This window comes from Anarhichas minor, unplaced genomic scaffold (assembly GCF_050575085.1).
Source record: "Anarhichas minor isolate MPS153535 unplaced genomic scaffold, ASM5057508v1 ptg000136l, whole genome shotgun sequence".
NCBI lineage: Eukaryota > Metazoa > Chordata > Actinopteri > Perciformes > Anarhichadidae > Anarhichas > Anarhichas minor.
The window spans coordinates 6,448,207-6,560,531 of record NW_027466582.1 but is presented as its reverse complement, the minus strand read 5'-3'; the positions used below and the strand labels follow the sequence as shown (position 1 = coordinate 6,560,531).

The following is a 112,325-nucleotide window of genomic DNA, read 5'->3' as shown; positions in this document are numbered from 1 at the left end:
ACAACATGATTTACATAAACAACAAAACTACATACAACTACTCTGCTTACAATATATTCTATATGAAACGAAATGTAGCCTGACATATTTTTAACTGATTTGGCCTGCAGCATGCATGTCAATACGATCTACAGCAGTTTGTTGTCACAGACCAACTGTGTGAGTTCAGACTGTGTTTAGCAACAGAGAGAGTGGGGTGGGAGGGAGAGCAGTGGGGGGTAAAAGACCAGTGACTTTAGGCTGCCCTTGAGGTCTGATACACATAAGAGTATTTTTTTCTTAAGATCACCAGTAAATCTGTATTAATTTTGACCAGAACCACTTAAAAAGAATCGTTAAAGCGGATTAATCAAGCCCGTCCTGTTTAATGTCTCCCGTTAATTAGTTTGTCAGCAGTGTTTTAATATCGCCTAATGACTTCATATTTCACTGATGACATTAAAGGGGTGTTAAAAGAGGGGAAATGGCCCATTCAGGATTCAGTTCTTTCGCTTAAGACGCCCTCGATGAATAAGACAAGGTCACGGAGGCCTAGCCTTTAGGGAGAGATACATTATCAGGGGATGGGGCTGGGAGAAATCCCATAGAGGAAGCTCTCTCCCCTCTAAAACAGCATGACGGGCACAATGTGATACAGTTCTGCCTTAGAACAATACACTGCACAGGGAATTCATGATACAGCTTAGGACAGCCACGCTTTATAGGATGGCAGGATAGCCCACTGTGGGCTACAATAACATGATACTGGGGACTAATGCCTCGTGCTTTTTGGAAGGAAGGCGACTGATTGTTGTACTGGCCATTTGTGTGTTGTATTAATAACAAAACCATTTTAAGCGTTTCTTGAATGCTTTAGAAGTTGGCCCTTTTTCAATCTACATCAGCACTTTCTGAGGCTTTCGAAGCAAGAACAAAGAAATCAGAAATCGTAAAGTTGTAGCTCACAGTATTGAGGACACTGCATTTTCTCTGTGATGAAAATCCTATGTTAAACAAAATGCTCAATGGAAGCTAATGGATCCCAAACAAGTCCATGCACTGCTTCCAAAATGCTTTGTTTGACAAATCAATTTTCCCATAACCCGGTGAGGAGAAAAGTGATGCGGATTGATCGCCCCCCCTGACTTTGTTTCCAGAATATTGTTTGATGGCTGGATAGATTAATTGGTATGACATTTGAAAGCCTTCTCTTGACTGTCAGCATCCAAGCCTCTATACGCCAATCGAACCCCAGTCTAATTGTCTCCTCTATAATACCCCACTTCACAAATTAAGGACAGTGCCTCTATAAACTATTCCCAATGTAAGACCCAAACAACATCACACTGCTCAATCAGACACTGGTTTGAATAGGGGTGACGCTCGGCTGATAAGATAGAGCGCATTAAAGGGCATCACCCCAAACTGCTGCGCCAGCACATCTTCCTCGCAGCACAGTAGATCTGAAATATACAAATCACATCTAAGCAGCCGCTCCAAGTAAATCCAAGACTCGTTAGCTGTTCATACTATTTGAATCTTAGTTATGAGGCTAATATGAATTAGAACAACTACAGTGAGGAACACAAAGAGAAAACCATTTAAATCCATGACCTTGGAAAAGCTGCTCATGTATGTTGTGTCAGACATGTAGTTCTCAGATTCTGCATTTAAATGTGTGTTTTTCGACATAATGCAACATTGTGGCTGAGAACATAACCAACATACCTCTTTATAATGGACAAGTCACTATAAAAACAAGCTTAAATAACAAAGTGATGATGATGGCTGATTTCACTCTCCTGGTCTTGTGCATGCTGGCTGACTGTCACACTGTCACAGCTTACTGGGACATTTGAAAGGAGTGGAGTTATTGTTATTGTTATAAGAAACAGCTTTTCTACAGTGAAATGTCAAAATGGCCGATTACATCGAACGTAGGATTGGGCTTTATGACAATATGAATTTGTGCAACTGAGATTTTTCCGTAGTGTTGTGTCTATTCTTTTCTCTGGTTGCATTTGAACATTGTGGGAAATTTAGCAATGAGCACAAATGCTTTACGTGATTCTTTACAGGAATATTTAAAGGATTTTTGCATAAATTTGATAAGTATCTTTATTTTTTTAGGTATTAAATATAGTGGATTAGACAGAAACAGACATTCCTGTCTTGTTATTTTACCTATGAACTGTTTTTTATAGAAAGAAATATATAAAGTTATATATGATATCACAATATAAAATTACAATATGTCCTAGATGATCTGGGATGGCCATTAGTACTACAAAACAACACAGTATAATACACTGCATGCAGCACATAGTACATTGACAGCATTTCTCCACTCCTATCAAAGACAAATAAACCTTCAAATCCAGAATAACAACACTGTCTTACATTTTTTCTTACAGTTTAATGTATATTGTGCAGCCTGTGGTTTTTAGGGAAAAGTTAGTGTCTAACACTAATGGTGACTCAGCAAATAAGGGAAGAAAATGTGAAAACCTAATCTTATGAAAGTTGCTCAGTTGTTATCTATTGTAAATAGAGTTTTGGGGTAAAATAAGATGGACACAGTCTAGTCCTAAATACTAAAACAATCAATAATCTGTGGTCCATATAGTCTTGCTGTTTTTCTACTTGGGACCAAATTTAACTGAATCAAAGACTGCAGTTATCTGCCCGCCACAATTCATCACCACGTATTTATCATTCACAATGACTAATTGCCTGACTTCCCTTCAATTTTGTGGGCTGGGTTCCTCACAGAGCAAGCTGCTGAGCGGCCCACCTCCCTTCACTCGCTGCTCCTCCCTATCACCCCAACACACCCACTTGCCTTTGAAAAACTGTAATTGAATGAGTTTATGTCGTCAAATTGATTAATCATATTAATTTGTACTTATTAGTGGGATGGTTGAAAGCGATGACAATTAGATTAATGAAATTAGTTAATTCTTCCTATACACACACACCATGATACTCCCAACTATAACGTACCAGGAGAAAAAAAGCATAGAAAGGGAGACTGTTATGACAAAATTGGCAATCAAGATTTGGCTGCTAATTGAATGTCTGCTTTTATTAATGATGAGGTTTATAAAAAAGACCTTGAGAAAGGAATATTAATTGATTAATCAAAGTGCTTCAAATTAAGGGGGAGTATACAAAGCAGAGGTCTGAAAATTTCTCTCACATTTCATTCTGAAGAATGCTGCGGTGTCTTTCACAGCATGCAAACATACCTGAGTGATAAACCGTTTCCTGACATCTGACCATATAGCTGTTGTTGAAATTTCCCCGTTGACTGAAATATTTGTGAAATATGCTGTAGAGGCTTGCTGTTGATATAATTCATATACTTTTCTTTCAGTAAATTGTGATTCAAACGAATGTATTTGCCACATATTACTATATTTTGACATTGGTGCAATAATATCGTCCTCACATCACTGTGAAGAAAAGATTGAGAATGTATTTGTCAGTACAACATGTTGACATGATGAAGAGGCTCCATTGTAACAAAACAGAAAGCTGGAAGTTGCCTGACCACAGATCAGTTCTGCAGGGAGCCACATGTCCCAGTGGGACCGCAGCCATACATTCATCATGCCTGTTTGCCTGTTGTGGAAAAACGAAATCCACATAAATATATGTAAATATAAGTAAACAGAGCCCGAGATCCTCAAGCCGATAGACTGCTTTGAATTTCATTACGCAACAAGCTGTCCGGCAGTTATAAACGATGCTCATGAGAAAGAAGTGATTGTTAGATATGATACAGATGAAATGTAATAGTTTATGCCACCATGAATCTGATTGTAACATCCACACTATTCAAGAGGCAGATAAGAGCATTTATGACTATTTGCTCTGTGTCGTAAAGGGAAGTGGGCTGTTTGATTAATATGAGCAGCTGGCTGGCTCCAGGTTCAACAGATTGTGTTGTTGCATATAACTTACAGGCAGTAATGGGCTGGTTTATATACTAAAATGTGAGCTGTCACACATGTGAGATAAGCAGAATTATGACTAGCACACTCTGCATTTACAAAGTATAAGGTTTGATATGCATGTGTAAATGTAGGTGAGTAATGTTTTTGTTTTCACTTAAGAAATATTCACTTCGATGGCGAGATGATATCTGCTCATGTGGTGGATACAAAAGGGTAAGATAGGTTGGTTTCCACGTTCAAAAAACATATAAATCTTGCTCATAGTTATGCTGCAGGAATGGATTACACCGACTTAACCCAGTCAATCAACGTATTGGGTCAGCGTTCCTTTTCCACAATTATATTATATTCAGCCTATTCCTTCATATGAAGGGAATTCTTATCAGTGAAACAAAAGGGGAACTCCATCAATTTTACACATCAACTGCTTAGAATTTGTTGATTTTAACAAAATGATGCCACTTGAGTCAGCGTTGGTTGGGGCTGAAGACTACAAGTTTGAAAATGAGAAAAAAGAAAGAAGTGAGCTCAACATAGCTCTATAGACCGCTTCTCACCCGCTGCATTAGTTAGAGTTCAAGTTGCATTGTGGGTAATGTAGGTGCAAGGTTTGGACAAAGACATTCACATTTATAACTTGTTGGGAGCTTTTTTAAAAGATTAAATTAGACTGCAGAAGCAAATATTAGAAGAATTTAGCTTTTTGTTAACAGTACAGGAGTAAGGTAATGTATAACATATATAATAATATAATGTATAACAATACATTTTTTTTCATATGCATCAAATTAATTTGCACACAAAATGTTCTGCTGCAACCATATAAGTGTAATGTTTTATTTATAATAAATCGCTTTTGAAAATGCATGCCATCCAGGTTTTATTTGGGGAATTCCAACCTGATAGCCGATAATATTATTGTGGAAAATGGAAACAGCTAATTTAATCTATTGAACTGTGAGCACACATTTCAGACTGATTTCTGCAATCACTTAACAATTACGTGATACTAATTTATACACTCATTAAAACTAATAATCTGCATCTAAACTGGAATTCACAAATAAACTTCTTCTCTCCAATTTTACTTTTTATAATCTGATATGGCAAATTTATTTAATAAAATGTTTCTTTATTCCCTTCTTCCCTTGAGAAAAAAAATGTACAATATTTAATTAATAATGCTATGAAAATAAATCCTCATAATTGAGAAACTGAAACTAAAGAATATTTAGCAATTTTGTTTGATAAATCACAAAATATTTATTGAGTTATTTTCCGTTGATGAATCAATCAAACTGTTGCAACAGTTGTGATTCATGTCAACTCTTCTTAACATTAATAAGCGTATTAACAGGATGCATGTGTGCTTTAAGCCACTCTGGACTGGACAAGGTGAATCTGCACACTGGACACTCACAGGATGCTGTTATTGGATGCCCATTTGCCAATAACTGCCTGCAACTCCAGGTCCCTAATGGCCCCGTTCATCCTCAACTGACCACTCATCTTTGGACCAAACCCCTATACATTTCCCTATCCTGATGTCCCGCTGACAGGGTCCAAACCTCTCTGTTGCCAGATGTATTGACAACCATCAATGTTAGACTTGATCAAATGCTACCGCACCAGTCAGAGGCCATCAGTGGTCAAGGCATCCTCATCGGCAGGATCTATCGTCTCTGTTTACACAGTCCATCCTCTTTAAACTGTGCTATTGATCTCGGCCTAGGTCATGGAGGTCTGGCATTGAGGTAGGGAGAGGTGGAGGGGTGGTGGATGGAAGAGTAAGGACGGAGAAGGAGGAGAATAAGGACACAGAGGAGGAGGATTCCCCTGGGCGTCTGTAGTGCCAGTTTCTTCTTATTTAGCATTTGACCCTGCTCTTGGCTTTACTGCTCAATGCGGCTGCCTTATTTTCAGCATATAGTCAATGGCTGCCAATATTTTGAATGAAGACTTGTCACTGTTCTTCAACAAAAGCTTAAAAATACTCTAAACAAACAAACTTGATGCATTTGAGGTCAGAGGTTTCATTTGTACCCTCCAAATCAGTTATGGCAAACAGTTTTCTAATCAGTTGTCCCGCTCACAGGTGCTCTGTATACCCACGCTTGCCATTCATTTATGAGCATTTTCTCGTGGTCGCCTGTTGCTGTCGTTATTTTACTGCTCCGCGCTCCAGTCCATTAGCAACACCGCTGCCAGAGCAGAGAGCCGATAAACCATCTGGCCGGGCTCCTGAAACAGATAGCAGCCTCTTAATGGAGTGAAAAAGTAAAAGCAATTAATGTCACATTAGCACATCACTAATAAGGCCTGCCCTCCAGTATGCTGCGGCGAGAATAATCGGTTGGTTCAGACTGAGATGCATCCCAACAACCCGTCACTGTTAGCGCTGATACTGAGTCCTGAGTCCTGAGCAAGGCCGTGTGAGCAGAAGTCATTTCCACAAACAAATGAAACACTTTCAGGTGAACGGATCACTCAGAATGTAAAGTCAGTGCTATATTATATTATACTACATTATTTAAATATGTCATCATTTTTCTTTTGCCTCTTGAGGGCAGCACAACAAGCTGTCATAACACTGACATATTATTGCCTCATGAAGCTATGATATGGCGAATGCAACACCATTAATTTGCACTTGTGTGTCTTGCCACTTGGCGATTATAAGTGCAATATTAACTCCCTTTTAGCTTTTTTTTTTGTTTTTGGTCGCTACCAACTGCTGAGGGAAATATCCGTCTCCTTAGCTGCTAAATGCTCATCAACGCATAGGCCAAAATTTGACCTTTCTGGGAACCCAACAACTTTTAGATTTGTATTGGTTTAAAATTAGCTTGTAATCTGCAGCTACTTGTGAAACAATGCGGTCATAGACGTCGTCTCGCTACTCAAACTCCAGTCTCGCATCTCAAGTTGCCAATGACACTGCAAACAATGAGCAGCGCACGGAAAAGGAAGTCTTGGCTGGGATATCCGCTGTCTACACCAGAACCCCAGAAATATAACCCCTAGCCCCTAGGGGCGTACCCGTCTTCAGACTGATAGACGATGGGTTCTGAAATTGACAACATACCAACGTGTCTTCTTTTTTTGTTAAACAAGAATAGATGCAGTTTTTGTGTTTGCTTATTGTCACGGTGGCAGCAATAGGCCGTCATATGGAATACTAATCTGTGCAGAAAATTTGTTCCAAGTAAACACATAAGATCCAAGCCCTCATGTTTCCTCCTGATCACCAAAGGCAGAAATAGTGCTGTGAAATTTACAATAGATGTCATTCAGGTCTCTATAACAAACATGGCACCTTCTGCTAAGTTGCTGTGTGTGTGAGTCTTCTGGCCTCCATGAATGTGTCACATTGTTGTCATGACCTCCCTCACTTTCAGCTCTTGTCTTTGAACTGTAATTCAAACTTCACACAACAGCAGCTTCGTCTCAAGAGCTTTCTCAAAAACAATGCATGTCCTCTCTGACTTCAATGAGACTGGGGTTTTAAGATCTGGATTAATTGTTGTCTTTTCCCCGTGTTTAATTATAAAAAGACCAGAGCACTGTCTTTGCTGCTGTCTAATTCCACCATGTTCCGCTAATTATGTTGTGTTAATAGAGGTTTTTCTGTTACGGCGTTACACTCATTAACTTAGCGGTGACGCTGACCTTAACTGGATAAGAGGCCATGAAGTCATGACACTAACTGGTTCAAAGCCCATGAAACAACATAAGATTTCATTTTGACTATGATGTGTTTATAAAGTTTGGTATGTTCCCTTTTGTTTACCTCTCTGAAAGATGTTAGCATCATGTATCACATTTCTAAATATAGTATCACAAAGTCCACGTTATAAAATCTTGTCATCATAGCTGCACAAACCAACTCAAAGAAAAGTGTGCCCACAGTGAATTCTTCCATATCAGGGGGAGATGTGTGTCACTTCCTGCTGCATACTCTGGTTGCAGATACGACGCAGCTCTAGGTTTAATAAGGGTCAGTCTGGAAAGAGAAGCTGGAGAAAACCTCCAAAATGTCAGACACTGCAGTATCATCACTCACAGTAAATGGGCTTCTTTTTTCAGCGTCTCCCTTTTGTCTTCCTTACTGTGATCCTCCTGGGTCCGGTGCACGGCAGTGATGCTGTGAACTGATATGCAATTATTTAAAGCAGCTTGTAAAATACACACTTTCAGGTCAGCTGATGAAACAACAACCTAATGTGTCAGTGAATTAAATGTATGTATAGTTATCCTATTTAAGGCAAAACTATAGTTGACCATGTTTTCAAATCAATAGCACTGCCTGCCACCATGTTAAAACATCTCAAAGTTAAGCAGACCTCCATGTAACATAAGGCCCGGTATAGACAAAAAAAACAGACTGCCACCACCACTGCTTTCCAATCCCCAGTACCCCTGTTCCCATACCCACACATGCCCTCAATTACCCTATGAGCACCACATGTGCAACATCATTAATAAGATCCACTAATAATGGTGGCGAGCTCCATTGGCCGTGAGTGAGATTTGACTAATTACTGTAATTGTATTGGAGTCATGCTCATTAAATATGAAAATTGTGTTCTGTGAAATGAATGGGTTTTCATGATCACTCTTGTACGGACAGGCGAGAAATAAATTAGAGAACAGTTTCTCGTTGCGCAATTAACCACAGCACACACAGCTACCTGCCACACCCCGCGGTCTGGTAATATCGTGTGTGTGTGTGTGTGTGTGTGTGTGTGTGTGTGAGTGTGTGTGTATTTTTGTGGGTGTTCGGCATTACTTGTTGCCTATGATTTTCTTTACACGTACTCTATGCATGACCTGCTTACCCATGAAACGTGGAAATGGTAATATTGCACAGAGCATATAATTACAATTGTAATGATGTTTTTCTTTATCTTTCATACAGACGTTTTTCAGCTACATTTCTTTTTTTCCATTTGATTTTATGTTACTTGTAGCTCATATCAAGTGTTTTTCTTTTTCTGGTAAGGTTATTCTGTAAGAATCAACATCAGACATGACAAATATTTACATAGACTAAAATGCCATTAATGCAATTTCTTTAAATATCTCTGCAACCGTAATGTGTGATCACCACTGTCATTGGTGAAGAAAAGCTAACCTGTTTGCAAACATGAACATACACACAACTAAAGTCCATTTTATATTGTATATGTCATTCGTGACATTTCTTGCCATAAGCAATTAGTAGTGAAAAACTTCCTATCCATACATGAGCCTGTGACTCTTTACTGTAACTTTAGTTCATACTTCTTTCGATCATCTCTGGGGATTTCAGCAGCTGTCAGGGCTCCAGAGCCTCGGCGACAGAGTCTGGGAGTGGCTACGTCCCAGAGGAGCAGAGCACCCCCCCCCACCCCCTTGTTTCTGCATGCTCAAGTTGTTTGAGAAATCTTGCAATGCAAATGTGGTACTTACCTTTAACGCCCAGTAACAAAACTGTGTCACACTCTGTGAAAGCCCTGATTTTGTCTGAGGAGATATAGAGGTGAGGAGAGGCAGGTAAACAAAGCATAATGTGGAGGTCAAATGCTAATGAGAGCTCCATTCGTTACGTCTGGCTCCCTCCAAAGGCAAAGTAACAACGTCAGAGGCGCCCAGACATAATAAATCATCCCAATAAATAATAAACTTTAAGATTCAGAGAAGACTTGATGGTATTCATTGTGCCGCCTCGAATGAATTTACAACCAAGTCCTGATTTCTCTCATGTGACCCTATTTAAATTGTCCCATTTTAAGCTGCGTGCTTGAGACAGCAAGATGCTTGCAAGTCCATTTTCAGGCCTAACACCCCACCATATAATTTCCATCTGCTCACTGGTTAATAGGGTGAAGCCAGAAAGAACCCCACTATGAACTGTAATGTAACTTGCTTTAGTTGAGATACAAGCCATAACGCTGCGATACTTGAACAGATGCAATGCCATGCGGGGTTTGCAGCTGTTGCGAGGCCTCAGAAAACCCACAGCTGTCCCCTCTCTGTCTGAGTCCCCAAGTGAAAGGAGAGGGAAAGACAGACGTGACTGATGAGGGGATGAACAACCCAAAGAGTCATGTGTATCACAGGTAGTAATGTGCAGTATGTTAATGCGTATATCTGCTTCTTTCCTGCTCTCTCTCTCTCTCTCTGGACAGCAGAGGTACCGACACTCAGTCACCGTGGCTGCCTATAGATGGCGCTCAATTCATTTTGAAGAACACTGGCTTTTCTCAGGGCTGTCCATCACAGAGAGCCACAGACTGCATGGTGGCGGGGACGAGCTGTGGAGAAAGGCACCCTTACCTGTCCTTGAGCCAGGCGACAGAGTGAGGAAAAAAAAAAAAAAGAGTAGATTCAGCATGTATGTACGCTGCAGCCGGGAGCCATAAATCATGACCTTCTTCAATTTACACAGGGAGCATATTGATGGTTTCCTATCTCCTTCACTCACTTTCACCTGGTTACATTGTCTAAGACAACACCTTTCTGGGTAACCATGACTGACACTTTACAGCCTATTCTCAGTGGACTCTCACCTTCCCGCCGCTGAATAATCCTCACGTGAGGCGAAAGAAAGGAGCGTGAGTGTACGGTAGTGGTGAAGGTTGCACTAACAGTGTGATCATAGATTTCCTGAAAGAGGAAGCCGACAAGGTTGCCTGATTAACAGACCGCAGTGTGACAGTGTCAATGCCCTTTCTTAAGCACAGGCTGGCCCGACGACTGGTGACGATTTAAGGAGAATAAAACACGGTTGACAAGATGGAAAGTCACTCGGAGGACAGTGGGGCCATGCCCTTATTCCTCCTACAGGACTGAAAACAGAGGAAAAAAACACCTGCAATCCAACGAGCAAAGAGCTGCAACAATGAGAAGTTCATGAGACAAGTGATTACGTGTTTTATTCTCCTTGCAGTTATTTCTCAGCAATCCTTAAGTGTCCGTGGATGACACCTTTACATCCACCACACTAACATACTGGGGTTGCTGACGTACTGTGCAAAACAATCCACAAGTTAATACACAGTTGTTATTTCCAGCAATAATATGGAGTGGCGGGCGTAGCCGTGCCAAGAGAATACATAAAAAATGAAAAAGTGACAAGCCCATTTATTTGTTTAATTCAATCTTCTGTTGAGAGATCTTTTCGCTGGACATCATAGTTGATTTTGTTTAAGGGAATGGTTTGTGGCAGGCTGATTAAACACAGACTTACTCCCCCATCCCCCATATTGGCTGAAGTTGAAAGCCCAGTAAATGAAATGACTTCCACAGGATTGCACCACAAAGGAAGGGAGTGTGTCAGATGTGCATTCAGCCAGTGTTGTAGCCAACGCAAGGTCAAACGGGACATTGTGTAGACAGCTAACCAACTGACAGTCGGGACAGGAGGATGCCGTTACACCCCAAGGCACCCCCTTGCTAAATGTACAAGTGCACACAGACAGATGCACAAATTCACGATCGGTCATGCTAGGCACTGTTTGACTGTACATTTCATATGCCAAGGCTCTACTGCAATACCAGTGAAATGAAGTTATTAACATTCGCTATTATTTTGATGATATCCATCAAATAGAACAAAAAATCGATCTAAAGGGGTGAAAAGTGACATTACTGCAAATTACTTTATATTACATGAACTAACAGTCTGTTCTACTTTGGATAGAATTACTTATTATCGATGGGAAAGACAAGACCTTTTAATGTTTATTCAACTTTTACAGTATATAGACATTTGATAACTAACCTAAAAAAACAGTTTTTTTGGAGGTGAGTGTCTAACTGCAGATGTCATTTTTTTTCTTGCATCTTCTGAAATGTTAAAACACTGCATATTTTTCTTTATGTTAGGGGGAAATTCCATTAAAATACATATGTTGTGACATTGTAAAGTGTCAGCATCATTGCAGGGTAAAAACATCGTAACCTGCAATTTCATCTACTTGTTAAAAGCTAAAACCAGCTTTCTTATTCCGTATCCTCACGTCTATTAAGAGTTTATAATACTGATGCTCAAACCGCTTTATAAACTCAAGGATACAGTGTTGTTGAGGGTATCCACGGAGGCAATCATCACGAGCTACAGGGCTAGAGCGGGGGGGCTTTAATCACAAGGTTGATGGTTCGATCCCGGACTTATCTGCATGTTCAAGTGTCCTTGAGCGAGACACTGAACCCCATGTTGCTTCACAGCAGCCCACTGCTCCTGATAATTATGATAGGTTAAATGCAGAGGTCAGATTTCATGTATGTATGTGCGACGATAAGAATAAAGTTTATTAACTTAAAGAAAAAACAACAACACAATAGTCTTTCTCAGGACTGAGGGCTGAGGTTAACATCTGATAAAGACCACTGTGGTCCAAACATTGCCACGTTCATGTATAATAAACAGCAGTGTGTGTTTTTCTTCTTTTCTTTTTTGGTATCCATAAAGGACCTTGTAATCCCCCTCCCCCCCCCAAAAAAAATGGGGATATATTAATAAGTGAACCGTGTCCGTAAATATGGTACAAACTAAACATTTTCGAAGATTGATTCCTTCCCATTTTCGTTGATGTTTAAAGAAATAATTTGCAGGGATTACATAAACCATGTGATTTTATTGTCACTGTACATTCAGTGCACTGTTAGATCTGACTCACTCCAAAAAAAGCATATATTTACACATGGGTACATTAGGCATGAACACAACAAACAAAACACAAGAAAATGCCACACAATACTGCAGTGAAACCCAGCTGTTGTTGACTTTTTGCTTCTTCATCCCAACATTTCACATTTGTCTCCCCCTTTGTCTCCCCAGGATTGTGTGTGCATAGCTACCCCGTCCTATTCCAAGCATAGGCTAAGTTTATAATTAAAATGAACCAAAGCTCCCTTTTAGCTTGATTCATATATCACAATTGATAACATATTGCTTTTGAGGGGAGTAAACCTCTTGGGTAATCACATGTCTACGGTACACACACCTAGCAGGGTCCTTTATACACCGCGGACCAGAACGGCCAGGGAGGTTCCTCCATGTTTTATGTAAATCTCGTCATCTCAGAGTGCATGGAGATAAGATAACTCTGCAAATGGAACAGCGAATAAGAAGCTTTCTCCTCCGAGGAATGTGATCCCCAATTGCAGCAGGTTCATCTACATTTTTTTTAATACCCAGTCAGTGATGTCACTTTATTTCTGTGCCACCGATTCCCAGGAGGAACCCATGGCCCGCTTCCAAACCCAGTGTAATTTTCAAAACATGAATTGAGGTATAGGGTCTAGACTACTTCACTCGCTATACGTCCTGCTGTGCTGATGACCAAAATCGATGACAACACAGAGTGTGTGTGTTTCAGCCTTGAGGGACACAGAAAGGAAAAAGAGAATGTCCCACCTTAGACCAAACATAACAGACGCACATGACTCAATACAGTGATTTATATTATACAGCTATTCAGGTGGGCTCTAAACGTGTGTTCAAGTTGCTGATACACCATAAAAAATGAATTATACGGGCAGATTAAACAAACGATCGTAAGATCAATGCACAGCAGCTACAGTATAGTATGAAATATGCACAATACATTTGCGGCGTACAGCACTTTACAGTATGTCCACGTTGTTAACAAAGCACAGCTAAATGTCAGTCTGATGCTCCACAACACAAGGAGCATAGGTGACCATATTTGCCTTGCATAGCCCAGTGATCGCTCTGTTATGAAACTATTACAGACACGCATGAAATCGCCATTGTAAAGGTTTAGACAAACCCTCCCCACCGTCAGCCGAAATAAAACGTCTCTCGTCCCCGAGGTAGAGCCAAAGCAGAAATTTAATTGCTCCATTTCTGTTGAGAATTTCAGCTTAGGAGACAATTAGAATTAATTGGATGTAGTAGAACCGTTTTAGAACTCTGAAAATAAATTAGGCATTTTTCTTTTATTTTCTTATATTAATTTGAGAAGAAGGGAAAGTTGGGAAACAATTATCTGGCACTAGTCTTCAAAGTGCAGAGTTAGGAGGTATGTGAGGAAGAGGAGAGAAGGTCGCTTTGCATGTTTTGGTGAAGTTTTGGGCCAGAATGTGTTCAACAACACTTGAAATATTCTCCTTTCACTATGGTAATATAAAAAACATCACTGTTTTATGGTAGTTTCATCTCTTAGTTAGGCTTCAGGGCGAGACTTCATACAGCATCTCGTACTGACAAAGAGACTGATCTTTAATCAATGCATATATTGAGTGAACGAAAAAGATGTTTAGCTGTTATCACTGCCATCGTAGGTTTGGAGGATGTTTAAAATGAAAGGACGCACAGCTGGATGATTAGCAGAGTAAAAGTACAACCATTAACAATCTACTGTAAATAACATCCATGTTATTTACATTTATCCATGTGGCTCAAAACGCAGTATGATCAGTTTTTCATTTTTAAGTATTTGAAGACACAACGCTTTGGTTTGCTACTGTACAGCGGCCCCTCACTTCAATCGGGGATGGATTAGCTGGTTACACAATTGGGGAAGTGCATCATGGGAATTGTATTCTCTACTGTGTTGGGTTATAATTATCTATGCATTTCATTACAGTGAATCAATAGCATCTGTTCCTGTGGGGATCTTTGCAAGTGTAGAAACTGGCCTACATCTGTAGTTACTGGTCGCTTGGCTTTGTGTTTTCTGCTCATTTGGGCAGAAGCTAATGACCCTTTAAAACACTCTTAAGACACGGCTGCTTGAGAGTGTTCATAAGGGACAATATCTGTCTCATTAAAATCCTAAGAGCAGCTGATTATTGTATTATTTTGATCTTATGACATGTTTATAGTTGTATCACATTATTCTGCTTGCATTCTTTGAATAATTTGGCAACTGGTTTAAAACTGATAAAGATTGCCTTAAAAAGTCTATTATCATTTCTGTAATATACAGATGTATTACTTTAGTTTGCATCAGTTTTGTGTAGAAATGAAAATACGGTGCCCGTCTGAATGATTAGCAACTACTGTACATTACAGATACAGAACATCAGTGAGCCGTAATCCGTGGTTTGATATATTCTGTCATTATTGTTGAGTTTCAAATCAGAGAGGAAATCAAGGTAAGCTCAGAAACACAAGTGTCATTATATTGTTGCACACTAACATCTAAACCAGCAGCCATCTGTTAAAAGTCTGCCATTTGAGATCGTTACTTATCAAGGAGACAAAGGGACTCAACACCCTCAGTTTAAAAACAAAAAGGAACGTTACTTTTATTTGAACTTGCCCCCCCCCCCCCCGATAGATCACAACAATCAAAGATAGAAAGTTTCAAAGTTGGCAAAGTCATAAAAGAGGAGAAATTACGCCCAATATAGAGCCGCAATATTTAACATGTAGCCCCCACAATATAACATCAGATTAATGGATTTGATGCGTGAGGCTAGCATGCTTTGACCAACAAGAAAAACAAAAGACTATTGTGATTAGCTGCAGCACTATTGCTGTGAATATAGTGACACTTGTTTGAACCTACAACCTAAACAAAGAGGGATGGATATACGAGAAAAAGCAAAACCTATACAATATAATGCAATCTAATACCGCACCATCACAAACTGTGGACTCAAAAATGACCGGAGTTGAATCAGCGCCTATGTGACACAAACTGAACATTATAAACTTTACAAAGGTAGTATTTATTGCAGGGCTATCAGGTTGCATTACAGAGCGATTTTAGATTGCATTAAACTGCATAGATGTTGCTGTTGTTGTACCTGTATTTAGATAAAATAAACCTCTAAAATTCTCAGCGCAGAATATTACTTACGTGTATTTTTCACAGTATACTAAGTTGCCAATATTTGTGTGTAACACTGAAGACAGAGAGAAGTGAGGAGTGAATTTTGTGTCTATAATGAAAAGAAACACTGACTGAGACTTAATACAACACTCATTATTGCCACGTTATTCATAGATGCTTAGTGCAAACTCTTTGTGAACTATGATTCCCAGCCAACCAGTGTCCTTCTGTAAGCACCAAGTCGACTACAACCGCTGAGTTGATGAAGCTACTACGAGGTAAATATATTTACGAGGAAATCGAGAATCTCACAGACCCCTGGTCGCTTTTCTTTGATGACGAATATAAGAATATGTCTAACAATTCTTCCCCCCTACCCGCCAAGTGCAATTTCACACAATATACAGTACACATATTATATGTAGACCAGTTAGAGACTATTGCTTTAACAACTGAGATTAGAAAATACGAAAGAAACAAACAAAAAGCACATAATGTGGCTATGTAGCCGTACAGTTCTTCAGGACATTTATATTAACATACTTCCATTTTGAGATGAAAATAAGATAGGAAACAAATTCACAGAAGCTTCAGGTGATATAGAGCAATGGGTCTCTGGCTATAACAAGACCTCGGTTGCCTGATTTCTGTACACAGCATCTTTATATACATCATCGTGATCCCATGTCAATCAGGTTGATATTCACCCTTTTTAAAACCATTTCAAGTCCCTTTTTCTTTTATGTTTATAACCATTTAAAAGTGTTAAAATGACTCAGTAGTCCAAGCATCATCCTTTCACTGTCAATTGGCACACCACCTTTTATTTTTTTATGGGCTGTCCCTCTCCTCCCATTGAGTGATGCAGCTGTCTGTCAAACATCTGGCCCAGGTGTCAAGCCTTGGCCTCCAACATCTCGAGGAATAGTTTGTGCATGGGGACTTTGCCCTGCATTTTGATGCCGTAGAAGTGCTGGACGGCCTTGGTGGCGGTCTGACGGAGCAGAGGCAGGGTCATTAGCAACTTGCCTGCCCGTCGAGGGTCCTCTGGGTGCTGGGAGCCCTCAAAGTCCTGCAGAGCCTCGTGGAGAGAATCCTGCAGCCTTTGGACGGCCTCGATGTTCTCTATATGCATGGAGTCTGGAGCAAGAAAGGTGGTGGGAAGGGATGGAAGGAAGAAGAAAAAATATTTCTATTATGCTTATTTGAAAGCTTCATATTAAATGGCAAATGTATTGAATGAAAGCAAACATTTTCTATCGATCTCCAGTATGACAAAAGACCTACAACAACAAGGCGGTGTTTTGCCGCAGCATTGGCTGCCTTTAAAGTCAGTCTTTGCAAACATGCAATTTCGGAGAGAGGTTTTCTCTTGGTAGTAGTTAATGACGCTCCTTAAATAAATGCCTATGCGTGGCCAGGGCTCTAGGGAGAGAAAGGGAGAGGTACTGTAGGTCTGTATAAATATACGGTGGGACAGGAAAAAGATTCATTTCTTCTGGTATCATGGACCACATACATCCCCCCTGCTAATGAATTCAGATGGCTGCATTACTAGGATATCGTTCAGCTGAATGATGGCGGCAGATGGCCTTCATTTCCATAAGAAAGAGCAGTTGGCCCCCTTATGTATAGGCTCTAAAATAAAACCAGTTGAGACTTATTAAAAACTGCTCTCTATGTATAAGTCTACAAGTCAGGGACAAAAAAACAGGCTTGTCCTCCAAAAGGACAAGCTGACAGAGAGCGTTTTAATGGACAAGCAGTGGTTTGCTTTCAACCAATTTCACTGCACAGATTTACATATCATTTAGTGTCGGGTCTAATCCGCCTATGTATCATATCCACAATTCATTAACTGATTGATACAATTGTGCACAACACAATGTGAATTCAAGTCAGTATTATAATTGAATTTGAAACGATTCATCTCGTTGTATCTAACAGAATAAGAGCGACTCGTATCATCCTAAACACACCGCATTACTGACGGTAAACCAAATGTGGCTGCTGATTGAAGTGAATTAGATCAGCTCCGCTATGTGTCATGAAAGTTGTGGAGGGAAGTAAGACCGCGTATAAACATGTAAATGAGGCAGAAAAAAAGGAAAGTACAAGGCTAATTATGTTCCTAACTGACTGATTAAGTCTCTTTTACCAGTCGCCTTCTGTGTAAATTGCGTTTCTATCTTGGGAAATTAACTAGGCTATGTGGACCGCACATGTGTTCCAGCTCTCTTCATTTGAAACCTTCATGTTAATACTGATCTGATCCTCGTTTGGCTGTGTGAGCACATGTGTGTGAGTGTTAAGCAGAGAGGGGAGGGGACGAAAGAACATGTCTTTTCAAATGTGTGTCAGTGTGTGTAAATGCACATGGAGAGCATTTTCATATGTGTGTGTGTGTGTGTGTTGAAGGATGTTAGGGGCGGAATGCAAAACTAACTTTGAAGAAACAATTTCCATGTAATCCGTCAGCAGCCTGGCTTCAATCCCATCGATACTCCGCTAATTACAAAATCAATGGCCATGAATTTCCACAGCTGTCACACCCACAGGACCCCTGGAGCCGAAGCTCTCCGAGGCTGTGTTCAAACGAGCCGAAGCTGCCCTTTCGCCCTCCCTGAGCCTCCCCCTCAACCCCTGCCTTCCTCTCTCACACTTCTCCCTTACCTTTACATCCCTGTCTTTCCATCAACCCCCAACCCCCCCGCCCCTTCCCTCCAGCTCTCCCTTTCCCATTTATCCTCCCCTCTCTCCCCTCTCCCATGGAGAGTTTGTCATCAGAAGACTAAAGCTCTGGCCTCAGCATTTTTCATTTTTCAGTCAGGCAGGAGAAAAGACTCCTAACAGGCATTGATTAGTGGGGGACAGCCTGGCCTCATGAAAAGCAAACTGTCGATACGGGCGCAGCGTCTTCACATTGGAACAAACGAGGCCCGTCGCTCCCCAACGCTCATTCCACTCCACTTAACACATTTTATTGACAGCCCCTGTTTTCCTAATGAAATGCTAAATATATCTCCCTCGGCTGTGGCGCGCTGGCAGCCACTGTTATGGAGATGGAGAGAATGAGAGCGCAATGTGACAGTCTCTCACACACACACACACGCATGTGCACAAAGTTAAAATAGAGCTGCACACACACACTCTCACACACAGAGAGCGTTGAATTAAACAACCGTGCTCCTGACCTTTTTGTCCCCTCTTATCAGGTCTCCTTCAGCGTGGAAGTGATCGGCTCGCCAGATAGAGACAATCACTTGCCATTTTTTGTTTTATTTCTTTGTTTGCTTTAATTGAATGCCAACCATCTAGATTTATTTAAGATGTAATATAGAGATATACCTTCCTGCCAAGCTCATGACACCAAAATAAAGGATGTTTGGCTACTGACTGCGATTTGCAATAAAAATCCAAGTTCTTGATGATACCTTTAAACATATCATTTTAAAAATCAAGTACCGAAACTAAAAGTAATTCATGTTTAACACTTTGTTTTATAGAGTAAGTTCTAAAATAGTTTCTATTATATTTTCCTTAAATTTCCACTTTAGCTTTAAGTGTTGAAAAATCTCAAGCATTCATCTTATTCCAGGTTTTCACTGACTCCATGTTTACACTGAATGCGTTTCAAATCCAAGGCTCCATCAAATAACAGTATCCTTGACGGCTTCCCACATTTCCCCAAAATACATCCTGAAATATTTGGTATATTTGGAAACTTTGGTGTCTCCACTACAATGTAAAAAAAAGTTCTGTGTCTGGACAATGTTTGGCAGCAGCGCATCACTTCATAGTGACCAACAGTGGGTTTGAGGAGTTAACTGTACCCGAGTTGGCGAGGGCGATGGCTTTGAGCGTGACGAACTCTTCCTTCTCCATGCGCAGCTTCTTGTAGCGTCGGACCAGCGGCAGGATGGCGACGTGCAGGTCCAGCAGGCCTGAGATCCTCGCCTGCTCCTCGTCCACCACGTAGTCCTCCGCGTACACGATCTCGTCCTCACAGGGCAGCGAGCGAAACACGATACTCAGCACCAGGATCTCCATCCAGGCACTCTGCAGTAGACTCATCTGGTCTGCCAGCGAGAGAGTGGAAAAACCTGCAGAATTGAAAAGAAAATGTATTATTTTTTGGGGAGATTTTCTTTCCAGGTATTGCTGCGCTCACATTGCATAACCACAATATGAATCATGAGATAAACCCATTAACCTCAATGCACTGTGACATCTTGGTCCTCAGGATGTTTTATGGGCTGTGTATACAACCCGGTATAATCCCTGGAGAAGTCCAACTTGAAACAGAGGCCGATGACTGTATGTGGTGGCTTAAGGGAGGAATATAAATCAGTCAAGTATGGAGGCCTTTGAAACATGAGCCACGGGCGCTTCAACCGTCGACTGAGAGCCCTCTGCAAGCCACCACATAAGCACATGAGACACCGCCATAGTGAGGACAAATCCACTCTTAAACCTCACCATCTCTTATTCACGTCATGGTACAGAAGAGAGAATAATAAATTAATTCTTCTTCAGAACAAAATACATGAATTCTGCATTTTAAAATGGAGTAAATAAAAAGCGGCCTCTGTCACTTGATCAGCATTTCTGGTTTATGTCACCTTCAGGGTTCTTCCTTTATATAAAGTGAATCAATTAGTCGTGTCAATTTTCAAGAGCGAGGCAAATAAAGGCAATCTGGATTTATAATAAGGCCAGAAAGGAATAAACAAGGAGTTTAGAGGATTGCATTTGTTCTCTTGGTTTTAAGCCCACATTCATACACATAATTGCAGGACTTCTCTTTAAATGCACTGCATTAGTATTATTGCAGAGAGACATAACGGTGTGGTGATGTGAAAGATTTTCAATCCAAAACAAAACAGAAACATATTCCACCTGGTAGACACCTTCTGGATCCTTTTGTCTCTTGTGTTCAACCTTCTGCACTCGAGTTAACAATCCATCCAAGATCTCGAGGTCGACCCATCAACTCTCTTCTCCAACATTCACACCCGCCACATCAAACAGACGGATATGTGAAAGGACCTCAAGCGTCACAATACCTTTCACTGCTCTATAGTGAATAGGAGGGTGATTGGGGGTATTGACCCACGGGCCTTGAACCCACCACGCTGCTTACTTAAATCTGAGGTTGTATGGAGGGGAATGGGGCAGGTTGACTTAAAAGAGGTCCTCCCGATGGTTCTTATCAAGCAAATAGAGAGACAGAGAGAAAAGAGTGCTGGGGGTGTCATTGATTAGTAGATTGTAATCAGTCCACCGAATGCGAAAGGGGGATCGATGCAAGCCTCAGATCTGACAAACAGACAGTTGATGGAGGACATCCGGTACACGTTTAGCAGGGGGATGGAGGGACTATGGGATCACTGAATGTAGATACTGTACGCTGCATCAGGGATTCAGGAATTTACTCTCCATCCCCAAAAGACAAGAAAAGTAATGGCTTTAATCCCATAAGGTGTATTCAGAATAATGAGGGAGGACCAACGACTAAAACATATTACATGTGTGGACAAAGTGAGTAAGAAAATTAGAGCAATGATTCAGACAAAAAGTAATGCTTATTATGAGTGTTTAACGAATCAAACCTCTGAAAAAAACACTCATAAATCATTTTTATTCTATCTTTTGGGGCACCATTTCTTTTGCTCAGCGTTTTATTTCTACACTTCTTTACACATTTTGTGAAATAGGCATCACCCTCTTAAGCTGTCTCCTCCTTTTCTTTATCATTCTTTTCTTTTCCCCAGCCCGTGTGTGTTTTTTTTCTTTCCACTCAATTTACTGAAGCGATGGAGTGACTTCCTGGCTCCCTGGGGGTCGCCCCGGAGCTTCAGGTGTGTCGCCCGGAGGTGGCTGAGTTAAGTGTCGCCGTGGAGGGTGATTCCCCCCTGATGAAATATCAATATTTCACCCTACTGATTTGCTGCCGTTTGACCAAACATGACACAATATTGAACAAACTAGGGAATGTCTCCGTCTCCATCTCTGCAGTTTTCTCCCCTTGTGATGGCAAAAAGCATGAACAGAGACAAGGATGCCACAGGCTTCCACTACACTATGTGAACTTTAATTATTATCTACTATGCTGTCCAACAAAGGCAAAGAGCAGTAAAAGAGAAATTAAGGAAAAACTGTAAAGTGTACAGGCTGGCAGGGAAACTAGACTATACATGATACTTAAAAATGCAGATACTGCACTCTGGCTTTGGACGAAATCGAAATAAAAATCAATCTACAGTTTAATACATTTAATTATGTGATTTAAAAGCAACATAAACTCACCAAATTGTGTGAATTCACTAGAGTAAGAAGCTGAGATGGCAGTTACTGACACTCTGCTGAGCTAGGCTAGTTACCTCAAACTAGCTTAGATTAGCTGTGGCGACTGCCTCATGTAGTTATGTTGTTTAACAAACTGATTAACCAAAAAATTTGTTCAAAACTATTTTTAGTTTGAGATGAAGCGGGCTAGGTAAATTTACCTTTAGCTAAAGCTAGCCGGTGAAAGAGCAACATACAGCTATCTTGCTTTAGCTATCTAGTTAGCCGAATCTTTATGACAGAAAGTAAAACAAAAGACTTTGTGTACTGTGGTTTGGTTTTAGCTCCGTTTTGTCTCCATTGAATACTTGACATGGTGCTTTTATAAATGTTATGCATTTTAATGGGATGGTGTTTTTTCTCTTACATCTATAAAATCAGAAATTCATATCGGCTACTAATTTGCAACAGCAAGTGAGCGTGTTTTTGTTGCCTAAACCTAACTAACCACAAGAGGGACTTGCAAACACCGGTCTCCAGTTTCAAAGTGCATTTTGTCTTGGTAACCCTGAAATTAGTGATGGTGAACCAAATGTACTTACTAGGACTGTAATGTGACAGGTCATACTGAACCACTGTACCATATGATTTAACAGTATACCATGTGCCTATTTCTATAAAGGCATCACTCCGCAGCATACCATGGGATGTTAGTGATTGTTTGCAGAAAGGAAGAGTGCTCTGGCTTTGCAACAGTACAGTAGAGGTACAGATCAGATAAGTAATTGAATCCCTATTCAGTGCAATGAAGAGACTGAGTGGTTGGCAGTGAAGCTTGAAGCTGTCATTGAGAGCTCGGTCTAAAACAGACAGCAGTTCACTCTCTATTCATTTAGTATCATTACAGGCCTCCTAAGAGCCCTAATGGGCCTAATAAAAAGACAGAGGTAATAATGAGACTAGAGGGCCCTATGTGAGCCGGAGGAGTAGGAGGGGGAGAGCCAGGGGAGCAAGAGAACAAGGAAGCCAGAGAGTGTGTGTGAAAGATATGATAGTAGTAAGAGTCTGTGTGTGTGTGAGTGGCAGAGAAAAAGAGAGTAAAGAGGAAGAAAGCGATGCTGAACTGACTGGACATTAAATACCAGAGGGCGCTGAATGCTGTTGCCTGGAATATAAATCTACACATGTTGTGTGCACTTAAATGTCTGTGTGTGCAGGTGTGTGCGTGTCAACAGCTGCACAAAAGAGTGGCCACCTCTGACCACATTACAACCGTGCTGCTGTTTCCATCTTCATGACAATCAATGGCAGCCTGGCGATGAGTTACAGCCTTCCTCTCCAACATGTTTAACTTGGGTTTCTGCTTCAAAACGCAGAGGAAAACCACGTCTCCCAAGAGTTTTTTTTATTGAAGGAAAACTTGTTTTTATTTGTTTTATTTCTAAAGCTTCTAATTTCTATTTGCTTTCCCATTTGGAGCAAACTTGTGCACGTTAAAGTAAGTTGCCGTGAGCCCGACTGTTCGTCACAAATAGTTTAAGTCTTCAAAATGACAACATGTAACATATTCAGCATTGCATGTTTCCTCCCAGGTCTCCACATCTGGATGTTGAAGGACTTTTACATTAATGGAGCGATTTGCAGTAATGACTCTTATTACCTCATCGTTAAGGCCATTTGCGCAGTGGGCTATGAGTGTAATGGTGGGAGTGGACTGTTAAACTGTAGGGACCCCTTTTGTCTTAATCGTTACTTGGTGACACTCTGACCCGGTGGCCCCGGTTAAAATGTCCCCAGAGTGTCACACATACCCCTTTAATAACTCTGTCAGGTCTGGATTTAGATCTGCATAGCATAGAAGATCAATAGTTATACATAGAAAATGTGACTGAAAAATGTGACTGAAAAATATGACGGTTGAATTCATTTCTGCATCTCTGCCGCTACTGTATGATTAAAAAGAAGAATTTACTACGTGACATAGCATTATAGTTTACATTATTTTGATAGGTGAATAACCGTGTCAGCTCTTTGGTTCCAGAGTCTTATAATGTGAGGATGTTTTATGTTTATTAGTATACATTTAATATATTTGGGGTTTTATGCTCTTGGTGGGATAAAACAAGCAGGAAGACGTTATCTTGCACTCTGGGAAATTGTGATGGCCATTTATTTGATTAATGGAGAGACAAATTAGCAGTTAATTGATAATGAAACTTGCTTGCTGCAGTGCTACATTGCATTCAAAAAATGTTGACTTGGCAACATATGCAATTTTGTATATCCTATAGTTGATTGGATCAATGGGTTGTATCTGAGTGCAACCTGCGCTCCCTTCAAACAATCTGGAGCCCAAAGTGTCTATTTCAACTGAGAGCGATAAAAAGAAAAGAAGATCTCAGAACATTTTGCATAACAAGTCTAATTTAAGAATTCGTCAACAAAAAATGGGGAAATCCATCAGTATTTCCCTCAATAAATCAATTTTACTGTGTAGTCTCCTTAAGTAAGTAAGAGGGTTGCCTTCTTTAAGTCTGGGATTGAAATGGAATACATTGACACAGGGGCGGACCCCCCCCCCCCAGACTCTCCCACCCTACCCAGTCAAATCACAGGTTTCAGCTGCTCTTTATTGATTAGATTTTAGAATATGGGACTAGCTTCTCCCTTAGGTGCAGATGAGTAGCAGATGTTAATTATCCTGTGTGAGCCTGTGTGTATGTGTGTGTGTGTGTGTGTGTGGGGGGATGTTTATGTGTGTGAAACAGTCGGTGAACTACTTCAGTAATCTCATACTGTACCGTTCCAGCAAATTAAAGTACAAATGTGGGTTTACTTTCTTACTTTACCAACAACATATAATCTATGAATCCCCTTTCATGAATAAAATCTCAGTAATTACCACATTTTTTGATTTTTTTACCCAAACATCTCAGATAATCCTAGTTCTATATGCCATAAATGTATTTGTCTATCAATTGGAAAAAAAACAAGAACAACATTTTTCTATTTTGTATTCATCTATTGATTTTTGTCGTAACGCTGGAAAGAAAATCGTATAAGTGCTTGAAATGGTTGAATCAAGAAATATAATATGATCCGAAAACGATATCGCAGACAACACAGTCATTCATTAGCAGTCATGTCTCTCTACCTGGGATATGTTTTGCCCAGCCGATGATGACCACCAGTTCGCGGTCGGCCAAGTCGCACAGCGTGGTCAGGGCCTTGATGTCTCCGTCGGGCATGGTGGGGTCAGGCATGGCATAGATCTTCTCTGGCTCCACCACCAACAGATGGGAAACGATCTTCGTCACTGAGAGACGGATGCAGAAATGGAGAGAGAGAGAAAGAAGAGAGACGTGTTGTGAGACAATTTTAGGCCAAAGCATGTACAGAAAATAATGTTGGCTGGATAATACTGGGGCACAGAAATGACAAAAAAAATAAAAATACATCTACATAGTGTTAGTCTAGACTGTAGAGGTAGAAAAAACCCCAAAGGAACAAACTGTGCGACTCACATGGCTTTTTGGCTGGAGGGGGAATGCCGAGGCCGAGGTAGGCGCTGTTCTCTGCGTCCAACCTCCGTTTGTACTTCTGTCTCCCCCCTCTCACCCGGTCCAGACGCACACCTGCAAAAAACACACATACATGTATAAATGGTAGCTACACCAAAGACATTTTAAAGCCAATTTTTATGCAGTTACATTATCTACTTTATCTGAAACTACTTACAATGATAAAAGACTATTTGCATATATTTTGCTGAGTCATACATCTCAAGGATCGCTCCTCACAGCAGCCCACTGCTCCTAAATGCTTAGAAAGCAGGGATCAGATTTCATGTATGTACCTGTATGTATGTGATGCTGGAAATAAGGATTTGTGTGTTTTTACTATCTTATCTTTATTATGAAACTGAGGACTACTTCTGAAGTATCATATACAGCTGTGGCCAGAAATGTTTTTCCTAGTTTTAGTATATATTGCTAACTGGAATACCAAACATGTTGAGGCCTTTCACATAATGTAGTAATTTACTCCTGTATAACTAATTATAAATGCATACATTGTAATCAAGTTTTTTTTCCTTTTAAATGAAATAGTTCAATACCTCCAGTTGCAGATGGAAGACCTAGTTAGTATACAAATGGACATATCGGGGATTATCTTGGAAGCCACCTCAGAGGACACATCAGATGCACCATATGCTGGATTTACACCCTCGTATTAAAAGTTGTTTGAGCATTGAGAGAGAGCAAACAGATTTTACATGGTCAAGCGGAATTGAGTCGTGTGAGATTTCCCAGTGACTCGTATAAATTCCGTTGATTCCCCTGGAAACAAAAGAATCCGATTAGGATGGTCTTTCAATTTCCTGACACCGACTATCCACTAACCTAATTACCCACCGTGCCCAGAGGGAGCTCATTCTTCCCAGCAAACACAGTGAGATCATTTTATGCCTGGCAGATTGAAGCTAAATCGAGAGCCCCTCTCCTAACACAGCTTTCCATTTGTACGCCTTAAAGTAATCAATAAGGCTTGCAAATAGACTTCTTGTTCTTTGAACACATGTGGAAGTGGTTTTAATTAGTCAGTTAGGCAGCTAGGAACTGTGTTTGCGACAGATGGAGCTTTAGCCGCTGTTTTCACCATTACTCTTGGTTAAGGTAAATTTAAAATTATAAATTGAGCTTCAGGAAACAGTGCGCATGTACTTCAGATATTAAATCAACTCGATGGCTTCTCTCTATCTAATGACACACATAGGCCTAATAAAGGGATATGCAGTGAGTAAAGGCTTTCACAACAACAAGCTTGTGTGAGGCAGAAACTTATTAAGCAGGTGTATACCTTAAATTCATGACTTGTCAGACTAAGTGACAGCAAATTGTTGCTGCTTTTGTCCCTGACATACTACCATCCTCACATGCATGCACACAGAAGCACACACACACCCACACACACACACACTGTTTTCCCCGCTGCAGGCTGCAGGGTCATGTGGCTGCGACAAGCGACAAGTGACCAAACAGCCGGAGTTAGAATTCCAAAATCTGCGGGGGCTGTTTGAACTGGAACATCCAACTGGCCCATAATTAATAGACGCTGACAAGAATTAAGAGCTCAGCGCTAACCAGTTTCAGTTTACAGCTTAGCGGCGCTGCAAAACGGCAGAGACCCAATGCAGGAGGGCAGACAGAATGACAGAAAGCAAGAAAAAAAAGAGGGTGAGATAATGTTGAAGAACAGGAGGGTCGGGGTATAAGACAGGACAAGCTGCTGTTTTGGGCTGAATGTATCAGTTTTCTGCAAAATCTCTGTTTCTCTTTCTCTCACTTTCCCTTCCGTCTGTCTCTTTTTTCTCTGCCGTTCAGCATCGGGTGTACATCTCCCTCCCTGACAGATATGCTTGTCCCAGCCAGCGCCTGATCCAACCAGTGCGGGATTATCTCCTCCCCATGTGATACGGCACAGTACTGAGAATCTGACCACAACAAGACAGCTGGATGAGGCCCCGCGTAGAGGGGCTGTGGAGGAGGGTGGTTGTGTCATCGTCAGCACCACATTCCACACCTCAGGCCCAAAACCACAGCAGCCTCCATGCTCCAAGAAGATCAGGAGAGGTCGTGTCTCTAGTGTGAGACATGGGGGGGGGGGGGGGGGGGGCAACAGATCATCTTGAAAGCATCAAGATCTTTTTTTATTTTTTTTACGATTGCTGGCCTTTTAAAAAGTGTGGCAGCCAAAGTATGGATGCAGGGGTGAGGAATGGGAGGTGGTAGAAGTGTTGTGTGCTGAATGTTATGCGCTCGGTAAGATCATACAGTACAGTGTGCTCCTAATATAACAGACGACCTGAGACACAAAGATACTGGGTGACAGTCCATCCTTGCGCAACGTGTTTGTGTGTGTGTGTTGGTGTACATTTGTGTTGAAAGACGATGAGGCATGTTTGCATAGGAGCAATCTTTACGGCCACCTGACCCCGGCTTCCCTTTCACATTCAATATCTTTATTGACTTGTACAACCTTAAAGCACATTCCCGATTGAAGTGGCTGTGTTTTCCTTTATGTGGCGGCCGCTGTGTGTGTATGTATGTGTCATGCGGATTCATTTCATTTTTTTAATGTGTTTATCATTTATTTGGATCCCTATTCTTTCCAACAACATAGCTTCCAATCCTACTTTTATGTCCATATAAAAAAAAAAGAAGCATAATGGTTTGCAGCCAGGATTTCAGGTATAATTAATTCCTACACAAACAGCAGAAATAAAGTCACTAAATTGTTGTAACTGCTTGGACTTGTCACATTTATTTATTCAGTTAACTGTAATTACACTTCCTGTAAATCTCATTAAAGTGCACCTTCTCCAGCTGCCAGGAACAAAATTCTTGTAGGGAAATAATTAATCATTAAAAAAAAAAAAATGTTGGTTGTTATAGCAGGATTAAATATATTGGAATTACACTACGAAATACCCACCATGGTAAGGTTTTGTTTAAATTATAGCATGTAACTCCGCACTGTTGTTAAAACCCTAAAATTTCCACAGAAATAAATGACTTGACATGACTTCTGTCACCTCAATGGCTACGAGCCTGCACACTGTAAAAATACAGAACAGATTAAACGTAAGATAAGTTGTAAGAAGTATGATTAATAAATAATGCATCAAATAATAATGAATTAATAATAAATAATACAGATAATAAAAAGAGTACCGATCAAAAAGTATCACAAAGAGATTAATTCGTACGATGCAGAAGAAGCTCTACAGCAAACAGATTTCATCACACAAAAGTGCACGTGGCTCATACAGTGTGTATCAAGCCAGTGTACTATATGTTACTATATGAACATGTGCTTGCGCATGTGTATGTATCTCACGCAACTATTTTCAGCCGCTCACCTGTCAGAGGCGCTTCTTTCTAGAGAATGTGTCAGAATTGGCTGGCTGGCTAACGCTGCCAAAGGGAGATTAGGAGGTCCCTATTTTAGCTGGGAAAAATCAGAGGGATGCAGCGTGCGCCCCCTCCTCCACAGTCGCTCACCCTTTAAAAAGGCGCAGGGACCTTGCCCTTCCAGAGCTACTTCTGAGGGCCGAGCCTGCGAGCCCGCAAAGAGCTAAAGACATCGGACAGCTTTTGTTTGATTGCAGAAGGAGAGGGAGGGCAGAGGGAAATGGGTGTGGGACGAGGGGAGAAGGAGGGGGAGGGGTGTATCAGGATGGCGTCCCACCTGCTCTAACCCCCAACGGGCTCACAAGACAAAGCAGGAGTTGTTCCCCCATAACCGCATACACTGGCATGGCTCTCTTTATCATGTTTTACACTTTTCATAAATCTGAGCCGGCATGTCGCGAGGGGTATTACTGTGCATTACAGAACCTCGCTGACCACAAATGATGGCCGGGTTGATTCAGGATCCCTGGTGTGCTTGTGTAGCAGGTGTTCCCACAAATTGTTGCATGTTGGAGTGAATGAAGAGAAAAAGACATCGTGAGAGCAGAGTGCCAGCAGGAGACATGGACCTCAAGGTCCAAGCCCATGTCACTTGTCAGGGTTGTGATATACATTCCGTACTTGAATGTGTGTGCTATGAGCACCGGGGGTCAGCACTTCGCTAAATCCCCTTCTTCAGAGGAACACGTGTTGGCCTCCGTGTCTGATCTATCACCTGCCAGGCAGCGAGGACAGGCCAGTGAGGAGCCTCTGGGTGGGTGCTGACACTCAGCTGCAGTCTGCCAGCTACTCTGACACCCTAAAAAGCAAACAAGTCCCCTACATGTGCTGTCAGATAGACAAGTTTGCGTTACAAGAAAAACATCAAGTGGCAAGGGGGCATTCCGTCTTTAAAGTTGAACTGCCTTGTATCCACAGACGATGAGCAATACACGCAAAATTTAATCAATTTTTTTAACGTAAGTTATTCAAATGTATCGCCTAAGACATCGAAGGCCCCCATACAGTATAGACCTTTGCTATATCTTTATTTTGATGATGCAATCTTAGTGTATGGATTGGTTTCTGATCTAAGCCTATTGATTGGAAAGGGACCTGACAGTCTGTGATATTGGATATGGCTCTACTAATCTTTTGTGTATGTGGCTGGAGGAAAATAAGGCTGTAACGTTATCCCGGTAGCCACGTTCGCTCAGGAAAGACTGCTGATCCCTATCTGTGGTCGGGAGAGGGCGAGACAGCGGTGTAGGTTGCCAAAATAGCCTGGCAGCTTGTATTTATTCACCACATTACAGCGGTGTCAGAAAATCCCCACAAGCAAAGAATACACCGCAGAAACACTGAGCTAACACTAAAACCGACGAGCATGGACTTCAGAGGAGGAAGAGCCTAAGTGTCCTTTATTGAAATCGTAAAAATATTCTGTCATGACAGAAGGCCTACAGGGGTTGTACACTTCTTTTTCAATAGGACCTATTTTTTTTAAAGAATTTGTTTCAGCACTAAAACTACAAAAATCTAAAAAAATAAATCTTCCATCTCCAGCAGAAAATACCAGGACCGACTCACCGAAAAACGCTATTTCAGTCCAGAAAATTCTTGCATCATTTAACAGCAAACAGTAATGCTATTGGGTCATTAGCGCTGCTATTAGCTGCGGGCACTGACTCCTGGCAGTCGTGACTGACACCATACCTTCCGCGGGTTGTAATTATGTGAGAATTTTTCCATTGGACGTGTGACCTTTTATCAGCCTCAGCTGGACATTTAAGGGGTCAGTGCATGAGGCTGGTTTTCTCAAACGGACGTTACCTTCCACCCAAGCTCATCCAGCCGCTCTGCTGAGGCGCAGCAGTAAAGCCGGATCTGCAAAGAAGTCTGTCATCTACAAGAGATTTTCCTCTCAGACACAAGATGTGAAATTCATTTCTTGTCACACAAAATTGGTCACTCAAATCCAAACTGGCGTAACACAGAAAACACACGAGACTATCAAGCAGATACGACGTCTATCACTTTAATTTACCGACTCATTTTGCTTCCCTTACTCCTTGCTCAAGTGTGTTGAGCTGCTACTTCAGCACAGTCGAGGTGTTTGGGCCGACACCGGACTCTAAAAAGCACCTGAAGCCACCGAACCGGGCTTGAGAGCTGAAGTCGGCTGATTAGCGGCAGGTGTTACGGGGAGGAGGGGCTCCCCCTGCCCGCCAATGGTGCTGGTCTATAACTGTAGCAGCTGGCACTTTATAATTCAAGATGGCATGCTTAGAGCGGAGCTTAGAGGGTCCTGGTGGAAATATTAGACACTTTTAGAACGACTGATCTCATAAGTTCTCTCAACATCTTCTGCAGAGCGAAGCCTTTCTCGGGATACCGATGCACTGAAACAAGTAAAACTTTGTGATGTTGTGAGCAAGGTACGAGCGATAAGCATTCACGAGGAAATAACTCGAAAATGTTCGTGTTTTAGTCTATACGTGTATGCTAATAGCTGTAGAATCTCAAAATAGAAAAAGAGGTTTACAATGAAACATGTGGTGATAAGTTTCCTTCTCACATGACGCCTGCATTCATATTACACTATGTGATTATTCCTTTTCCATGACCAGCCCTTGGCCACTTGTTACATGGTGATCTCATTACATGAAGTAGGGCAAGCCGCTGTCCCCCACTGATTCCATGATCAAAGCCCCCCCACGTCTGTAAGAGGCCACGCCACGGCGCTATGCCACGATTAAATGTCCTTTTTCCTTTTAATTGAATGCCATCACTTTCAGAGAATCACCTACTGTGCTGCTTGTCGCGGTGGCTGTGATGCCGCGTCTCAGGAGCAGCAGGCGGTGGAGGCTACAGATTCCCTCTCACACACAAACACACACACTCACTGTCCACATCAACGGCTTAGCTCGGCCCGCCACAGACGACACCCTACCGTTTTTCCGCTAAGCATGCGCTAATAGTTTCAGCTTCATTTCTGAAGCAACTTTGTTTTTTCTGGCTGAGAGTCAAAGCCTCGGTGTTAGATATTTGGGCCGGGATGAAGACATCAAGAGTGGACCCATTTATAAATAGTGTGTGTTACAATGTGCAATGGCAATACAATGGACGACCCTTCATTCTGAGATGAAGAGACACAGCTACGTCAGTACACAGTGAAGTTGTATTAGTGGAAGTAAACCAAGAGCCTGACATACAATCTTGTGTTACCGCCACAGATTGCAGTTAACTGCTGCTGCCTTCTATTATGAGTTGTGTTTGGTGCTGGCAGAACACAACGGAACTGCTTGGCCATGGTTTATTTTAGGACATTTACGACTGTTGTGTGTCTAAGTTCAGTCTATAAACAAATTCTTAAAAAAATAGTTGGTAGAGACTTGGTACTTGGGAGATACATGTCATACAATCAGTGCGGATGGTAGAGGGCTAAACTTAAATCAGTCTTCAAACTGGGTTACAGCAATATATTTAATGGAGTCTAATGCTCATGTCCAATTGAATAAGTATTAAAAACACAGACATTACTATGGAGCCATCATTTGTCAATTAAACTCTGGACTCAGTGTTGGTTTGGTGGATCAAAAGCAAGACTCTGTGGCCGCCCTTCGGAAAAAAATCGAGATAATCACGTCCCCCAATGCAGAAGTTCTTCACAAAGAGCGTCTCTATGGTTTTTAAGCGTATTTATGGACGTTTATTATTCGCGGTTAAGATCTAGGATGTTATCCTCGGAGAATGTACGAACCATGAATTAGAAAATAGGTTTTATCTCTGTGTGTTCTGTTTTAACTGAGTTATAACTTTGGGAAGGAGTCTACATTTTGATGTTAATGGCAACAATTGGGGGCGCTAAGAATTTCTAATATTCTTAACCACTTTCACGAGTTGTGTGTCAAAGCCACTTCTCCACTGCTGACAATCAAACTATAATATTACTTCCTGTTGTTTTCAGACTACCTGCTTTTACCCGTCCCTATGTTTTATTTGCAGATTTTTATCAAAGGAAAGGTCAGACAGAGAAAAAGAGAATAGAAATCAAACACATGCAGGTGAGGTAAAAACAACTTAAAATAAATTATAAATTAATATGCATATCTTTTACATGCCTATATCTAATTTACAAATTAGGCTGCTACACAACGGCATAAAAGGCTAAATCAATATAAATCAATGTAAAATTATTTTGACATCAAAGAACTTTTGAGTCTCATATCGACAAAGACAGAAACTAAAACTGGAGGAAAGAAATACAATTTAATAAAATTATTGTTAAATTGTTGAAAATCAACAAATAACACATAATGCTCCTTTGTCTATATTCGGCACCTTCACTAGTGTTTGAGAGTTGCCACAATAAAGAAATAATTTATCCATTAATTAAACTTCTTTTGGTTCATAAAATGTCTAAATATTAAAGTTGCTCTGTAACAGTGATGTTACAGAGCACAAATCCAACACGGTGAATGAAAAAGCATTTTATCTATCTTTGATCTCTAAATAATGGATTCCCAGCTGAACCTCTGTTTCAGTCAAAGTTTCTTTACAAATCTTTGGATACAAAGAAAATGTAAAAAAATAACACCAATTTATAAAAAAGTTAAACTTCAGTACAATGACCTTCTTTTGTGTAGTTGCTTAACCATTCATTACAATGTGTGGGGGGGCTTGTATTTAATATATTTGGGTCATATTTTCATGACATAAGGCCCTTTTGAGGTCTAACTGAATTGAAATCTGTCCAAAAAAGTTCAAATCCAGGACTCTGTATTGTAATACTCTTAACAAAAGCATAACTAAGAGCTAGATTATATGCATCAGTGTGGAATATCTCTTCTAGCTAAACACACAAATGTAAAAAAATAAAAAAACAAACAAAAAAAACCTCTTTTCTTTGAAATAAAAATAAAAATCTATCGGCTAGATTTCCCCTCTGTACTCCCAAAGGTCTCTCTCTGGAGGAGAAACAACACATGCAGGAAGTGAGGTGGGATGTTCGGAAAGCATTTAGCGGATCAATATAGTCCAAGCGAGAGAGGGGAAGGGAGGCAGACAGACAGAGAGGGAGAGAGAGGTTGAGGGAGAGTGACACCCAGAGCCCAGGGGAGAGGGAGAGTCTTTTGGGAACAGCCTGTGCGTTTCAAGAGTACTGTTACACTTCTCAGTCAGTCTTGGTAAGAACATCCAACTCAGCAGCTTTTTCCACCCGACTGTTTAAGAGCGAGAGGCTCGTCGGTGTGAGGGGAGGTAAGTAAGGCTCGTGGGTCACTGGTGTCTCCCGGAGACCACAGACATCTTTAATATCTGATCACTGACCCTTCTTCTAGCCTCCAGTGAGATGGTTAGACAATATTAAATTCACTGGCACGAGACAACTGCTTATCTTCAATTTTTTTACATTTGATTTCTTCATTCCAATCAACAGTATAATGCTTGTTTGATTGATATGATGTAAGAGAGAAAAGCAAGAATACTTTACATTTGAGAAGCTGTAAATAGACATTTTTTGTCACTTCTTGATATTTGGCCTAAACGTCGTAACAGTTGTCTGTTGTGTGCTACTGCATTTTATTAATCAATTAAGTAATAAGAAAAACACAAAAAAACAAAAATGTCCAGGAAATATAATCAGTACTCACCTTCTTTCAACATGCCAACTTTAAGACATTTCATGAAGCGGCAGGCCTGGCACGACTTGCGTCTTCTTTTGGTGATCTCGCATTCATTGGTGGCCGGACAGCTGTACTCAATATTCCCTGCAGAAGGTTAGAAAAACATGGCGTCATTAATTTAGTCATTCCCTCTGTGAGCACACAAAGTGCACTTCAGCAATTAGGAGGAGTTGTAGGACAGATTTTTGGGATAGAAAAGAAGAACCACATCAGACACAGAAAAACACACACACACACACACACACACACCTGTCCCAAGGTGACCCCGTGTGACACTCCTGAAGGGGAGGAGGGTTTAGTGGCATTTTGATGGGACATGTAAAAAGCACCTCCCCGCCCCAGAGTCCCACCCCCATTTTGATTCTCAGATAAATTAGCTTCATTAATGCAGAGCATCCTCTCTGCAGCGCTCGCCACGACCCCTTTCTAGCCCATCCTTCTTCACCGAAAGCATGATGGGAAGGCTGCCCTCCCACAAGGGCTAAAAGATGGACGCACAGCCGAGCGCTCTGCATAATGCTCTCCGGCAAAGACCAAGACTGGCTGTTAAGACTCGCCAATCTGAGGATCCCATATCGTGTGGCAAAGCTCGATGTATTATTCAGCTCCGTCTTGACATTTGTTGGCTCACTATGGAAATATTTTCTCTGCAATTTAATCACTCGGGTCCAAAAAAAAGCCAGAAATGCAGACGTATTGAATCTGCTGCCTGTTTTTCTCACCAGGTTCCGGTTAACAGTTTTTTTTCCCGGGATCATTACGCGGTCACTTCAAAAGTGGACGTGACCCCCAAGAATCCAATGACAAATTCTCTTTCCCAAGTGTCCAAATCCCTTGATTGAGTGTTTAAACAATGCCCCCAAAGACCAGAGCTGTATTAATGGTACCTAAAAACAGCAAACCAGGTGTTATCTGTAGCAGTTCTGCCAGAGCTGCCCTCCCCCAACAACACACACACACACACACACACACACACACACACACACACACATACACACACAATCCCCTGTTGGTCAAAGAGAAGGTGCCAACATTTGTCAGGATCCCTGGCATCGATGGTGCCAGCGGGGTCACATGCACAGTGAGGGGCCGGGGCACAATGCCAGGATGTTGGCGGAGGCTGCTGCTGGTTTCAGGGTGGGTTAAGTCTTTTACACTGAATACAGTAGAGTGCAGTGCTCATGTGTAGAGACACATGCTGTGTACCATATCTATACTACAAACTCATTTTATACAACATGTACTCTATACTAATGGCCATATTGTACAGTTTGTGTGTGCAGTTAACATACATGACATAACATAATGTAGTACTATAACTAATTCTAAACACGGTTCTCAGAGTGACTAAATGTAAATTAAGTACACAAAAAAGTATGCGTACTCAAAGAATGCTTGTTTTTCTAAAGATTTAATTCTTCATTTTTGTTTTTAATATTTAGTAGTGTACATTAACATTAAGGACGTGTCCTGAATCGCTCCCTATTTAAAGTATAGTGAGCTATCTAATGTCTGCCGTTTTTTAAAATTCTGAGTGTAAAAATGTTCCACAAAGGAATGGAAAGAGTCCATTATTAAAGGAAACATTTTATACCTGAATGGATCAAAAATAACCTTTGTGTGTGTCCATGATTATGTGTGTATGTGAGGGGACGGGGGGTTGGGTTGCATTAGGGTTCCACAATAGTCTTAAATTGCCTACCTCTAAAAGCTCACTGTCGGCATACCCTCTTAGTTAATCAGGTCTTGTGTCCACCTTTATTTCTCAAAGGACATTTCAGCCACTCTAATATCCTTCCTTAACCTCTCTTATTTTCCCTCTAAATTTTGATATATTATTATGCCATGCTATTATCCACGCACTCATCTCCACTCAAGCTGGACCTCTCCTTGTCCTCCTCCTTTACCGGGGCCGGGACCCCCCTTCCTGATTACCATTCCATTAAAGCGGCTTCTCCTTTCAGTGAGTGACCACGTCCCCTGTCCCTTGTCCCTCTGCATTTTATTTGGAGGACTCCTCAGCGTAGCTCTCCTCTCTCCCCTTCCTCTGTTATTGCCCCGCTAACACGTGCCTGAGCTTCTAATTGGCCCCCCATCTCCTCCCCCTTGGGTGTGGGCTGTAGGGGCCCGAGGGCAAAGAACAACAACTCCTCTCTAGACTTTCTGCCGATGAAATGCCTGATTCTTAATTACAGTCACCCAACACTGATTGTTATTGACTGAAACTCCCGCGGCTCAGGACGAATGACGGACAGATTAGGTTCATTACGGGTCTGTCCTCCACGAAGGAGAGCGAGAGGAAGAAGAAGAGGGGGGATCTTTGCAAGACAACACAAAGTCACGCATTAACACTATTTAGAGTCCTTCACTGTGTTGTTGGTCAGACTGAGACACATGCTGATTAAATGACCAGATAAAGCTAAAATGTAAGACTATTTAAAAAAGTTAGGTTGAAGCAATTCATTGCATTTTATACAAACGTTCTGAGTGGCATTTGTAAGATTGTCCCACTTCAAACAGTCCATTGCTGGTTTGTATCTGCAGCATCCTTCTTAAGTTCATTTTGCAACATGTTCAACTAGTAAACAGGTAGCATAAATCCGCCAGAAGACAGTGCTTGGTTTTAAGATAATGTTGGTGTTATTGTTGTTGTTGTATGCTGTCCATTTGTCAAGCTTTCACAAGCGTCCATCTAGCCGCAACATTTTCGTTGTCTCCACTTTTCTTAGCGATTGCTTATTTTGTCTGTCAATACAGCCGATCACACATCGTGTTGTGATCACTGACATTTATTTCTGTTTCTGCAAAACAGGAGCATCAGCGGTGCAGCCTGGGTAAAAAGACTTGGATAAATATTATCACTGTCAATGAAGTCACTATTATATTCTTATATAACACCTGTAAAATGTGTTTGGCTACAATAAAACCACGTAAAGTAACAGGCTATATGATTTATAAATCAGCCTCATTCCTCAACGGGTGTTGGCAGTAATGCACTATTATGTTTTTTGCCAAATAGTAATAAAGAGAGCAACGCACAAGATGTTAAAGTGTTTTTTATTGCCTCTGTAATTTAGAAAAGTGTTCGGACGGATCAAATTTACCTCCTAAATGTGGCCAAGGCCTCACTCGCCTGCTGCCCAGCTCCATGTCTACGGACAACAAATCCTGCAGATACAATTCTAAATTCTGCGTCTCAGTTTGCAGCACATTATCTCTGTCCAAGTGATTATTCTGGAACAGCTCCCACACATGGCAGAGTCAACGCCAGATGTACGATTCACATGCAAACGCATAAAAAAAAAATAAAATCACATCCCGGAGCAGATTTACAGTCTGGGCCTAATGCCTGCTGTAGACGCTCGTAATCACTACCTCGTATTAGTCCCATAAGAGCAGACGGTTGGATAGCAGCACTGAGGAACACGTCAATATGTTTTCCTGGCAGTCCCAATTGTCATGGTAAAGCTACTAAAAGAATTTAGAATCATCGTGAAAAAAGAGCACACAGGTGTTATAACACATCTGGGTTAAAGGCCTAACACTTTCTTTGTCATAATATTCAACCACCTGGGAAATTACAGAAAATATGATTATTCCGCAGGTTTAACTGGGAGCATGCAGGCATTGGAGATGAGCTCCGGTGAGCCAGTGAAAGTTGTAAGAAGAAGTGGGAAATACCTTGTATCGTCCTCTTGAAAAAGGCTTTGCAGGCCTCGCAGGACGCCACCCCATAGTGGTACCCTGAGCCAATGTCACCACACACCAGGCACAGCCTCTTGGGAATGGCATTGAGCATGTACTCGCACTTGATCGGCGAGTCGTCTGCCACGACGCCGGAGCACTCCTCGTAGCGCCGTAGGCAGGCGGCGCCGCCTCCGAGCATGCCTGGGTTGAACATCGGCGGGGAGTCCAAGGCGTGCGAGTGTCTGCTGCCGCCGTTAATGTAGCCGCCGCTGGCGTCAGAGTTGCCACTGGGACTGTGGTGACTGCCGGTGTCTACTAGCGAGGAGGATGGACTGGAAGGCTCGGTTTTGACGTAAGAACCACAGCTGGAGGATAGGTGTCGGTCCTCAGTGGGCATTCTGGTTAGCAACCTGGATGAAACACACAGAAGGTGAGAGTCGAGGTCAGTTTAGGGAACAGAATTTACATTAAATACAGTGCCAACTGAGCCAAATCAGGCCAACGTTCTTGGCTGAATATCTTTGAAAACATCAAATTTATTCTGGAAGGACTCAGTCAGAGAAATTCCCTCATTTTCTTAACTCGCCATGGATCAGCTAATCTTTCAATTAAAGTAAAACAAAAAAAACTGGATGAACCGGGCTTTTAAACGACATCAGCGATATGGAAGAGAGCCTGTTTACCTCACATGCAAATCAGCTCCGATATTCTAGACTGAGACACAAAGAACCTTACATGGAAGTAAATATACATCAGAAAACTGCAGTATCAGTGAAATTACCAGCACTAACAAGTTTGACAAGATGCACAGAGCGTTGCTTTCTTCCATCATCTCCTGATCATTCTGCGAGAGATTCGTCAGCTGTGATGGAGCACGCTGCCCCGTCTGAGTTTGATAGATTATGTTACACGGGCAACCATTTATGTGCTGGAATGCCAAGTGATATACTACAGCAGCTTATTTCTCTCAGGCGAAATGGTAACTAACGACCATATCAACAGATGCCCCATACATCTAGCAAACAATGCCCACAATTGGTCGGCTGCCAGAGGTAAATGAATGAATGAAATTTCAGAAGGCTGTTAATGGACAGAGAGAGAGGTGTTACACTCAGCATATGGAGGATCATGGGTAATACATGACCCAATCAATAGTCCCGGTTAGTTTGCCAAAGGACGGTGCCGGGTTACGGTGGACTTAAGTGAGAAGGTTGGAGAGGCTGGGGAAGAGGCACTGACCTGGGATTAAGTTCCCTTTTCCCAAATTTCATTACAAAATTTGGGAAAAGGCAGAGTTACCCAAAATGTTACACAGGACGGATGTATGGAGAAAAAGTATGAACGATCATTGTTACTGACCCCTATATTGCCCGTTGTGTGTACATGCGTAAAGTCCATTTTATTTATTGTTTATCATTTTGGTTGTGTGGTTTTATTTAATTTATTTAGGATATATTAAGATTAAGTTCACGTTCCAATTCCAATGTCTGAATATAAGGTGTTCTTAGGTTGTACTTGTATTATTATGTTATTATATCAACATTATATCAGCGGCATAAAATGGTGTTAAAATGACAATAATATTGTTTATCGCAATTATTTCTGGGACAAAATGATATATCGTCCAACAGAAGTAGTTACTGTGACAGCCCTACTGCTATTGTTGCGCAATAATTTCTCTTCAGGGCCTCAGTGTGTTATTGCAATTGCAGTAGTTTAAATAACATCCTCTCAAACAAAGCATGAAATGAGGCCTGGATCCGTGTTAGGACCGCTGGCTCTGTCTGTCAGAGCCACACACAACTTGAGCCCTACATGCCTGTGAGCTGTAAATACTGGGCGAGAACAGTGGAAAGCCATGTTAAGAATGTCAGAAACTAACAGCAAGCTAATACTGACCAGATTCCTCTGAACTTGTTGCCTATTTGCTGCCAGGGGCTGACCCGTTTTTTTCAAATGTGGTATTGTGGTCAGTAATGCATTTTCCCTCTGTGCATAAGTGTTTATATAAAGCCATGAAGTCATCCGGCCCCGACAACATGAAACCTCTCTTTTAACTGCTAACGGGTGAAGGGAGGAGGAGGAGATAGCCTCTACCCCTGGGCCAAGATCAGATCTATTGATCCTCTGCTTCCTTCCTGTTCCAGATGAGGCATGACAAAATAAACCCTCCTCTTACGGGTCCCAGACATTCCTTATGCATTTTTAATCAGTCGGGACTGTTAACATAGTGAGAGATGGAGCGATACATAATGTTAGTCTTCATTCTGAGGCTATTGTGGTTTATAAAAGATTCACGGTGCTCGCGTTAAATCTCGCCAGCAATCAGCATGCACCTATACTCAATTGGAAGGAATATTTTTTTCCCATCTGAGGGAATTGGAGAAAGCGGCGTGGCAACAGTTAATACATCATCGCAGCCAGATAGGGGGATTCCCTATGGAATAGTACATTGTGGCATATGTAAAAAGTAGTTCACTCCCCACTTAGCACACAGTAACGCTGGGGAGATGTTTTTTGTTAAGTTTAATGGAAATTTCTAATGGGTCCTTTCAAATCTGTCGAAATGAAATAATGGCACGAACCACCAATTCGTGCAGACAGAAATAGCTTCATAGTTTCATAATTTGGTTTCTTCTGCTTATTATAAAAGAGACGTAGAGTTTCTAAGCGCAGCCTGACTCTCCTCAACCCGCCCCACTCCCTTTTGCAACACACACACACACACACACACACACACACACACACACACACACACACACACTCAAACACGCATTGCACCTAATATCTAATGGGGTAATGTTTGCTCCGCCGCGCAGAAAAATGGTACAAACCGAGCAGACAAGCAAGACTCATCAGACAGACGTGAAGGTCACCTGCCTTGTCTGCGCTGCTGTTCTTTGAGGCCCAGACGGTCCCACAATGGATGCCTCGGAGCAGCGCAGACACAGGTTTCAGTGTGTCCAACACACTGAAAGAAAGAGAGTGTCTAGACAACGCTACGGTGCAAAAACTAGAGCGCTGTCTATAATGTTTAATATGACCGAGGCGCTGCCGAAAGGCTGTACATGCTCAGATCAGTGACCGGTTTCTTTTTGTTTTTATTCTCATTTTTAAATGGAAGTGTGTGAAAAATCCCACCAGAGCAGCTTAAAATCTCACATGTTTATGTGTGCATGTGTGTGTATTTTGGCATGCCTCCTCATACTGGCAGTGTTGCAGATCCCCTGCTTCCCTACATGAATCCTGAATCCATCCACCTCTCCTCTAAACCATGAATTATGTTTTACAGCCTTCCGAATCTCTGCACAATACATTTTTTTTTTACCAGCAGTCCAAAAAAACCAAAAAAAAACAATTCACCACAATGACCTCTTGCTATCCTCGGCTCGACGAGTGAAGGGTTAAAAATCCGACTCTCCATATTTTACTATGTATTTTCCCACAGAGGGAAAATATTATTGTGAAGCTTGGCGTTGAGCTTGGAGCAAGGAACACAACGTAAATCATGGTGCTGAACACACAGTTGAACATGGAAGCGCAGAAGGACAGAGGCAAGGAGCCATGCATGAAATTAGTTCATTAATCTTTCTATGATAGGCTGTCCTTGTTTGGGGCAAACTCTATCAGCTTTAAACTGAGTGCCCCTTCCTGCCTGACACATAGATTACACCGCTAGTCCCGCGGACGGGGTGTCTGGGAAATGAATGGTCACATGAGCGGGAAAATGGGGTAGCGCGTGTCGCCCAAGTGTTAAGTAGCAACAACAGCATGCGCGTGACATGGCGTCGGCACAAATGAAGGTCATCAAAAAATGTGTGCGTTCTAAAATTTAAATGCATTTGTGCGCCGCGACGAATAATGTAGTCAGTTTACGGGGAACACGCATTAGTCAAAATATATTTTTAAAGCACTTTTTAAGGTTATTTGTTACAATAGAAACAGCCATGTTTATTAAAATCTGCACGCTGTGCATGTCTTCATCGTCTTTAGCTGTCGGCTCAAACCTTGCAGGTTCAGATTGTACACGTCTAAATCACAGCCTCTCAGCCATAAACTACAATGTTACATATAAAGTTCTAGTTCCTACCCAACAAGTTTGAATTGTTGCGTCATTAAGTTCTCTTAGGTCTCCTGATCAGTGTCTGGTGCGTTCACTGTCTGCCTCTAAACTGTAGAATAGTTTCATTAGGTTTTTATTAGGCGTCATGTATCTTGTGTTCAAGTATTTGTGCATTAAATGTTTCAGCAAGACAGGGAAAATAAAGTTCAGGCCTGCAAGACTATTTTCATTATTGAAACTGTTTCTTTATTAATTTAATTTATTAATGTAAAAGAATAATATTACCACTAAATATTCTAAATTAAAACGCTGAAGCCAGTTGACGTTTGAAATCCTGAAATGATGATCAAAAACGTTACTGATTCATTTGTTTCAGCGCTAATAAATTGAAAGCTACGGTTTGTGCTCTAATTGTGAAGGACTTTGTCAATTTCCTGCGGTAATTATTCTGAACGCTCTTACTCAGCTAACTGATCACGTTCCACAGCTGAAGAAGGTAAGTGGACCTATTTTCATTTGTTTTGACTGCTGAACAACATTTTTACTTTCTTACATCTTTACTTCAAAGTTACCACTCCTGAACAAGTTGGTAAATTCCATTACGTTTGTACTGCATGGCAGATATACTTTGTTTCTGCTTCTCTCTAACACACACACACACACACACACACACACACACACACACACACACACACACACACACACACACACACACACACACACACACACACACGCACGCGCACACAGAACTTCCAGCATATGGCCTCTTCAATGTCACTGCCACGAGGAGAGATTGCATAGATTTCCCACATGGATGAAGTCTCCTTACCTGGAGTATCAACCCCCATCTACATACACGTCCAACCACCTCCAGGAAATTGCTCTGCCTGCAAAGTCAAACACACCCCTAACTGCCTTTTAAAGAGAGACAGAAGAAGGAGGCTATGGGGGAGAAAGAATAAACGAGCAGAGACTTAAGCCGTCATTGGGAATCAGAGGGGGACTCATGAGGGACAGTTACGATATTGATTTCATAAATAAACAGAGATGGCCATCGATCCTAATGTTATTTTGCATTTCAATTACTGCCCAGTAACATAACCTTCAAACGTCTGCTTCTCCACAGCAATAACATCCACTGATAATCACAAGCAAGTCTTGTCCGCCGCAAATTGGCTTTTCTCTCCCCCCCCCCCCCTCCTCTCTTTTTTTTTCTTTTTCCAAATGTGTAAATGACACAACTTTGCATTTGCCTAATGGTATTAGTGCATGGGCTGAATTTCAAGTGAGACTCAAGCTGATACAGTAAGCGCTCCGGTCAATTGACACAATGCAAATTAACGTGGTGAAGAGGAATTAAGTTCACAATGTGAGACCTCGTGAAGCTACGATGAGGCCCATTAAATTAAACATGCTGGCTGGCCCACACTCCATGATTAGACGCACTGCTTCTTCTCCTTCTCTGTGTGTGTGTGTGTGTGTGTATGTGTGTATTAATTTCATTTGATCAATAAAACAAACTCATTCTAAGAAGTCCTCTCTGCTGCTTACATATAGCCTGAGCACATGAAAGCCACGTCGCGTTTTGATTGAATAGTGGCTGCAAAAAATAAATAAATAAAAGCGTCCATCTACATCCTGATGAATTCAGAGTCCTTGACAGGTTGCCTAAAGGATACATCTATATCCCTATATCAAGAGGTCATGACATGTAATGAAGTTATTTCTCCTTTCATGCCGTCATGCAGAGCTGGGCTGTTCCCTCGCATGCAGCAGCCATCGCCATTAATAAACACGTCAGGCTGAACACTTTTGAATTGTTTTTATCATTTGTCATTGTCATTTTTCGCCTGACCGTCTTCATGAAAACTCAAAGCTGGCGGTAAAAGAGAAGTAGCATTTTCTCCCACAACACCGAACTGTCCCACCACCTGCTCCCTCCATCCGTCAGTAGGCTCTGTTGGCTGATGGGACCAGTAAAAATCGACTGGGGAAGCCAACTATCAAACTTGAAGTTGGGGTTTTTAATAATTTTGGGTACAAAAAACAACTGTGACCGTGTTACTTAAAGTGCGGTGACAGCTGTTCCCATGCAGTGCAGAAAGGCGTGCTGGAAGCAGCCAGAGTTGTCCACTCACTAGAGTGATGAAGCAGAATGCAAGACACTGGCCCTCACAAGTAACAGAACAACATTTCCAGTAATGTTACCAAGACTTAAAATTCAGTTTACTATTTCTAGCGTGCTTTTGAAGAACACATAGAAGCAGAAATAAGACCCAAATTGATATGATATGATCTCTTCCTGTATATATATCTGTTTCCAAATACTCTCTGAGGCAGACATACTTTGAAATTACCACTAATATAACATTTCAATGTGTTCTTGAGTTTTATATCATACAGTTTCCAATTAAACATCTCAACTTTGGTCCAACACCATAGCTAGAACATATACATATACAATATTCTGTTGTAATTTAATTGAGCTAAACTTTTTCAATACTACATATTAAAAACAATTTAATGTTTACTGTGCCTCTCGTTTGTTAAGAAAAACTGAGTTTGTTATATATTAAATATCAACTTTCTAATCTCTTCCTTATGAAGCGGAACTATGCGGTCATGTTAAGAATGTTGACAAAAGATGATCTATTTATTTTGTTTTACATATTAATGACACTGACTAACGGAAAAGTTACATTATAAACAAAACATGGCCATGTGGAGGACTAGTGTAATACATACAGAGGCAAAGCATAACACGATGCGTTTCTCCTAACAGACACAGTCAGGTGTTTCCATGGTATGGCACGGCTAAAATTAGATCCCAGGTCAGTGAGCGATTCTTTGGTCTCATCCGTACATGTATATATGCACGCGCACATGTGTGGGTATGCGTGCGCATACATTTGACCGCTTGTGCTTATGTATTCCTGTTGGTTTGTTTGTGAAGGGCACCGATGTAAACAGCAGGTAGAACGAGATTGAAATGGATCTAAATGTATTTCAGCAAACTGAATAGAGACAGCATTTAAACTTGAAGTGTAAACGATGCAGTTGTCAAAAACTGCCATGGCTAATCATGCTGAAACCAACCACGGCTAATCACAGAGGCGTAATGAGGCTGGCCATTTTAACATCAACAATTACCTTTTTAAACATTTAAAGAATAGGAAAATAATGTGTTTTTGTTTCCTCATGAAGATATACAATTGTGTACAAAAGTGTCTATGGAAAGAAGTGTCTACCACAGAAAAACTATTTATAAGGATTTTGTCTCTCTCGTGTCATCTGTCTGAAAAAGTGGAGACTAACTGAAAAGGCAGATTTGAAAAATAGATTAATTAATATTAAAGTTTACTGGACTCTGGTGCAGTTTGTGTTCTTTAATCCATACTTACTGTAGAGGTGCAGGTTATTTGGATTTTGGTTGCACACAAATTCGCTAAAAATGTGGTTCAACAAACAACAAAACGGACCTCATGTGTATATTTTATAAAGATTAAATTATAAATTCCGGACACTGAAACATTTTAGCATATTTACATGTTATTTTATCTAAAGGCCAGAACATTGAAGTGAAAGAGGCAGACCAGTTGGTTCATTTGAGCGTATTTACATTTACTATATATACAAAAACATTTATCAATTATTTATTTTAATTTTTTAGAGACACTGTGAAATAAAACATCTCTGAACAAAGGTACTTATAATCTATACAGATATAATATAAGTGTATATAGATTGATTAAATATTTCTATAATATGAGAACTGACAAGCTTTAATGTTAGTTTGCTGAGGAGGCTGATACGTTTTTCTACCAACAGAGACCTTGCGGGACAGTTGGACACATCAGTCTTGGGACCTCTCACCTCTGGCCAGAGGGTTGGTCGTCAGTCCTCAAGTGATTATTAATAGCATACCCTGAAGCCAGACCTTACTAAGCATCGCTTTATGTGACACGAAAAGCCCAGATTTACTGTGTGCAAATACATGAGCAACTACAATTACATGCAATATGGTTAACAATGCTTAGAGGTAAAGACACATTTCAGGGTTAATTTACTGTATATTACAGCTTCTGTGACGATAAAGAGAGTTTCCAGCAGTTTATGGTGATAGCAGGTCGTTTTATTTAAAGGTTCTCTCATAGTCTGATCTCCTTAAATACACTATAATCAACATAGCATGTTAAACGAAGTCTCTTAGAACACGCAGCATTACTCAAAGGGAGATGTACCAAATGTGACCCAACAGTCCTGCAGTTTTCAGAGGGGGCGATCTGAGAGCACATATATGTGTACGTGCATGCACATACGTGACCAGCTCCTGATTCGCCAAATCACACATATTTATGTGTGCGTCCATAAATGCAGTGTAAACATGCAAGTGTAAGCAAACATAAAGTCCCACAAACACAGCAGGAACACACACACACACACACACACACACACACACACACACACACACACACACACACACCTGGCCCAGGGTCACTTTAGGTTTAAGCATCATATTGTGCCTTTTGTTTTGTTTTTTTATTTAAATTCAACTTCAAATGTTTAAACATGAAATTGAAAAAAATGCAATAACAGTTTTAATTGAATTGAAGTGTACTACGTGCAGTTTTATAGATTCTGGAAATTGATGATTCTGCAAAAAATAAGAGCTCAGGGGTTGTGTTTTTTTTTTTCTTCAAGTGTGCCGCAATCTGCACAGGAATTACAATATTGAATGTCAAGGCTTATAGACGATACATAAGCTGATATATTTAAAAAGATTAACAAGAAAGGAAACCCGGATCTGTTACTTTTATGTGACGTATCAAAACAACGCACACATTCTCAAAACAATGCTGGTTAAACATGACACTCACATGCATTTTCTATCTGTCCGCTGAGGAATTACTGTCATTAATTTGATTGTAGTAATTCAATTCAATGTATGTGCTTCATATAATGTACCTTACATTATGTGTACTGCACCGTTGAAACAGTTTGAATTGTCAATGTTGTCAATCTCACACTTTATTTTTTACTTGAGTGCCATTTTGGGTGCCAGAGCACATCTAAAATACAACATAAAAATCAATGTAAAAATCAACGAGATGCACATTTTAATGTAGATCACTGCAAGTGGATGCATGTAAAACCCTTTTAAATAACTGTCACCAACACCTCTAATACAATCTGTTACTTTTGAATGCAAAAATCTTTTTAGAGTTTCTCCTGCTAACCGAATACAGGCTGATGTTATTTCACTTTTATGAGTTTCTGCTTCGCATTGCAGAACATCTTTCTTTTATTATTTGTTGAGAGTCTTGTGGAGTTTGAAATATTCGTAATCACAGTCCTGTAAAAAGTGCTACGCAGGTTAAACCTTTCCAATCCCATCTACAGCTTAACATTAAGAGGATCCCGGTAAAGGGTCTTTGTCCAGTCATATTTGGTCAAGAGAAGAGCGTCTCTCCAGGCATGCAAGGAGTGTAACGAAATACAAAAGGCAGGTGCTCCATTTGAGACGTGAGAGTTTCTTTGACTACTAAAACTAAAACAAGCTGATGGTCCCCTGCCCTTATGAACCGAATGCAAAATGACAATATGCACGTACACTTTAATCTTATTTAAATATAATTCACTGAATTGTTTTCACATAAACTGCCACTTTGGAAATCCCTCCTATGATTTTTATCATAAGTAGCAAAGTGCAACATCTCCAACAACAGAAAAGTGATCAAAGCTTTAACAAAAACACAAGCAGGCAGTTATCTGCCCCCTCGTGCTCTCCTCTCGAGAACACACTCTCACACAGACTGGGCGACAGTACAGTCACAGTTTTCGTTCCCTGGGACACCGCCGGACACCGGCTGCTGCCAGAGGATATTCGTCTGGATATCGTCCGGATTAATCTGCTTCTGGCTCTTCCCTGTTGCTGAGGTTAAACCCTGGATCCTGATGCAGAGCTAGACAGCTGTAGGGCAACCGTCCGACCTGGAATCCCCGCGGGCTACGCTACCGCAGCCCCACTGACACTACTGAGCTCTGCTGTCCCGTACACGGGGAGCTGAGATAAGGCGAGGAACTCCCTGCTTTTTTTTTCAAATAGTTTACTTCATGCATGAGATTTCTTTCACGAATGGTTTAAACACAGATTTTCCTTGTGATCATTTTTGAAGTATATTAAATTATCAAGCCTCATTTGGAAACAACAGCAAAGATGAAAAACAAACAGAGAAGAGGAAAAGATGTGGAAAAAGCTGCACCTACTGGTTGTGGTAGCAAAGAGGGTCAGGGATGCACAGTTCGGAAACATCCATCAGTCCACGTTAAGCATTCCAGGTGTTGCAATAAAAAAAAACAGATAAACAAACAGCTGGAGGAGGAGATCAGATCCTAAATCTCCACATATCTTGATGAAATGTTGGTCAGGTGTTCCTGGGTGTTGCCTGCCCTCCCTCCCCTGTTCAACACACACACACACACACACACACACACACACAAAAAAACCTTCTGCCTCGGCCCGACAAACTCCAGTCTGCACAGGTGCTGCACACTCAGGCTCAGGAGTACGTGTGGAGAGACGGAGAGTGGTGTTGATATAGAGAGGAGGAAAACCTGAAGTACAGATGAAGAGAGGAAACAGGAAGCAAGTGTGTAGAAGAGGAGAAAGAGTAAAGATCAGGTCAGTGATGGGTAGAGAAAGAGAGAATAAAAGACAGACGCAGATGGATGGAGAGCAGCAGCGGTGAGAGCGCACTCAGTCTGAGCAAGTCAGTGAGGGGATTGAGTCTCCATTGAACTCACGGGGGCTCTTTAAGAGCAGGAAGGAGTGGTTCGGTGCAGATGGAGCCGCTGCCATTGGTCGGCTTCAGGAAGGCTGTCCTGAGAGCAGCCAATGAGGGTGAGAGATTACCGAGATGGGTCGGGCTAATCAACGACCAGTCAGTGTCCAGTCATTCACAAGGGAGCGCTGCAAAACACAGACACAGGCAGAGCCCCCCAGATAGATAGAGATAGATATATAGTGGATATAGATATAGATAGATATAGATAGGGAGATAGATGAGGAGTTTCACAGTAAGTGTTTACAACTGCACAAGTAAACTGTAGTGGACAGTAGTAATTTACAAGCAACAGCAGTAGCAGCAGTATTCACTGGAGGCAATTTAAACAGGTCTGTTTACTGTGCTTTAAAAGGCTCAGTGCCAGCTTACAGAGCTAAACTGTTCTCTTTACTCCTTTATCCTCTCCACCGTGGATCTGGCTTTCCACAGCATGCCCTCCTTTGAAGTAATGGCAGCTGCTTCCCACAGCATTTCACCAATCACTGTGAAGAGACGGAGTCTACCAATAACCAAAGAGACAGGATGTAGGAAACCGAGAGTGATAATGACCTCGGCAGAAACGATAATAACGATGACGACGACAGACAAGTTTGAGTGGATCTTTACCACGTCTGTGTAATGTGGCAGCCATCAGGGGAAACTCAAAGGCCCCCCCCTCCCCCTCCTCCCCATCCAACCCACTTCATCAACCCACATTTTCCTGATCGATACAAAACCCATCACACGCTCTTATTGATCACAGCGTTGCTGTGTCGCCAGAAGCTTCGGGACAGACTGTTTCCCAACCAAAAAAAAAAGGATTCATAAATTTGGACGTTTTCTTTTCATGTCAGTCCGTATCAAAGTCACTGGAGCGAGGGCTGATTGCTCGAATAAAGGAGCTGTGCATTCTCAATTAAATTCCTGATCAATACTTTGGTATTTAATGCACTTTCCTGCAGCGCAAAAACCAGGATATTCCCGCTGATCTGATTAAGACATCCAGACATAATCAATAGAGGAGATAGGTTTATGTTTTTAATGAGGCAGAGAGAGAGAAGACAGAAAAGGAAAGACGCTGATGTTAAGATGACATGTGTGATGACTTCACATTAAGGTTGAACACTGTGGGAAGAAGTTAACGAGACGGAAATAGAATTATCATAAGGACATTCTCATCCATCAGTGTAGTTTTATTTCAGTCTGTTAATTAAAAGAATCACTACACTCTTGTGTGTTTGTGTTGCCACTTTTCTGAGGTGGGCCATATTGTCAGTCCAAGGCTCATCCGTCTCCCTCCCTCTCAGCCAGCTTACACAGCGAGGGGACACCGGGGCTTCATGGCATCTGACAGGAAATCTATTGAGCGCACATTCGGTAATCCCACTATCACGCTATCGCCAAACGAAGAAGCAGTAATCCAATCATTAGGTCTGTATTTAAGCAAAACAGATTTTCAGCTCTACGAACACGAGAGTCTCTTTAAAGCAGATCACAGCAAGTCTTGGATCAAAACACTGTGCAGGCAGCAGTTTGTGTTTTCATAATAGTTTCGCTCTCATTTGCTGTTTGTCACTCTCACAGTGACGTATTCCTCATCTCCACTGCTTCTGAATGCTGGAAAAATGGAATTGGGTTTATTTTTGGAGAGACATTTAGGCTTATGTATAGTATGCACAATTGTGTGTGTAGAACACATATAACCTGAACAAAACGCCTCTAAAAGCAGATCACAAACGCTGACATTTAACCGTCTGTGCGCAAACCAGCAGCTTGTTTCTGAAAAGTGAAAAAGAACCAATCATTATCTGTCAATAAATAGTAATTACATATCGTGGTGAGTTGAGGGACACGATCTCCCCGTCACACTGTCTGCATGTAATTAAATTCATGATTCATGAGAAAACTGGTCTTTCATGTCCGACCTTCTGACCTCTCCAAACAGACACTGTACCATGTGGCTCAACAGGAAGCCCACCGTCCTAACTGGTGCTGTGGATATAACTTGCGACAAATGCTGCGTGGCAACTTTTAACAACAAGAAACCGATGAAATAATTGAGTGAATTACATGAATGCTAACAGAAAACAGTTAAAGTAGCTTCCTTACAAAGAATTATTACGTGGGTTGTAAAGCTGTGTACTCAAATGGCTGCCACCTCATTGCTTTAAATGAGCTCGTCACACGGCCTTACACTGCTCTAAATCACATTACTGACACAAAGAAAAGAATAAAACGGCAACTATACAAGCTAAAACGTAATTTACCTTCAAATATACTTAGTCAATGACGTGTTTCTTTTAAAACTATGAGTTATAGAATTAAACGTTTTTTATTTGAATGGTAGAAAGTCGATGAAATGTTCTGACAAACAAACTACGTTTCCATTCAAATTAGAAATGTTCTGCTGTACAGCTGGAGATTCAAATGGATCACATCTCTTATCTTGTGAAAGGCCACAAACAGAAATATGACAAACATAATAATTGGCTTGGGATAGTCACGTGTAGTTCTGTTATTTTACTAGCAATCTATTCATACTGAGGAAACTAGAGTGCACAACTTAATTTCCACCAGAAATAATGACATGAAGTAGGAACAGAACTATGGTTCAAAGCAAACAATTAAATAAAAAGAGTCTGATAATGTTTCTGTGTTTCACCTTTCTGGAAGTCATTTCATTATAAAGCCACTAAAGTAACAAAGTGACGTTATAAATAAATATAAGAGGGACGATCAGAGGTCAGGGTGACACATTACTAATGACAGTTTACGTGCTATTATTCTGTTTTGCTATATTTAGGTGTATTTCTTTTCTTGGTTTACTTAGCGCTGATGTCATTTTGGTTTTAAGATGCTTTGTTACATGTCCTAATCAGTTGTTTTTTTTATATCATGTTGGAAATAAGTGTTCTCTCTTCAACATTGAAATAAAAAAAACATATTTTGAAAATAGAAGTGATATTTTTACTCACTAAAACAAATTTGAAACCCTCACCATTAAAGCAAACATATTGTACAAAGATATTGCAATCCAGACCAAAATACTCCACAGTCAACAAATCAACAAATGTGTCTTTATCCAACTACTAACACGCAGCTCACTGAACAGAGCCTGAATCCCACAGATCCATCATTTGCACATTTCCCTCTCGCTGCCACACACTTGTTTGGCTCGTCTGCTGGAGGAGTGTGGAGAGGGATAATTGCTATAGCCACAGGGCTGCATTAATCAGCTGGGTGCATTTGTTGGTTTTTATTATGTTCCTGTCCCCTCTCTGGGCCACGCTGACTGAGCCACCGGGACGAGATGGTGGGAGGTGGAGGAGCGTGGTCGCCCCGCTGCCAGTTCACGCTGGGTTAATAAATGCTATTAGCCTCTATCTCTTGCCTCTTAATTCCTCATTTAACTGCGGACAGTTAAAACAAAACTACACGAGCAGTCGGTGTTAATCAGGAACTCGTAGCAGGACTCGGATATCTTGATTGAGAGAGCTGGAGAGCTCACGCGATGAGGGGCAGCAATGTATGCTGGGATCTCTAGTATTGAGACCGGACAGTGTCATGAAATATCTATGTAGGAAATTCACACTTGATCATTCATTATATATATATATATATAAGTAAATGTATAAATTATGCTTATTTGCTCCTATAAGAGAATATTTTGTATTATCTAATGTCCAGAGCTTCTCTTGAACTGTCTGTTTGCATTTACACTGTAGGCGTTTATATTGTGGGTACATGTATTTTAACTATATTAATAAGATGAGGAGTGCTTTTGATTCAGTGCAGAGACTTACATTTTTTACTTTTATGAATTTAATTTGAAGGAAAAATCAGTTTTTATAAACTCTACTTACATTCGTGCAGTCATGTATTGTGGCACCAACACTATCACAGTTGTTCTCACTGCTTCCATTCATTATTAAAATGTCCTCGAACATGACAAGACACTTTGGTTAAATGCAATCGCCAAATGGCATATATTATCTTGAGGACATTTTTCTAACCTGCGTTGCATCTACGCTCCAAAACGAAAGCCGCGATTGTGATTCCAGCAACAGCAAACGGTCTCCACTGTGTTTAATCACATTAAAAATAAACAAAATCAATTGCACCGCCATGCTCTAATTTTAAATAGCTCCTTGACACCAGCCGAATCCTCGGCGACTCGTCTACGTCACCTGCATAACACAAGAGGGTCTGGATGGAGTCACCTCTAAAGCGAAGCCAGGTTGTGTCATTGCCATCCAGAAACAGGATCAATACATTCCTCTCAAGTTCATTCCAATAAGGCAGCTGGCAAAAAAACGGCCCTCGTGGCGTCAGCTTTTTGCAGCTTTATGGAGCTTATGCATACGAAGCAAGCCCGCTGTGTTTAGACCCTGCAGGTAAAACAGCTAGCGTAGAGAGTGGGTAACTTTACACGGTTGCTTTTGAGTGTCTGCTGGACAAAAAAAGACTCCAAAACACGATAAGACTTTTTATTTATTCGCTATATTTAGATCGCTTATTAAAAACAGCGTGCAGCATATTTTTGACACCGAAGCAACAGCTAGCTTGTGTTTAAAAAGGCGCTGGGGAACATGCACTTACATTATGTGTAGCTACCGATCTGTAGACTAACAGTGGGGACAACTTGTGCATAAGTAAGTGTTACCTAAAACGTCTGAGAGAAGTAAAAAAGAAAAAAAATTGTATTGAATTCGTGTCACGGAGCTGCCGGTTGGGCTCGTACCGACTTCAACGTTTCAGAACACCCACAGGGCACTAGTAACTCTTCAATTACCAGCTCCACTCTGAGGAACGGTTAACTTAAGTACAAAACTTTCAGTTTCAAATGACTTATCGTGTGTTTGATAAGGAAATTATCCTCTTTGCTTGTCTCATTCCCACAACGTTTCAGTATAAATCACATCCGAACACGAGAGGATTGTCAAAACACTTAGAGTCAGTGGTGTATCCTGTGAAACAAAAATCATCTGAGCATGATTTTAGCTGCTGATAAATGATCAAATTAGCTCAATGCATAATTTAAACAGCTACCGACGACGCACGCACTTGAAAGCATCGTGCATGGTATTGTATGAAAAGTGAGGGAGGAATAAAAAAAAAAAAATGTCTGGGGCATTTTTAAACTGCAGGAGTTGCAGCCTGTTTACACAGTGCTGATGAATATAATACTAAAAACAAACATTTATGTAAAGCAGCCTCCGTTGGCAGTAAATCTCATTTTAAAGAGAGGCTTGGTATTCAAGACTTGGCTCCGCTAAGATCCAGGGATGACTTTCATTTAGTCTCACCTCTCCATCCAACTGGGGTCACCCCTGTTGGTATAGCAAGCACAGCAGTCACATTGCTCCACCATGCGCGCAGATTGCTTACTAGAACCGCCTGGAACCTTTCATATTTCCCAGTCAGCATTTTTACAGGATAATTTTGGCAGCCTTTAAGGATATCGCTGCCTTAATAGAGGATAAAAATAAACGGGTGGTGGAAGGGCTATATCAGGCCGGTATAATCTTGTATTCTATACCGTGTAGAGCTAAACATCTGGCTTTGGCTCCATTCAATGAGATTAAACTTCTCCCCGGTTGATTCCAAAAGACCATTTGTCCTATTTTTAAAACTAGAAAGAGCATTTTGAGCCAAGTGAATCTAAAACGGCCAGTTAAACTGATTAAAATACTATGGTGTAAATGGCATTACAGGGCAGCTTCTAAGAATGTCTTTGGTCAATATCCCATTGAGCGATTCTGGTCAGCAGATTTCTATAGATAGTTCGGTAGATTCAGTTTGTGTTTGCCCACGTGTGCACGCCTTGATGTGTACTGTATTTGCACACATATATGCAAGCATTGTGTGAGAGTGCTGTATGAGCATATATGTGTAGTTACAGCGGTGACTGACTTCTGTATAAGAAAGCTTGTCAAAACGTCTCAAAGAAGGAAACAGCTTAATTCAATCAGTGCTACCGCTTTCAAGACCACGAGGGAGCCGGCTAATGGTGTTAGAAACTTGAAAAGTTGGGGAAAAAAAATAAGCTTGAGGAAGTTCTCACTACCTGGGAAAGAAGTCTGTTCCTTGAGGCTTTCCTCTACTGTATGATAGTAAAAGCTCCACTCTTCCGGGCCTTGTTGCTTCTCTGTGAGCTCAAATGCTGGATTTTAGTTTGTGCTCCTCCCATGAGGGGCAAAGCTTTGCCGAAGTTAGAGGAGGGTTATATGAAGTTCAGTGGAAATGGGTTTTTTTCCAGCACTCAGCCAACTTTTTTTTAATAAAAGACAAGAATATGGATCGAGATGTTCTGCAGAAGCATGTTTGGAAGTGAGTGGATGGGGAGTTGGAGAATATACAGGTTTAAGTAAATCTAAATAGGCATCCTGTGGGCATTCCCTTTCAGAATTATGAGAAAGAGACAAATGTTATGCCAGAATCTGGAGAGAACATGACAGTGTGTGTCTAGGACTGTGCTGTGCGGTGAAAAGCCGTGGGTCTATAAGGCAGCGCCTCGTTTGTTTTATGCGCCCTTCCCCCTTCTCCGCCATTCACCCCCATTAATTCCATGATTGTGTCTTCCTCTCATTTTCTCCCTCGTTATGCATTTAATGTTTCCAATTTGCCGTCATCACAGAAAAACGCCACAAGAAGCTATAAATTCTTTTCTAATTCCAAATAATTAGGATTACACGGACCGGTGGTTTTCAATCAGCGAGATCATCTCAGTGATAGATGGTAGGATAACTGGTCATTGCCGAGACATAAATATTGTGTCGTTCAATTAATCTGGTCTAATGAGGTGTCAAAGCTGCCACTCATCCATCAAATACAATTAGGAATAAACACATATGCATGGAGATGGGTAATTAATAATTAGCAAAGCAAAGAAAACAGTATTGGTTTCAGCAGCCACATTCACAGAGCAATTTACCACAGCTCCTTCTCCATTCCATCTTTCTAGTGACTGAGACAATGCCACATGGAAGGAATTTCAATCAATTTTTACCTGTTTTACGTGTCTTGATGTTTGATACGCTTGCAGATTCTACCAAGACATGTGTCACTTTAGAATACCGTTATGAACCTTGAAGAGGCAGCTCCGAATCACATTAACCAGCTTAACCTTAAAAAAGAAAAAAAACTCCAATCTAGGTGCCTTTCATCCAGATAGACCTGGAAACACAGAGTGCTGCTAAAACCGTGATGGATAGAGTTCTTTTCTGGACCAAAAAAGAGGAAAACATTTATTCTAGATCTTGGGAATTGGGGACTGTCATCAGCACTTTATCTTCATCTCTCTCTAAAGCCCACAAGGCTCATTGTCCTAAAAAAGACATTTCATACCGAGTGTTCATTGTCTTCCATTTTCAGAGGGCAGTCAAGCATCCTGGCAGAATTAAAGTGCAGTGCTGGGATGAGACCTCTAGTATGAAAATAATAATTTATCCTGCCGAGCTCCAAACATAATGTTCCAGCTGTCAAAAGCCTTCATCAGAATCTGTCACACAAAAGGTGGAAGTATTTGAGAGCCACTCGTATCAACTCTCAGCCACAGATCCTGCTTATTAAAGCTCTCTGTTGCACCCAGGTTGACACCTGTCAAACAGGAGCAGTGGGGTCGTTTGCCTTTGACACCGTTAACAGTTATGAGGCTTCAACTCACACTTCTGGTCATTTTTGTAAAGAAAACCTGTAAGTAACACAATTATTCTAATTCAACAACAAAAATTTATGCGCAACAGCAAATATGTTTTGCAGGAAAATTAATGCTGACCGGATTAAAGTTACTATTGACCTTTTAAAACAGCCTCAATGTAAAACTGATTTAATACTAATTTAATCATCAGGGCGAATATTGGCTATATTATATGATTAGTTATTTTTAATGCCTGTCATCGGGTGCTTTACCGGTGAAATCAGACAACTACATTTACAGCAAGCAGATTTCAAGCGGGGCGTCCAACAGCGACCGACCCACCAAACAAACCCAGATCCGGCTTCGCTGGGAGCCAATACCAACAGCCCGCTGATGGAGAGCAAGGCCGTATCACTGGACCAGCTGAAGGGAAGAGAGGCGCAAGCGAACCAGGACCAGGATCCACCACCAAGTGGGGCAGACTGTCAGATCCTGTTGCAATAAAAATATATGTTTTCTAAAAGGACTCTGGTGCTCAGAAACATTACTGCTTTTGTCCACAAGGACAGCTAAAACCAGCACGAAATGAAAGATCCTCATATAGGACCTTCAACAAAATGAGAAAATGTTGTTAGTTAACGTATCTGTAAAATTTTCACTGTGAACATACTTCATTTGTTCTCTGTTTGTAGTGACTACAGCATTATTAAACAAGTAAATGGTTCTATTTACACACTGGCAGCAGTTTAAGGTTAGAGAAAGCTCATGGTCTGCTTTCACACAGACAAAGTCGACAGTGACTTGATGTTTGCATCATTTTCTTTAGTGTATTTTAAATGTATGACTTTTACTTGTAACAGCGTATTCTTACAGGATCTGAGTACTTCTTCCACCACTGACAGATTTGATAAAGTGTACTATAGTGTCCAAGGCTGCTAAAAAAGTTAACGTCCAGTGATGCCCCGCAGCGTCCCAGCTGATGACGGAAGACTCACATGATGCACCAGAAGTCAGTGGTGTTGTCTTCCTGATGTAAGAGTCTACATAACAGGCCAGAGACACCCCCGATGGTTCAGTTCAGTAGCAGCAAAGAGGCAATTACCCAGAGGCATCGGGGCGAAAGACAGGAGGAAAAATCAATATATAATTTCAGCATTTCAGGGAGTGTTTCCTTCAACTGAGTCAATGTTTCAATTTACCGGTGTGACGTCGTTGTTTCTAGAGTTAATCTCCTTTTGTATTTCATATTGTACAATGGAAATGTTAATAAATTGTGATTTACCTGTTAATGATTCACATGTTGTGGGTAATATAAGACAGCTTCAAGTGCATGAATGCAAATGCAGCTGGAATTTGAAACCACTGAATGTGAGGTCTAGCATTACTAACAATTGACGGCATACGGCCACGAATTTTGACTCTGAAAAAGCCGATTCTAAATTCACAAAAAAGAAAAAGAAGTTATGCAGACACCTCTGTGCATGGCACATTTTGGAAGAATTCACTTCACCTGACCCCCGGGTTAAGTGTCTGAGAGGAATTTCATCTCGTCCTAATGGCACAGCGGTGTGGCGTAAGTTCACACAAAGTTTACAGCTCCCACACCGTACCATTTAGTACCCTGTCACACTCTGTTATGGAGGCGGGCCTACCCAGCACCACCATGCCATAGTGAAGTGACAGCAGCCAGACAAAAAAAAAAAATGAAACTAATCAATAATGGCGTCTCTTATGGAGAAGACCAAACCACAGCACAACATGATAATGATCACAAATCCACTCAAGCGTTGAGGCTACCCCCAGAGAGACGCTTCTTTGAATGAATGTAGGTTAGTGTGATTGACTAATCGCCTACTAAATTAGAAAAGACAATATCATACGGCTTTGTGCCGCTTCTGAGAGCTTTGTCTGCTCCGACTCACAGGAGCACCTATTGCCCATGATGATTGTTAAACATAATGGCACACCTTCTTCCATAACCTGGCAATTATACCGCCTGCAAAAAAACTTCAGGCATTATCTCCTTACAAAAATAGTAAAAGAGCCATTTTTTAGGATTAGATATAGCTAACTTTTATGTCGCGGATTTGAATATGAAAAGGAGACTCGTGGGGAGCGCAGGCAGCCCAAGGGACCCAAACACAGACTTCCTCTAAAATGTTAATCGTTTGGCTAATTGAAGGTATGTTCTTTGTCGGCTCTGCGTTTTGGAGGGTCCCTTCTATGGACCGAGCGAGCACAAGGTAGCAGTGCTTTCAGATGTGATTGTATTTGACTGCTGCTGCACCGGGGCGCCAGTGGATTTAGGTGCTTTTAAGATAAGTTACGGGGACACACGCACACCCACAGACGTGCATGCAGACACACATAAACCTGCATTGTACACCCACCCACCCACACGGCGGCAACATGCACACACGCACACACACACTAACACATGTACATGCCATCTATTTGCATTTCAAAAGAGCGTAATTGCCCAGGGCGGTGGCAGGGGGAGCGTGGCCTCAGGATTCCCTGAGAGCGCCTGTGAAGTCAACGAATCACGAGTCTAGATTCAACCGAAGCTCCTCTTTCATACAAGCATATTCACGCCAACATCCTCCTGAGTAATAGGCAGGTAGAGTAGTCACACGCCCTTACACAGACAACCCATTTACTCCTTGTTGCAGTTCAGGAGAAAGAATCTCACATAATCGTTTTTGTAGAAAGATTTTCCCTTTCTCCTTGTTCAAGGATAGTGTTTTATTGTTTAAAATGTTTTGCTTCGTTAATAATCATTCTACATTCAAGCTGACCAGCACTTACATTACATTCACAAAAACTAAATAAATCAGGTTCAGGCGATTTCATGCACTGCAGCCAACATTTGCATGCAGCTGGTCAGTGGTCATACATCACATTTCTCCTCACGGTATTTAAAAAAAGACAACGCCAATTTTAAGGGTGACTTTGGCTTATTAGATGCAGATGACACATTTGTACGAATTCTGAATTTTACAAATGGTCGAACATCCATCCGTTGGTTTCAGATTTAGTCCAACTTTTTTGGTAATTATTTCGGATACAGCAACAATATAAGTTATGGTCTTTCCTTTCATCCCTCTGCACTGCCATCACTGTGATATTGTCTTTGTAAAAACCCTTTCGGAGACTAGGTTTAGTGTACGGCCAAGAAATCAATTTACTCAATCAAAAATATGTTAACCAGCTTTCTCTTAATCCTCAGAGACAGAACGTCAGTGAATGCAAGACGCTTCTCATTAACGGAGGAGCAACAGGTCAAGCAGCTAAATCAACTTCTGAACAAGAGACATTTTAGGCGGCAGAGTAAACCGTTTTACTGATGAGGAGCTACAATGTGTGATTCTGCAGATGCAGCAGTTTGTTGAATAAGACGTTGCTTTAAACCGTAATTAGTACATTTGTCCAGTCATCCATCTTTCAAAGTTTATATTTTTACATTCCATCACAGTTCTCATTTGCAGAGGTGACATTATTTAATTTAAGTCTTGTTTTCATCGTGTCAAATGGGCCGCCAACGAATATTTTTAACCATTGCTTCAGTGGACAAAATAAACGCTGCACTGCATCAGTGCAAACAGCTAAGAAAACACTGCAAAAAAACATGAATCCAGGTACTTGTAAACACCGCAGGTAGAAATGTCCAGAAACAGACAGCGTGCTTATTTTCGTATTAACTTACAGAGACATCAGATAGCCTCGCACATTCTTGCCAGACCCGTGGTAGTCCAGTGGGGACGGTCAGGGAATGAAGCTGAGGTGATGCTGAGTCTGGTACTACACGGACTACAGTCAACTGAAAGGTAAGCCGCCCGGTTGCTGGAAAGACTAATGGCCTTGCAGAAGTGTTATTCGTCTTGCATTGCTGGGTGAGCCCTCACGTCCACTCAGGAAGAGATGAAAGAGGGACGGACGGCCGTGTCTGGGAGAAGTGCTACCAATGTGGTGGAGGACAATCTGTCACCAGCAGTCATCACTTAGCTGAGCCCGGAGCTGCACCACTCACTCAATGAAGAACCTCACCAGACTTAAATGGGAGCGCTGGGCAGAGCCAGAAAGAGACATGATTAAAAATATGCATGAAATGAAATGAAATGCAAATCTTTCACCCTTTTTACTTTAATACTGAGCTCAAAAATCTGAATGTGGGACAACAGATACAATCTGACAAAAAAGAACAAGGAATGTTCAAGATAATATACTTCATGCGACTCTTATTCTCCCTTTTTTCACAAATAGTTCAATTTTCTAAGTGTTTCGTTTCATGTTAACACCCGCAAAATAACACGCAAACACACTTTAGTATCTAACAGGAGCTGGCACTGCACGCGGAGGTGAAGGACGTGCAGAGGGGCCGTCCTGTCTCATGACACAATAAATGACTGTGATCCAGGTTCCAGCAAAAACAAGGACTGCTTTTCAATTCCACCTCTTTTACCCGGATGAATGATGAACCCTGGGTAAGAGGTGCAGTGTTTTGGTATTAACATACATCAGGGGCCAGAGCGCCACACTAAATCAGGAGCCCCAGAGCATTTGTTATTCTAATGACAAGCAATAGCCATGTTCGGGCTGTGTGGAGTCGGGAGATCCTAAACTGTTTGAGGACTAAACTATAAAAAGACTAAAAGTAAAAACAAGGAAAGGTCTTAAGGAGGAATGACTTTGGTTTAGTCATTACCGCGAGGTGTTTGACGTGATTAAGTGTTAACGCTGTCATTTAAAAATGGAAAGCATGACAGATAAGGGCCCATATACCATGCAGGAGTTACACTAATCTACACAAATATTACACAAAAGCAATCTCCCTGAGTGCTAAAATTAAAAATATAACCCAGGTGAAGCCACATTTCAATCAATGAGAGACTTTTTAAAATCACATTAAAGGCTCTCTGCTTCAAATCACTTTTACTCATCTCAGAGGTGTTTTAACCAACAGCTGCTCATCTGACCCAACCGATCATAAATCAGCTTTCAGGAGAAGATCGAGCAAAAAAAGGGGGAAGAGAAGACGGACGATTCTGGTGAACTCTCCGGATGGAATAATCAATACTGACAAAAATAAATGGCTGGACTATTTATCAAAGTCTGTGGTCAGCGCTATAGCAGGAGTCCTGTAATGTATATTTCATACACTTTTATACTCATTGATTACCTGCCCTGTAGTTTGTAAATTTCATGTATATTGATCTGCTCATCATACAGTTTGAGCTTTTACTGTCGGCCATTCGTGCCACTGATAAAGAGATCAGGATTGAACTCTGTAATAATAATCTTGAGCCATTTTCTGTCAATATCACAAGTTATTTACGCACTGTTTATAAAGTAACAGTTTAGTGTCTTGGGTAGATTATTATTAACAGCACTTTATTATTCAATGTATCCTCCTCCAATGGCTCATTATGATATCTTACGAGAAGTTATTTTTCATGCGTTGTCCTACAAATGTCCAGCAACATGAGCGATCAGTGCAGCTGCACAAGTCCCTGCAGTGCAGAACCTGTTTAGGCTGCTTCACTACTTCATTAGGTTTAGGAAAAAATCTCCGTTTGGGTTAAAATAAGTATGCTTGTTATGTAACTTACGTAGGTGGCATTATATTAGGATGTAAGTTACGTAACAAAAGTAAGGTGCAATAAGTTAACGTTGACTTTTGGTTTCACATGGGACACAGACGGCGGTCTCCTGGGTGAAAGTCCCGTATTTGTTTAACTCATCTATCGACCCGACCTCCTCCCAATGCTCTCTATACCACGTCATCCGACTTCCTGGAGGCAGCCCTGCACGTCCCCGCTTACGGTTACGAGGGTTATAAACAAAGTGCATTGCCTTTCGTACAAACAGTGAATGAGAACTGCCGGTATTATTAGATTAATCCAATTTTTCTTGTGAGGCATAAAACAAATATTCACGAGGGAAAAAAAAAAGTCAAGTGCACATAATAATAAAATTGGATGCCTCTAAATCTTTACTGACGTAAAAACACAAAAAAGGATGCTTTCTGCAACATCACAAGGTGATTCCTGCTTCTGAATTAAAAAAATATTGATTAAAGGCGATAAATCAAAACACGAAGAAGAGAAATACCAGTCAGAAATACCATTTATTCTCATTATCTGAGCTTATTAGTATATTCCACAGGGAGATTGAAGTAAAAATTAAAATGACCAGGAGTGTCCCCGTGAGTACGAACAGATTCTCCTACAGCGAGAGATAGAGTTAGGGTGGGAGGGAAAGAGCCACGGTTTGGATCGATGGCGCCAGATCAATGATCAATAGGCCGCTCTCACCAATACACTTCCTGCTGACGCTCACAGCTCTTGTTACACAGATGAAAATGGGTGGGCAGGGCCAGAGTGTGATGATGATTTATGTAAGCGGAGCAGATGTTTCATTTTGGAGAGAGACTGTCTGAAAGAGACGCCTGAATGTCACCACCTGGACAGTGAGTGAGTATATTTAACGTTCATACCAATGGACTGGTGCTGGTCTGTTGGTGCATGACGATAAGACCTACTGTACAAATCATGACTAACAGGAAGTGGAACAAACCATTTTAACGTGAGTTACTCCAAGACAGCTGTATAAGTAAAACCACTGTATACCCTAAACTGGCATATAGGAAATTAATTTGTCATCCAAAAACACAATTCATCATTTTATTGTAGAATTGGGCGCCAGAGAAAGAGGAGGATGAAGAAATATTTAAAGGCTTAGTTTGGTCTACCTCACAAGTAATGGCACATTTTCTATGTCTAAGCCAAAGGGCCAATTTCTCTTCTCAACAGACTGAAGAGGATGCTGTAACTGAAGGGGGAAGATGGCAAAAAAAGATCAAAATCAATATCAAACTCGCCGGGCAACCAAGAACAAGGCAATAGATCATTTTCCTGCAGTACCGTGGATGATATTTTATCATTATAGATTACAAATATACTGTAGTATCTTCATCACAGTTCATGTTATATAATGTCTCCACTCTGGAGGGTTTTATCTTGGAAGAAGTGAAAATGTGGCTTATGGAGAGTTTTAGTTTATCATCTGTCAAACTCAAACAAAAGGCACATTTTTTAACCTTACTAGCCGACACTAAACTTATTTGGAATCTGACATTTTACAGAACTATATTAAAAGGACAAGTGTGTAGGATTAAGTGGCATCTAGCCAACTGAACACCTCTGCTTTGCCCTCTCCAACAGAACTACGGTGGCCTTCAAGTAGCGTATAAACGGGGAAAGGCTCTCACCAGAACCAGTGATTGGTTTGTCCGTTCTGGGCTTCTGTAGAAACATGGCGGTGCAAAACGGCGGACTCCGTGAAGAGGACCTACTCCCTATGAGGGGCTCATTCTAAGCGAAAACAGAATTCTTAGTTTCAGGTGATTATATATTAATTAATACATAGTTATGAATGCTGTAATCCATTTCAGCCAATTAATCCCCCTGAATCCTACACACTGCTCCTTTAAGCCTCCTTGAGCACCCATATCAAGTATCCTTTTTAAAACTACATGTGGATTCAAAGGAGTACATTAAAGTTTAATATAATCCACTTTTGTTGTCATGAGCCAAAAGCGTTCGCCTTTCACAGAGTCAGAGGCTAATGTAATTTACTTTATCTTATCTCATTATACTACAACGCTTAAAGCAAGAAAGCTGCTACATGACTTTTCTGCTCTGCAATAAAAATAAATAAATAAAAAGATTGTCATCTGTGTTTTGCAACAGGGATTTTATTTGTATATATATATATACAAAATAGATAGTGTATCACTACAGCAAGTGCATGACACCAATACACGCATCCAGGTGGCTTATGTCACCTAATGCCTCCGACAACAAAACACTGTGGTTCCTGCTCTACAAGGTTACAGTAACAGAACGACAGAAGCAGCGGTGACAAAACTCCCAACACTTCCCATACTTTTTTCACATCAGTGAAAACCAACACACACACTTCTGTGTGCATACACAAAGGTGAACACGTTTCTCACACACACACACACACACACACACACACACACACACACACACACACACACACACACACACACACACACACACACACACACACACACACAAATGAGGGCCTTGTTTCGACCTGTCAGTCACCCATGCCTCTCACAGCCAAGGTCTAGTGACAAGTGTTAAATCAGAGCACGCTTTCATGCCCGCCATGGCTAATGCTGTTAACTGTAGAGCAGCATCTCGGCTAACACATCCCGGGTAACTCTAATTACCCCCGAATGAGTCCCGCTCCTCCCTCTGCCCACATGGTGCCCGACTCAACATCGCGGTGAAAGAATAGGTCACATGAGCGCGTACAGGACCACACGCCATCATAGAACAGGTTCCATTTCTTGTCATTTTCATATTAAAGTGCTAAACTGAGCTCTAGCGAACGTTTCTATGCTCTGCGTGTCTGTGGCGGGGTTGGAGCTCAATAAAGATGTGACCCCCATCCCCCTCCTCCGGATCCAACCTCAGGTTACCCCTTGCAACTCTGTCCACCCGGCTCTTAGCTGTGGTAAATTGGGTTAACGCTCACTAAGTGTCCCATCGTTAGCGTTGTTAATTGACTACTGCGCGTGATAATTAACAGGGAGCGGACTGCCTACCTCGCTAATCTTATTTAGGTCATTTGCATTTAAAATGGTTTTGGTCTCTCTGGCAAGTTAGAAAAAAAAAAGAAAAAGAAAAAACGCTCTTGGAAATCATGCGTCATGGGCGGGTCGGACTGAACAGCCACTTAACATAAAAGCCTGTGAAATTGGGGTTGAGGCATTTTGTGTGAAATGTCGTAGTTCAAAACTGTACTTTCTGCTTAGAAAAGATACGTGTGCTTTTGATACAAACAAGAAGAAATAAGCAAGAACTTTCAGATTATTACAGCATCCAAATAACACAAAGACCGGATGATTTAAAAGTTCTGTAAACTGGACCTGCAGGGCCGTGTTTACCAAAGGTATACGCTGTCCCATACAAGTTCAACACCTCTCATTTCTCTTACCAACCTAGTGTTGTGAACTCTTAAATGTATGAAGGTTGATTTTGTTGTCGTGCTGTGATACACCTCCAGATGAATGTTTCCTTTGTTGAAGCACCTTCTGTCCTATTTTGGCAATGACACGAGCGCTCGGTAGCTACGGGGGAGACACACGAATGAGCACTCCTCCTGATTCACAGAAGCATTAACACAGCACATTAGCTCTGCGGAGTACGGGGAATGAAAGATGGGCTAACACCGCTGCCCCAGGCAAAGTGAAGACGTACACTAAAGCCAGCTGCCATCTATTATGGATAGCCAGTGCCGACCCCCACTTTTGGTGTTACGGGGGTGACAGTGCTGTCCTTGCCGAGGCGTTGACCTTCCTTGGTGGGGAGAGGGCGCTGGGCAGATTAAAAGTGGACTGGCTCACCGTGCAGTCCAGGCGTGCCCCTGATGTTCTGCCCAGATGGTAACCACACACACTCTTTAACACACACAAGTAAATACATACACACACACATTCTGCTGCATCCTGGGATGGCAGATGTGGGGTACGAACACAGCCGCTCCTCAGGGCGCTCAGCCTTCAGAGTCTATACACTCTACGTCTACAGTTTTCTTTCCTACCCACACACTCACAGAGCAACATGTGCGCACACACACACATACACACACACACACACGCAGTTCTCTGAGGTCTAACCAACCCTCACCTCCTCCACCCTCCTTCTGAGTGTTTCTCCATCACTTAATTCTGGCTGTATGTATGTGAATCATCCATCACTCACTCAATCAGTCCATTGAATTTCATTTAGTGCGGTGTTACACAGGGCATGTGATTGATTCACTGGTACCTTTTCACTGAAGCTTGAATGACACACAATGCTGGTTTGTAGGCACTCACGCGCACACACATACACACACACACACGCACATGTATGCTGCTGCACTGGGTCTGCTTTGCCAGGGGGGGAGAGTTGGGTGCCCATGATGCCAAAGAAGACCCCTTTGAGATTTACTCAAGGTCGCCATGTCCAGCTGGCTGTGCCAACATCTGTTCAGAATGGCCTCAAGACCGGCATGAGAGAGGCCGGTCTACGCTGCTTGACCTTGGATCAACGGCCACATTCGGAAAAATAAATGTTATTGCAGTTACTGCGATATGACGTTGATTAAAGTCCGTACATGGCAAACATGATTTTTATTTCCTTTTAAATTTGTTTAATTGATAATTATTAAATGATTGACCGTCAGCGAAGCCTAATTTTGTTGATTTGATATGACTGAGTATGGGAAATTAACTATAGTTTCATTCATAGTAGAGCCAGACCGATAGATCTGCCAGGCTGATATATCGGCTGATATTAACTCATTGCAAATATGTCCGTATCAGTGAACATGTTGGCTGATAAGTAAAAAAAGAAACTGCAGCACAGAAATGCCAAACAAAGTTTGAGGTAATTTAAAAAGTGTACTCCTGACAGGTACTAGCAGCATTTATTCACCCGTAGGTGTAGTACTAGTAGAAAGGTTGATTTGTACACAGTAGCGTACAGGGTATCAGCTTCTACTTAATATTTGTGAATTTTGAATTAAAAAATGCCAAAGGTTCTTTTTTGAATAATATATAATGCTATTGATTTTGCAGTGCATCTCTGGAATAAACCAAGTATTTCCTGCATCATCATCTGTACAGTTGAGTTTCATCTCTCGTCAGACAGCATGTTTCTGAAAGACAAACAGTAGGTGTAGTGCTAGTGGACAGGTGGATTTTGAGACAGTAGTGTACAGGATATCAGCTAATAATTGATATTTGTAAAATTCAAAAATATCAAACACAATATATATCAGTATTGGCCTCAAAGATTCCAGTATCGACCAGGCTATAATCCATAGAGTATATTTCTAAAACATGTAAAAACAAAAACTGCACACAACATGTTGTAGCTCTTGCAGTTATAGCTTTGAACAGAAAGTAAGAGGCTTCATAAACCATTATATAAAAGATAGTGTTTTTATTTTTATCAAAGGCTCAACATTTCAAAAATATTGCACCTTATTCCACGACCAAAACGTTATAATTCTGCTGCCAAAAGTTATTTTTGAATAATGTATAATGCTATTGATTTTGCAGTGAATCTCTGGAATAAACCAAATATTTCCTGCATGATCATCATCTGTACATGTGAGTTTCATCTCTCACAATGGCAGCATGTTGTTTCCGAAAGACAAACAGCATGTATTCATGGCTGCATCAGTAGGTGTAGTGCTCGTGGACAGAAAAATGATTGACCGCTACCAACACTTTCCGTGTTTTAATTCTTCATGGAGGTTGTTCTCTGCCAGCAAGGCTATCGATTTTCCTATCAAATACGAAAACAGGCATTGTGGAGAGGCCGCAGAGGTCAGTGTGAATTAGAGCAGAGGTGTGTGTGTGTGTGTGTGTGTTTGGTGGTGTGTGTGTGAGGACGTCCCTTCCTCCTCCCCTACATCCTCATTGTCACTCCCCAAAGGCCTCTCTGTTAAATTGGCTGACAGATAATAAGATCATACAGGAGAGTACAGACACAGAGACCTTTGTCCCACAATCCGACAGTTTTACTTCTGGTAAAGCTGCATCACGTTTTGGATGAAACCTTCCTGAGATTAAGTGGGTTTCTTTTGAACTAGCAAGAGAACTCACTCAGGTAAAAACCTGACAGTTACAATATATTACACATATATTTAATTGTAATATTCATTATCAAGCCACGTTTTATGTCCCAGATGCTCCTCGTTTTCATTCACAAACTTTTAACAGCAAACATTTGAGCTTCATAAGATGATAACTTTGATTTTATAAATCATTCTAAAGACAATTGATTGATTTGAATACACAATTAACCAACATAATAGATTTAACAATATTAGTGCGGAGCTAAATTTTAACTTCAGTTGATCTTTTGATTTTCTTTGCCTAATAATGCCTCGTCACAGGAAGTTACGGTATTTCTGATATGTTGAAAACTGCTTACCACATACGACACATAAATAAATGACAGTTCAACATACTCATGTACAAATAATGGCCGAAGTAGTGTGCTTTGCCAAACATCATTAAAATCAAAAGAACCGGTTTCTATTTTGTCGGCACTGTTTTCAGTGTGGAGAGCAAGTGTCAGCCATCGACAGCCATTTGACATGTAAACAGCATTTTCAAACTAACAGCAGCTCATCCGTTTGTGTTCCCGGTACACTAGCTGCTTTTTTTTCTCATTATCTCTAAATCTCTTCACTAAAATCCCCAAACAGGACAATTCTATTCAACTGCCATCTGCTTTACATTTATCTATAGTATTCATATTGAGATGTGCAGCTCTCCCTCTCCACAACACCCCTCAATAGATCCCCATAGCGTGTCCTCGGGCCTTCTGCCCCAAGGGCTCATGGGATACGAATACTCCCTGGGGCTGCTGTTTTCACAGCCTGTGAGAGAAGCACTCGAGAGAGAGAGAAGGAGAGAGAACAGGAGAGAGGCGGCAGCAGCATTTCTCTGTTTGCTTGATGTCACTATAATGGAAATATGCATAAGTGAGAAAAGGCATAGTGGGCCTTTGGGGCCCAAGAAGTACAAATATTTTAATAACAAACACTTTCAGTGTTTGCCTCCTGTAACGGCACCTGGGTATTATTTCACATTGAATGCAGTCAGTCAGTCAGTGCCGAATTCTGTATGCATAAAGATGTTTTCAGCTTTTACTGGAAGTGATTTTCATGCTGTGGAAAGTTTTCCTGGTGATATGTCCTTTGGAGAACTGTCATTAATCAAAAGTCAAAGTCACCTCAGATCTCACATTAGAATAGACCAGTTTAGCTACGGCTGAAATTGCAGCTGACCCCTCGTGCCCTGAGCACTTATTCAAAATCAGCAACACGGCCATAGGGGGCTAAAACAACTAAATTGAGTGAGGTTGCAAGAAGCTAGTAAGGCTACTAAGGGAAAATACACAATGAAGCAAAGCCAACTGGCAATCTCAAGGGTTTCCTTGAGCTTTCTAATGTCTTGATGGGTGACTTATAGCTTTGTATACGTTATAAATGTAAATTACAAAGAGTTATACTGCGGAATATGACAACAAATGTACAAAAATAGTGGTGTTCATGCCAAAATATGAACCTATCTCCAGTGCAAAAGTGTCTGTTAAAAAAATATTGACAAATATTAAAAAGCATTTAACAAAAGGTGACAACCTCCAGGTTGACAAATTGAAGTTCCTCCTGGGATTGAAATAACAAACCCCAAACCAAACCACAGTGCATCTGCAATAGTGCAGATGAAATTACAAAACGTGTACAATGATTGTTTAACTTTAATTTACTAAACTTCTACTAAAAATAGGAGTAAAGTATGTGAGCTGTGGATAACAGGAATGTTTGATGACCACCAACAATTATATTACTATTCAATTTTGTATTTGTAAGTTTAGCCAAAACCTCTCTTCAACAGCTGCAGTGTCTCCATGATTTATAGAACAAACCTGCTGTTGCTTTATAAATAGCAGGTTATACAGAAAACAAGACACATAAATGGGGAAAAAAGCTTTAACAGACCCACCACATCTACAGTAGTATCAGTGAGTATTTGCAGGTTGCTTTTACTTGTTTACATTGATTTGCATTTAATTTACAAATTCTCTTACTCTCAACAGCTGAAAAAACAACACAGTCAAGGACAATTAAAGGCCTCAAAATGTGAGGACATTTGTGTCTGTGTTCAGTGTATTTGAGAAAAGAAAATACAGAAAACGACTCGGCTGAAAAAGTTAGACTCCCTTCTCGGATATTCATAATGAGCTGTCATTCATTTCTCAGTGCCCAACAACTTTCATCTGCCCTGATTCCTCCCAACCTCCCCCATTTATCACTCCTTTCTCTCTACTGCGACGCACTCCTCCGACGCCCCGTGTCGTTTATCACGTCCGGTGGAATAGAGTTTCTCCAGCTGTCAATTTAGGAAATGGAGTGACGAGCGAGACCCCTGGGACCTCGCACTAATCTCAGACTGCAACGTTACGGAAAATGATGTCCATCTCCAGGAACCAGTCACGGGGCGAGACCACATGTGTACATCAATTACCTAGCCTCGCCCCAAAATTCATCCTGTCAGTAAACAAACAACTAATCAAATGCTGGAGCAGGGCAAAAGTCAACCCAACTTATTCATCTCCTTTACTGTTGTGGCAATGAGGTCACACATGGTTGCACTTTCACCACCTGTATAGAGCCCTTAGATTTATCCGAAAATTATACCAAGGCTGGGAAGAATCTACTCAACTCTGCTCTACTTTGCTCAACTGCTCTTTCACCTCAGCGGGGTTCGATAAACTGCTACCTGCCCTGGGGTTTTAACGGCCAGCGCTGCCGATGCTGTCAGAGCCTGCGGTGAAAAATGCCAGTTGTCACACAGCTATGCGTCCCATGGGGAACAGATATCATAGTCGGTTACATGACAGGTGTGGCGAATGAGCAGTGAGTGAGACCTCTGCTCATCACTCTGCTGACCAGTTAAGACGGCAGCAGACAGTACGCCATGCATAAACACCTCAGGCCCACTGATATTAGACATCATGTGTTGTTAGCTTGGAAAATTTGAGGAGGAGGTGTGACCAAGTTTGTCTTTTTGTTATCTGCAAACTGTTCACGTCGTGGATTCATTTTATGCATTTCAACATGAACTAGCTTGTCTTTCCGGTTGATGTTCTTATATACTGTAATTCTGCATGAGGGACTTACTGGCTCCATCACAGAGAAAGGTTGTGTGAAACAGAAGAATAGTAGTTATTCCATTGGCCGGCCACTTGTAATCACCCTTGTGGTTTAAAAGGTCGAGGGGTCAGGGGTTATGGGAGATAAGGACCCTAGGGGCCGCCATAAAACACTTGCGACACTTCAGCCCTCGTTTGTCATGCCAGAGCTCGATATCGCTCATTCATCTTGGTTAGGAAAGCCTTTTCCTTTAATAGAAAATTGCGTCATAACCCGGCATTGAGACCATTTTAGATTTTATTTTTACAGCTATGTTTAGAGCATCATGGTGTGTTTTTGCACTGCACAAAAAAGAAGAATCCTCTTGCCACAGTTTCAGACGAACGTTTGCGTTTATATGTTTGAGTGTCAAGTTGAGATCCTGTATCAATCTACAGAAGCTTTATTTTAAACCATTTTCCTCCTTGTGTCCTGACAGCAACATAAGTTTGAGGTTTTCAAAGTCAAAACACTCGTCCTCAGATTGGGTGGTAACAGTGACTGCTCGCCCTCATCCACATCTGCATTGTATTTTCCCAGAATTTGCCAGCGCAGAAAGGAACAATCAAACGGCCGACAAAACAAATGAGATTCCCTTACATTAGGCAACCGTGTAATCACATTCCCCATGTTGTCTCTTTCCCTATATGCTACGTCCTGTCAAAAATTGGAGCCAGAATGTAGGAGGGTCACAGTGCAGCCCGGTGCAGGCCTCCCTCCGTTAGCTCTGCATGCAGAGACGTTCGCTCCCGCTGAGACGTCTCATTTAGTGCATCTGCAAACAACATTACAGGTGGAAACGCTTTAGGGGATGTCTTGCAAGCATTAATCCCATTTGTGTCCTAACCCGTTTCAAATGTGCATGCCGCTGCACTCATGAAATGAGAGAGATGCTGCAGCGATCAAATGGATGCAAACTAAACATTCCCAAGGACTTCAGTGGACACACAAAGGAAATGTCATCACTAAGAGGATCTGCATCCAACGACAGAAAAAAAACTTGGTGCTTTTACATGTTGAGCAATGAGTGGTTGATTTAATAAACTATGCACGCGGAAATCACATTTTTTAATAAAAAATCAAAAGGGCTCTTGTGTAACTTATGAAGACAGAAATAATGTATTCATTCAATCACAGCATATATTATTTGGGACAAAATGCTAATAGAGAGACAAACATGGAGCGTAAAGGCCATCGCATCTTTCCAAAAGTGGAACCGCATCATGTCCAAAAAACCTAACAGCAGCAGGTGGTGACACTGATTGTTCTATCACGCTTCTTAAAATACTTAAAATAAATTACTCCACCTAATTAAATAAATATTTCCAAATCCATGCAGTTAATTTGAAATGGCAGCAATATAGTGAAATCCAGGACCACAACATTTTTCATTTTGGTTAACAAAAAAAAACATGATTTGGAACAAAACAAGAATCCTCTCAATTTATGGCAAGAACACATGGACATCCTTCAGCAGGTGGAGGTTTGAGGACTATAATAAATACTTCATGCTCCACACTTCATTTTCATCTTAGATGCTAAAAACTCAGGAGGCACTATGCGCAAAACATTACAGATAAGTAAAAAGAAGAAAGTTCTACTGTTTATCAAATTATTTCGCCTCAACAAACCATGTCTTTAAATCCAGGGTTGAATGCTTTAAGTGACTTGTGGAGAATTTCTTTTTTTGTATTAATCTACAAAACCATAAAGATAGTCGAGCAAGCAATGGATGCATCGCAGAAAGTATGAATACATATGAAATGCTGCCTGTAGTTAAATACTACCCTCTAGTGGGCGTTACAGTGTTGCTGGATGTCTAGTCATTAACCAAGGCTGCATTTTATTACCTGAAGGAGAGGACGATTTTCTTGACTTACTTTTAATCATAATGCAAGATAAGATAATTCAGAACAAACAAAAATCAGAAATATGATCATTGCTGAGGTTTATGAGTCGCTCTCTCATCTAAATGTACCCAATCCTCCAGGAGAACAAAGAACAATATGATGCTCAGCTGTGTTTTTAAAAATTCACACCATACAAACCAGACAAAGGACATTTTGCAGGATTGCTCGACACCCGCAACAGGAAATTGTGTCAACGCACTAATAGAGATTTGTGACGATTAGTTGATTATTCGATCAACACAAAATTATTCGACAACAATTTTGACAATTTAATTTGTAATTTTGAAAGTAAAAAAGACAAACTTTAGTTTTTTTATTTGTTATACATACGACAGTAATTCAACCATCAGACAAATAAGAAAATGTAAAGCTTTACTGTGGCTTCTGGTCATTTTCTAAACTATTTAACATTTCATAGACTAAACTATTAACCCACAGAATCAATAATACAATGAATAATTAGCTGCAGCCCTACACACCTGTACTCTTCTTTCCCACTGCTCACTTCGCTGTCTGACTTCCACACAGACTGAGTTAAACAACTGCCAGCTGAATGACATACGTCACCCAAACCCCACGGCCTGCTCTTAGCATTCTCCTCCTCGGTCACGTCCAATTAGCTATCCTCTAAACACTCTCTCATCAGGCTAGCCATAATCCACTCATCGTGCCTTGATTTGGCAAATAAATCACACGCTGAGTTTTTTTCAGACTATTTTCCCTTCCTCGCTCCACCACCACCGCCGCTGTCTTTCTAAGCCCCGTCTCTCCCTCAGCCTCGTTAACCCTGTCCAGAGTTTCTACGGTGACAGTCTCCGCCAGGCCTCCTCATTGGACATGGCAGCCGGCAATTTGCATGCCAGACTATTTCTCTTCATCATTGGGCCTCTCTCTCTCTCTCTCTATGCTAGAAGAATTGAGAATAACTCAGCAACTGACGGCAGACGGCATGCATGTCCTTGTCCTACAAGGTTACGAATCCATTTCATCTGTGCAAGAGGGGAGTGAATTAAAATAAATGATGGCCGGACATTTATTGCATTCTGGGGGTGAAGGAGGGATTGGGGAGGAGAGGCAAAAGTTGTGGAGTGAGGCTTGTGTCTCATACTGAGCCAGACTGGCAGACAGTTTGATATTGACTAGCTAGCGTACAGCGCTGGCACAAAGAATGGAGAACACACAAAGGAAGAAAGTGAAATTATCCGCCAAAGAGCTGAGTTTGTCTCTGAGCAGACCGTGCTTCAGTCTGACCTGGTGTTCTGGATCATACAAGTCTTAATGTGTCAATGTATGCAGCATTGCATGTCACATGTCAAGAGTCAGTGCTAGTTATGTTAAAACCAAGCTGACCTGTAGCCTACTGCCCACTCCAACACTCAAGAGCCAAATACATATTTTACACTTGAATATTATTCTTATGTGGATATGTTTACCATGTTTGTTTCTATTCTTCATATATCATAAATAAAACAAAGTTCATTCTCAGAAAGTACAATTATATTTTACTTGTGGACGTTATTGAAATACATGCATGTGTCTTTGAGGCAATTTGACTACATTTAACAAGCACTTCTGGTTGTTTACAGATGCACCGTAGAGTGGGCCGAATAGTTTTATGATCCAGTTTGTGGAAAGACTTATGATTTATGGAATATATATATAGTTAAAATGTGTAATAAATCAAAGGGACAGTGGATTGCTTTGATCTACAAGAGGAGTTGATGTGAGCTGAAACCATGTCAACATCAACATAAGGTTTCACTCACTAAGTTTTTGATCCTACAAAATCTGTTCATCCAGGAAATCTGACGTCGTATGAATCACTGATTAGACCTCCTCTATTGTTTTATTTTGATCTGAAAGGAGAAAAACGAACTTTGGATGAGGATCACTTCACTGTGAGGCCTGTTTGTATTTAATATTGTGTTAGTGGCCATAATGCCGGTGCAGAAAGTGACTACAAGTAGCTACAAAGTTTATGTTTGCGTCAACACAGTCTCACAATACCCTACATTCCCATCAGCTTTTATCCGGCTTTCTTTAAATTCAAAATGGCCGCTGTGTTGTTCTTCCTTTAAGCAACTATTGTTGAACTGCCCAAATTATTAATATGAGGATGTCTTGAGTCTATTTCTTCCACATTTGGACTGTTATACGGTTGATACTATTTCTAACCTTGGAATCACTGTGACGTTGTAAAAGGACGGGGATAGTGTTTATAGATGTCACTGGAGAACCACTGCGCATCGCTCCAAACTGCTCCTTGTTTTCCGTCTGCGTGTTCCAGAAATACATCCTTGGACCCAAAGGATCTCTCGCTAAGTGACTTTTTTTTCCTGTTGACCACAAAAGCTATCAATACGTCTGCCTCTTGACACTGCCCCATCTCTCTCTGGACACGGAGGCCGGACTCTGAATGCTGACTACACTGCTCGCTGCACAGCTCTGCTGGACCTCTTCCAGGCCACTCTATTGTAATACAGTTATTTTTAGACAAGCCGACGCAAATAAATATTTATAGTTGTTTGCAGGTCAGGGGTCTCAATGAACCGCAGGGTGGATGGCAGTGAATAAACTGCAATATGTAACTATGTAAGCAGGAATAAGGGTTCAATACAGCAGGGCAGGAATAAACTGATGGGAGATATTTAAGGACTGGCACTCGCTCGCACTTGAAAAACAGAAGGAAAAAAACCAGGAGATTTATAATCTATGGAGCAAAATTAAGGCTGAGATCACATCTATCAATACTAATACTGGTTGAGCTTCACACTAACTTAAGTGGAGAGCTTCCTGGTGTGTTATGGGGTTACTCATTGCGATGTGGCGTTAGATTTTTACTCACACTTTCCCTGAATGCAGCGTTCTCATTTTCCCTGACATCTGGATGCCTGTGATAATAGCTCTGGCGCTGATCACTTTTACATTAAACCTCGGTCGGAACGGAGATGCGTGTCACCGGAAATTATTGCACTTGTCACTTCACTCCACTTCCTATCAAATTTATACTTTAGAGGAGATATTTCTACGCAAAGAGACCGTAATGACCTAGACAAAGCCTTGGCTCGGGTGATGAAGGAGTAGCACAAGCAGGGAAAAAAATTTAAGGTTCAAGGAAATGAAGAAATGCTGAAGAAGCCAAAATGGTGATTGAACGGTAACATTTTCCTGTGGCCTCTCCCCTGACCAGAACTTGGACAGAATATGGGGGAATATAGTGTTTCTGTCATTGTACGTCTAGCATAACTTTGAGTCTAAATATAGGTCATGCAAGAAAGGCTCGAGCCACACACGCAAGCGTACTCGCACAAAAACACACTCAGTGAGTCACTGTGTGCTTTTACTTTGTAATGACCTATTTCTAACCCTTCCACCTTTCAAAATACCTCGGATATTTAAGGTACATTTACTTCAAATGCTCTTAAAATGGATACTCAGTACAGTGACATAACTATTGTATTATTATTTTGGTTATTCGATGTTTACATAAATATACATAAAAACAGCTCAGTGTCTGTATAAAAACTATAAAGGAACATAAAGTGTAGAGGACTCTGAATTAATGGTAATATAACATGTGAAAAAGTCTAACATGAACAGAATTTAAAGACACAAATCAATCTTCTGCAAAAAATGTCCAAACGTCGAGTTGTTCTGTTTCTTTCTCGGTTATTGATCATACGAGAGACTGTCGTCAAAGTGCAAGCGGTCAGACAATACAGAGAATACAAAGAAGTCGATTTTAATTTCTGAAAGTGATGGTGTACACCTCCGTCTCTGGGACCAATGTTCCGCCAGAACATTTTGTCCTGCGCCTTTCTCGACTGTCTCAATAAAGAAAAAATAAATATGACAATATGGTAGACTGCCCAGTCTGCTTTTCAAAACCACATCCATCCATCTATCTATCTATCGATAGGCCGCACAAATATCCAAACTTGTCATCATCCCTCATCAGCATCTTGATTGTTGAGGAGGACCGATTAGAGGGAATGTCCACATAGATCCAGCGGCCTCTGATGTGACAGCAAGGGTTTATGGGATAGCAACGCGGGAGCCCGGCCCGCTTCACCTTGACCCCGCTCCCAGCGCTGCCACCACTCCTCTCGTCTCAGGCTCTCCGGTCTGACCTCGTCATCCCGAGGCCTCTGGCCTCGCCTCTGACTGCTGAGTTATTACCATAATTACCCAGGAGGCATTGCAGGGAGCGGCCACATGGCAGAGGCCGCCCATGTTTAACAGAATATTTGGGTGTTTTATCGACTTTAACTCAGCCCCCGGGGCAGGCGAGAGGGGTCCTGGATGATAAGAAAACCACTCATGTGGGAAATGAGGAGGATCATTTCACACACGGAACAAGAAGGGGATGAAATATACTGTTAATGCAGCAGTGGCCAGTGCACATATGTCATATATTCTCTAAGACAAGGTGTAAATATGGTCATATATTCAGACGGTGTCGAACAGAAGGACTTGGGCGGAGATGACTACTTCCAAAAATAGCCCTTTGAACCTTATAAAATGAAAAAAAGTATTTGGATTGCTTTGTGTCAACAATAAATATTTCATGTCCTGAGGTGGAATGAAGGTGGATTATATACTATATATTATTCATTTTTCACAGCAGGGATCTTCCGAATTGACAGACTGAAGGGGTTCAGTTTTGGGGAAAATTGACAGGGTTCTTTTTTACTGTTTTGTTGCTTACCTATTCAGCATCAGAGGAACTCAGAGAGACCTTCTCCATGTCTTTGTAAATGTGCTCATTTGAATTCATAGAAGTCTAAACACAGTAGTTCAACATGCATTCAAATTGAGCACAAGGTCATAAAAAGGTATCTCAGAAAAACAGTCAAATACAACTGAACTCTTCCTTAAATTGATTGTTTCCTTCAATGGCAAATGTAAACACATTTTTGGAGGCCCTGTGGGTTTTTCCTCAACAAACAGAGCTGAAGAACTGAACAGTTTCAGCTATATGTAACATTTTAAAGAGAGCTCTTTATAACCTATTTCTATAGTGCCATGTCTAACAAGCCAGGAGGCCATGCATAATCATACAGTTAGAGTGAAAAGTACAGCCCAGCCTGCCATACACAGGGCACAGGGGCCATTGGCCTCAGGCCAACGACGATTGTGTGTAGTAAGCACACACTTCTATTAGTATCTGTATTTATTTACACATAAAAGCTCAGTCAAACCCACAGAAATATAGAAACACACACACACACACACACACACACACACAATCACCCTCATAAAGGTCAACACATTATCATTCCAATACATACAGTATTCAGACTTTCCTGGTCCTATATAGCTAACCCATCAAACATGTCCAGGATGGCACTTAGCTGTGTGTGCCCGTGTTTTATTATGCAGACCCATCTGTGTGGGTTCAGAGGTCGTGGCCGGGCCTGGCAGGGGCTACAGGTGAGCAGATGAGAACAGTAGGGGCTCGGTTTAATTTAGCTAAGCACTACAGGATGCAGTGCGCCCCTGTACCTGGGAAGGACAAGTTGAACTTTTCACACTGCGCCTTAGACTCATCATTTCAACGGGTGGAAAGTCGAGGAAAAATGAGTAATAGAGTCTGAAAAAGAGAGAAAGCTTTTGACGCGAAATCTGTTTCTTTGTGGCGGAGTTGTTTTTCATTTTGTGTGAGACTTGTTCAAACAAAGACAGACAAGCACATAAACACACACATCTACATACACACTGTGCTCCGTCACCAAGTCTCTGCTTTTACCTCCCTTTCTTTCTCCTTTTCCCTCTGACACACAATACACACACAGACATATTGAAAGAAGATGACTGTCAGCAGTGTAACTGTGTGTGTGTGTGTGTGTGTGTGTGTGTGTGTGTGTGTATGTGTGTGTGTGTGTGTGTGTGTGTGTGTGTGTGTGTGTGTGTGTGTGTGTGTGTTAGTGCGAGGGAGAAAATCCCTAATCTGGCATGGTCCAGCTTCCTGTCTAGACTCTGCATGAGGAGGCCAGCACTAACCTGGCCAGTGCTGTGAGTGTGTATATGTGTGGGAGCATACATGCACACGACCACTGTGTTTGTGTGCATGGTACTAATTTACGTGTGAGCACAGACCTACATTATGTCTGTGTTTTAGAGAGAGAGAGAGAGAGAGAGAGAGAGAGAGAGAGAGAGAGAGAGAGAGTCATTGGACATTATCATTGTACTCGTCCAAACCAGAAAACAGACATCAACCTCCGGCCTTTCACATCTACTGTCCAATGCTTGGGTTTGAATTGGGACAGTTTCCGGGAAAGCTCCCTTTTGTTTTCTGTTATTTTGACACTTTCTCTGCCACGTGTGCCAATGCTGCCGCGATTCCAAAAGCCAATTTCCTCATTATCCAACTTGCAGCACTTACGGGAATAGAGAGGTGGGGGTGTGGAGGGTTAAAGTTGGAGGGAAATGGAAAAAAGGGCCGATGTGGGTTTCTTTGAAATTCCACACAAAGAGCGAGGATGAGCTAGAGAAGGACCGAAAGGTTCTTGTTTTTCTTCCTTATTCTCGGTCCTTCCGAAATACAGCTGATCAGATTAACGAGAGCACATGTGGTAGTGAAAGCTGTATACTTTAGCCCAAAACAGCATAAACACAACACTCAACATTAAACAAAAAGTTAAGTCACCGAGGAAGAATCCCTCACAGTATGGTAACAAGATTCAACTGAGCTGAATCATAACTGGAATTGCCGTCAGCCTCTTGCCATCAATCACTTGCACAAACCCAGCCATTAGTAATCACAACAAACACCACCGAGCACAGCAACTTGCTGGCCTCTTACTCTCACTGAGTGCTGATCAGAAAATGCTAAGTGTGTTTAGCCTTAGCTTTGACAGTATTTGTCTGGAGTGTGAATCAACATCATGAGCGGCGCTATTTCATATTCATGCAGAGGCCCAATGACACCTTGTCCTCTGCTCTGCCTTCCAAAAAGGCCTTAACTCAGCAGATCGCCACCCCTGTAGACCCAGATGTAAAGTGAACAGTCTTCACCTTTGTGACATCAGACCGCCACAATATGTCGTCTTATGGGAGCAAGCCGTCACAGACGCGTGCCAAAGACCATGGCGGCCAAGAAGCGAAGAACAAATGACAGTGTTTTTTTTTTTGGGGGGGGGGGGACCTAAACCACAACTTTTCTTTAAAACTCTATTAATTAATATTTTAATATAATCAAATGACTGAAGATAATGTGAATGGGGGTCTCAGAGCTTATTTTTTGCATTTTATTATTATTGGTTTGCAGCCAACAAATTAAGTGTCTAATTTTGTCTTTTTCCTCCCATCAACCCCGTTTTCGGGAAACAACCTTTGATGAACGCAACATCAAACAGCAGACAGACAAAGTTAGCAACCAGCTGGTGCAGACGGTCAACCAACTAGCACGCTTCAGAGTTGGTGGAAACCACAACAGACGTAAAGCAAAAGTGAATATTGGACTTACATTCATCAGGTGGACAGAAACACAACTCCAATGGGATGTCGAGGATATCCCTCCATGTCTCCTGCAAGCGAGCACCCCGTTTGCTAACACGTTAGCCATGTCAGGAATGTGCCTCAGTCAGCTGGTTTCAAGGTCTTCTGCTCCCTAGTGGACAAAAGTGTGAAATGAATTGTCAAATATGGCAGGCCAAACATGTAAAATAAATGCAATTACATTCCTCACATTACATTATTATAGCTGATGCTTTTGTCAAGAGTGACTTACAATAAGTGCATTCAACCTCAACAGAAGTTAGATGTCATAACAAAACATTTAAGTGTTTCTGTGCTGCAGTGCAATGACTTTCGGTGAGATTATGTAATTTATGTTGAACAGCATACACTGTTGCAACAAGTACGGGATATTGGTATGTGCTAAAACAAAGTGCAACGTTGGCAAAAGTGGAGAGTCATTGGTCAACAAACTAGAGCGCCGGGCTTTAAGGACAATTTACATAGTGGCCAAACGGAGGAATTACAATCTGGGTGCAGCATGTGATGTTATTCGGCCCAAAAGGTAATTTTCACATAGACTTACATTGAGAAAAGGACGCCTGTAGTTTAGGGGGTAAATCAACTTCCCAGTAAAAACACTTAAATAGTCCTAATTTAAATCATTAGGTCCTCCGTTCAGGTGAATGAGCCCGAGAGCGAGCGGCAGAGAGGCCAAAGAAAACGTTTGTGCACTTGATCCATTGATGCTGAAGCAGTGTGGAAGATCCAGGTAATTCTACACTCTGAAGTCAAACTTTTTTGGCTACATGCACCACTGAGCGACTTTCATAGGAATGAACCGGACCCAGCTCCAACGCTGCATCCAATTCTCTTTACACATCCATTGTTACAAAGCAACAGTATCCTATAGCTATTGGTAATACAAGACATTAGAACGCTAGTAAAGCATTTAACAGTGGTGAGCTTTATTGCATATGAATGAAACTTTTCATTTGTGAAATGAAGAATCAATTAAAGCACTGTACTTATTACTATATATATATATTTATTACATGTATCACGACATAGACCTCAGGCAGAACAACGACACATCGAGAGACAAGCTTTCGCTGACTCCACGTGATCTCACTTTAAGTCATCGTCTAGCCGGCGTGGTATTCCTTTCCTATGTACATGAATTAAGAAAACCGATGACTAACACAGATGGTGGACGAATCAAATGAGTCATTCGAGTTGTATGGCTGTGACATATACACATCACTGTCTCCGCTGGTGTGGGTTTAAAGGGTCTCCTGTTGGCATTCCTATCCAACCGACTCCCCAAGTATGACTCATGGGCTTGTTACCCCCAGACGAAGCAGACGTCACTGTGCCGGCTTGTCAGTGTGCTGTAGCAGAGAAATTTGTCTGCTTGGTATTTGGGGTTTGTCTCACTTTGTCTAGCCAGTATTAAGCAGTCTGGACTGTGTGTAAGTGGTCAGATGATGAACTCCGTCTACTCTACAAAACCACGTTAAAATCTTGTTTTGTTAACACAACGGTCTCCTATCGCTGTGCTGCTATAAGAGGTTAAGCACTACAGTTGCTGTTACCTCTATGACAAGTACAGTCAGCAGGAATGTAACCTGCATTACAGGAAAAATAAAGAGGACTTCTTCCTCCGTATTGCTACCAGCATGTGTTTTTTGTTTTCATCCTCCGGTCCGTAGCTGCATTCCTTTCCTGTGTGTTGTGCGAGACGGTGAGATTGCCGGAGAATGACTCACTAAAAACCTGACCCAGCAGTGAGGTAATCACTGGAGGACGCTTGGAGTAAAAATGAACTTTGATGGTGATGGCTAGGATCATGTCTAGGAATCCCCAGACAGGTTGGAATAGTACAATATGTGTGTGTGTGTGTGTGTGTGTGTGTGTGTGTGTGTGTGTGGGATGATGTAATTTCTGTGCACCAGTCCAGTCCATGTGATGGGGTGAGTACGGCCACCTGATGAAGGCCAACGACCCCATTACAGAATCTCTCCACACAAACTTGATAAAACAAATAGAAATGGATGCTCAACCCATAGTTACAGCTGGAAGAAGATTTATAACTCTGCCCTATATTTATTTCCAATTTTAATACAAGCAGAGAGCAAGAATGAAAGGAGGAGAGCTGTACAATAGTGGTGTTGATAATGGCAATTAATCAGATATAGATCTTCGAAGTCATTCATTCTGCATTATTTTGTTTTGCAGAAATGATACTCAAACTAAAAGTGGCATTTCACAAAAAAAAAAAAAAAGACTTGTTTGGTGGAATGTACAAACATTGTAGTAAAATGTCTGGACTCTTGAATGTAGGTTGCTTTCCTTAAGCATTAAAAATAGACTCTTTAGTCACTTCATAAGCTGCACCGATGAGACCTAGTCGTCCAGTTCAATGCTACTGCAAGCTACAACCTCAGTAAATTAAATCCATACCTTTCTAACATTGTCGAACAAAAGTGAACACAATTATATTTGTAAAAGTAGAATTTATGGCCGAGCTGTTGCATTGGTGTCCTTTATAAAGTGGGTACATTTCTATATAACAGGATCCTCTGAAAATGTACAAGATGTTGCGTTTCTCTGCTCTTATGTCGACATACAGACACTGACGGCAGAGATTGTTTGTTATGCAGCATCACCTGCTGGCTTAATGGAGAACTGCCAACACAACTGTAAATGCCAAAGGATGCGACAGAAGCGGCAGCAACATGGAGACAAGGGAACTCTTTTATGACATCAGAAGAACCAAATGTTCACTTCACTGTGGCATGTAAACTTGAATTTAAATACGCCACTTTAATTGAAAGGTATATTGACTGAAGTGTGTCACATTAACCAGGAAATTATTTACTCATAGAAGATCATCCTCAAGAAGAAAGATCACAAAACAAAAGTGGTTCACACTTGCTGAGAGAATACAATCACAAATGTATGTGTGTCACAGTTTTTCTTTTGAGATAAGCTGTAACGCAATGCAACAAAGTAGGCATGGAGGACTGTGGGAAAGTGGCTGACGAATACCAGGGTGCTTGTCCTAAAATAGTCTCACAATGACTATGAAGACTTCTCCTTCTCTGCTCATTCTTGGATCATGCAAAAAAAGCCCAAATACCCATTTTGGGTTTGGATCGCTCAAACGTCACTGAGCCAAAGTTATCAATGAAGAATTTTCCGGCTGAGCTTGGACGGACGTTATGGGAAAACAATTTCCAAACAATAAACAGAAAAGCAACACAATTCCTATGACCAAAGTCTTAAAGACAACAGATACTTAGCGGCTTTATCATTAAACTGCAGAGCTTTTACAGTTTGGCTGCTTGAACAGCGCAATGGACACAACTTCATTGCAACTGATATATTTATAGTGTTGGGCAACAAATTGCTGATTGAAGCCCATTTCCATGCAAGAAGTCAAAATGACTCAACATCATGCACCGTTCACAGATAATGAAAATAAATCACATCACGCTTTTGGCTTTAACTGGAGGAAAACAACAGATAGCAAGTGAGATGATGTCAGACGGTGCATGAGCATGTATGAAAGATTAATTTTCATTCAAGTCTGTTGAGGAAGAAATGACCTTGTTATATACATATAAAACCCCCAAAAAAGCCAAATATTGACCAAGTTTGGACATTCTACGAAATCATTCTTGCTTTGCAAACTGGTGGGCAATAGAAACACAGTGAAATACCACACCCCATGTTTGGGTAAGGGGCCTCTAGTGGTTGAGTGAGCTGTGACCTAAAATAGGTCTGAGAATGTGGATATGCTCTATATGGATAGAGATAAAACAGACTGTGGAGGGAGACACATCTAAAAGATCAAATACCCTTAAGGGCCTGCAAATGAACCCTCAGACATCAGTGCATATGAATTAATTTTGTGTTGGTGGTGGTGTGCAGAGGGCATGGGAAAATCTGCACTGACAGAAGAAATGGGTCTTTTGAACAGTAATGCAAATCATGTTGCCAGAATGAGCATGAATGGATAATTGTCATTTGAGAGCATGTGCTGAATTGTCTGGATCTTTGTAAGAGGGCTCTAGCAAAAGAAGAGCGGACACGCACCCAACTATGGATTATCAGAAATTATCTTTATGAAATGATAATGTGTCAAATCTATTAACCCAGTTATTGTGATTTTTATGGTTTCTACCACAGAATCAGACAAATACTACTCATATGAAATATTACTCTCTTTTGTCCAAGAAAAGTGTATGACACATTTGTGAGACTAAGTTTGAACAGAGCAATAATGTGTGAACTTTAGACTTAATATTTCAAATCCCAGACTTGGATTTGATTCTTGTGCTGGTCTACATTTACCTTTAAACAACTGACCCTAAATCAGGCTGTTGGAGGACAATCAGAAGCGAACACGGAGCTTTTATGATTCAGAAGAGAATAAACATCTTAACATACTGGCGTCCGAAAAAAAGTGTATAAATATGCAATCTCTTAAAACTCTGAGAGGGGAAATATAATATCCGAATCACCGAAAGTAATTCGCCACTAGAGGGAGCACGACCCAGGCTACAGTGTGATGCACAACCAGGAAAAACATCAGTTGATCTGAGAAGCCTGTAAGATCCCTATTGATATTAAAACACATTACAATTCAATAACGGAGGACCAAGATAGACCGAGGACAGCTATTTACTCCACTTCAGACGCCTTCAGTAAGAGAAAACTGGCGAGAATATTAAGGCCAAAACGTTCCAACTTCATAACCGCTCATAAGATTGTCGTGGAAAGAAAAAAAATATTTTACATGTTTATTAGTTGATGCGTGATGCATCGCAGTGAGCGCTGTTATGATTTGGGCTCCACCGGGTGCCTGCGGTCCCTCCTCCATCAAACGTCAGAAACGAGCGGTATAAAACACGTGAAGCCGTACCGACCGCTCAAAAATCGCATATACCTCGTTAACCTGACAGACTGCGGTCTGTCTCCGCACAGACAATAAAGAGGCACGCGATCTTAACGAGACAGAAAGAGGAGAAACGTGCCAAGCCGTGGGACGACTTGAATCTACTGGATTGAGCACAAGAATGCAAAAGAAAAGTTTGTTTCTACAGATGCGTTTGTGCCGGATACATTTTTACAGTTTCTGTTGTTCGGGACTTTGAATTGAGTAATGTCTCATGGGCGAACACACACTTGGATTCCTGCTGATAACAAAAAAGGGACTGCCACAAGAAAACTAATTAAGTGAGGAGTTTTTCATCATTAGTTCATAAGGAAGTTAAAACTAGTTGACACTGACCTCGGCAGTCCTCGCCTGCGAATCTGCACATTTCAACTACCGAGCGAACCAAATGCAGAGAGAAAGATGCATCTGGGCAAGGCTTTACTGTTTGTCCTCCTCCTCAACTGCGCAACTTTGAGCTCATCTCTGTCGACTTGTGCCACCGTGGACATCGATCATGTGAAAAGAAAGAGGGTCGAGGCGATACGAGGTCAGATTTTGAGCAAACTCCGGCTGACCAGTCCTCCACACTCTCTCGGACCGAGTAAAATCCCTTATCAAATCCAAGCGTTGTACAACAGCACCAAGGAGCTACTGGAGGAGCTCAGGAGGGATCGGCAGCAAAGTTGCGGTCAGGACAACACAGAGACAGAGTACTATGCCAAAGAGATATACAAATTCAACATGGTCTACGGACCGGCAGAAAGCAGTAAGTGTTACAGTTTCTATTGCTGTCTTGTTTATATGCTAGTAATCCACGGGTCCGTGCGTAATTACGCACTAAATGAAGAGTGCACGCCGAAAGCCCGAGCCAGCTAGACGGAATCTCAAAACTTCAGCTAGGCTCCTGTGTCATTCATAAATATCTGCAGTATTAAAAGCTTGTAATTCAGCAACTCTTTGTCGCTGAGTTTTTACTCTGCTGCACAATAAAGAAACATAAAAACACTGATTTAAAAAAAGTATTTGTGTCAGATAGGGCTTCCCCACTTAAAGTTAAATTCCCTATTTTAATAATCACACAATTAAAATAAGATTCACAATCTATAAATATGAAAATAGTCTTTCAAAAGTTAACCTGCTGGCCACAAGATGTTTCCTACTTCAATGTAAAGCCCATTCGCAGTGTATGTGTGCTGGAGGCATGAAGTTGCCACATCACACTTGTGAGTTGCACACTGGACCGCAGATGGACTTCCAGACTATTTGTGATAATCATCTTGCAGGTACGCGTGTAATACTTAGACTTGATGAATGTGAAAACTGTTTTTTTAGTGTCAAACTGCACAAATATCATTCTGCACAGTGAAGCTCAAACATCCAAGTGAACAAACAATAAGCAAAACATATTTCTGAGTGGATGGGGGACTTTATTAGTAATATTTGTGACTCAACAGTTTTGTAAAAAAAAAAAAAAAAAATGTCAGAGCTCTTTTATGTTTTGTAAAACTAAACAGTGAATTAGCTGTGCACTTGGACGGTGTGCTTTGTTACTGCAGTGCTCACCAACCTGTTTCAACTCTGCACCAGTGTTCCAGGAAAGTCACTCTCCTCCTACTCCTGACTCCACTCTTCCTCCTCTCGTTTTTTTTTTTTCCTCCATGGATTCTGTCCTTCTCCCCAGATGTTCCCACTTCCTTTCCCGTCAGGCCCAAATGAGAGGGACATCTGCCCAGGCGGATGGGGATGCCTTTAGGAGAAGAAGTAGGAAAAGTGAACTGAGGTGGACAGGAAAAGTTAGCTGATGGAGGCACCTCCCCGTTAGTCTGGATAGAGGCATCCCTCTCTCGGTCGGTCTGTACAGTGGTCCCATGAAGCCCTCGCATTCACCGACACATCATTTAGATGGAGCTTAGAAAGACCCCACTTCCTGTCTTGGCCAGTGAATTACCCACACGGGTGGCCCATGAGCATGAGATCACTTACTGCACTGCTCAGGTTTAACTTTGCTAAATTGAGTGTGAAACTGAGCCGGCATCCGTCCCCCTAAAACTTGAATGATTCCACTGTGCCGTCATTTTATTGCCTCTACTGTAGGTAACATTTCACTGCTTGGTTAATAATGAGCTTTATTTTGTTGGTGAAATATTTGTTAAGATTATCGATAAAGTCCTGTTCGGCTCACATTGTTTTTATTTCAAGCGATTTGTGCTAACCCAGTATTCGGCGCAGCCATTTCCTTTATAGAAACAAAAGCTATGAGTGGAAAACTTTTGCTGAGAGGGACATGTGTCAGCACTTGAGCGAGATTCATACAGCATGTGGGCCGACTGAGTTTGGATTACAGAGAAAGTAGAATAGGATAAATGCTGTGCGTGTGTAGGAGCCAAAGAGGGCCTCATTGTCTAGAGCAAAGCCAAGACCATTGCATCACAGTCCCTTTGAAATCAACAGGTGTTTCTCAAAAGACCTATTTTCCCTCAGCAATGTTCTGTTTCGAATCTGGCAAAAATGTTTTTGACAAAAGCGGTAGGTGCCTTGCGTTGGCGTGGTGGTTTCATTGGATTCAGAGCCACAGATTAACTTTATGATGCAAGACACAATAACATACACGTACAGTTGGATGAAGATCAGAGTTTCTTTCGACGTAGTGTTATGGTCTTTATGCCCGAGTTTGATGCGATTAGCTGAAAAACAGATGTAAAAAGGCAGAAAGTATAAGTGCTGAACAGACGGAAGTATATTTATAAGCGCGCACTCAGATACTTAAAATGTCAACAAGCTAATAATATTCTTAAAACTGTGGTATTGGCATGGCAGAGTGTTTTTAATGTGTCCAAGATGATGTCATACTTGGAAATATACATTTTTATCAATACCCTGTATATCCACATCCATACAGTGAGCCTACTCTCTCAGCTGGTTAATGTGATTTTCATATGCTGGAGCAAGATCAACAGTTTTATAGATTCACTCTCACTCTACTCTGGGAGGGGCAACTTTCTTCAGTTAAATGACCAGCAGATTAACACAATATATTGTGGATGAAATACAGAAATTACATCGTAAATATATATAAAATATATTACATTTCTATATATTCTGCATCTTCATCATGTTTGCCCTTTCATAGAAAGTAAATAAAGTCCTAAACGTTTAAGTTTTCCGATCAAAACTCAAAGCGTATACAAGTTATATATATATATATATACACTTGTGAATGGGAAGCTCTATTGTACCTACTGTAGCCCCACTTCATGATATTTAATTACAGGCGTATTTTTACACACACACTTTGTCTCGTCTGCTTTCAGTCCTCTTAACAATAGCTCTCCCACAAATGATGCACGTCATAAATAATTTCTTCCTGTTTTGTCAAAATCAGTCACAATATTCTCCGCCAACTCTCAGCAAGAAAGCAAATTAGTGCATTTCACCAAAATAGACACAGGCCCCTAAGTGTGTTGCCCCTTGTGGTATAACAGGACCAGAAGCCTGGCTTTGTGGAATAAAGTTTTGACTCGTGGCCAGTCACATCACTCTCTTTCCCTCGGTTAATGTGGGCAAGCACACACTCGCTTTTTGATGGTTTTTGAAGGTAAACTGTTGACCTTTGGTGGATCTGAGGCAGCTCTGTGAACCAAAACAAATCCGTGACAGGTGCAAATGAAGCAGAAAGCTGCTGGAAGACTGGCAAATTACTACATTGAGAGGCTGGACTGCAATCATCGGAAAGATTTCCTTTTATAGCGTGGTACGCGTACAGAATCTGGCAAATGTCAATGACTGAGGTTGAGTTGTGGAGAAGTCATCATGGTCAGAAAGGGGTTTGGGTCCAACAAGTTGTCAAGTGTGGCCGAGGATAGCAGGGTTTTTGACACGCAGATACCAGGGCGGTGAAGTCATACTAAGCTCAATAATATTGCTACTTCAATTACAACATTTTTATTTCCACCAAATATAGACAAAATGTGTTCGAGAAACGCTGAGGAATTTTGATAAGGCAAGCAACCATACCAATCATTCACTGTGGGCTGATAAACTTAGTGCCAGCCATGAAAGAGTCAGTAAACCCAACATCATATTTTAGGTGTGAATGGGTTTATGAGTCTATATAGCCATTATGTTCATATTAAAGTATAGCTTTATTTCTGAAGCAATACGATACAGTATACACATATATAAAAAAAGCCCATTTCATTGCCATCTAGAGTTTGAAATGATTACATTTACTGCCAACTCAGTTAACAGAGTACAGCACCTCTTTGGAACACCACTGAAATTACTCTGGCATCAAGTGTATACAAGTTTGATCCAAAGAAACCCCTCGCCCAACCCACTCCTCCCTCACTCAGCTGGAAAAGGTTCAAAAAAGTTTTCAAAAGTTTCAGCTCCTCAATTGTACGGATTTGCCGTTTTCCCTTGTCTTCTTATTTAGCAAAATTAGTATTTTTTCGGTGTTATGTACTTTTTAGTGTTCGTCAGCTAAACTCTTGGGCTTAAGAAAATTTGGATAGGCATTGTCGTCACTACTTTTGTGATTGACGAAGAGATTACATGAATAATAGAGAAAATAATTGGCTGATTAATCAATAGTTGCAGCCCTATTGTTAACTTTTTGAATGTTCAACATTCACAGCCTTAATGTCAGCTGCAGACATGAGTGTTTAGAGGTATCATTTAGTTGTTATGGTGCCAACATCTTGTTCATAAGGACATTCTGGTTTTGCACGGCAGCTTACCAAAAGAGAACATGCACAGGTTTAAATAATAAAATGAATGATGGTTGAATTCCATTTAGCTGCTTCTGTTTCAGGGTCGTGGTTTTGTGCATACATGGCTCACTGTCACACTGTAATGACTTACTGGGACTCTAATACAACAGAGCCAGTTTTTCCTACTATGACAAGTCAACATGTCTGCTGCGATAAAGGCCTACTGGAAGTCTTTTCAGTTAAACAATTCAGTATGAAGGAGATCAGAATGCAAGTATTATGTTGTCCAGAGGTCATGTACCATTCGAGGTCCGTGTTCGGACATAAACTGCTTGTATTGCATCAGAACTTGATACGAATTTCCCAGCCTCTTCTCTCACAAAACTTTTATTGTATTCCTTTGATCCAGACGATCTGCTCTACTGCCCAAAAGGCATCACCTCTAAGGTTTTCCGCTTCAACGTCTCCGCCATGGAGAGGAACTCAACCAACCTCTTCAGAGCAGAGTTTCGAGCTCTGAGGGTGCCAAACTCAAGTTCCAAGAGGAATGAACAGCGGATTGAGCTCTACCAGGTGCGTAAAGGTACCGTTTCCTTGTCCTTCTACCAGGATCAGAGGCAAAGCTCACGGTCAAGGCAACAAAGGAGCTTCAAAGTCTCTTTTCTTTGTTATTAGATGGGTCAAATTGTCAAGAACATATCTTACATAAACTGGTTAGTTGTTCTCCACAACATGATTTCAGGCCCTAATTGGCAAAGGGAGTCAACAAAAACTAGATTATGGTTTCAGGCATGCATGGGTAACAGCCAGACCAAAAGCCAAAAAGCACAAACAGGCCTGCAGAATGTTAGCAGAACCGTGACAGGGGTACTGTTAGTGCAGCGCTGTCAGCCCAGATCTAATGCAGTCCTCATTTTGGTTATGTAGAGGTCTTTATTCTTTAGTCCCTAAAACAGTAGGCAAAGTTTATCAGGCAGTTAAAAAGGGGCTTTGGTCTGCTGATTGTGATGATGCAACACACTTCTGCAGTAAGTCAACGTCATCAGGTCCCTGATCTTTGCTTGTAATGTCCTTGGCATTAACGACTCAATATAAAGCAACTTATTGAAATAAAATTGAAAACATACCACCATACACAGATACTCTGGTCCTCAGATGAGGTTAATCTGGTGGCCAGCGTTACACAGGGGAGAGGAATACTGAAGAGAGCCGACGAGGGTCATACTAAGAGTGAGACATTTTATTTGTTCACACTTTCTTCATAAGTCATGGAAAGCATAAATGTGTACATTTGTAGTATGTAGTATGTACTAGTCTCTGTTTTACTCCAGAGACTAGTCAGGGGCTGGACTAGTAATTTACCATTGTGTTAACGCTACTTAATACATTAGGTGCTCCCACTGTACACACAGAACAACCACAACTACCTTTTTAAGCAAAAGCTATGACTGCACACATCATGATGTCTATATATCAATATTTTCATATTGTGGAAAAATAAAAGAACTAGAGGTAATACGAAAAAGAGTTTGCTTGCAGTGACAAATCAACATCCAACGCTGCAGCTCTACACAACTTTTTTTTAGATTATTGTTTTGGTGTCACGGCACAATAATTTACTGTATTATTAAATATCACCGCCTTCTACAACCGCGTTTCCTCCCACAGCAGGCAGCTAATTTCAGCAAACAAGCTTTGATAAACTAACTAAAACCGACCTGGCTGAGGAACAGCATACAGTACAGACAAGGCTAGCTACTAGTTAGCTAGCTGGTTTAGAAAGTAGAACAAGCTAATGAGACAGATATTTCCCTCAAAAGGGAAAAACAGAGCGAAAAAGAAGAGTGAATATTGGACTTACATTTGTCAGTTGGACACAAAACAGGAGAGCAATGGCACAGCTAGTGCAGAGCAAATTTACTGCTGATCATGTGGCTTAAGTCTTGTTTAATCACCTAATTGAGTCTAATGTCACATATATGCTGCGATTTCATAAACTTGTTTTCCCCCGCCTACCATCTGTTTGCATGCTCCAGTAATCACATCTGAGCTCACAGCATGATTCATTACAAGTGGATAACTAAAACAACAATCACGAGTATGACGAATTAGAGCTTCTTCTCGCACAGACGTCCTCCCCTGTGTCCGCTCTATTCTACGTGTTATTTTGTTGAAGCTGGTTCACTATTGAGAGAGAGAGAACTTTTTAGAGTGACCGTTATTATTATCGCTCTGCAGATTGTAAGGCCAAATGAACACATCAGGAAACAACGCTACCTTGCAGCCAAGAACGTGCTGACCAAAGGTACTTCAGAGTGGGTCTCCTTCGATGTGACTGAAACAGTGCGGGAATGGCTGACGAACAGAGGTAAGACTGTGTCCTTTGTTGTCTCTAAAAGCTATGATTATTTCCTAATGATCATCCCATGTTTGACCTCAGAAATGTGAGCAAGTAAGCATTGTATTTTAAAGAGGGAGACTGTTAACTCGGCCTTCTTTTTAGAAATACTCTTTTCCATTGTGTGCTACCAGGAACTAATCTGGGTTTGGAAATCAGTGTGCACTGTCCCTGTCACACATTCAACCCAAACGGTGACATCATTGACAATGAGAATGAGGTGCTGGAGGTGAAGTTTAAAGGTAGGCTTCGACAACATTTTGTCATTTAGTTATTTATGCCAGGTGTCAGTTTAGCTGCAATGGATTGTGTTGCATATTCATGTGGTCCTTAATCCAACAATTTAGAAAAAAGTCACTAAATAGTTGGTTTAAGTGCATCGTGTCTATAATTAAGGTGTGGATGGAGACGACGAGCACAGTCGCTGGGATCTGGATCAGCTGAAGAAGAGAAAGGACCAGTACCTGCCTCACCTTATCCTCATGATGATCCCACCCCACCGCCTGGACACTCAGTCCACACGCCGACGCAAGAGAGCGCTGGACACAAACTACTGTTTCTCGTAAGGGATACATGAATGATCTTTAGAAAATAGTGTACAATGTTAGTACATTTAGTCTTTGGGTCAAATCCTTTACGTTTCTTAATCACACAATTGTGAAAAGATTGTGCTTATTAATGCCGTATGCATCAGTTTATACACATATTATAATAGCCCAAAAGAAGATATTTACCATTAGGAGCACCATTACAAAACTTGATTTGGCGGCTAATTTATTTAACTATTGCTGTGCATCGTCATCACAGAAACACGGAGGAGAGCTGCTGCGTTCGCCGGCTCCACATCGATTTCCGTCGTGACTTGGACTGGAAGTGGATCCATGAGCCCAGTGGCTACGATGCCAACTACTGCTCCGGGCCCTGCCCTTACCTGAGGAGCTCGGATACAACACACAGCTCGGTAAGAAGCACCGATCCCACAGTGAAAATTACAACACAATGCATATAGTTTGTCATTTACTTCTAGTGGTAAATAGCCATGCAGATAGTTCTAGTTTCTTTGTTTTGAAGTGGATATCCCAACTGAATTTGGGACCTCTGCTTCTCAATAGGTGTCTTCACGGGACAAACACTTTTCAAGACTTTTAAACTACTTTCTACCGAAAATGTAGTCACTATAAAAAAAAATCTACCAGGGCCGACTGTGGCTCAGTGGACAGAGCGGGTCGTCTCTTGCCATTCGATCCCCGGCTCTCGTCTGCGTGTCGAAGTGTCCTCGAGCGCGACACTGAACCCTAAGTTGCGTTCTGGGCGCTTCACAGCATTATTTACAGATACTCATAGTCGAGCTATCCCACTGATTTAATCTAGCAAGCTTCTTATCAAGACTAAATCCCTCATGAGATTATGAATATAATACAATCTCTCCTGTGTGCTTTCCAATAGCTGCTGAGCCTGTACAACACTCTGAATCCCGAGGCATCGGCCTCCCCCTGCTGTGTCCCTAAAGACCTGGAACCCCTCACTATACTCTACTACTCTGGACGGACCCCCGTAGTGGAGCAGCTCTCCAACATGATCGTCAAGTCTTGCAAGTGTAGCTGAGAAGACGTGAAAGGCGAGGTAGCACGGCAGGATTTTACTAGGTACTGACGAAAAACCCATGCTCGATGACTTTTGGACTCTTAGCTGCGACAAATACTTTCCCTGACCCTGTGTTCTCATGGCCTAGATCTGAACATCACTCTGGAGGTCACACATTTTTGTAAGGATGCAGATTTCTCCTAAAAACGTGAGGTCATCATTCTTTTCTATTTCTTCCCCCACTCTGGATGACAAATAGTTATTTTCCTCTTTAAAAAATCCAAACCAAACGTCATCTTGCAATCAAGGCATGCTCTTTAAATATTTCCCTCTAGATTTGTGAAGGTCGATAACACACTCCTAAAGCTAGATCGGGAGGTGCTACAAGTACAATGAAAGAGACTTACGTGGTTTATTTTACAATATGCCACAAAGTTCTAATCTCTAATCTCAGCAGAGCAGTTTTCCTGTCTCTAGCCGTGGGGTGATATTGTCAATAGTCACAAATATAGATTGTGCTCTGCTGGACAATGGAAGGGTCCTTTCAGACTGGATGTTATACCTTCACCCTGTCTTAGGTTCCCTTCCCTTCAAACCATGGACACTATCTTCAAACACAAAAGGAGAAAGGACAGACTTGCTGCTGTATCCAAAGCCATAGCTGTGGTCAGGGAAAAGGAGAGCTGAGAGAATGCCTGCTGGATTTGCAATGGAAAGTGAATGAACAAAGAAGTTGAGCCTTGAAGTTGAACTTTTTTTTTTTTTTTGGCCAGCCAGTAGTAATGGCCTTTTTTTTTTGTATTTGCGGTGCATCTAATAGAATGGACAGAAGAAGAAGAAGAAGAAGAAGAAGAAGAAGAAGAAGAAGAAGAGGAGGGGACCTGTATGGAAGCGAAGAACTGTGATGGATACAAGCCATGAGCACACTGCCATTCACTGGAAGTTTTCATCTCTAACAGGTTCAAATTATTTATGGACATCAAAGAATATACTGGAAAAGAACATGTGTTACACAACAGTATTTTTATGGGATTTCTTTTTCACGAATGGCAGATTTGGTCTGTTATGCAACTTGTCATATAGGGATTGTTTCATTAACTGGGACAAAAATCAACTTTATCTCCATCGGTGGAAACACTTTTATATTAAACTAAGGGTACTGTTACATTTCCTTGTGATTTTTGTCCATGTACTAATTAGTTTGACTTGTTGTATGTGATCCAGTATATGTTCGACGTGTCTTATCGTATTAAAAGGGGACTATCCCCAGAAAGTTGAATCAGAGCACTTTTCTCCAGCAATAATTGCAAATGTCGTGTCATTTTAAATGCAGTGAACTCCTTTGCTCTCCTATCAACTCACCCGTCACCAGTCACTCCAGCCAGCTGACAAGGAATTGCGTGTGTAGTTCCCAAAAACACTGCAGTCTTTCATCCCTCTGCTCCCTCTCTGTTTGTTTTGGTGCTCCTTTACAGTGTGAAGCTCTAATGGAACAAAAAAAATAAAAAAGTATAAGGGAGGGGGGGGGGAAGTCATTACATGACAGTGGCTGGATGTACAGTTAGACCTCATTAGAGTCAGGAGAACGATTCTCAATCCCTGTACTTTTTGACATTCGCCCAGTCAGAGTCATCTTGCCTTTAGGTGATATTTAGATGACTTTTTTTTGCAGTAATATTGTTTGATTGACTTGTTGATCGTGATTGTTATTAAAAACACAAAATGCAAAATCTGTATGAGCCCTTTTTAAGTCTCCAGAATCACTCCAGCTTTGCATTGCATTCAGTAGATAATCAATTGCAATAGATCTGTAAAAACATTTAACTCCAAATTAGGAAATGATGGTCTTGTCTGCCATGTTGAAATGCCATTTAAAATGCTATTTTTTCATAATGCTTTGGTTCCATACGAACACAATTTTTCTTACTTGATTCTCACCAGTCCCACCTGTTTCCTGCAGGCTTTTTTTTTTTTTTTTTTTAACCAGAGTAATAAATTCAACGTCTCTTTCTCTGGAATTGTTGCTTGAGACCTTTCCCAGGCAAAAAGCAATTACTTTTATTTTCAGTACATATTAATGTGCCGACATCACGTTATGCTCTTATTGTTCATGAATGCTAAATCACACATCAAACTGAGAAACGTATTTTACATGTGGTACCACTTTATGATAACACCCTTTAATTGATCAGGAAGACCACTCCAATGGACCCTTTGACCTTTGGAAAAGAGCTGCAGACTATCGGGACCAAAGTATTATTTCCTAACATATTAACATTTAAACTGAATCAATGTTTTACTAGAAAGGTAAATCCATTGCACGTTTATTCATAAATTACTAACATAAAAACTGCAAACTTGTTGATCTATTTTGAAAGTGAGAAACTCATTTTATTATTTGCAGCTGCAGAATTGATGGCTTATGTGAGATGCATTGACCTTTATTAATGAAAGGGAAAAGCAGCTTGGTCCTGCCTAATACCACCTCAAATGTTGTTCTTATTAACGGCTTATTATTGGTCTATATATCATTACTAAATATTTTATCAACCACTAATAAAGCCGTATAAAGCCCTTATTAAGGGTGCTGGCAGCATGCTTATGTCATTTTCTCTACTCAACTGGCAATCAGTCGCACAGATTTTGGAGGGGGGGGGGGGGGGGGTCGGGGGTGTTTTGAGCTGATATGGACTGACAAGTAGCCAGAGAGAATTCCCTTTCTCTGTGTGCCCGTTATTGTTCCCTGTCACAATCAATCAGAGATGAACCATGATGAAAACACAAAGACCAGAGGGCATGACGAGGTCTGAAAACAGGGCTCGGGCTTTAATGGCTTTGCAGACAGCCTTGTACTAACAAACGCACATTACTGGTAAAGAGCAGCCGTGCCCCATGCATGATTGACTTTTAACCTTCAGCAGAAGTCATGCCATTTTCGTACATTTACGTCCACCATTTATCCCTAAAACACAGCAATATTCTTGTGAGTTTAACATCATATAACTGCAACTTCATTTCACTGTTTACGTCTTCAAGTCAGCAAATGCAACCAAAATGGGGTGGTTGTTCACTAGGTGGACTCCCAGCAAGAGTCAAATAATATAGCTGATTCTTCCAGAGTATCTTTTCCCGTGTCGGTGTAATGGAAGCAGGCTGAGGGGTTAGCGATGGCAAGGCCTTTCCTAACAAAGGCAGGAGCTTGGCTTGGGTCTTTCAGTTCGTGCAAGGAGTCATTTTGGCTCATGAAGCGACTATAGCCACAATTTTCAGCAAAACAACACACAGGCAGTGAGAGGCTCACCGGGAGAGACATACAGCGAAGCGTATGTTGCGATTGAGACATGTTTGTCAAATGTGAGACACAGTGTTAATATTCAGTTTTTAGATGTATCAAGGTGGCACACGAAGCAAAATAACATTCATAAGTTGCACCACACGAAAAAGAACCACAGCGAGCAATCTCATCTCTTCTGTAATTGCATACATCTTTCTGCTGAGTCTGGGCTTTTTATTTATAGCACCGAAGAATGATTTGAAGATGCAGATAAGGACCTTTTTTTCTGGGGGCATGCTGACCACCTCAACCCCAAACCTGCAATAAAGCTATTTCCAGCTCCCAGCTACTAGATGAGCGAGCCGTAATCTGATTGGAGTTCAGGGTCCGTTTCTGGGTTGTAGTCGGACTTTCTCAGAACTTGGGCTCTTCCAAGACTTTACCAATGATGAATTGCATGACACGTAAATGCACAGAGGTTTGGAAAACTGTGTCTGCTGCTATTCCCTGAGCAGATTAACAGATGTAGAGGGAGAAAAATAAATTGAGAGGGGGAGGTGAGAGACAGACACAGAGAGGGAAAGTGTGTGTGTGCGTGTGCGTGTGTGGGAGACAGAGAGACACACACAGAGAGAGAGAGAGAGAGAGAGAGAGAGAGAGAGAGAGAGAGAGAGAGAGAGAGACCTGAAAAAAGGACTGTTGCTGCAATAAAATCATCAGGTCACATCAGACCAGTTCTCAGGCCCCAGGGTGGAAAGAGTTGTGTAATTCAGCAATTGGGATAGCTCTCTCTCTCTCTCTCTCTCTCTCTCTCTCTCTCTCTCTCTCTCTCTCTCTCTCTCTCTCTCTCTCTCTCTCTCTCTCTCTCTCTCTCTCTCTCTCTCTCTCTCTCTCTCTCTCTCTCTCTCTCTCTCTCACACTCTCTCTCTCTCTCTCTCACACTCTCACACACACAAGTCAAGCCAGCAACCATAGTTACTGGAAAAGAGTGAAGGGGTGAACAAATATGTAAACACATATCAACTTCATAGACCTTTATAGCTAAACAAATGAATGGGAGGTCTGGATCAAACTACAGCATTATATTACAGAGGAGTGTGTGTTTCCGTGACAGAGGGATGGAGCGCGCACATGGCCGGAGGGAGGGAAAATAGAGACTGTGAGAGAAAGGGAGAGAGACAGAGACCCTGTGAGACTATCATTTGCACACCCTTTAAATCAGGATACTACAAAATGTAAAATGAATTAGTCCGAGAAGAAGCAAGCCAAGCTCGCCAGTTTGAATAACGTACAGTAAAGAACGATTGGTTAAGACGTAGAGAGGTTAGAAATGCTAGAAAGGCAAAACCGTGGCCCTTACAGCGACGATGTAACTTTTGAAATAGTTTGAAAAACATTCTTCAATCTTGAGTCTAATCAAAAGGTATTCAACACAAAGCAGGCTTCCTCAGTTCAACAGCCACATTCAGACTAGGGCTGTCCTCGACTAAAGATATTCTTAGTTGACTTCAAATCTTGTGTTTACCGGAGATGCGCTCATTAGTTTATTGGAAATAAGTCATTCAGCATGAAAAAAGCATAAAATCTTTGTTGACTAAGAGGGACCAACACTAACTCAGAACAACTTAAGCCAAGCATAAAAAAAAACGTTTTCCTAAATTTTTTAAATAGAGCCAGTCCAGTGACACAGTGGGGGGTGCCAATGCAGGGGGGCACCCCCAAAGAAATGCAGGGTCATCCACCCAAAACATTGAATCCGGCTCAGCTTTTGCTGCACCGAAACGGGACTTCATCTGATAAGGCACTGTGTTGGCTAATCAAATACATGCAAGTGCACATTTCTGGTGGATTAACTTTATATCGTGAATGGTGTGTTTCTTCTGTTTACCTTTGTGGCGTCTGATGCCTTTTAAACGCAATAATCTGTCTCTCAAACTGAATTTCCTTTTCTTAGGGGTTTTGTCTCTACAGCCTTACTTGGTCTGGTGTGACCAGCGGTTTATGGTGGTTAATGTTAGCAAACTTAAGACAGAAATTTTGCTATATTACAAACACCAAATTACATAATCAGGTCGCTGATTTTAGTCAGGCTGTTATAGGCAACCGAGTCGGGGAAGGTCTCAGTTTTACGTTACAATCCGTTCGCCCACTGGCAATAAATAAAAGATTAATACATGTAAAAAAAACACATCGTAGCGATACAATGTCTGCTAACAATGTTTTTATGGTTATGTAAGGCACTCGGCACTCAGCAGAGATTGTGATCTTGATTAAAAAGAAAGTCAAGACTTACTAGGATCTTTCTTAACCTTATGCAAAGTGTTTTTTGTGGCCCGAACCTGACCACATGTGGTGTGCAGACTGTGAATCCCACTCTCCGGTGTCACAGTCCTGCCTTTCGTATAAGTACAGTCATATATAAATGTTATTTGTCAGGGTCGTGTGACTGTTCAGCAAAAGTCTTGCTTTAATTAATTTGGATCTTTAACGACATTACATCAAAAAATACAATATTATCCTTTAACAGCTTTCAATCTTTCAATAATAACTCTATAAAGAATGGTGATACTCATCATGTGACCACCAGGAAGACATGGTCACATATACAAACAGTCAAACTGCACAACATCGTGACAATAAAACAATAAAAAGGACTCCTTTGTTTAGAGAATCTGTGTAACACTGCCAACAGCAGGGTTTAGGTTTCCTCCAGCTCATTTATTTTGTCTCCGTAGCTGTAAACACCTTCTCCATTTACATCAAGTTACAGGCCCTGATGCTTTACCCGCCGCTATATAAACCCTCAGAGAAACATGAGGACTGAGGATAAAGCAGGACGGCTGTGTGGCATGTTAAAGCATCCTGTGTGTGTGTTCAGCTGGACTGCAGGGATTCTATGCTCACACATGGACATATAGGGCTTGTGAGAAAAAGAGAATCTTAAATCATGTGGACACCTGAGCGGTAATTCTCGTCAGATTACCCTCTAGGCAATGGTTACACCGGCTTTCTCCTCCATCCTCATCCCAGAAGTGCAAAGCAGATTGATGAGGGAAGTCATATCCTTAACAGCCTCCTATACAGCTGCCTCCACTCAAACAGGTAATGGAGACCGTGTCAGCAGGGCGCTTTCTCCTGCACAAGCTCCAAAATGAGGACTTAAGTGGTTTTGCTAAGTTTATTATCTTTCTGCCTGTCTGGGCATACTGTATGTTCTCACAGTAACTCGGGATCAAACTGGTGAAAATAGCTCTGCAGCTGTCTCTCCACCAAGAACAAGAGATTTATGCCCCTTGGATAAAGGCTAAGGAACGCAAAGCGTAAAAGTCACCAAGTCAATAAACTGCAAGAGGCCCCAGCAGATGTACGAAATGCTGAAAATAAAAGCTTTCTTCACCACACTTGCATCATGCGACCTTGCATTAAAGGAACAGTGCGCGATCTATTGGCAGACATTGATTATAATAATAATAATAATAATAATAATGTGTTTTATTTAGTGTTTAATCACCTGCAACTTTAAGAAAATACTGGATATACCAACAAGCCTACTGCCTTTGGATTTATGCATTATACGTATGTTGCTTGTGTTAATGTTCTTTGTCTTTTTCAAATATTGTAGGAAGAAATAAGTTTGTATCTTGGAGAACAAAGTACATGCATGGATTAAACAGATAAAATATACAAAAGAAAGGAAATACCAACAACTACACATGCATGCTCGTCCCTTCAGACAGTGAAAGCGTGATTCAATGGTGGAATGTCCTGCAGGAAAAGTTGCTATGCCAGCATTGGCAACATCTGCCTACTCTGCATAGCAACCCCAAAAAAGAGTCTGGCAACATGGGCGAAGCATCTCACGAGAAGGACAGAAAATGTTGCTAATAGTTTAGCCTGCTGCTCAAAGCAGTAGCTCGGGGCAAGTATAACGTTCTCTCCGTGTCTCTCACAGTTTAGCGACGGTTAGCAGAAGACTAAACTATAAGCGTCATTTTCTCTCCATCTCTGAAACGGTATTGTAGCTCGCTAGAACATCGGATCACAGTATTTCATCTCAGAGCACTTTTATGGCCAACAAGTTAGCATAAGATAACAGGACGGTAGTTGTCATAGAATTGCCACTATATATTGGCATAAGGATCACGATCGGGAAGATGTCTGTTGGTCGTGGTTTAGGACAGAGCAGAGCTGCAGGAGGAGGGCTGTATGTTCAAATGCTGGTGTTTTCGTTGCCTTTTCCAGAAAACGACCTACCCTGGGGTACCGCTGGAATTACAATGTGCTGAAATGTAATTGTGGAATTTTTGCCCAATAATGCCAAAAATAAACAGCCTCCCCCAGCTTTAATGTATGGTAGAAGGGAGAAAGTCTCCAGGTGTTTCATATATTGTAGAGTTTGGAATATAGCTGAATAAATGAAAACCAGGTATTTCCTAAAGTAATCTTTAAACAGGTGTCTGCGGCAGAGGTTTTTTACCACTTTATGTTCTGCGACTTTGTAATAAAACCTAGTATAATATGCATTGCCTACTATTCTCCAGGTGCAGTTGAAGTTGGTGTAAAATGCCTTTTCCATCCTAATTGGCAAAGTCTACATTTAAATTTGGACCATGTGCATTCAACTTGGGCTGTAGTTGGACTATAGATGCACAGTTGGGCTTTAACAGAAGCTGTTACACCAATCAAGCATTTAGCATTTAAAAAACGAGTGGAACAACAGGCTTACAGTGATAATGAGCCATCATAAAAGAGTCAGAAAGTATCTTTGGTCTGGTACACTTTGATAAAAGCAACAAACTCAAATGTGCACTGAAGTTTTCCAAGTGAAGAAAAGTCTTTTCAGTTTTAACAATAACTTAACTGTTCAGTCTGTGGATACAGAAAACTGCACAGTTGGACTTTTCTGTCTGTTAACATACACAACCTAATGCCAGCATTACTCAACAAAAGTGGAAAAAGTCAAATTTGTACATCTCTAATAGCGCCGTAATTACTCTTCTATTAGTAACAAGATATTTCAGCCTTGGTGTTGCCGAGTAACCATGCAGAAGCAAAGACATGCTGTTCGTCCACAAAGTCAATGAGAAACATGTTTGGTTTGTGCCTCCCCATTAATCTGCACGAGACCTCATGACTCCTTTGGCTGGCAGCGCTCCACAGGCGACAGGCTGCCTCACACAATGTGTTTGTGTGTGTGTGTGTGTGTGTGTGTGTGTGTGTGTGTGTATGTGTGCTGTAATGTACAGCAGGCCTAAAATCCTCCATGAAAGTTTGCACTTATATGCGTGTACGTGTGTGTAGAGGCTATATTAGGGGTTGGGTCGTCGTAAATAAAAGGTGCAGTTTCATTTATAGGGTCCACATCCCACAGCAAGGCAGACCACTTTGCTACAATAACACTCTTCTACGTGTCTAAAGCTACTTGTATTGGTTGACATACAGGTTTATTGTTGGAGCGGCTGATAACGGCACAGCCCTGCTGGCAGACATACCTCTAGTTGTCTAAATGTTATGTATTTTATACTATGATCTTCGTTTTAAAGCATTTGGTGTCTGTATTATCTGCTGGATTTATTCCCTGGCATAGGCACTTAAGAAGTGAAATCCTTCACATATTATATTACAGCGGGTTTACAAGAGAGGTGCCACCACAGCATCAGCTCGTCTACTTCTGCCTTCAATCTGGATTCGACTCTATAATTTACGCCTTGCTGCCAGTGGGGCTGTACGTTTGTGTAGGTCAGGCAGTAGCAAAATCTGATAAAATCGCTAGTGTACGAGTGTTCCTTCGACCCACGCATGTAGGATCTATAATCTGTAACCTACTATGATATTTAAACAAACATGGCATAGTTTTCAAGTCACATCCTGTCGTCACTGTAAACAAAAAGCAATATGCAGCCCCCCTCTCACATTCCCACTACATGCTCCAACACACCACAATGAGATTTGGACTTGGCAGGCTGCGCTCTTAAAAACAGTCACTGATGTCCTGATGGAATTGGCCTCACAAGGAGTGCTCTTTTGTCTTATGATGGCGTTTCCAGTGAAATCGGATGCCTCTAAACAAACTGGTGCTGGTTCAGTGTCTCTGTTCTCTAACGCTCAGATAATCTAATGTGTCCAGATGGCTAAATCGGATGTGTAAACATACAAAACAAGAAGTCTTCTTCCTCTGTCACCACTGTTCACCCCTCCATCTGCAGACTTCAATGCGATTTCCCTTTTTGTATTCCCTTCCAAGTAAAATAGTGGTTTCACTGTGGCTGTAAATGGAGCTGATCAGCTGTGTGTTGTTATGTTTGCAAAAAACGCAAATAACAAACATCCTCGTAGTCAAGCTGCGGGGCCGTCCAACGGTCCACTTCTCCAGCCCAGTGACTAGCATGCTTCTTTTATTACACGGATTAACATGCAAATTCAGTTTTATCTTTTCAGCACCGCAAACATAATCAGTGTAATAGGAAACAGAAAACCCAAAATTTCCAAAGATGGAATAACAAATACCATTTCCACTTGAGAAGCTGTATTGACTAATTCAGCTATTTTAATTAATTTCTCAAGTCAGTAATTCTATTTTTACGGCATTATGTTTTCACTTACTCTCTGGCATATTTAAAAAGGATCCATTAACCTCAAGAGCACAGATTTGCCGAATGAACACTGCAAACCTGCTAAGCATATTGATGAGTTACTGTTCCTTCTCACAGTAACTCCACGCTCAAAATGAGCTCTCATATCAACAATAAAAGAGGGGCCGAACAACCGTTTCTCGCAGCAGCAGGACATGTTTGTATCTTTCCAGCTGAAGTTAGTTTGCTAGCATTTGTTGGCTAGCTGGATAGCTACTTTAGAGTCGTTGGATGGTGTTGGATGCCTTTTTGGAACAACTAGTCAGCGGTTGGTTGACACACAGGATTGGAAATATAGGCCTACACAAGTTTAGCTGACATTTTGGACAACTACGTACATGAAAGTTTTGTTGCAAATCTCTGTAAGCTAACGTATGATTACCCAAACCCCCTTTCTCCTCCCCTTTGTCCCTTCATGCAAAGACAGTTGTGGGGCCTGTGCACCCACCAGAGAGAGGAAACACTGAGACACTTGTTGCAGCAACAAAGACCCGGTTTAAACACACTTGGTTGTGTAGGACTCCCAATTACGGGCCATACAACTTGAATCCATGTTTCAGGGATACATAATGGTTTCATGTTTTCTTCTCTTGTCTTATTAGATTTCAAACAGTTTCATCCCTGTGACCACTCTAATTAATCCACTATTTAATGCTCCTTTCAGGTATGTAGACGGCAGAGCACGCAAGTAACTGGGTCAGAGCTGTGAGAGAGTACAGACACATTTTTTATAACGACTGGTCTTCGTATAAAATTTTAGTAGGTTATTTAATAGTGGAAAGTTATTTGGGTACTAGTTGATTTTTCCGATGCATGTTTAATTTTTTTAAATTGTTAAAAATCCACACACAAGGGTGTATTTTACCTGCTTAAAGACAACAAAAAATTGCTTAGTTCGAATGAATTAAGAATAATTACACAATATTCAAAACTAATAATATCCGAAGCCATATCCAAACCATGCAGGAATAGCTTTAGCGGGCTGTCGTGACATTAGCATTTAGTTGTTTTTTTTCTAATTTCCAGAGTGATTTGCTAACCTGGCTCACAAGTTTCCAGAGTATATTCAGTTTGCACGTCAGCAGGCTCTCTGCACTCTTCTACAGCATATTTATGGTGTCAGCACTGCTCATTTTAGTTTGTACGTGAGGCGTCAAAAAGAAAATATATGCCATTACATACACAGCTAAAGATAAGCAACACTTTGTCACAGTAAGAAAAACAGCAGAGCGAGTTTGTCTACAGTGAAGTGAAGTTGCAAAGACACCATTGTAACCGCAGGCCGTTTGTTGTCAGCATGGGAATGTAAAGAAACAGCAGCCATCTTTGAATACCGAATACTTGCATGTACATTTAACACTAATTTCCCTAAGCAAAATACCCAGACGCCTCAATCCTTAGTTGAGACTTTGTGAACTGTGAATTTTGAAGAGTCAGTAACGTTTATGGCTGGATGAGACTTAATCCTCTGTAATCTTCGTAACACATTTTATAACCTGCCATTAGCCAGCAAAGTTTCACATGGCCTCTGTTTTCGTTAATCCACCTGTATACATGGTTTACTGTACACTTGCAATTAGCTTTGCCCAAAGCTTCCTTTTTTAGGTGTTTGTGTCCTATGACTGCCACCAGGAAGCGATTCCATGCATGCATTTGCAACATTACTTGAGCAGGATTTGGTTTTCTTTTCAGCCATGACAATTACACCCCGTCTCCCTTGATTACTGTGCGTCAGATCGGTCATTCATCTTTCATCAGTGCTGTAAATGTAGGCAGAAACCACAGGGTTGTACTATTTATAAAGTCCCACAACGGCCATGATCTCTACTTCTGGCTTCGTTTTCACTCCATCCATTACGATCTGATAAGACATCAAGGCTACTAAACAAAAGATGGAGATCTAAGAGCAATCCTCCCTCTTTTCAGGACATAAAACTGTCCAGAGACAATTGAGTTTATGGGGAAATGTATCAGGGAATTTCCAGAGACGAATCCCCCTACCCCTTTAGCTTATCTTAAAATCATTTGTCCTTTGCCAAGAAATACTTTAAGATGTCTGCTATTCCTTCGAATAAGTGTTGTGAGTTAATACCAAAATTGAGGTCTGTGTTTGAACTGTTTCACAGGCAGATCTCCAGTGTTCAGTGCCCACTCTCTCAGGGGGGTTGCACGAACATCTGTTATCATTTTTTTTACTTTTAATGACATAATGTTTTAATATGGGGTTCAGGGTACACACACTGATTCACCAGCCTTTTTAAATGAACAATTGAGCCAGCAGGTCAACCATCAAACACCAAGAAAATTACAAACTCACTGCGCAGTCAAAGAAACTGGTACCTCATTTTAACATAGATTCTGCAGTCTGACCTCAAATCACTCTGTTATTGCATGATTGATAAACCCAGGCCCCTTCTTTAAGAAAACCAGTTCATTTGAACTCTTTGGCAATCAAATCCAGGCCTCACCCCACCCCACACATTGTAAAGCATGAGTCACAAAGTAAACAATATCTGTGAAGAATTTCCCAGCAGTGGTAGTCGTCCCGTACATGCTGGGTGGCACTGACATTCAGGCGTCTGCTGGTTCACTGATGGTTTGCTTACTGTTGCTATCAGACAACATTTATCAGATGGATTGGATAAATTAATCCAGAGGCAATACTTCTCTTCCAAATGTTAGGCCTCACACAGAGAGTGCTGTGCTTTGGAGGCAATCAAATGCAAACACGTTGCGGTTTCAATGATACGTTTTGAGTCAAAAATGTGTCATCTCGCTAATACGAGCTGGAGTATCAAAGCAAAATAAAACCACAGTCTTACATAATGACAGCCCCTCTGCATTGATCAATCACAGCTATTGAAATGTGACTGGGAGTGGATCCCACAAAAAGATTGCAACGTCAGACTGAAGCATTGACAATCACGGAGCACAGCGCCAGAGCTGCTGGGAAAAGAAATTTGGTAGAGAACATAATCTGGTAGAGTTGTTAGAGACAGTGAATGTGCAGCTTTATCTCTGCCCAGAAAAATGTTCCCTGCAGGCTGTCCAGCGGTGTCACTGGGCTCTCATTAGCATGTAGCTGCTTCACCGTGAGCACAGTTTCTTACCTCAAGGGATCAGGGGTGCATAGCCCGTCATCTGGCTCTGATTTAAAACAATGAAGGTGGAAAACAGGTTTTTTTTTTTTTTCCTTCCCCCCCCAATACAAGGAGAGCAAAAAAAAAAAACTCTCATTTCGACACTCTCATTTCAGCTTCTCAATTAACTTTCTTGGACTATCAGCATTTTGGATGCTCTCACTTAAAGGAGGTTACATGAACTCAACCATGCATTGGCCAATTTAATTAATGCCAAGAATTTACAACAAAGAAAAAGAAAAGGATTTAAATTTCATGTCCAGCTTTCATCTTCAGAAAAGATCTATTGCTGTATATAAGCGTCAACTGTGCCGGATTATGTGACACACACATTATGGGACACATGATTAATGTATTGCTTTGAGGAACGAAGAATAACCTTGGGAGAAATTATTCATTTTCTTCTTATTTTCATCACAATTTGAGCCCTTCACTCAGTATGTTTATTTCCTAATGGGTGTTTTCTTTCCCCCATCTGAATCTGATGAACAAAAAGAAGAGTTTTGCTCAGAGAGTAAACAGAAACTTAGTATTTTATGCTAACTACATACACCGTTTCCTGTTTGCACTCCCGGTCTTATGGTCCCAATTCTAAATTGTGCCATATGTTCCAAAAATTACTTTTTGCAAAAGCACATCCAGCAAGACCTAGAGTTAAAAATAGACACCAGGGAAATTTGGAGGTTGTTCAGGTATGTTGTTGGTTAGCTTCATATGGTAGATCCATTGAAGCCTCTCTATAATGATCAAGTATATCTACAGATGTGGTTGGAGAACAGATTTATAACAGACTTGTGTTGGGATTCTTTGGCTGAAATCAGATTAGATGTTAATCTTTAACTCGTAGCCATTACTGACAAATGTATATGGTGCTTTAAAAAAAGATATAATTGTGAGAAAAATAAATAGGGGAATTAGTCTCATGTATCAAAGTCTGAAAATATGGGAGGGCTGAGTTTGTGTAAAGCTTTATATGCACATGCAAAATACACACAGACGTTACCATAATGATTTCTCTCTTAAAAGGAATATAGCTCATAATTTTTGGGAAATGCTTTTTTGCTTCCTTGACCATGTTTGTGCATTAGAGAGAGTGGGTTAGCTTAGCTTAGCATGAAGACTGGAAGAAAGAGTAAACAGCAAGCCTATCTCTGTCTCAAGGTAAAAAAAAAAAAAAAACTTGCCTATACCAATATCTCTAAAGCTTACTAATTAACACATTGTTTATGTATTTTAGGTGCCGGCAGGAGGTTGAACTTTGGACGAAGCAACGACAGCAGTTTCAGCAGAGTGGCATCAAACTTTTCACCAAACTTTTTGCAATAAAGTTAATAAATGTAACAAAAAGTCAAAATATTCCTTGAAGACTCGCCTAACTAGGTTGATTTTTACTATAAGAGTTATGTTGGCCAAACAGGAGAGCTGCTATCTACTCTGTCACATTGAAAGTGAAGGTTACAAACTCAATATAGGCCCAGAAATACAGTTGGTGAAAGTCAAAGTTTTGACATACAAAGGTACTGGGGAGGAAAAACTGATATTGGACTGATTACACCTCGTCTCCCTTGATTGAATTGGATTTTAATTTAATTTCATCGGACAAATTGGACTTGCTTCATCTGATATTTTATATCTGAGTTACTGCATTATTGTATCTATTATAAGTAATCAACATGTTCTTGTACTTTCATCCGACATCTTCTGTTTTACTGACTTTACTTTCTCTTGCGCCGTCTAATATTCAGTCTTAGAACCACATAATATGTATTTCATCTATTATGGGCGCTGTGACCGTGTGCCATTGCACTGCATGCCATTTACTGCCTGTAATACTTTACAATATGCAATTTTAAGCGTATCCTTGTCATTACAAGTTGTGGTAGATAGAATGACCAGATAAATACCTAAAATGCAAATGTCAATAAGTGTTCGGAGTCCAAATTCAGAGAAGATCTTTTCAGGGAAGGCTCATGAAAAAAAAAAAAAGCTGAGAAACACATTGAAAACTTTCCATTTCCAAAGATTATATCCGTTTTTCTCCCTAACTAAAGACCCCTCTGAGACTATTACACTTACCTTTAAGTTGTACTTACTGTGACCCAATGCCCCAAAGTAAGTACCCATAAAAATGCCACAGAAAGTAATTACAAGGAAAGTTGATCTTCCCATTGTTAATTTGCCAGTTAAATGTTGGCGTCCCTATGGGAGTATAGAGATCTCAGAAAAGGCTCACTGGGAGAGGTCATTATTGTGGCTAGCTCTGCAAAGATACAATTTCAGTCCAGGAAGCTACAGGGCTGTGGCCAGAACCACAAACACACCGAAAAGCACACAAGTTCAACTTTATTCCACGTGGAGAAGATACAAGAGAGAGGGACTTTGTGCTTTGATGCTCCGTCTGTCTTTCCTCTCGAATGAATACCATTATAGATCGTCATTAAGATGCCTGCCTAGCAACCCACTGGCATCAGACTACATTATGTTGGCCGCAAGCCTGAAAAGCGAAGAAAACATTGGCCCAAGTGATGATCCGGGCTTGGCTGAAGGAGCAGAGAAGATTTATTTTCAGTAACATGACATCAATAAGAGCAGTGTGCCCGTGTGTTAAATCATATCTTATCGTGGATGTCAGCCCAAAGTACTTTTTCATTTCACAGCATCAGAGCAGAGCAGTGTTTGCCTTTACCACCACTGCTGATACGATTAGCATCGGACCAAAAAATAGATTGCAATACTGTGGCCTCGCAATTCTGTTACTAGTCTGCATTTCACAGCGCTCTGGGAATGGCTGGCCATTACAGACTGGGTGTATACGATTAGGAGACATGGTCCTTAATACGTCTTACTATGAGAAAACTTTCCTGACCAGCCGTTAAATTGTCTCTCTCTCTCTCTCTCCCTAACCCTTTCTTCCCCTGTTGGCTTCGGCAGCGAGTTTCCATGAGATCGCAACGCCTTCCTCCCTCTCAAGAGCCTCTAAGATACCACACAGTAAATGTAAAGCGATAATTCACCGGGGGGAAAAAATGACTGCATGGCTAACTGGTAAAGACACGGTTGGGCTGGAGGACAATGAGAGGTGGATGACAGATTGATAAGGGAAGAGACAGAGCATGTACCTCTGTTCCCTCCATTATCATTTTACTGCAAATGCACATTGTGGTATGTCCAAAGCCATACAGTATTTGATAGAGCACATTCAAACCGCCGACTTTTACAGAAGCTGAGTTTAGTGTCTAGCCGGTTTGAATTCATTGTGCATCTGAGGATGAACGACTCAAATTAACGTCTCTTCACTGCTCCCATGACCAATATTTACATTTTTATAGAGCCACTTGTGCAGGTTTAGCATATTGCAAAGGCATAATCTGTGCAGGTATTATTGTGGAAATGGCAAATAATTGTGTTTAAATATCATGACATATGTTGCGACATTTAAAACAGTAAAGAAATCTCACTCCAACTTGGTTGAGAAGCCAAGACTTTGATTATAGCTCCTCCAAGAATCAGTACGCACAGGCTGCTGTGGTACAGTGATATTGCTGTGGTATTCACCACATCTGTCAGTAGGTATTATTAAAAACACTGGTAGCATGATAATTACTCCCTGGACTTCTTTATTGCTGATTTGGTGGGTGTCTCACAGGTGCAAGCAGTCATCTGGGAGGTATCAGAGAAAAGGAATGCTGAGGAGGAAGCCAACATGGCTTTCTGATGTAAAGAGGTTAATGTTGGATAAAGAGATGTTAGTGTTTCCTGTTCGCTCCTCTCTTATTTAGACCAAGATGTAAGCTACGGTTGAACTAGCCCCATAATATCCCGATAAGCTCTGTCCTCAATTTAAGAGATTCTTAGTCGACTAATACGAATACAATTTTGTCAACTAATAAATTAGAAACAAAAAATCATGCAAAAGCACCACTTTAAATCTTGTGTTTACTAGAGATGTGTTCATTCGGGTTTTTTTTAGAAATAAGTCATTCAGCATGAAAAAAGCATCAACTAATCAACTAAGAGGGGGCAGCCCTAATCCAGATAATCCTAATTAATGTATCTTAATTTTAGCAAAAAGTAGTGTACATACACAAATACATTTTTTTTTTTTATAAAACTAAAAAAATACAACAAATTGGCATAAACATATTGGCCATTCTTGCCCATAAAGTGTTTAGCTGCTGTAACAGCAATGTCCATGCAAGCTGGAATTATCCAAACATTGTCACATTCTGGGGAAATCCAATGAGTATGATTTAATAAGTTCAACTAAACTGTACAGTATGGAACACTCGAGAGAGGCACATAAATCAACATACACTACAGACTTCTTAACAAATGTACAGTATGAAAATAAAGACACGGCACGCAATCATTGAGCCGCTTAAAACCAGGCCTCAGTACGCTTAAAAGTAAAATGTCTGACAACTTATGAACACGAAATAGCATTTTGTTTTCAAGGCGTCAGCATGCTAACAAAGATCAGATTGTTCTCTCCGCCACACTTTTCTGACATCAGACTGTAATCTTTGTAATTTGCCCAAAACGGACAATGGCTCCCACTTTTCATGTGTATACTGTATCTGGAATCTGCAATACCTTCAAGAAGAA

General features: G+C 41.1%; 2 protein-coding genes across 2 annotated transcripts; one reads left to right on the top strand and one right to left on the bottom strand.

Annotated features, from left to right (window-relative positions):
• Nucleotides 1–16,598: 16,598 nt before the first annotated feature.
• Nucleotides 16,599–96,160, bottom strand: esrrgb (estrogen-related receptor gamma b). The gene is made up of 9 exons (XM_076084599.1): nt 96,037–96,160; nt 87,548–87,727; nt 81,046–81,189; nt 38,340–38,755; nt 34,626–34,742; nt 25,543–25,653; nt 25,173–25,334; nt 19,564–19,833; nt 16,599–16,870 (listed from the first exon to the last, which is right to left on the bottom strand). Coding segments are annotated over exons 3-9 (1,323 nt in total). The 5' UTR covers nt 81,048–81,189; nt 87,548–87,727; nt 96,037–96,160; the 3' UTR covers nt 16,599–16,625.
• Nucleotides 86,401–94,695, top strand: LOC142942322 (transforming growth factor beta-3 proprotein-like). Its single transcript, XM_076084598.1, has 7 exons — nt 86,401–86,746; nt 91,102–91,265; nt 92,931–93,060; nt 93,225–93,332; nt 93,487–93,652; nt 93,898–94,051; nt 94,537–94,695. Exons 1-7 carry the CDS (start codon nt 86,401–86,403, stop codon nt 94,693–94,695), a joined length of 1,227 nt encoding a protein of 408 aa, XP_075940713.1.
• Nucleotides 96,161–112,325: the final 16,165 nt, after the last annotated feature.

Coding starts and splice junctions, on each gene's coding strand:
- esrrgb (XM_076084599.1), bottom strand. Junction 25,335..25,542: donor CCCTCCAGCCAAAAAGCCAT/GTGAGTCGCACA, acceptor TCCGTCTCTCAG/TGACGAAGATCGTTTCCCAT. Junction 16,871..19,563: donor CATCGCCCTCGCCAACTCGG/GTACAGTTAACT, acceptor TTCTTGCTCCAG/ACTCCATGCATATAGAGAAC.
- LOC142942322 (XM_076084598.1), top strand. CDS start 86,401: ATGCATCTGGGCAAGGCTTTACTGTTTGTCCTCCTCCTCAACTGCGCA. Junction 86,747..91,101: donor CTACGGACCGGCAGAAAGCA/GTAAGTGTTACA, acceptor CCTTTGATCCAG/ACGATCTGCTCTACTGCCCA. Junction 93,061..93,224: donor GGAATGGCTGACGAACAGAG/GTAAGACTGTGT, acceptor GTGTGCTACCAG/GAACTAATCTGGGTTTGGAA.